Source organism: Uloborus diversus, chromosome 1, assembly GCF_026930045.1.
Source record: "Uloborus diversus isolate 005 chromosome 1, Udiv.v.3.1, whole genome shotgun sequence".
In the NCBI taxonomy this organism is placed as follows: domain Eukaryota; kingdom Metazoa; phylum Arthropoda; class Arachnida; order Araneae; family Uloboridae; genus Uloborus; species Uloborus diversus.
The window spans coordinates 158,203,546-158,329,647 of NC_072731.1; the positions used below are offsets into that span (position 1 = coordinate 158,203,546).

The following is a 126,102-nucleotide window of genomic DNA, read 5'->3' on the forward strand; positions in this document are numbered from 1 at the left end:
GTATCGGGTCTTCATCTTCTCCGCCGCGATGTTGATTCGCTCTCGTGCGAAGTTATGAACATCTTCCAACCGGGCTTGGAGAACCTTACTCCTCAGGCGATGCAGGCGCATCCGGAGGACGACCGAATACGAGATCACAAGGTAGCCGAAGCTCTCGTCCGAAGAGCATCTGAGATGGGGCATATCCTGTAGTCTCGTGGACAGCACTGCGGTAGGCCAGCAGGAACAAAGGTAGCTTCTTGTCCCAATCCTGTTGATTTCTGGATACCATAAGCGAGAGATTATTCAGGATTGTGCGGTTAAATCTCTCCACCATGCCGTCCGATTGTGGGTGTAGTGGTGTTGTCCTAGTTTTCTCAATTCCGAAAATTTTACATAGGCCCTTAAACACAGCAGAGATGAAATTCCTCTCTTGATCGGAATGAATCTGCAAAGGTGTTCCATATCTCGAGATCCAATCAGGGGCGGCATTTCAGCATTTCATTTGGGGGGTCGAGTTTCTTAAATATGTATTACCACATTGCGGTCCCAAACACACATTAGCTAACGGGAAGTGGTCATAAAATTGGTTTAATATGAATAAAAATTAGTGTTTTATTCACATTAAACCTTTTATTGTGTTAGAAAAATGTGTTTAGAAACAATTAAAATTTTGATTCATTTTCTAATAAGTTATCATACAAAAGATCTCGATACTTCAGTTTTTATACCTTTTGGAAAAGTTTTTTGCGCCTTTTTAAAATTGGCCCGGAGAAAGAATTGTTTTGAAAAGTTTCATGCTTGATTGAAATATACATCTATGTAAATTTTCAGTTTCAATTGTAGATTGAACTATGGTAGTATGGTGCACAGATCAATTGTAGATTGAACCAGGGGCAGCAAATAGGGGGGTCAAGAGGCGGCGGTTGCACCCCCAAATCTTTTGAGCAGAATGATAGAAAATATGTGAATTCAATTTATGTAAGTCGGAAATCCATGTTCATTAAAAAAAAGTCTCGCTGGTTCTCAGTAGCTATTTGATGAAACTCGACACATTCCTTGACTAGAAAAAGTGTTTTTCGTTATTGGGATGATGACTTAGAAATTCATGAAATATTTTCCGGCCTTTTCTGAACATAAAAAATTGATAGAGAATCATGGTTAATTTTAACTAAAGAAGACATTTCTTCAAATAGGCTAAATATTTCATACTTGTGTGCCCAGTGTAACGATGGTATGTCCAATATGAGAGGCTCGTGCAAAGTGGTGTTGCTGCATGATTTTCAGAAGAAAATTCTTTGATATTTTACAATCACTTTTACGCTTATTTTTTAAGTGTATATTTATTTAATGAGTGTTCATCACTTTCTTCTGCTAGAAACACGTTTCAGCTGCTCAAAGCATTATATGTTTTCATATAACCTTATTAAAAATGCATGTGATTACTGAATTAAAAAAAACATATCAACAAATACCTTTTTTGGGGCTCTATAATTATGCAATCTCGGAGTGACACAAGTTGGTCTTCAAGAGTTAAAACCATAAATACATTTCTCTATAACTTCAAAGCAGCGATTTGACGACTGGAAGAATTATTGCAAAACAATTATTTCATTGGTGAAAAAGCTCATGCCCTTTAGCATATATGACTACGTTAGAATTTTTATTCAATTTCTTTGTATTGAGGAAAGTTTTTGAAAAATGTTTTACTCTATTAAAACATCTTCAATCCGCTACCCTTAATTTTCGGACTATTCAAGTCACAGTTCAATCTAACACTTGATCTGTGCACCATACTACCATACTTCAATCGACAATTGAAACTGAAAACAAGATTTTACATATAGATATATATTTCAACCAAGCGTGAAACTTTTCAAAAAAATTCTTCCTCCGAGCCAATTTTAAAAAGGTGAAAAAAAAAAAAAAATCCACATGATGATGTCAAGTCAAACATTGATTTTTTAATATTTTGTATGAAGTAATAGATTCAGTTTCGAATGAAATTAACACAAGATTTGATGATAATTATTTTTCTGTATGGTTGGCTCTATATTATCTGGATTGGAATTTGAAGACGAAAAAAAAATTTTTCAATTATGAGTGTTCAATTTTTAGCATAAGGCAAGAAAAATTACAAGCACTATACCGACAGACCGGTTATCACATCCAGAGACTGCAGTTTGGTCCTTGTTATGGTCTCATCATTCTGGAATAGTGAACAACAGAGCTGGAGGCAGATGACATCTCCTTGAAGCTGAGAGCGCCGATGAGACTAGATTATTCAATGATGAAAAATTAAGCCCCTTACAATTTTTGAAGTTGCCTGGGTGGTTTTGAAGAGCTAGATGTAAAAAATGTTTTTATAAATAACTTTGTTACTTCAATTATTTTTTAACTATTCCTATCAGCTCAGTCAGTGGAGAAAGATTTTTTTTTTATCTCTCAGGAGAGAATTATTTTCGAAGCATAATGGGCAAAAAATTCAAGCGAAGTCATATATGCTAAAAGGCATGAGCTTTTTCACCATCTTTTCTATTTAGCTGTACTGGCAAAACAGCACGACACTGGGCACTGATTAGTAACACGATTCCCTGTTCTTCCGAATTTCAAAAATCACACATTAAAACTTTTCCAAAAGGTATAAAAACTTTAGTATCGAGATGTTTTGTATGATAACTTATTAGAAAATTAATCAAAATTTTTAATAGTTTCTAAACACGAATTTTTATTCATATTAAACCGATTTTATGACTACTTCCTGTTAGCTAATTTGCGTTTGGGACCGCATTGTGGTAATACCTATTTAAGAAACTCGACCCCCCAAATGAAATGCTGAAATGCCGCCCCTGGATTGAACTGTGGCTTGAATAGTCCGAAAATTAAGGGTAGTGGGCTGAAGATATTTTGATAGAGTAAAGCATTTTTCAAAAACTTTCCTCAATACAAATTGAATAAAAATTCAAACGAAGTCATACATGCATGCTAAATAATGACATGGAGCTTTTTCACCAATGAAAGAATCGTTATAAAATAATTCTTCTAGTCGTCAAATCACTGCTTTGAAGTTATCGAGAAATGTTTTTGTGGTTTTAAATCTTGAAGACCATCTTGTGTCACTTCGATATTGCATTATTATAGAGCCCCATAAAAGGTATTTGTTAATATGGTTTTTTTTAAAATAATCACATACATTTTTAAGAAGTTTCTATGAAAGCATATAATGCATTGAGCAGCTGAAACGTGTTTCTAGCAGACGAAAAGATGAACACTCATTAAATATACACTTAAAAAATGAGTGTAAGAGTGAATCTAAAATATCAAGGAATCTTCTTGTGAAAACATTTGCAGCCACACCACTTTGCACGAGCCTCTCATATTGGACATACCATCATTATACTCGGTACACAAGTATGAAATGAATGTAATTGAGGAATTGTCTTCTTTTCTTAAAATTAACCATGGTTCTCTATCATGGTATATTTTAAGTCATCAGCCAAGTAACAAAAAACACTTTTTCTAGTTTGGGAATGTGTTGAGAGTTTCATTAAATAGTTACTGAGAATCAGCGAGATTTTTTTTAATGAACATTGATTTCTAACTTACATAAATTGAATTCACCCATTTTCTATCATTTTATTCAAAAAATTTGGGGGTGCGATCGCCCCCTCTTGAACCCCCTATTTGCCGCCCCTGGATCCAATGTTGAACTAGAGTCTCTGATACGGCAGTAGCCTCTTGATCTGGAATGTGATATGCTTCGGGCCATTTGGTGAAATAGTCGATGGAAACAAGAATGTATTTGTTCCCATCAGCAGTTCTTGGTAGAGGATCCAGGATGTCGATCCCAATTCGTTCGAAAGGAGCTCCAACGTTGTACAGATGTAGCTTCCCTCTGCTTCTTTTCTTCGGTCCTTTACGAGCAGAACAGGCGTCACAAGAATGGCACCACTTCTCCACGTCATCCTTCGCCTTGCTCCAGAAGAAGCGCTTCCGAACTTTATTGAGGGTTTTCAACACACCAAAATGTCCTCCAGTCGTACTACTATGTATTTCTTTCAGAACATCTAAACTCCTTGATCGGGGAAGTAGTAACTGCCACCTAGATGCTTTGTCGTCATCAGATTCCCATTTTCGGTGTAGCACGCCGTTCCGTAAATGGAGCGAGTTCCATAAAGCCCAGTATCTTTTTGTTGCAGGACTGAAGATGGAAACGTCCTGCCAGCTAGGTCGCCGACTGTCACTCTTCATGAACTCCAAAATTGATTTTATGTCGGGGTCTTCAAGTTGATCTTTTCGAACTTGGTCGTCACTCCATGGATCAGGTTCTGATGATGTTGGAGTCACTGTCACCTGATAGGCAGTAGGGCTAGTCGTTCCATACTGTTTCTCGATTCGGGAACAATAATTGCAGTTTTCGGTGCAGGGTCTCCTTGATAAAGCGTCTGCATTACCGTGAGACAAACCTTTTCGGTGCTTGATCTCCATGTCATATTCCTGGAGCCGCTGTATCCACCTGGCTATCTGGCCTTCTGGATTTTTGAAGTTCAAAAGCCAAGTTAACGAGGCATGATCTGTCCGAAGCAGAAATTTTCGGCCGTAGAGGTAATGATGGAAGTGTTCTACAGCTTTCACTATGGCCAGTAACTCCTTTCTGGTGACGCAGTAATTTCGCTCCGACTTTGATAAGCATTTGCTCCAGTAAGCGATGACATGTTCATTGCCGTCAATTTCTTGGGATAAAACAGCTCCGACGCCCTCGTTGCTCGCATCAGTGTCCAGGATGAAGGATTTTTCAGGCTGAGGATAGGCGTTGATGCTAAAGCCTCCTTCAGTCGTAGAAATGCATCTTTGGACCATTCAAACTTTTGCTTGCTCTCCGTCAGCTTATGCAAAGGTCGTGCAATGTTGGAAAAACCCTTTACAAACTTCCTGTAGTACGTGCAGAGCCCCAGGAAACTTCGCAGCTGATGGATGTTTTCGGGACGAATTCTACTCTTGACCGCAGATACCTTTTCTGGATCGGTTTGTACACCTTCAGAAGAGATGATGTGACCAAGGTAGTTCACTTCCTAGCGAAACAAGTTACATTTGGACGGGCTTAACTTCAGATTGGCTTCTTTAAGCTTTTGCAGCACTTTCCTAAGATTAATCAGATGTTCATCGAAGCTGCGTCCCACGATGATGATATCGTCTAAGTAGACCAGACAGGATTCGTAGGAAAGTCCTCTTAACACTGTCTCCATAAGACGCTCGAACGTAGCTGGTGCATTACAGAGGCCGAAGGGCATCACTTCAAACTGCCATAAGCCTTGTCCAGTTGTAAACGCCGTCTTCTCTCGGTCATCAGGGTGTATCTCAACCTGCCAGTAGCCGCTCTTCAAGTCCAGGGTCGAAAACCACTTGTGTCCGGAAAGAGTGTCCAAGGTGTCGTCTATCCGTGGAAGAGGGTAACTGTCTTTCTTGGTGATTTCATTCAGCCGTCGGTAATCGACACAAAATCTGGTGGAGCCATCTTTCTTTCGGACCAAGACGATGGGAGAGGCCCAAGGACTGGATGACGGTTCGATTACATCATTCTCCTTCATCTCTTTCAGGAGGGTCTCAACCTCTTCCTTCTTGGCGAACGGTAGTCGTCTTGGATGCTGTTTAATAGGGGGGTTTTCTCCAGTGTAGATCCTATGCTGCGTTAAATTCGTACGGCCAACATCCTCCGATGTAGATGAAAACAGATGCTTGAAGTCATCCACCAATTGTTCCGCAGCAGTTCTTTGATCTTTCGATAAGGGTGCACTCCCAATTAACTTCGATGTCAAGGACTCAGAAGACACAGTCTCGGGGGAATTGATTCTTCTAATGATGCAGTTTACTGGAGTACAAGTTGCCAACACGTCACCTTTTCGAATATTCCTTGACCTTTCACTAACGTTGGCGACTCTCACAGGAATTACATCCTTAGAAAGGTTCACAAGCGTAGATGCTACCAGCACTCCTTTTAGGCTATTGCTTAGGTTAGGGTATTCAATGAGTCCATATCGAAAACTATTGCTTTCTTCAATGGAGCCAGGTATTAATGATTCTGACCTTGAGGGAATTGATAAATCTGTTTGGGCTATTATTTAATGAGCGGATTTTACATCATTTTCAACGTTGAAGATGGCTATGTCTTCTCTCATCGAGTGCAGTTCATTAGTCTTGAAGTCAAGGGTGAAGTCGTATTTCTTTAAAAAGTCCAATCCGAGAATGAAGGGGTCCGTGATATCAGCAACGAATGACGTATGATGGTAGGTGGCATTCCCAAACACTATTTCCAAGTCCACTTTACCCTCAATCTCAATTTTGTCACCTGTCACAGTCTGGAGACTTACGCGTGGCGATGTCCACAACATTTTCAATCCAAATTCACGAGCCACATCTGTCCTAACGATTGTCACATTGGTTCCAGTGTCGACAATCAGTTTGCAATCAGATTCCCATTTACATGTGCGTAAATGAAAAGTCCATCACTGCCACTACTAGTAGAGGAAATCTGCAGAGCTCTGGTGGAGGTGATTTCTTTCCCTCGCGTAGCTTGGCGAGCAGGACAACTCCTTCGCAGGTGCCCTTCACTACCGCATTTCCAGCACTTTTGCTCTTGTTTCTTTTGGGCTGTTATGCTGTTCAGATGTCTTGCCAAGTCACCGAGTTGTCTCTCAAGTTCAGCGAGATGGGACGACCTGGAATCAGACTCATCAGCTTCCATAGTTCGGATGGGATGGCGATCCACACGGGTTGCTTGCTGGGCAGCCTCCAACTTCATCGCATACACAACAGCAGAATTCAGGTCTTTGACATTCGCCATCCGTAGAGCTTTCTGGATTTCCGGATCTCGAACCCCGTCGATGTAGTAGTTGAGTGCCAGGTTGTCTCGAACATCCGCAGGGCAGTCGCAAAAAGCAAGATGAGACAGTCTCTCGATGTCCGCCGCAAGCTCTTGCAAGGTTTCCCCGGTTTTCTGGAAAAAGGACTTCAACTGGAGTCGGCTGAAATCTTTCCAGCACTTCTCACCGAAGCGAAGCTCCAATGCAGATGTGAGGGCGGCGAAATCCTGGCGCTGGCTGTCCGGAAGGGTCTGGAGAATGTCCGCTGCGTCACCTCTCAGGGATGCTGCAAGATGACAGGCCTTGGTAGCAGAGTCCCATCCGTTCGCTTCCGCCACTATCATGAATTGAGTTTTGTAAACCTGCCACGAAGTTTTCCCATCAAATGTGGCAAGTTTAATGGACGATCGAGCAACCGATGTGGGAGCGCCAAACTGTACAGAGCTGCTTTCCGCGGTCGCCAATCTCCTTTCCACGTCCTTACAGATCTCTTCTTTAAATATATGAAATCTTCTATCTTCTTCTTCAAATTTATTTTCTACAGCATTGAATCGGCTTTCAACGGTATCAAATTTTTCTTCAATAGCATCAACTCGATGCTCTATGTCATTAAATTTATTTTCCATCACAGTCTTTACCGAAATAAGGTCGTTTTTAATTTCTTCTTGGTTAGACGTTAAGTCCTTTTTCAACACCGTTAAATCGCTTTTTAACTGGTCTTGATTTGCCAACATACTTGCAGTCAGATCCCTTTTTAATTGTTCTTGATTAGCCGCCATATCATTTTTTAATTGTTCTTGATTAGCCGCCATATCACCCTTTAAAGAGATGATTGCGTCAAGAAGTTGTTTTAATTGTTCATCCATTGCGCGAGTAATCACCATAAAAGTAAAGTCCAAATTCAAAAAGTTTTTATGAAAAAATGTCCAAAGTCACACTTACTCCAAGAAAGTCCTGAAGTAGCCCCACGTTGGACGCCAATTGTAACGGATCCGGTGCGGCTTCAAACTTTATTGAAAGGACGACACAGTTCTTGATGAAAAATACAGGAAATTTATTTACACTATGTACAGGAAAGATCGTCAACAACTGCTAAATTATTCACCAGCAATTAAGCAATTGTCACACAACACCGTAAACTCAACGTTTACACACGTATTTACTTCCAAATACGAAAACAACACAGCGAAATGCCTCGCAATAAACAGAGCAAATACGCTCTCAGTTCGAAATCTCAATCGAAACTCCACTTTTTATCACGCGGGACGCTTTTATAAACATCGAAAAGTTTCCACAACATTCTTACTGCTTCTCGAAAAAAAAGACCGTTATCAAATTTTATCAATGAACAAAAAAGAAATAGGGGGATCGTATACTTAAGCCGAATGTAAAGGGGTTGTATATTCATTACGGGAAACTATTTACAGGTTACGTTACTACAATAATTACTATTTACAGAATTTGTAACAATAATATTTTTAGAGCTGTAACCATGTAATGAAATGTGAAAGATCATGTTTGGAACGTTTTCAACTCCAAATAGTTGTTTTCTCGGCTGACAGTTTATGTGGCCACTACTGGTTCCAAAAATGTTAGGAAATTCAAAAGTGGCCACCGAGTGGCCACTTTTGGGATCACCACAATCAGGATGGTTTTTCTTAAATCAACTCAAATTTCCTTTTAATAGGTTGTAATCGCTTTACATAAAAACCTGCCTCATTTCTAATGTAAAATTATTGTGTGATCTAGTAGTGGCCACCCGGTGGCCACTTCTAAACAACAATATGTCCACTACTGACTCATATACAATGGCCACTGATGAATCAAATTTCAGGTTTGGGAAAAAATTGAAAAATTAATATTCTGGCATTTAAAAAAATAGGACAATTGAGGAAGAATAGGGCTATAATATGCTCATTGAGTTTCAAATATGGTAATTAATACTGTAGTCCCACAGTTTAAAGAAGTCACAAAATATGCTTCACTGTGTCAACTGCTAGGTACGTTTACCTCTTGTATGGACAAGCCAGGATTACTCATTACGCCATCCCCTAGGCCCCAGCCTAGGGGCGCATATCACAGAGAAAAAAAATAATTGAATAGCTTATTGGTAAAAAAAAAAAGAAACAGGACTTTGGCGCGCTAGTATATATAGAGCAGAAAAATTCAACTAGAACCCATTGCAACTTGCCTGCTGAGCAGGTAAAAAAATGCAGGGGGAAGGGCCTAATATTTGATCGAGGTAATCCCTTTTCTAATCAAAGCAGATAATTTTTAATTTCTTAGGTTTAAGAAATCATTTCTTGAAAATACAGATTTTCTTATTAGAAGTAAGTCACACACCGTAAAATTAGTAAAAGCCATGATATATAAAATTTTCAGTTATGAAGCTTGTTTAAGGAACCTTTTTTCTCTTGGAAGTCTTTAAATCATGTCAGTAAGTATGTGTTTTGCAATTAATAATCTATTGATTCATATTTATTAATGACTGCTAATAGTCAGGAGCACCCGAAATTTAAAATTTTTGCTAAGGGGGACGAACCGAATACCGAATAACAAAAAGCGAGCATTGATAGTTTTCTAAAATATCTGTGACTAGCAATAATTTAGTGCTTACTAAAATTGTTTACAATAAATAACGTAAATAATCAGAAAAAATAAACTAATTAATGAAGGTACTTAAAAATTAATTTACCAGACAATACCAGATATTTACCGCCAAAGTATTAGGATAGGTTACAAATATTGTAAAACTTCCGAATATGTTAAATATGTAACATTTACGGACTTTTTAAAAAAATTACCTTCGAAAATTCCCTGGTTTCTGTATTTTATCGATGTTCAAAACGTCCGTAATTAACTCTTCAGACCGATTTTATTTTCTAAAATCTTCATTAACTCAAGACACAGCTGAGAATTAATGATAATTTTTATGAGTCTCTTGAATCAAAACGGATGAATTAACATTTTCTCATTGAATGCGATCGGCAAAAACTAGAAGTCTAAAAGTTCTCAGCTGCACAATGAGACATATAAGGAGGGTTAAAAATAATGCTAAATACATAATTATAAATGTCCAAATGGTAAAATCTCATGAAAAGAAAAACGAGCGAGTATTAGAAAAGTGGATGCAATCGGATTTCGAAATGTGTGAAACATTGTGATTGACGAGTAACAGCGTAAAAAATAGTCAAGATGTGTATGTTTAATCTAATGTGTAGAATTCGATAAATATTCAAAATGTTCTTGAACTCAAAATCCATGACCAATAGACAATTTCCATGATTTTTGAGCATTTTTTGCCGAAAATCATGGCTTTCCATGAACATTTTCGATCATAGCCGAATTCCAAGACTTTCCAGGTGCGCGGACACCCTGCCTTTAGTAGTATTGAAAACTTATGCTACCAATATCCGATATCCATTGATGTGCCTTCGTAAGTTGTAGGAAACATATTGTCCTAGAATTACATTGAATAGTGTGCTTACCTTATTATTAACTAGCAGTACCCGCACAGCGATGCCCGTGCTAAAAATTTAACGGAAGTCCGTTGAATATTGAATTTAAAAAAAATTGACGACCCCTCCTCACATGATGTAAAATGATCATTTTTCTTTGTATAAAATGCGTACACACCTTTTCAAAGAAAAAAAAAACCCTATTCAAGTTTCTTTGGAATTTAAAACTTTTCGTCAAATCATTAAATTAGATTTACAGTTATACCTTTTGCAAGTGAAGCGGATGTTTTTTCAATGGCCCTCAATCCTTCCATGATTATTAACTATGGACACGTAAACAACAGCAGTAGTGTCATATAAATTAAAGGCAACAATTTTCAACTTAATTAAAAATATGGTCAATTTTTATAGTAATGAATGGACTTTAAATCCACTCCACCGCAGTCATTCCGTCAAAACGCATAAACTTGAATTTATCAACCTAGTGCATGAAAAATTATTTAATTTAACAGTTTCTTATTGTTACTTCTCTATCACGAAAGTATTCGTCAGTTAAAAGATTGAATTGTTACACAATTTCACAAAAATATCGTTTTGTTCTAAGAAGTCCAAAAACGTGGTTCATAAAAGTGTCATTTCATCACGATGCAGAAAATAGTACAAACATTGAGGAAAAAGGAATATAATTTTTTTTCTGTGTCTTGTTTTTCATATTTTAACAATGAAGTGCAGAGAAAAAAAAAGGTCAGCTGAAATGAAAATACAGAATGGTCACTAATCACTTAAACCTTAAAAAAAAAAAAAACTTTTCTGTTACACATGGAATTGCTCTGAACTAAAAGGTATTATTTTCTCTACTGTAATTAAAATAGCATGGCTGTGAACATTACCGAACGCTGTGCATCGCTGTAAAATAAAATCCCAATAAAACATAAATGTGAAAAGGAGCCAAGTTCGATCAAAATGAGGCCCTGGGTAGACGGTGTCACCGATAAAATAGTTCAGATCTAAACGGGTACCAAGTTCTATAGCTGTTCCTCATAGAAGTTGGATTGTCCCATGTTTTTCAATTCATTCAGAAAACAATTTTTTAATTTTCTTTGATTCCGGATTTTAAACTTGCGTCAAGTTTTGGTCGTCAATAAAGAATTTCCAAAACATTTGACTGCTCCAATTATACAGTAACTTGCCAAGTTTAAATCCGGGATCAAAGAAAGTAAAAAATTGTTTTCTAAATGAATTGAAGAACACGGGGCAATCCAATTTCCATGAGGAACAATGGATAACAAGTTCCTTTGGAACTTGTTATCCGTTGAGATCAGAATCTTGTCGATGACATCGTCTACACAGAACCTCATTTCGATTGAACTTGGCTACTTTTCATATTGATATTTTGTTTGGATATCATTAAGTTTTGAAAGCTAAATCATAGTAATGTTCTTGTTTAGAATTATATGTGAAAGCGCGTACAAATACAACTTCCATTCCCCCTGCTTATACGATGCACTGGTTTCTTTTCATTAGTAATTTTGAAGATATTTCGATAACTGGGAGTTTGGTGCTATCGTCCCTTACGGGCTATAATTATTTGTTTCTGTCACTATCAGCAAGGCCATGGCCGTAGTACAGTAGCCCTTTGTCTTTGGCGTCTACAAATTTGGTGACAATTGGGAAAATTACTAAGACTCCTAGTTTTCAAACTCCTCCCGCAATTTCTACATTGTCTGGGGGAATTATCATAACGTTGATCGTAAAATATGCAGAATTGGCGAAAACATTTTCCCATTGCTTATAGTTCCGTGACGCCAAGTTTTCGGACCTTTAAGAAATTAAAATGAAGCAAAACTTCTGTTTGACCGCGGGTTGTATGTAATTTGGCAATCAGCCAAGTGAAGGCGATTCCATCTAAATGAATCCAATAGGGAAGATGGAAAAATAGCGGTGGGATTTTGATGCATGCGTTTCATAAATTCACCAGGGCCTTATTTATTCATTGTCTTTATTGAGGTGAAAATGAGTGGAAACACAATGAGTTTCTATGGAAACAACAGAAAGAAAATAAAATGTTTTCATTTCGTTCGGAAATTTAAAAGCAAAATCGTAAACTCCAAATTATGTTGTAAACAAAATAAATCAATTAATTTTTGAGTGAGAAAATCGATCGAATATAGTTTGATTTAAAAATTATTGCAGTGAATAAATTGCAATTTTTATGAAACTGAGTAGAAATAATTAAGGGACAAACGCGCGCACAATCTGTCAGAAAAACTACTATCCCTAAAAGGTAATAGACGCGTCCATTTCCGTCTGTAAACTGGATATTAGCCTTTCCATACAATCCGTGGTTAGACAGTAAAAGACGTAACCATGGCAATGCGAAACAAAACATCAGTAATTTTAATGGAGATTAGATTTATTCGAACTTTATTTTTAACGGCTTGTAACTTTTTTTCCTTTGGAGATAGGTTATTTTTTCGACCATAGGTCGAGATATTTCTGGAGCAAAAAATGTCGCTTTTTCCAACGGTGTCAAGAAGAAAACTGTGGGACAATTCCTTCACTTTTTATTGATAGATTTAATGAAGAAAGTATTGCCAAAATTTCAGCTAAGCCTAAAAATGTTTGAGAGAAAAATGCAAATTGCTCCCGTCGTAATGAAGTTAGAGCATTGAAACAAACTGCTTAGAACGCGGAAAATTCTACCCTTTTCAACGATATAAAATATTAATATGTGCAAGTAATTTTTCACCCCTTTTATAGCCAATAATAGGCAGTTTACGTGAAATTTGGATCTAAATTGGAATAAAAAACGAACTATTTATCGGATTTTTTTCGAATTATAGCCTATGTTACTCAGTAAGAAGGCACCTTTCATATAGTGAAGGAATTTTTCAAATAGGTGCAGTGGTTCCGGAGATTACCTCGAACATATAAACACACAAAAATCCACCCTCTCTCTTTATAATATTAGTAAAGATTATGAATGATTTTGAAGTGATGGTAATTATTCAGTTCATACTTACCAAAGTTTATATGTATAATACTTATATAAGTACATACATTTTATTTTAATTTATTTTTTAAATTAGCATACAAAAATTACAAATGCAAATTTTCTATTAAAAACTTTTTCTTTTATCCTAAGTACTTATGTACTTTGAATAAAGAAATGTACTATAAAAATGTGATTAGTACAGTGAAATCCCGTTATAACGAGCTTCAAGGAACCGCAAAATTTGTTCGTTGTAACGGGAATTTCGTTGTAATGGAATTCCGGTAGCGCAATAGAAATGAAGTCGGGGACTGAAAAGTTCTTTCGCTGAAACGAATATTTCGTTGTGTTGGTATTCGTTGTAATGGGATTTCACTGTACATCGGTACTTGATGTAACTATCATATTGAATCAATTTTATTCATCAGTTATTTGAATTTAAAGCAAGTAATGTAAATTCTAAGGAAAGGATGTCAGATGGCCACTACTGAAAATCTCAGATTTTGGAGTGGCCCCTAATGTATCAAATTCTAGGTTTAGGAAAAAATTAATAAAAAATTGAAAAAATTGAAATTCTGGCATTTTTGTAAAATGGAACGATTAAGGGAGAGTTGGGCTATAATACGCTCATTGAGTTTTGAAATTAGTATTGATATTACACAGTTTAAAAAACACACAAAATATCCTTAACTGTGGCCACTACTGGTGCGTTACCTTATATATACTGATCTTTTTACCAAAATTAATTTGGCGGATTTTTTTATATTTTAATGCAACTTTTGTAATGGCTGTAGTGCTGAGATTTTTGAACATTTGTCACGACCACGTTATCGTAATTCTGCCCATCAAAAATGAAAATGTCATTTTGTTGAATTACATTTTCTATTTTTGCAATTAAAAGTACCATTAAAATGTAAAATAATAATTCCAAAACCATTGTTCATCGCCAAAGGACCATACAGATGAGAATATATACAAAGGCTTGCGTGTAATGCTTACATCTAAAAGGGAGAGGAATATCGATCTTTATTTTATGACTTTCTTATTGATCCTTACGTGTATATCGTTAATCGTAGCTTTTTCAAATCAAAAATCTTAAGAACTCAAAATAAACAGTAATAAAATGTTTTCTTCTGTTACCAAATACAAAAAAAAAATAAGGAAACTTAACTTACTTAAAAGCGGTAAAATTAAATTGGAGGTCCGACAATAAATCAAAGGATCAAAACAAGCCTCGTTTTAAAAAACACTTTTTTTCTGGATAAAATGTACCCTATGTTTTATTCTACACCCCTGACAATTTCTATGAAGAATTTCATGATGATCGGTTGAATAGTTAAGGCATGAAAAAAATCCGAACGAACAAATATATAAATAAAGTCACTTTCGCATTTATAACGTAAGTAAGGATTGTTATTTTTTTTTTCTTTGAACCTAGTCTAAAACCTTCTCTATATGGCTATTGAAGTACAAACTGTTTAAAAAAATGTAGCCGCCCGTAATCCTCCTATACTTGTTTTAGTTATTTTGGGAAATATTAATTGTTGTGGGTTCTTTCTGCGATTTCAAATATTACCAAACTTCACCAAATTACACAAAAATAGTTTTGGGATACCTTGGATATTGACTGTAAAACGATGCTACACATTTTCAGCCGAAATGTTTCCAAAATAAGTAGAAAATTGGGCCATTGTTTGAAATAGTGTAAAAAGTGAAATTAATGGAAGTTTTTGTGCTGTTTATAGATTTGCTTAATTTAGTTGGCGGATTATTTTACATATTAATAAAAGATTTAAAGATTCTTTTAATGACGATATTTTGGTTACGTGGTGAAAACCGAGAAACAGTATTGCGTAGTCTTCAGCTTCAAAAACAGCGACAGCTGAAAAAATTGCCAAATGCCTTGGCTATTGAAGTCTTTTCTTTAAAAAAGTTTGGCGAGATTCTTGCTGGTCAATTGGATAATGCGTAAATGTCCAGTCAACACAAATAAATTTCAAAAAAAAAAACATTTATTGCATCAAAGTTGCATTAAAATAGAAAAAAATCAGCCAAATCCTTTTATTATTAGCCAATCTTGTGCAAAAATGTTACTTTAAGATTTAATTTTGGAAAAGCTTTGAACAGTCCGACGAAAAGCAAAAATAGTCAACAATACAGCAATGGTAGCTGTCGCCAGGGTGTTGAGATGCTACACTAAATATTGTATTGAGTTGAGGAAAGCCTTCGAACATGGAACTAAAAAGCTTATAACTCGTTTTTTATTCTACTTGGAAAATTCGAACCGGTGCAACTTCAGCAGAAAAAGTAAAGCTTTTGATGATCATATAATGTTATTATATGCAAGTATTTTTAAACCCCCATATTAAAGAATTTGTATAAAAATTGTGTGTTATTACCCCCGTTTTGTCCCTCATAACGGGACGAAAACTACCATATGTGTTATTCTGATGCATAAGTTATATTATTGTAAAGTTTCTTCAAAATCCATTCTGTAGTTTTAGCGTGAAAGAGTACAAACATCCATACAGACAAACTTTCGCATATATAATAATAGTAAGATTTAAGTTTTATTTCACATCGTAAAAGTAAATGAGTGATTTTTTGCAGTTTAATACTAGTTTGCATAGTACTGATTTATAATGTGAATTTTCCTGTTTTCGGCCCTGTAAAATAGACGCTGAGTTGCTGAAAAATACAGAAAACATGTTTCCTGAAAGACAATACGATGTGGTATACGTATATGCTGCAATAGAATTTAAAAAAAATCAAGTTTCTAAAACTGAATTTTTAGTGAATTTTTTACCGAAGTGGCGAATTTTCGCTTTAACTTACCGGCGGTTTTGCACGTCTTATCACGCCGTAGCAAGATCACGTCGCTAGCGTTTTACACGTATTTTTCTGACACTAAATTTTCGTTGTCAAATGGTCCAAGGCGTAGAATCCTGCGTTTCCTTTCCCCTCTCCTGAGAGCGGCACCCCGGAGCGCACGGGCCCACCTTCTGTATTCACACATGCAAACAATACCCTTTCATCAGGTTGGGGTTTCAAGGTTCAGTGCATCCTTCTTATCAACGCAAAGATTTCTAAGCAAATCTCCTTGCTATTTATTGTAAGCATCTGCTAAAAGCAAAACTTGATTCCAAGAATGAAATATCCACTTCTCTTTCTTCTAAGCTTAAAATTTACATTTAATTAATAATTGTGCTGTAAATGGATGCAACATAATTTAATCGACGACAATGACATTCAATTACATTTCAAATAAATTAATAAATAATAGCCATGAGATTTCAAATTGAACGAAAACAAACTAAGTATCCTTTTGGAAATAAATTTATAGCTACGGCTTTATTCGCTACTAACATATAATTTAGGAACTTTAAGTGTTATAAAATCACAATGCTGTAAAGAAAACCAAACGTACACGTAAAAGATCAATTTTCAACTTTTATGTGCACTTACGTCGCGTTTTGCGCACATTTAGGCAGATGTTGTACTCAAAACATTATAAAAAATATAAAAAAAGGGATATTATTTCAAATTCATTTACTCTAACTGATTGGCCTTGGGTTTCGGTCGCAAATTTCAATCATTAATATCAGAAACATTTTAAATTCACCGATTCTGTCTAATACTTCAGCTTATAATTATTTTAATCACAAAGAAAAACAAACATTTATCTCTAAACGGCAAAATACATGTGATTTACATGTCGTAATTTTCGTGGACAAGCTGAATACATAATTCATGCCTCATACTAATTAATAAACCCTTTACGGGGATGAAAATTCGTAAAATTATTTTAACAACTTTTTTGCTGCGACTTTTTTTTTACCACTATAATTTAAAAGTATTTCGTTGTTTACTATTTTTTGCTTTAATTGTGTTTTCATAACTTTGATTTGATACCTAGCTCGGTCACTTAGGTCTTAACTACTAGCAGGGGCACTCCGAAATAAAATGAGAAAGGGGGGGGGGGGGGGGAGAGAGGTGGATTCTCAAATTTTCGAATGAAGTTCTACTTTTTCCAAATGATAAACATGAGCATGTACATTATATCATACTTACATAACATCTAATGAGAAGCAACATTATGCATCATAAAAAACAATTTTTAAAATTTGAAAGAAGAATCTCAATGTTGCAATAGTGTTTTCACATTTTTCAAATGAGAATTTTTTGGGGAGGTTACACTGTCCTTCTGAGACCTCTCATCGAGGCGCCCCATACTAGATCCCATGTGATTGTCAGTGTTTCTTTAATAATAGCTTTGTTAAATACGCCATAATTCAGTGAATGTTAGATAGTATTTGCTTTCCGATTTTCAAACGGGATCCTAGACAGTCCCGATTTTCATTCAAAAATCCAGTGTCCCGGCCAGTTTACTTCACGTCTCGGTAAAATATAAGTTTCATTACAGATGACCAAAAAAATATAAAAATAATTAACAGTGAAGGATTATTTAAAATAATAAATTTTTCATTTCTGTACCTCGTAGCCAGACTGACGTAAGTCCAAAAGTTTGAATTTTCTGTTTATTACTGCTAGGGTTCGCCGATATATATCCGATATTTGTTCTGAAAATATCATGATATTTTGATATTTTCGATATTTATTTTTCCAACTACGGTATTTTCAGTATAAAAATTATATTAATCATAGTAATATAGCTCATTTATTATTAAAGATAACCAAAACGTTATGCACTATAGTTTTATGATGTATTATTACACATTAATATAACAAAATAATGTATTTTTTTTATTCATAAAATTATTAGTAATGTAACAATTTTAATGCATATTAAAAGTACCGAATTAAATGTTAATCATTGGTTGGAAAAAAAGAAAATGTCTTATGACTGTGCCCCTGACTGTTGCATATTGTTTTTTCTGAATCATATAACTGTTTAAAAGTAGCTAACAGAAGACAAATGAGTAAAACAGCTAACGCTATATTAACTCTATTAAAATTGACTAAAATGTAAAATCGAATATTAGATATGAATAATTAAAGAAACCTTAATTTTAAGTCTGCATATTATAATAATAAATAAAGAGTGATTTGAGGATGCATTTACTATTTTGAAGACATTATTTTGCGTTGATTGAAAATATCGGATATTTTAGATATTTTCGAAAATTGCACTCACATGTCATATTTTTTTCTCTCCTGTAAAGTAGCGTATGTGAATCACGTTAGTTTAGCACTGAGGTACAGATTTGTAATTTATGACCTGTAAAATTACTATCGGATTAGCTTGTAAGGAATTTTACAAAAAGATTTAAAACAAAAAAGACTTTCTAAAAAAGTCCTAGCCAATGCAATAAACATGTAAATATTGTTCAAAATTCAATTTCTCATTTCTTGCTAAAGTAACTTCAAAAGATTAACGTTTACAAAATAAATAGTTTAAATGTATTTGCTTGCGTCATGTATCATTTATTATTCCTGGTTTAGGCTGATAATTAGTAATCATTTATCCATAGCATTGAGAATAAACTACCTTCTAAAACACTCTGAAAACCAGCCGGGGTGTGTACCTTTTGAAATACCCACGGTGGGGGGGTCCTGGTTGAACATTTCGGAAATAAGGCAAGCCTAGGTATACCGCTATTACGATCACTTAGTCTGAAATATGGCGATATTCGAAACATAAAAATGCACAAATAAAGAAATAAATATACATATACAAACATAGTATGTAAAAAGTATGCATAGATGTATAAATTTGCAGTGCTTTTTTCCCCCATTAAAAGAGAAACAACGAATTGCTATTGCGCGGAAGGGGGGAGGGAATTCCTTTATTGCTTTCTATTATTACGTATCATTTCAGGTTATGCAAAACATTACAATCATAACTAAATGCATGTAGCTATTTCGTATTGAAATAACTTGTTCCAAATATTGTTTTATAAATGTTGAATATGAGTAGTTAAATTCAATAATAAAATATGTGAATAGTAATTTAGAGCAGTAGTAGGAGATAGCAATTCCAGAGATTTAAAATCTGGATTATTACTTCATAAATATTACAGAAAGTTGTGATTAGTAAAACGCGACTGGCTGAAAGGAATTCAACTCCTTTGCTACACGTGTTGAGGGGAGAAATGGGCGGGACGGACCTTGGCAGCATGTCTGGAGGAGTTCCATTCTTCCCTGCGACACGCGTTGAAAAGAAAGGGGTTAAGCTTTGACAGCACGTCCTGGGCAAAAGGGATTAAGTGCTTTTTATCTCCTTCCGAAAGGGGGAGGAAATTTCAAGATAAAAAGTATTGACCATTTCGAGCAGATAGCCATGTTCCCAAGGTGACCTTTTCCAGGTGAAATTCCGCTCGTATGTCAAACCGCCAGTCAGTTAATATTTAATTACATCGAAACTTTTCAAGATAACTTAATCAATTTTTTTACATAAAATTGGATAAATTATAGGTAATAAGTAATTATTATAGGGCGTAACTTGGTGCACCAAGCACTGTTATCCTCTGCTAATTCCATTACCCGAGCAATGCCGAACGGGAATGCTAGTTTCATCTAAAACTTTACTTCTTGTGATATCGCACTCACAATGAACAAGAAAGAACATTTGATTGCACCTCTCCCTTTTCAGCTATTGGCGCCAAAATAAAAATAGTAGTTCTTGTACCCTCTAAGGTCTATCTGTTGATCAATTTTTGTTTGATTCCGATCATTACTTCTCGAGATGTAACAGACACAAAACGAGAAAAAACTTTCTATTGTTCAATACCCTTTTGAGCAAAAGCACAAAGTTAAATCAGCACCTTCAGGTTCAACATGGACCAAATTTTGCTTGATTCCGCCCGTTACTTCCTGAGCTATATCGGGCCCGCATAACGAAGAAAATGTCCGATCGCTTCAAACTTCCTCCTCCTTCCCATGGAGTAATTGGTGCCCAAAACTAATGGAATGGGGAATACATGTGTACCATATTTGGTTTAATTTCACGCAGTAGTTTTTTTTTTCCCTAGCGCGGCCATTAAAAAAAAAACAGTCCCACACATATGCAATAGTATTTCAAAAATGATCAAAATGGACTCGGCATACCTCTAAACGAACAATCTGTCAAAATTCGAACATTTTTCACGAATACAATGCTTTTTTTTTCCCATATGTTAGAAAAAGAAGATGGTCGAAATAAGTAATTACCAATCAGATATCAATTTCCTATCTTCATCTGTTAAGGGTTCTATTGTGTCAACTCTTCTTGCATTGCTTGTCAGATGATAAGGTACTGATTTTTCAGCAGGCTGCGAAACATAGATATCTTGAACTATGTATTTTGAAATGAAACACAGCCTTTCAGCTGCACGATTGCAACTATGGCTTTTTATTACAGAAGTTTAAAAAAAAGTTATGAAATTAATTTAATGAACTTTAGAACCCTTTTTCACTGAAAACAACCAAGATTAGCTCGAAGATTGTGGGCACAGAACTGCAATAAAAACTGCAGGTACTCGAGCTATGTAAGGTCGGTAATCGTTTTAAATACACTGGCCTCAAAAAGTTAAGATACAACATGTTTTTCGAAGCTCACCATAAAAAAAATGCAGTAGCAATAAAATGCATAGTTTGCAGGAATGATAATAACGAACTTTAAACCCATTTATAAAAAAAAGTTACTAGCACTTTTATTTCATACACTGTAACAAATTTCGGAAACGTTTCTCGATATATCGGAAACGTCTCCGAAATAGTAAGAATCCTTCATCCAATAGCGAACTCCTCATTATTCAGAAAGCTTTTTGTTATTTCAAGAAATCTAGAAGCGGAAGTGAGGCGCAATGCTTCGAAATGTATTTTATCCTTCCAACACTGGCGCCAGTGAGTCGAAAATAACAAGAGCTTATTTTTTCCTTATCTATGGTTGCTGCAGTCAGCAACGGTTTAGCATTGCATTGCTTGTTATTTCATGTCTAGATAGATGTGGAAAGTGAGAAGTTGTGTCGAAACTAGTTTTACGCCTTTGCATTTTGGGCTGCCCTTGATTTTTTAGACGATGTACGCAGCTATTAAGTTAGTTAATAACGATTTGCTTCTTTACAATTTCCGGTGCCACCATGATTACATATATATTGTGTGTTCAAGCGTGAATATTTTCAACACCCGTTTTTATACTTAATGAAACGAAACCCTTTGGATTACTTATCCAGTTGTAATGGAGGTACTTAGATTTTCTTCCGCTCATGATCACTTGTAAGTATTAATGAATATTTTAAAACATGTTGTTATTTACATTTATATTTTTGTTGATTTGCATTTGATGAGGCTCCAATTGTAACTGTTTTTGGGTTTATCGAATTAATTTTAAGTTATCCTACATACCTATGTGCGCAATGTACTATTTGTTGTAACCAATTGAAACTGATTAATTACGCAAAAGAAATAAGATTTGTATTTGAAAAGCAATCACAGAAAAGTTATTTCGGAATACTTGGATATACATACATTGGTTCAAAAAAAAAAATCAATTGTTTAATTCATTAAAAATATGGAAATGCAAATGTTTTCTAGTATTGTAATATGCTTCACCAAAAATGTGCCAGTATTATTTATCTTTTTTTACTATAATTTATTCATTTATTTAAAAATATTTATACCATTAGAAAATGGCCCAGTTATCTATTAGTAAGCAACATAGTTATGCAATTAATTCATGTGCTTATTCATTTTGTTAAATGTGGTTGACAATAAAAAATTCCTTGACATTAGTTGTTCGGTAAATAACATTTCCTTCGTGGATATACTAGTTTAATATAGGACAGTCAGGAGGAATGAGTCAGAGGCAAAAATGGAACAGCTGCATTTACAAATAAAATAAATAAAAAGAAATATTATTTCATGTCATTGTTTTAAAAGTGATCCTTTTTTAAATACTGTGTTATTAATATACAATGTACATATGGGGGGAAGACGAGGGGCGTTCACCACACAGACTGCCATTGACATTTTCAGGGATTGCTTTTTTTTAAGGGGGGGGGGGGACGCTTTATAGCATCTTATGGGTTCACCATCACTTTTATGGTGTGTGTGTGGGGGGGGGGGGAATCTCGTATATATGAAATGGAGTAATCATGCAATAGAATTCAATGTTTTAATAAATAAAATATGTAATGCATTTTGCGCACATTGTAAAAACTAGTATGTTGTGGCCATCACGAAACTTTCTTCTATATCTTTCTTGTGAATTCTGATCAATCCCTATGCTTGAAAAGAATGCAATATTCCCAGAAAAAAAAAAAAAAAAAAAAAAAAAAAAAAAAAAAAAAACTTGACGACCGTCCGAATTCTTGAATTCCCGCAAAAGCAAAGCAAAGAACGACTTGAAAGTTATTTTAAAAGCCTTGCTTGAATTAATTAGATGTTTTATTTGTTAACAAACATAAAATGGCAACAGTTATTAATTTTAAATCATTGCGATAACATTTCCGATTATCTCCCGAAAATTAAAATCACGTGAAATAAGCAGACGAGAATATTGTAATTTATCTTTCTTATTGTTGCATTTATAAAGCTATTTTTATTAACACAAAAAAAAAATCAGACCCCCATGGAGCGATTGGCGCCAAAATTGAAACAACGCCTATTTACAAATAGATTCACATTTATTCCAAATTTCATCCAGAACGTAGCATTACTTCTTGAGATAGGACACTCAAAATGGAAAAAAAGAACGGGTGATTGCGCTACCCCCTTTTTAGCTGTTGACACAAAAATAAAATCAGTTCTTATACCCACTAAGGGCTACTTGCCGATAAATTTTTCTTTCATTCCGTTCATTATTTCTTGAGATACAGCAGTCACAATTGACGACAAAAAACGTTCTATAGCTCAACCCCCGTTTGAGTTATTGACACCAAAATTGAATCAGCACCTGTTCCTGTTAATACCAACATATGGACCAAATTTTGTTTGATTCCGCCAGTTACTTCCTGAGTAATAGCAAGCACGCGTAACTCGAAAAACGTCCCATTGCTCCACCCCCCTTGGAGGAATTAGCGCCAAAAACTAATGGGCACAAGTTTACATAGGGGCACATATGTGTACCAAATTTCGTTCGATTTCATGCGGTAGTTTTTGTTGTAGAGCGGCCACAAAAAACTGGTCACACACAGACGTGACACACATACACACACACATACACACACACATACAGACAGACAGACATTTTCCAAAAATGGTCGAAATGGACTCAGCACACCTCAAAACGTTCGAATCCGTCAAAATTCGAAATTCGAAAATTTGCACGAATCCAATACTTTCTTCTATATATTAGATATAGAAGAAAGTAATAAAACCAGTAACCTATTTTGATTAAGTATTTATATTTGTGATGAACTGGAAAAGGGCAAAAACAGAAGAATCACCCCGAATGGTTCCAACAGGAGGACTTGGTGTCATATTTAAATTCACCAATTTCTCTGTTGGCACTTTTCGGTACACTTTGTTCGTCAGAGAAATAGACTTGACGCGAAGGGAAGGTAAGTTCTGTCAAATTTTATCCGAAAATAAAAGCTATCAAGTTTGATAAAAGATATGTTTTTAAGTTCTGCATTAAAAATACAATATGTTGATAATTTTGTCATGAAAATATTGAGAGAAAAACTGAAGTTTAAGATTGTTTAACAAACATTACCCACTTTTCAGAAGGTACCCCCCCCCCTCCAATTCCCCGACGATTTTGTGATTAGGAATGAAACTACTAGATTATTTCATAATTTTTCAAAAATTTATAACTGTGCATATGTTATGCTGTTAACCATGCTATTTGTCATTAGAAATTCAGAAAAAAAAAATCCACGAATGATTCTAAAATTCTTTGTTTCATTGCTGTTAGATATGAAAGAACTGAAACTGATATGTTATGCAATACTATAGTAAAAAATTATATTTTAGAAAAAATCACGGAAAAAAGATTCTGAAATTCTCGGAAACGTTTTTGAAAATTGTTTGGAGAGTTCCGAAACACTCGGAAACGTTTTCGAAACTTTCATGAACCACAGCTGCACTGAATACTCAGAAACATTTCTGGAAATTACGGAAAGAGGATTTCGAAATACTCAGAAACATTTCTGGAAATTACGGAAAGAGAATTCCGAAATACTCAGAAACGTTTTTGAAAATTTCATGAACCGCAGCTGCACGATATACTCAGAAACGTTTCCGGATTTTTTTTAGTGTAGAAAAGAACATATTTTTACTAGTGAGAAAAAATATACAAATATCGAGCTTTCGTACTTTTGTGTGTAAGTTGTGTTAATTTTCAACTGTTGTTGGCAGTTTCGGTGACAATAGTCAATAGAGTTTAGGAAGTGTCTCAGAGACGTCGTTTACCCGATTCGGTAAGGTGGAGGGCAGTTAGATGGATGGAAAGGGGATTGTCGCCGGCTGATGCTACTACGTTTCAATGTGTCTCGTAGTGTTGCTCTGTGACTTTAGGATCGATACCAATCCGAAGATCCTGTGTCCGTAAGACCTGTTCCAGGACGACCACGAGCTACAACACCTGCAGAAGACCGTTTTCTAGTTCTTTTGGTCCGAAAGAAAATAACGACTACTGTGTCGCAGCTCATTGGAGACCACTTTGCAGCAACAGGAAGAAGAAACTCAGTTACTACGGTGGGAATTCGTCTGAACAATGCAGGTACCTATGCAAGATGGCCAGTTGTGTGTGTTCCCCTAAACGGATCGCACCGAAGGATCCGCTTATGCTGGGCAAGAAAACATGTTTCCGGGACCCAGCAGCAATGGGCTTCTGTGCTACTCACAGATGAGTCTAGATTTACATTGGAGATTGATTCAGAGCGTCTGCTGGTCTGTAGGAAACAGCGTAATTGTTACCATCAATCCAAAACTGTTGAAAGACCACAGTTAAAGAAGTAAAATCATGGTTTGGGCAGGGATCTCTCGCTCGGTGGTCACACTAACTTGCATGTGTTCCATGGAGGAACTCTGACTGGTCTGGGATATCGGGATGAGATCCTTGATCCATATGTCCGCCCATATGCTGGTGCTAGTGGTAATGCCTTCATTTTGATGGATTATAATACACTAACTCACCGAGCTCGGATTGTTTCTTGAGGATCACGGTTTGGGACGAATGGAATAGCCAACTCGATCTCCAGACTTGAATCCGATAGAACATCTTTGGGACTATTTTGGTAGACAACTTGATACTTTAAATCTTCCTCCAAGGTCGTTACATGAGCTGGAACAAGGTTTACTCTGGTCTCTGGTGTCTGGTCTTCGCTTCTTATTCCGATGTCCGACAACTTAATAAACAGCATGGAAAATCGATGCCGCATATGATTTCAAGTTAGAGGGAGATACATTTCTTATAAGAACTCATTTTTGTATTGTTTCTCTGACATTTTACTGCATAACACTGTGATATTCTGTTTTCTTCAAGAATAAACTTTCCCGCAAAGGTTACTTTTTTTTTTTTTTTTGTTATAAATAGTTTTTGCAATACACTTGTACAAATTTCTGTGATGCATTCAATAAAAAACCATTTAATGAATATATCCTCCAATTTTTTTATTTCTACATCCAATCATTTGCAAATTAGACGCAAAAAAACACCGGTTGTCCCCTTAACTTTTTGAGGCTAGTGTATTTAGTGGTATTTTTCCTATAAAGGTACATGACATGGTTTAGCGACATGTGCTTTCTACCATGGCAACAATAAAAAAAAATTGCTTAAAGTGATTGGTGATATCTACAAGTATATGGCAATCCTGGTTGAAGTTGTTGAATACCGCAAACTACGAAATTTTTAGTTTGCAGCAGCGATAAGTAAATTAAAAGCGTCAAAAAAAAGAAAAAGAAAAAGAAAAAAAAATCGAATGAATTAACCAGAAGTCAAATTGTGGGTTTAGGAAAGGGGGGGGGGGGTGAACAGAAGCTCAGACCTTGGTCCAAAATTCATCATAGTCAGGCCCTGATGGTGTTAGAAATAAAATAGGTACTTTTGTGCGGAAAAGTAAATGGTGATAAGCAACGTTTTGACGCATAAAATTAGCAGATCACTGCTTCCACGTGCTTCGAGGTTTCAGGGAACCTCATTTGCAGTGCAAATAGTGAGCTTTTGGATAAAAAAATATCCAATAAAAAAGATTTTCTTCAAAAAAACTAACCAAAAGTTAAAATATTTGAATTAGATATTAGATTCAGAATCCTGATAGAAATTCTTCTCTTTTCCTTTTTTTTTTAGTCTTTTTACTTGAAACACTTTTAACTTTCATTGAAATTCCTTTAATCACACATATTACCGAACTAATATATGCATAAATAAAAATAAAAGAAAATTTTAAAAAATTAAAAAAACACGCTTTTGTAGCAATGTTAACTAAAAAGTAAAAAATAATCTTTCGATGTTAAGTATGACCAAACAAACAAAATCCCCCCCCCCCCCCGAAAAAACGAAGAAAGGACTCGTGCAACATTCAGGACTGGGATCTCTCGAGCTCCAAAAAGAATAATGATACTTCCTAGGTTCTTAGGTTCAACACTCGAGCTCTAAAAACGTTCAACTGCTCAAATAAATTGCCGGTCGAAAACTTGTCTAATACAGTTAACCTATACCAGTCATCAATGTATGTGGAAACCACATTTATATTAGAGATGTGTCGTTCATGAACGAACGGGTCTGAAAGAACGAATCCTTAAAATGAACGAATCCGTCCGCTCACTTAAAAAATGAACGACCGTTCTTTTGAACGGTGAGCAGTATGGAACACTGTATTGATGCACTTGTAATAAAATCACATTAAAAAATTACATTCATCTTCAAATTTTTAACTCTCAATCAATCTCAAATTTAACTTTTCTCAGCGCAGTGTAATATATTCATTTCGAACGTGTTTACCATTCTGCTTTTTATTCATCATTTTTCTTTAACCGTTTCAGCTCATTTGCAACTTTCCATTGTATCCATTAGTAATGTTTTGTGTAACTTGTTTGGGCTACTAACAAAATGTTTGGACATTCCACTTCCTGTCCCACGCAACTGCTAAAATCCTTCTCACGCTTTCTGTCGCCAAAATTATTTCTGAAAATACGTTTTTATAACTCTTCTGGCGATCCCCTTTTGTCTTTTATTCTTCTTTATCTTTACTAATAATAAAGCAGAAAGTCTCTCTGTCCGGAGGATGTCTGTAGGATGTCTGTAGGATGTCTGTAGGATGTCCGTAGGATGTCTGTGACGAGCATAGCGCCTAAACCGTTCGGCCGATTTTCATGAAATTTGGCACGAAGTTAGTATGTAGCATGGGGGTGTGCACCTCGAAGCGATTTTTCGAAAATTCGATGTAGTTCTTTTTTTATTCCAATTTTAAGAAAAAAACTATCATAAATTACGAAATTATCATAACGTGGAACCGTAATGTCGGTACAAGCCAACTGGCGAGAAAATTCACTATACATTATTTGTAAATATACAGGCGAACCAAAGAAAACCTTTTGATTTTTCTATTGCGGGCGAAGCCGTGCGGGTACCACTAGTTACTAATAATAAAGCAGAAAGTCTCTCTGTCCGGAGGATGTCTGGATGTCTGGATGTCTGTAGGATGTCTGTAGGATGTCTGTAGGATGTCCGTAGGATGTCTGTGACGAGCATAGCGCCTAAACCGTTCGGCCGATTTTCATGAAATTTGGCACAAAGTTAGTATGTAGCATGGGGGTGTGCACCTCGAAGCGATTTTTCAAAAATTCGATGTAGTTCTTTTTTTATTCCAATTTTAAGAAAAAAAACTATCATAAATTACGAAATTATCACAACGTGTAACCGTAACATGGGCACAAGCCAAATGGCGAGATACGAAATTATCATCTTCTTTACTAATAATAAAGCAGAAAGTCTCTCTGTCCGAAGCGATTTTTCGGATGTAGTTCTTTTTTTATTCCAATTTTAAGGATGTCTGGATGTCTGTCCGGAGGATGTCTGGATGTCTGTAGGATGTCTGTAGGATGTCTGTAGGATGTCCGTAGGATGTCTGTGACGAGCATAGCGCCTAAACCGTTCGGCCGAGTTTCATGAAATTTGGCACGAAGTTAGTATGTAGCATGGGCACAAGCCAATTGGGGTGTGCACCTCGAAGCGATTTTTCGAAAATTCGATGTAGTTCTTTTTTTATTCCAATTTTAAGTTCTTTTTTTATTCCAATTTTAAGAAAAAAAACTATCATAAATTACGAAATTATCATAACGTGTAACCGTAACATGGGCACAAGCCAATTGGCGAGATACGAAATTATCATCTTCTTTACTAATAATCGAAAGCAGAAAGTCTCTCTGTCCGGAGGATGTCTGGATGTCTGGATGTCTGGATGTCTGTAGGATGTCTGTAGGATGTCTGTAGGATGTCCGTAGGATGTCTGTGACGAGCATAGCGCCTAAACCGTTCGGCCGATTTTCATGAAATTTGGCACGAAGTTAGTATGTAGCATGGGGGTGTGCACCTCGAAGCGATTTTTCGAAAATTCGATGTAGTTCTTTTTTTATTCCAATTTTAAGAAAAAAAAACTATCATAAATTACGAAATTATCATAACGTGTAACCGTAACATGGGCACAAGCCAATTGGCGAGATACGAAATTATCATCTTCTTTACTAATAATAAAGCAGAAAGTCTCTCTGTCCGGAGGATGTCTGGATGTCTGGATGTCTGTAGGATGTCTGTAGGATGTCCGTAGGATGTCTGTGACGAGCATAGCGCCTAAACCGTTCGGCAGATTTTCATGAAATTTGGCACGAAGTTAGTATGTAGCATGGGGGTGTGCACCTCGAAGCGATTTTTCGAAAATTCGATGTAGTTCTTTTTTTATTCCAATTTTAAGAAAAAAAACTATCATAAAATACGAAATTATCATAACGTGGAACCGTAATGTCGGTACAAGCCAACTGGCGAGAAAATTCACTATACATTATTTGTAAATATACAGGCGAACCAAAGAAAACCTTTTGATTTTTCTATTGCGGGCGAAGCCGTGCGGGTATCACTAGTGTAAAATAAGCGACTTGGAAGTCACCAAGTAAGCTAAATATAAAGTCAAACCAATATATATGGTAGTTGAGAGCGATATTATTAACTAGTGATACCCGCACGGCTTCGCCCGCAATAGAAAAATCAAAAGGTTTTCTTTGGTTCGCCTGTATATTTACAAATAATGTATAGTGAATTTTCTCGCCAGTTGGCTTGTACCGACATTACGGTTCCACGTTATGATAATTTCGTATCTCGCCAATTGGCTTGTGCCCATGTTACGGTTACACGTTATGATAATTTCGTAATTTATGATAGTTTTTTTTCTTAAAATTGGAATAAAAAAAGAACTACATCGAATTTTCGAAAAATCGCTTCGAGGTGCACACCCCCATGCTACATACTAACTTTGTGCCAAATTTCATGAAAATCGGCCGAACGGTTTAGGCGCTATGCTCGTCACAGACATCCTACGGACATCCTACAGACATCCTACAGACATCCAGACATCCAGACATCCTCCGGACAGAGAGACTTTCTGCTTTATTATTAGTAACTAGTGGTACCCGCACGGCTTCGCCCGCAATAGAAAAATCAAAAGGTTTTCTTTGGTTCGCCTGTATATTTACAAATAATGTATAGTGAATTTTCTCGCCAGTTGGCTTGTACCGACATTACGGTTCCACGTTATGATAATTTCGTAATTTATGATAGTTTTTTTTCTAAAAATTGGAATAAAAAAAGAACTACATCGAATTTTCGAAAAATCGCTTCGAGGTGCACACCCCCATGCTACATACTAACTTCGTGCCAAATTTCATGAAAATCGGCCGAACGGTTTAGGCGCTATGCTCGTCACAGACATCCTACGGACATCCTACAGACATCCTACAGACATCCAGACATCCAGACATCCTCCGGACGGAGAGACTTTCTGCTTTATTATTAGTAAAGAAGATGATAATTTCGTATCTCGCCAATTGGCTTGTGCCCATGTTACTGTTACACGTTATGATAATTTCGTAATTTATGATAGTTTTTTTTCTTAAAATTGGAATAAAAAAAGAACTACATCGAATTTTCGAAAAATCGCTTCGAGGTGCACACCCCCATGCTACATACTAACTTTGTGCCAAATTTCATGAAAATCGGCCGAACGGTTTAGGCGCTTTGCTCGTCACAGACATCCTACGGACATCCTACAGACATCCTACAGACATCCAGACATCCAGACATCCTCCAGACAGAGAGACTTTCTGCTTTATTATTAGTAAAGATTTAATATCCAAAGATTTTAAAAACGTTTTTTTCTCCCCGGCTTCTCATCGGTACTGTGGAATAATTTTGATGCTACCTAATATTTAGGAGAGTCTTTTTTAAGCACTTTTAGTATACTTCGCATGTTTGTCACGAAAAAATCTGAGGCCTGCTTTTGCGTACATCTCTGCTACTAGACTATTTAGAGATTTCAGGATTTCACTAAATGATTTGCTTTATCTTAAGGTACTACTTAACGCTGAAAAATTAAAATTCTACAACAAAATTATTATTCAGGTTAGGATGGCAAATTTCATGTAATTTCCCAATTAAATGATTAAATATAAAACTCATTGTTACAAATATTCGTTACCTTACAACAGAAATATTAATAGTAATCATAATGAAAATTTTGAATGATAGCTTCTCTGGAGCTAGCATGAAATGTATTCCCTATCATTGCTCTCATCTATGCCAATAATACCAGGGCTAAGTAAAGAGACATATTAGATTCTTTATCACGAGTAACTTGTATGTTTTGAAGCATAAATTAGTTTGGGAACCTTTAATATTTAAATAATTAAATATTATTAATTAATTAATATTGGTTTTAATTAAATTAGCAAACAATTAGATCCTAGAGAGCAGTGTTGGGCATCAACTAAAAAAATCAACTAAATTTGTAATTGATTGATTAGTTGACTAAAGCAACCTGATTCCCATTTAGTTCAGACTAATATTTTTAAAATTTAATTCAATTGCAGACAAGGATTAAAGTTAATATAAACTAACTCGTTAGTTGCTGAAAACAACTAATTTAGTTCAGATTGATTTAGTTCAGATTAAATTAATCAGATTAAATTTAGTCAGACTAAAAGTAATCAGATTAAAAGTAATCAAATTGATTTGATTACATTTTTAATTCAGATTAAATTCGTAAAATATAAATGTCATATGAACAGAGGCACATTTGTATTTCTACGTGCATGTACATATTAATGCAAGCATACACGACTTAATACGTGTATATACGACTATGTGCGTGTATATACGAGTATGTACGTGTATACAAGAGAATATGCATATGGATACGTGTTACTCCGAGTATACTCGTGTACAGAGGCAAATTTGCTTTTAATTGTGTATACACATACTTATGCGAGCACACAAGCGAAAATACGTGTATATACGTGTACACCGAGAATATATGTAAACATACGTGTTACCCCGAGTACACTCGTGTACAGAGGTAAATTTCTATTTAAACGTGTATATACATATTGATGCATGCATATACGCGTATATACGAGTAAGTACGTGTACACACGACAAAAGGCATATAGATACTTGTTTAACCCGAGTATACTCGTGTACAAAGGCACATTTGTATTTCTATGTGTGTATGCACATTTATGCGTTTATAAACGAGTAAATACGTATAGATACGAGTATGTACGAGTACACACGATAGTATGCGTATAGAAACCTGTTAACCCGAGTGTACTCGTGTGCAGAGGTAAATTTGCTTTTAATTGTGTATATACATACTTATGTTGCACACAAGCGAAAATACGGGGTATGTACTTGTACACATGAGAATATGCGTATAGATACGTGTTACCCCAAGTAAACTCGTGTAAAGAGGTACATTTGTATTTCTACGCGTATATGCATATTTAAGCGTGCATTTTCGAGAAAGTACGTGTATATACAAGTATGTTCGTGTACACACGAGAATATTCGTATGGATGTGTGTTAACCCGAGTACACTCGAGCAAAGAGGAGAATTTGTATTTAAAATTGTACATACACTTCTATGCGTGCATATACGAGAAAAGACAAGTATACACGAGTATGTACGTGTACACACGAGAATATGCGTATAGATACGTGTTAAACCCAAGTATACTATGGCAGTGGCGGATCCAGCCGATTGTTTTGGGAGGGGCCATCCGAAATTTTTGAAAAAACTCCCCAGGGCTGAATTTAGCTCCATGCCGCCCCTAGGCAAATTTGAAATCTGCCACCCCCCCCCCCCCCTAAAAGAAGCAAAATATCCTTGACTCAAAAAAAAAAAAAAAAAAACGTAAAAAGTGTTCCCCAGATTCAAACTGTCAAACTTATGAAGAAATGATGGCATTTCACATTCTGAGACTCCCCGATGAAATGATCACAGTGATCTTCCAAAAAAATTTTTATTCGGCAAATTTTGCTGACGATTCATAAATACCGTCATTGAAAAACATTTGACTTTCATAAGATGTGTGAAAGTAATCATTATTAAATGACAAGAAAAATTGTCTCTGCGGAAAATGAAAGAATGCTAATATTTTACTTTCAAGAATAACAATTTAATTCAAGAAACGTGTATTATAATAGCAAATTTGCCGCCCCTGAAAAGCTTGCCGCCCTAGGCAGCTGCCTACTCTGTCTATTGGGAAATTTGACCCTAATAACTCCACAGAAATTTTATTAAAATGAAGTTTTAAAAACTCAATTTTCGGGGTATTGAGACATCAGGTGAGGGGGGATTTAGGAATCTCCCTCGAAAATGTTTGAAAATTTAAATTTCCGAATAATTTTTGAAAATTAGGAAACTAAAAACATATTTTGTCTATTTTTGATGATGTACAGAGAAAGGTCAGGTTTCGGGCGCTGGCTCCAAAATACTTTTTGAAAATAAAGCTTAGAAAAAAAATATTCTGTCATTATACATTGAGAAGTTAGAAGAGGAGGGGTGCTCTTCTAGTTCTTCAGCTGTTCAGCCTAAAAATACACCTTTTGGTAATGTTTGCTTACATTTAAGAAGGTGTGGAGGTGCTTAGAATCCTTCCTTCCTGGAAATATTTTGCCTTTAAGGCTCTAAAAATTCGATTTTCAACTATATTTATACATATTTTAGAAAGGGATGGAAGATTCGTGAGCTTTTTCAAGAAACCTCCTTTTAAAGTTATTATCACGATATAAACTAGGGAGGGAGGGGGTCCTATCAAAACTCGTTTGTAATTGAAGTCCCCAAAAAATTCATTTAAGTTGCTTTTAAGCAAATTAAGTGATAAGGGCTGGATAAGCTAATTTCCGTCCACATTTTTTCCAAATAAAAGACTTAAAATGCATTTGTTTGCTACATTTCAAGGCATTTGTGGAAGGGCATGGGAAAGTTTCGAAATTAAAGCCCTAAAAACGAAAATTTAGGCTCTATTTGGTCTTGTGAACAATAGGTATACTCTGAGAACCGCAGTATTTAGAGATCGTCCAAGTGTCTGGAGTTGGAATCAAGAAATGATGTAAAAATGGAGAAAAATTTCGGAAATAAAAGTTTTGTTTTGAGGATAGGGATATAAGTTATCTCCCAATTAAGACCTATACTTCCTTTTCAGTAAAATACATGTGTTAAATTTTGTTATCTTCTCACAATATTTTTTTCTTTTTTTTCCTTAAAAAAATTCCTACAATCACAAGGCTTTGGGAGGGGCCATGGCCCCCATGGCCCCCCTCTAGATCCGCCCCTGCGGTACAGAGGTACATTTGTATTTGTACGTTAAAATACATATTTATGCTCGTATACACTTGTATATACGAGTAAAAACATGTATAAACGAGTAGTTTTGTGCATATAACTATACATACGTGTTAACCCGAATATTCGTGTATGCAGGAAATTTTGTATTTCTACGTGTATATACGAGTAGATAAGTGTAAACCCATTTTTTTCGTGTTTCTACGTGTTATCCGAGTATATTCGTGCATGGAGGTATGTGTAATTTCTAACTGTATGTACAAATTTATTCGTGCATGCACGAGTAAATACGTGATTACACGAGTATGTACGTGTACACAAAAAATGTGCGTATGGATACGTGTTTATCCAGTATACTCGTGCACAGAGGTACATTTGTATTTAAAAGTATATATACATATTTATGCATGCATATACTAGAAAATACGTGTATATCCGAGTAAGTTCGTGTACACACGAGAATAGACGTATATATTCCTTTTTAGCCCGAGTATACTCGTGTACAATGGTACATTTGAATTTCTATATGTATATGCATATTTATGCGCTTATACGCAGGTAAAGCATATATATACGATAATGTACGTGAACACACGAGAGAATTTGCGTATAGATACTTGCTACGCCGAGTATACTTGTGTACAGAGAAAAATTTGCTTTTAAACGTGTATGTACATATTTATGCGTTCATATTAGAGAATACGAGTATGTACATGTTCACACCAGAATATGCGTATAGATAAATGTTACACCGAGTATACTCGTGTGTAGAGGTGCATTTGTATTTGATACATACATTTTTATGCGAGCATACATGAGAAAATACAAGTACATACGGTGTAGATTTATTTCAATCTCTCTAGACTTAGTATAAATTTTAATCTGACGAAGTTTAATCTGATTAATTTAGTTGACTAAATCAATCTGATTAAATTAGTCTGAGTAAATCAATCTGATTAAATTTGTCTGAACTATATCAATCTGAACTAAATTAGTTTTTTTTTTTTTTCTCCAACTAACCAAGTTAGTTTAAACTAACGTTAATCATCGTCTGCAATTGAAAAAATCAGATTAAATACAATCTGAACTAAACGTGAGTCAGATTACTTTAGTCGATTGAGGATTTAGTTGATTAATGCACAACACTGGTTGGAACGCATATTCTTGTGCGTACACGTACATACTCGTATATACTTGTCTTTTCTCTTATATGCACGCATAAAAGTGTATGTACAATCCTAAATACAAATTTTCCGCTTTGCACGAGTATACTCGGGTTAACACGCATCTATACGCATAAATTCATGTGTTCACGAACATACTTATATATACACGTACTTTCTCGTATATGCACGCTTAAATATGTATACACACGTAGAAATACAAATGTAGTTATTTACACGAGTATACTCGGCGTAACACGTATCTATACGCATATTCTCATGTGTACAGGTACATACACGTATTTTCGAATCTGTGCACGCATAAGTATGTATATACACAATTTAAAGCAAATTTACCTCTGTACACAAGCATACTCGGGTTAACAGGTATCTATTCGCATACTACCGTGTGTACTCGTACATACTCGTATATATACGTATTTACTCGTTTATAAACGCATAAATATGCATACACACGTAGAAATAAAAATGTGCCTTCGTACACGAGTATACTCGTGTTAAACATTTATCTATAAGCCTATTGTCGTGTGTACACGTACTTACTCATATATAACACGTATTTTCTCGTATATGCATGCATCGATATGCATATACACGTTTAAATAGAAATTTACCTCTGTACACGAGTATACTCGGGGTAACACGAATGTTTGCATATATTCTCGTGTTTACATGAACATGCTTGTATGTACACGTACCTTCTCCTATATGCACGCATAATCATGTATATACACGTACAAATACAAATGTACCTCTTTAAGCGAGTATACTCGGGGAAACACATATATATACGCATATCCTCGTGTGTACACGAACATACTTGTATATACACGTACTTTCTCATATATGCATGCTTGAATATGTATATTAGGGTGCGTCTTATTTTTAAAGGTATTATTTTTTCATGAGGCACCCTCTCATTTTGTTCCGTTGGAGGAAAAAAATTCTCATGTCTGAAAAATAAAAATTGAATAATATTTAGAGGGTGCTACCACTGCTGCAAAATTTGTCAACTCTCTCTCTCTTTTTATTTTTTTTTAAACTTATTTATTTAGTCTGGATAATAAGTAGCAATCAGTGAAAAGTTTGCATTGTCACATGGAATTAACAAAAAGAAAAATTACAACATTGCTGAATGTAAAAGACCGAAAGTGTAAACCTGTGATATGAATGGCATTACCGAACTTTCGGATGCTTTTTTGACATTATTACATAAAATGACAACCATGAAATGCTTATTATTTTCTTGTATATGTAAGAAATAATTATTTGCGTTATGTTAAACCCAACCAACCTAATTTCATGTTGATTAAAAATATGACAAGATATGTTGGGGAGTTGATTTTTACACCATTTTTTTTCACAATGAATGTAATTTTAATCACTGGTAGCACCCCCTAAATTATGTTCAAATTCTATAAAACTTCTATGTGTGTATTTTTTCATCAAAAGGAAGCAATTAAAGGGGTGCCCCATAAGAAATTCAAAACTTTTTTTAAAAGTGCATTATAAGACACACCCTAATGTATATACACGTCGAAATACAAACGTACCTCTTTACACGAGTATACTCGAGGTAACACGTATCTATACGCATATTCTCATGTGTACACGCATATACACGTATTTTCGCTTGTGTGCTCGCATAAGTCTGTGTATACACAATTAAAAGCAAATTTGCCTCTGTACACAAGTATACTCGGGGTAACACGTATCCATATGCATATTCTCTTGTATACACGTACATACTCGTATATACACGCACATAGTCGAATTTAATCTGAATTTAAAAAATAATCAAATCAATTTAATTACTTTTATTCTGATTACTTTTAGTCTGACTAAATTCAATCTGATTAATTTAATCTGAATTAAAACAATCTGAATTAAATTAGTTTTTTTCAGCAACTAAAGAGTTAGTTTAAACTAACGTTAATCTTTGTCTGCAATTGAAATAAATTTTAAAAATATTAGTCTGAAATAAATGGGATTCAGATTACTTTAGTCGATTGAGGATTTAGTTGATTAATGCCCAACACTGCTAGAGAGGAACAAGGATCCATTTTTAGTGCCAACTTTTTAGATACGTATATAGAGGTTTTTTCCTTTTATGAAAAAAAACGGTGACGTTTCGTGATGGTATTCAATTTCTGAAATACATTTACACTAAAAAGAATAAAATTACATAATTCTTAAAAAAACACTAAGCGCTTTTCATAATGCTCTCAAAAGGACAAAATAGCCGTTCTGGGTCAGAAAAGACAATTTTAAAATTCCCGTAGTTTTCAAAAATTCCGAGAAAATGACATCACAAACGAGGAAAAGTGCGGTTCTAGTCATTTCAAACCAAACTTTCCCAATAAGAAAAATATGCGTGCTTCAACACTCAAAGTTATGAATGAAAGCTAGATAATCTTAATATATAAAAATCTTCTGTGAGGACGTTTGTCACCATAAGGCTTTTTAACGGCTGAACCGATTTTGATCGAATTTTTTGTGTGGCAATTTAAGTTGTGGCAAGCATGGTTTCGAAGCGGGACGGATCGAATCAGAAACGTTTTTGTTAATTAATTAATTAATTTAAACATTGGATGGTTATATCTCCCAAATCTTACTACTATTATATTTATGCGAAAGTTTGTCTGTATGGATGTATGGATGTTTGTTACTCTTTCACGCAAAAACTACTGAACGGATTTCGATGAAACTTTACAATAATATAGCTTATGCATCAGAATAACACGTAGGGTAGTTTTCGTCCCGTTATGGGGGGCAAAACCCCCTTAGGGGAGCAATAAAATACAATTTTCGTATAAATTCTCTGATATAGGGATGAAAAAATACTTGCACATATTTACATTATATGTCCATCGAAAGCTCTGATTTTTCTGCTGAAAATGGCACCTGTTCCAAATTTCTAAGTAGAATAAAAAACGAGTTATGACCTTTTTAGTTCCATGTTCGAAGGCTTTCCTCAACACAATATAGTATTTAGGGTATCATCTCAACTCCCTGCCGATAGCGACAATTGTTGTATTGTTGACTATCTTTGCTCTTCGTAACTGTTCAAGGCTTTTCTCAAGTCAAATCTTGAAGTAAGATTTTTGCACAAGATTGGCAAATAATATATGATTTGTCTGATCATTTTCCATTTAAACAGAACTTTAATGTAATTAATGGTTTTTATTCTTATTTACGCTGATTGAACACTTACTCATTATCCAATCAACCAGCAGATCGCCAAAATTTTTGCAGAAAGATTTCCGTAGCTGATGCATTTGGTAGTTTTTTTCAACGTCGCTGTTTTTGAAGCCGAAGACTACGTCATAATGATTCTCAGCTTTCATCATGGAAACAAAATATCGCCAATCAAAGAATCTTTAAAAAACTTTTTTTACTGTGTTAAATAATCCAGCACACAACTAAATTAGGGAAATTCATAAACAGCACAAAAACTCCCATTAATTTTCCTTTTTGCACAATTTCGAACAATCGCCAAATTTTACTACTTATTTTGGAAACATTTCGGATGAAACTCTTAGCGCCATTTTATGGTGACCAAAAGTATCTCAGCACCTGACGATAATATCTTTGTAACGAAAATTAATATCATATCGTTTTACAAAGTAAGGAAAGAAGGGGAGAGCATCATCGAAGGTATCCCAAAACGATTCAAGCAAATTCGGTAAAATCGCACCAAGAGCCCACAATGATTGAAATTTCCCGAAATAACTAAAGGAAGTATAAGGATATTATGATCGCGGCTATATTTTTTTTTAAAACTTCGTGCTTCAATAGCCATACAGAGAAGGTTTTAGACTCCATGTTAAAAAAAAGTATCAAGAGATTAATCTTTTAAAACATGAGAAGATTAATTTCATGTTTTGGAAATTTGTATATGCTTAAATATAGTGCTTTCGTTTCTAAATCAATACTTTTTTGTTCTTTATACTTATTACTATTTTAGTTTTATGGGGAAGGAATAAACTCGACTTTTAATCACGTCAAAAAGATGTGTTTTAAATTCTTTCACGTAAAACAGAAAACAAAAGCAAGTAACGATTTTTTCTCGTAACTATTACTGACCCAGGCAACGCCGGGTATTTTTGCTATGATTAATATTTATTTTAACCTATTCTATTCTATTCTATTCAAGAGTCACAACTGACTTCAACTGTATTTTATGTCGAGGTCTGCATACTAGTGCCTTGCCTCCATTATTTTTATATACCGATAGATGGTAGCACCATCACCGGATCGAACAGTTAATGAGAATTTAGAACTAGTCCAAGAGCTAATAGCTACCTGGTACTAGCACCCCCAGAGGTATCGTTTCACTTGGAGGACATTGAGACCACGAGCATATTTAACGTCGCCCAGTCCCCTTTAATGACGACGGTGGGTCTTCGACCAGCGGGGATCGAACCCGAGCCCCTCCGGCCCCGAGTCCAATGCCCTACCGATCAGGCTACCACGGCCCTTTATTTTAACCTATTGTTGAGCGAAAATTGAAATAAATATTTAACCCATTGCCAAAGGACAATAAGGTTGCGTTCGACGAACTTCACCGGTCGACCGGTGAGTAGCCAGTTACTAACCGCAGCGTTCTATGATCAACCGGTTACTACAGCGGTTACCATTCTAAGCTGTTGATTGGTTGATTGGAGCACGTGATCATTAGCTGTCACGTGATTAACTAACCGGTCGCTCCCGGTCGAGCTCGTCAAACGTAACCTAAGAAAGCCAGCTCTGCTTTTTGTAATGAAATTTCCTACTGTGACACGTCAATTGAAAATAGATAAAACGTAGAGAGAGAGAGAGAGTGAAGCCTTTTCATTTCTTGAAAACAACGATTTCAGGTCCAGTGATATGTTTAAAAGTAAAATATTGGAAGAAATCGGATTTCTTTCACTAGGTTCACGCAAAACGCGTATTTTTCGTCGTAGTTAAATCATGTGACCGGATCGGTGCTTTAGGCTTTCCTAACCAAATGATCGGATAGTACCGTACATAGGAACATTTGTTTCTCGGTTCAAATCCATCTGAGTTTTGGCACCAATGGCAAAAATACTTTAAGGATTATCAAACTAATCAGTACATTACTAAAGGAAAAGATGGTGGAATTTGAAGACGAAATAAATTTTATTTTCGTCCAGATAAACTGCAACAGGATAGTTCTGTACACACAAGATCAGTGCAGTGGAAGATTTTTAACCTTTGGTGGAGAGAACAATTTAGACAAATATATGAAGTTTTCATTCAAAAGATGGGACCGCTAATCAGTCGGAGTTCTCTTCGCTCACTGATCGGCTGGGTTGCAAGAACTTGGTGGCTTGGCGACCTCGGCCATAAGAATACAGTTGCGTGATTTTTTGTTTACTACTGTGAATGTAATTTATAGCATCTTTTGTTTATTTTGGTAAAATATTTTAAATTGTAAAGAATTGTTTTCGGTTTTTAAAGAGTGTTTAGTCTATTTAATTGAAGAAAGGGTTTATTTTACATCGGTAGGGGCAGGGGAGTGATTTCCGCTTATTCAGGGAACTGTTTTTACATTTATCATTTTTTAAACGATATCCATTCGATTGTTTTATTCATTTTCATATGGGGGACGTTGCAGCGGGATTTCCCGTTTTTACTAGATGGGAAAGTTATTTTTTTATACTTAATATCTGAGGATGATTTTTATCCTTTGAGTATGCCTAAAAGAACAAACCATACAATCTCTGAAGATCTTTGAAGTGCGCCAGAAAAAATAGTTGATAAAACAACTGCTCTGTGGGTACTAGATAAATCAAATTGTAATAAATATACGTCTTCTGACACGAAGCAGCTTAAAACATTTTCTTTTTACTTATTTTTTTCAATAAAATGGTTGGAACACTTGATAGTTTACTGTAATTTTTCAACTTTTTAATTGACAAAGATTGAACAGAACAACGTCTGTCGGGTCCTCTAGTGATAAAAAAATTCTCTTCAGGACTTGATCCGCACTTTTCTTCGTTTGTGGTGTCATTTTCTTGGAATTTTGAAAACTACAGGAATACTTAAACTGTCCTTTCTAACCCAGAAAAGTTTTTTTTTTTTTTTTTTTTTTTTTGAGCAATCACGATTGCTTATTGCTTTTATTTGACTGTTTTGATGTGCTATCATTTTATTTCCCCGCCAGCACCCTCTGACACATCACCATCGACCGGCTCCTCACGATGCTGCTCCTATAGCGAAAGCCGTTTCCAGGTTGCGTCCATATTCTACACACACGCGCATACATACACAACTACACACACACACACACACACACAAACGCACACACGCATACATACCCACACTTACACATACACATACACACAGCTACCCACACATTCATGCCTGCACACAGATACAAACATACATATGCCTTCACACATACACATACCCCTTACACACATACACATACGCCTACATACTACACACACTCGTGATTGCGAAAAACATAATTTGAATTCAAGATGACAAAATTAATTTTTTTTTAAGTTTTGTTATTAAAAATTAAGTTCTCCGGTACTCCGGCTGAGCTACCGATATATATGTTGTTTTATTTTTTCGTTATACATGGTTCATTGGTGTATATGCGTATTATATAAGGTTCATTCAAATAGAACCAGGTGAGTGAATCTAACTTCACATTAGAAGTTAGACGATGCTACGAAGCTGCATGTATGGAGACACTTACTGTAGAGAGATTGACGCATGCGCAACGTTTCATGTTGCACAGTGACAGTGTGTTAACGCCGAAGAGAAGGTGGTCACACAAGTTATCGTCTACTAAGATACAGGTCCTTTTTTGACCATTAGGGCCCACTCAGGGGGAGCGGGCCCGCTCCCTGGTCCCACTGTTTTTCGAGTTCTTGAAACGGGGAACCATCATTAATGCCTAGCGTTATCAAGCCACGTTACAGAACCTAAGATGAGCCATTAAGTCGAAACGGCCAGGCATGTTGTCCAAAGGCGTCCACATGCGGCCCATGCGGTGAAGACACCATTGCAGTAGTTTCGGCGGGAAATATTGGAGCTGGAACATCCACCGAGCACCCCTTCACCGTGCAGACCTTTCACTGTGTGACTTTCATGTTTTTGGACCTCTGAAAAGCTATTCGCAGATGATACACCAGATATCGCGGATATCACAATGGACGACAAAGTGTGTGACTGGGTTCAGTCCTGGATCTGATAGCAACCTAAAGATGGAATTGACCGCCTAGTGTTGCAATGGGATAAATATGCCAACAGTTTTGGTAACTATTTTTGAGTTTAGAAATCGAAACCGTTACTTTAGGCTAGTGACCACGTTTCATTTGAATGCCCCTTATATACAGTGCTGTAGCTGAAAAAAAAATTTATAACTTAATTTTTAGACACGCTGAAATAGAACCTACGATTTTTGGAATGGAAAACATATCTTACCATTGGCAATTGAAAAATATCTTTCAAAATTAAGTGTAATTGCTTTATACGTCAAAACCTGAATAAAGCTTCTTTGATTCATTTCTCATTGGCATATTTTCTTACTTGCTACAAAAACGTGTTTTTTTATAGTTTTTAAACATTTCTTTTATTTTTATTTATGCATATATTAGTTGAGTAATATGTGTGAGTAAAGGAATTTCAATGAAAGTTAAAAGTGTTTCAAGTAAAAAGTTAGATAATTTTAGTTATTTTTCCTTCAAAGAATATTACTGATCTAATGATGAAACATTTCGAATGTGAGTTGTGAAGAGAGATCATCTGCAACTATTTGAAATGAACGAACTCGTTCAAATGAACCAGCTAAATGAACGGAACTCTGATGAACGGATCATTAAAAAGTACGACATTGCCTACCTCTAATTTATATTACTTTAAAAATTTCAGATATACATTTTAACAAAATCATTGTTCATCACTGACTGTTCATTTGAAGGCTTTTCTACATTTTGGCATGAAATCAGTTCTTTACCTTTTTTTTAATTTAAATTTTCGTTCGTGACATTCCCCCCTCCCCCCGCTATATAGTGCATTGATCATTCGCCCCTTACAAAAATGATCGTCTGGGTTCACCATTGTTCCCATTAGTATCGAAATTTAAATAATTTGCATTTCTCTTACAAGACTACATTCCTGTCCAATTTCGTGGTTGTAGCTCTATTTCTACTGGCGGGTGCGTATATTTTTTGTGGCAGTGTTATAGTCTCAAATAAAGAGGTTTTGACCAAGGGCGGACTGGGTCCCTCGACAGCGCTCCAACCTTGGAAAACAATAGGGTGCAAAAAAGAAAAAAAAGTGAAAAAAAAAAAAGAAAAAAAAAAAAAGGTGCCAGCCCATCGGCAGGCGAGCTAGTCCGCCCCTGGTTTTGACGCAATTTCAAAAATTGATAATTTTTACATCGCATGTTCAACGGATCGTTGGAATCAAATTGATTAGGTCACTACTTTGAATATTCGACGAAACAGAGTTATGGAAGCGTGATCGAAACGAGTTTATAAAAAACCGTGGCGGCGGCGCCACCAGGCACTCCAAAAGTTCCATGAAAATGTTTTTAAAAAATCGCCAAATAATTATCGCCGAAAAACACTAAACGCTCTGTTGAATTTTAAAATAAAACCCCAAATAAACTTTACGAAAGCCTTGAAACATTAGAAATGCTGTTAAAATGTAAAATAATCCGACGGAACTCCCTTATTTTTCGCCAAATGACCATGTTATCGTAATCTCACCTTGTTCTTAGTTTTAATGAAAGATAAAATGTATTACTCACTTCATTGGAGACTCCGTTTCCGCGCAAAGAAATTCTAAGTGCAAATAATTTATTTCCTAGTAGTTTTAGGATTTCCGTTATAGCGGTGGCTTCATTCACGTTTAGTGTTTGGAAGCTCATCTTTTCTTAATTCGATGCACAAAAGTATGCGTGTTATATTTACTCACTTCAGCCTGGGTTAACGTTTCAACTTTTAAAACTAAACTAGCTGCGTCGCCCGGCTTTGCACGGTCCACCTCGAAAATAAAAGTTATGTCAAGTGACGCGAGTTCAACACTCAGGCTTGAACCAAAAAAAAAAAATGTCAGTGAAATTTTGTGGCAGATTGCGGGAAAACTCCCAAAAAGTAAACATTTTAAATCCCCTGATTACAGGAAAAGCCTCAAAACAAAAACAAGAATTTTACCTGTTCATATTCGAGAAAAACTAGTATGTTGTGGCCATCACGAAACTTTCTTCGATATCTTTCTTGTGAATTCTGATCAATCCCTATGCTTGAAAAGAATGCAATATTCCCAGCAAAAAAAAAAAAAAAAACTTGACGACCGTCCGAATTCCTGAATTCCCGCAAAAGCAAAGCAAAGAACGACTTGAAAGTTATTTTAAAAGCCTTGCTTGAATTAATTAGATGTTTTATTTGTTAACAAACATAAAATGGCAACAGTTATTAATTTTAAATCATTGCGATAACATTTCCGATTATCTCCCGAAAATTAAAATCACGTGAAATAAGCAGACGAGAATATTGTAATTTATCTTTCTTATTGTTGCATTTATAAAGCTATTTTTATTAACACAAAAAAAAAATCAGACCCCCATGGAGCGATTGGCGCCAAAATTGAAACAACGCCTATTTACAAATAGATTCACATTTATTCCAAATTTCATCCAGAACGTAGCATTATTTCTTGAGATAGGACACTCAAAATGGAAAAAAAGAACGGGTGATTGCGCTACCCCCCTTTTTAGCTGTTGACACAAAAATAAAATCAGTTCTTATACCCACTAAGGGCTACTTGCCGATAAATTTTTCTTTCATTCCGTTCATTATTTCTTGAGATACAGCAGTCACAATTGACGACAAAAAACGTTCTATAGCTCAACCCCCGTTTGAGTTATTGACACCAAAATTGAATCAGCACCTGTTCCTGTTAATACCAACATATGGACCAAATTTTGTTTGATTCCGCCAGTTACTTCCTGAGTAATAGCAAGCACGCGTAACTCGAAAAACGTCCCATTGCTCCACCCCCCTTGGAGGAATTAGCGCCAAAAACTAATGGGCACAAGTTCACATAGGGGCACATATGTGTACCAAATTTCGTTCGATTTCATGCGGTAGTTTTTGTTGTAGAGCGGCCACAAAAAACTGGTCACACACAGACGTGACACACATACACACACACATACACACACACATACAGACAGACAGACATTTTCCAAAAATGGTCGAAATGGACTCAGCACACCTCAAAACGTTCGAATCCGTCAAAATTCGAAATTCGAAAATTTGCACGAATCCAATACTTTCTTCTATATATTAGATATAGAAGAAAGTAAAAATGGCAACAGATCTTTTATCTCAGTGCATGGCCCCACTGAATACTTAAGCGCCAGCGCATTCAGTGGGGCCATGCTCAATGATTTTCTTCACGCTATACATTTTAATAAAAGCGTTGTTGCGGAAAGTTGAGATGAAGCACTGAATAATAATTTAAATGGAGGAAAGCCTTCAAAAAATATGGATTTTAGGTCGAAATCCAAGCTTAATAATTAATAGTTTTTAATTGATATCTCCGCTAATTATTATTGGAGGGCCAATTGGAGGGAGGAGGAGGGAGGTTAAATAGCCAAACATGAAGACGGGAAGATTACAAATCCATCGATACCTGGTTCGATGGTCAGTTCACTGTCGTTCGGGAGAAGAAGCTTGGACATACATAGATACACTCAGTTTTTAATTATATAAGAGATGCTTATCCTCTCATTTGTTCCATAGCTGGGTGATTTTTCATGACGAAAACAAAAAGCAGATCTCCTGCTAGTCTCAACTCAGTTCAAGAACTCAGCTAATGGTCACGGGGCGCGGGAGCGCCCCGCCCCGCCAAGGAAACCAAACGTCAGCAGCCAACAGAAGCAAATCCACCGCCAAAGACGAAAGGAAATAAAAACGACCAAGACCAAGATTACGCGACAGAACGAATTGGGGTTTTTTTGGTTTTTCACACCTCTGTATCTCAGCCCCATGAAGACCCCCGGAGTTGATCTTTGGTACACTCAATCTCTAGTGGCCCCTGACGCCGTAAACCAAAATACAATCCCCTGGACCTTCAGGGGGAGGAGGTATTAAAGTTATAAAATCGCTGTTCAAAAAAGTTTTCGCTTTCTTTGACAGGGCTACAGCCCAGACGAAAAAAGGAATCAAGCTGAAATTTCGCACACACATTCCTTGTGCCCTACTGATGTGCCTTTTGTGCCATTTGACCCCCCTCCCCTTCCCCCCTCGTTTATACCCCCGAAATCGTACCTTCCCATGGTTCTATCACAGCCCCCCGGGGGGCTACGGTAATGATTTTTTGTATACATATTCTTGGGGGGCATTTGAGTAAATATACAAAAATTCAACCCCCTGGGACATCATGGGCCGGAGTAATTGAAGTTTGAAAATCACTAGTTTTTCCTAAATTCTTATGTACTTATTACTCTCAGCTCATAGGATTTGTTAATCTCTGACTGCAATTGCAAGGTTAGAACAGAGCTAACAGTTATTCCAAAGTTGTCTTAGGAAATGAAATTCAATCAAAACTAAAACATATCCAACAGTTGCAACTAGACTTTAAATTGCGGATATCACAAATTTGCCACAGCGACTGCGCATGCGCGCAGACTTAGCTCATTGGGCTTTCTGTTTTCAGATTCTATGTTGTTTCTTTATATTTAAGCAGAGAAACAAATTAATGAATGATATTAGAATGCTGTCCTCCCCCCCCCCCCCCCCCAGTTTCGTCGATACAAAATTTCTTTTCTTTCTGTTTTTCAGTTTTGATATATTTATGGAGGGAAGAAATTTTAAATGTCGGCGCGAAACTGGGGTTAAACCATTACAATATTTTACGTGACAAATTATATGAAACTGTACGCATATGAATACGGCACATATATCTTTTTAATTGAAAGTGAAAAATAGCACTTTTTTATTGGTTTGCTTATTTTCTAAATTAATGGATTTTTCACAAACAATACATAATGAATTGAAAATATATGAAATACGTGTATGAATATCCGTGCTTTGCAGTAATTTGTTAACTGAAAAATTTTTTGCAATTAATTTAAGCAAGACTTTTAATGAGCTTAGTCCGCGCGCAACATGCGCGTTCGCAATGGCAAATTTGGGATGTCCGCGATTTGACATCGAGTAAAGTTTTATAGATCTTCTGACACATTCAAATTTAAAATATTTAATGGCTTAGTTTTTTTTTATTTTTTTTTTTGTTTGCTTGGTGATTACATGCGTTATTTCGTTTTTTAAATGAACTTTTAAACAAAACTAGGTATTAAACAAGACAAAGACTTCTATCAAGAAAAAGATAAATCACCAAACAATTAAAATTATCCCATAAAACGTAAAATAATCCACGATTTAAGAAAAAATGTAATTAAACAAAAAGTGAAAAGCTAGATTAAAATAGCCCTCAAGCTGTAAAACATTTAAAGAAACCTTCATGAAAATGTTGAATAATCTGTCAAATAAAGAAACTAGTAGAATTTATTGCGAAGATGTAAAATACTCGAAAGCAATATAATTTAAAATATTGTATTTTATTATCCAAGAAATTTTCTTCGCAACAGAGAGAGGATACAAGAATTGTAATAAAATTTAAACCGCCCAATTCTCACAAAATGAACATAGAATCTTAATAGTCAGAAAATAACTTGACGTAAAATTAGGGTAGCCATTATTGTTCCTTAAAAACACAAAACAGCGTTGTTGAAATTTCAATTGAAAATTTCAGTTGTTTTTTGACTTGATGTTCTCAATTCTAACTAGTATGTTGTGGCCATCACGAAACTTTCTTCTATATTTTTCTTTTTTTTTTCTGATCCCTCCCCATGCTTGACGAGGAAGCAATATTCCCAACAAAAGCAAAATTACACATGCAAAAACTTGACGACTATCCCAATGTCTGAATTATTGCAAAAGCAAAGCAAAGAGCGAAAATTGAAAGTTATTTTAAAAGCCTTGCTTGAATGAATTACAAATATTTTATTTGTTAACAAACATAAGATGGCAACAGTTCAAAATTTTAAATCATTGAGATAATATTTCCTATCATTTCCATACAATTAAAATCACGAGAAATACGCAGACGACAATCTATTACGATTTATCTTTCTTATTGTTGCATTAATAAAAATATTTTTATTCGCAAAAAAAAAAAAAAAAAAAAAAAAAAAAAAAATCAACACCTCTTGGAGCGATCGGCGTCAAAATAGAACCAAAGCCTGTTTACATATGGATTCACATATATTCCAAATTTCAACCAGAACGTAGCATTACTTCTTGAGATAGGGCACTCAAAATGGAAAAAAAGAACGGGTGATTGCGCTACCCCCCTTTTAGCTGTTGACACAAAAATAAAATCAGTTCTTATACCCACTAAGGGCTACTTGCCGATAAATTTTTCTTTCATTCCGTTCATTATTTCTTGAGATACAGCAGTCAAAATTGACGAAAAAAAACGTTCTACAGCTCAACCCCCGTTTGAGTTATTGACACCAAAATTGAATCAGCACCTGTTCCTGCTAATACCAACATATGGACCAAATTTTGTTTGATTCCGCCAGTAACTTCCTGAGGAATAGCAAGCACGCGTAACTCAAAAAACGTCCCATTGCTCCACCCCCCTTGGAGGAATTCGCGCCAAAAACTAATGGGCACAAGTTCACATAGGGGCACATATGTGTACCAAATTTCGTTCGATTTCATGCGGTAGTTTTTGTTGTAGAGCGGCCACAAAAAACTGGTCACACACAGACGTGACACACATACATACACACACACACACATACATACACACACACACACACACAGACATACAGACATTTTCCAAAAATGGTCGAAATGGACTCAGCACACCTCAAAACGTTCGAATCCGTCAAAATTCGAAATTCGAAAATTTGCACGAATCCCAATGGGAAGCTTTTCAAAGTGAAGTGGTTGCTTGGTGAGCAAAAAGCAGCTCGCCAGACAAGATAAACAATTTAAAAGATCTATCCATATTTCTGAGGAGTTGAAGGTGGGAGGAGGTTCTAATGGAAGTAGCTGTGATGAAAAAGGAGAAGAGGGAGGATGATAGTTTGACTGATACTTGGCGGGCAAACTAGATATCATAACTTTTTATGACTGAAGGTTTTTGGGTTTAGGCTGCAGGTTTTCTTTTTTGTGCGGAAAAGTTAAAGGTTTTCTTGGCGGGGAAATTTTTACAACAGGGTTGTTTTTGATGAGATTTAACATTACTGGAGACGACGAACTAGAGAACAACTTTTCTAACTTTACATAGGCTCTGTTACGTATTTGCTATTTAAGGCACTTTTTTAATGTGCTTGGTATGTTTGTCACGGAAATTCTGAGACCTGCTTTTCGCTTATATCTCAGCAACTAGACTACTTGCAGATTTCGGGATTTCACTATATAATTTTGTTTAATCTTGAGGTACAATTTAAAGATAAAAAATGAAATTCTAAAATAAAATAATTATTTCGGTAGGATGGAAAACAGTAAATTTCATATAATTTCCACATTAAATGATTTAATACAAAACCTATTGTTACAAAAATTCGTTGCCTTGCAACAGTATTATAAAAAATGAATCATAATCAAATTTTTTAATGATGGCTTCTCTGAAGCAAGCATGAATTTTTTTTCATAATCATTGCTCTCTTGTATTTTCATCCTCACCTATGCCAATAATCAATAACGGGATTAAAAAAGGGACATGTTATGATCTTTATCACGAGTAACTCGAATGTTGTGAAACATAAATTAGTTTGGGAATTAGTTTGGGAAATATCATAGCTTTGATATTTAAATGGTTTTAATTAAATTAGCACACAAATAAATCCTAGAGAGGAGCAAGGGTTTAGTGCCAAGCTTAAAGTTTTAGACTCGTATAAATAGTTTTTCCTCCCATTTTAGTATGGAGCATTTATATGAAAAAATAAAGTGAAGTTTCGTGACGGTAACATTATTCTATTCCTGAAATACATTTACCCTAAAAAGAATGAAATAACAGATTTTTTTTTTAAATATTAAGCACTTTACATAATGCACTCAAAAGGACAAAATAATTTTTCTGGGTCATAAAGGACAATTTAAGTATTCCTGTAGTTTTCAATTATTCCAAGAAAATGACACCACGCACGAAGAAAAGTGCGTCTCAAGCGATTTCAGACCAAACATTCCGAATTAAGAAATATATGCATGTTTCAACACTCAAATTTATGATTGAAAGCTAAATAATACACAGTCCAGTCACATTAAGTGACCATCTGTCAAAAGCCAGAATAACCACCTTTCGCAGAGCGGGCTGCTGCGAGACGTGCAGGAAGAGAGTCACTTAGGTCCCTGAAGGTGTTCTCTGGGATGTTGAGCCATGCCGACGCCAATGCCGTGGCCAGATTACGCGGTTGAGGATCCATGGCGCGAACAACTCGATCGAGATGGTCCCACAGATGCTCAATTGGGTTTAAGTCAGGTGAGTTTGCTAGCCAGGGGAGGACGGTAAACTCATCCTGGTGCTCTTCTAACCACGCACGTACACTGGCAGCTGTATGGCACCTCGCATTGTCCTGCTGGAAGATGCCATCATCCTGAGGAAAAACAATGCGCATGTAGGGGTGGACATGGTCCGCAAGGACAGATGCGTACTTGTATTGATTCATCGTGCCTTCCACAATGATCAGTGAACCCAGAAAATGCCAGGAAAACATTCCCCAGACCATAATGCTCCCACCTCCAGCTTGGACCGTTCCGGCAATGGTTGTAGGGTGGTTCCTTTCAGAGGTTTCACGCCTTATACGCCAACGTCCATCTGTCCGATGGAGCATAAAACGCGATTCATCTGAAAACGCTACCAGTCGCCACTCAGTGGACGTCCAGCTGCTGTACTGGCGTGCAAATTCTAGCCTTCGTCGTCGATGAACAGCAATCAGTATAGGTGCACGAACCAGGCGTCTGTTTCGGAGGCCCAGACGCAACAACGTTCGCTGAATAGTAGTTTGGGAGACACTTTTGGTAGCCCCTTGGTTCATTTTGGTGGTCAGTTGCTCAACGTCCAAGCATAAAGCTTCAATATACATTCATCGATGGCATGAAGTCACTTGGCATATAAGTGAACCAGTGAACCCAGTTTTCTCCTCAGCAAGCAATGCCAATCTCGGGCTAATTGAATAGTATTATTGACTCTTAAGCATTTTCCTGAATCAGTTTTGAAAAGGAAACTTTGAAAAATACACATATGTAAGGCACTTTAAGCAGATGACAGGCTTAAATATCAGCTAAATCATCGCCACACTAGAGTGTGGTGGTGGCTAAATATAGAGTCTAGCTAAATACAATTTCACTGATTTTTGTCCTCTTTTAGGGTATGTTCGAGCAGAGTAACCAGGTGCTAAACACAGACGTCATCAAATCACCAGTTGCTCTATGCAAACATACCTTTACTCATACCCTTTTTAGAGCAAAACCGGTAGTGACCGGTTAGTTAATCACGTGACAGCTAATGATCACGTGCTCAATTCAACCAATCGACAGCTTAGAATGGTAACCGGCATGGGCGGATTTATGGGGGGCGAGGGGGGTCAATGCCCCCCCCAGTCTTGGGAGGACTTTATACATGGTAACAACACACCTTCAAAAATGTGAAAAGAAAAAATCATAATTTTTTTTCTTTTTTTGAAAAGTTCACAAGTGAAAATGAAGAGAATAGCGACTTTCCTTTTTTGATGGGGGGGGGGGGGCACCGTACACTGTATTACGAAGAGTAAAGCTGTCACTGGGTTGTTGAAATGTGTTGAAAACGACTACTTTGAATTGAAAACCATTAGAGCAAGTATATGAGAGAAAATATGAGTAATCAGCCTTTATACTTAAAATAATCAACGACTGTTTCAACAAATTGGAAACTAAAACAAAGATTTAAAAAAGAACTTGAATTACCTATAAACTAAACAAGCTAAAGTTGAGGGCACCCGCTTTGTTGAAGGCCCCCAACTCCGGAAAAATTCATGATTTGTTCTTTAAAGAAAAGAAGAAAAGTACTTGAAAAAATAAATTCTATTTTAAAGTGCTTGAAAATTTTCAAAAGTGTGGATACAAACCATAACTAGTATGTTGTGGCCATCACGAAACTTTCTTCTATATTTTTCCTTTTTCTGATCCCTCCTCATGCTTGACGAGGAAGCAATATTCCTAACAAAAACAAAATTACACATGCAAAAACTTGACGACCATCCCAATGTCTGAATTTTTGTAATAACAAAACAAAGAGCAAAAATTGAAAGTTACATTAAAAGCCTTACTTCAATTATTTACAAATATTTTATTTATTAACAAACATAAGATGGAAACAGCTAAAAATTTTAAATCATTGAGATAATATTTCCGATCATTTCCATACAATTAAAATCACGAGAAATACGCAGACGACAATCTAACGATTTATCTTTCTTATTGTTGCATTAATAAAACTATTTTTATTCAAAAAAAAAAAAAAAAAATCAACACCTCTTGGAGCGATTGGAGTCAAAATTGAACCAAAGCCTGTTTACGTATGGATTTACATATATTCCAAATTTCAACCAGAACGTAGCATTACTTCTTGAGATAGGGCACTCACAATGGAAAAAAAGAACGAGCGATTGCGCTACCCCCCTTTTAGCTGTTGACACCAAAATAAAATCAGCTCTTATATCCACTAAGGGCTACTTGTCAAAAAAATTTTGTTTGATTCTGTTCGTTATTTCTTGAGATACAGCAGTCACAATTGACGATAAAAAACGTTCTATAACTCAACCCCTGTTTGAGCTATTGACACCAAAATTGAATCAGCCCCTGCTCCTGTTAGGGGCAACATATGGACCAAATTTTGTTTGATTCCGCCAGTTACTTCCTGAGGAATAGCAAGCACGCGTAACTCAAAAAACGTCCCATTGCTCCACCCCCCTTGGAGGAATTCGCGCCAAAAACTAATGGGCACAAGTTCACATAGGGGCACATATGTGTACCAAATTTCGGTCAATTTCATGCGGTAGTTTTTGCTGTAGAGCGGCCACAAAAAACTGGTCACACACAGACGTGACACACACACATACACACATACATACACACACATACATACACACACACAGACAGACAGACATTTTCCAAAAATAGTCGAAATGGACTCAGCACACCTCAAAACGTTCGAATCCGTCAAAATTCGAAATTCGAAAATTTGCACGAATCCAATACTTTCTTCTATATATTAGATATAGAAGAAAGTAAAAATTTATAACAAATGATGAGGGGTAGGGGGAGAAATGCCGAAATGTGTCAAATTTAGCTCCTTGCCACATCCTGCATCAAAAATATAAAAATCATGGTTCTCGCGTTTCTGTAGCATATTACTTGAGATAAATTTTTGTGGCTCGCATTTTTCATATATTGCTGTTTATTTAATCTGGAATGCAGTAATTTTGGAAATTATTTTGCATTACTTGCGTTTATCTTACTTCTTCTGCACATTGTTAATCTGTTCAGTCCAGAAGGGGGGAAAAAAAAACACTACCTCTATTTTTTTTTTTCGTTTTTTGTACTTGTAATTGAAAATAAAAAAGTTGTTGTAGTGAGAAATCAAGTTTTTTTTTTTTTTTTAACTTATAATGTTGTTGTTCCTGATGCCCCTTGGAGCACCCAAGGTAATGAATAACGAAAGCGTTAATCCACTTTTGAGGCTAATATGAGCGGCTTTCGTTTGACTGAGCCCCATTTTAGGCGGAAGTCCGACGTTTGCTCAGACACGTAAGACAGATAGCACAATTCAGATTTATTACAATACAAGGAAATCAGAAGAACACCCAGGGCAGTAGACGGAAATCAAACCCATGCCTCTCTGCATGCAAGCAGTTGCTGAGCAACACCATTCGGCCACCGAGGCCCCAAACTTAAAATAGTTGTTTCTTACAAAGTTAGAACAATACTGTAAAACAATACAATCAAGTACTAAACTTCAGAGACTGGAAAGGTCAATTTAAGTGCCTTAAATAATTTTAACTGTTTTCAAGTCCATGAAACGGATTAGATGAGTCTTTGAAATTCCTAAGCAAAGTGTGCTTCAAATTTATTTCTTATCAAGTGTATAAATTATGAATTGTCCAAATGGGCCTATTTTCTAAATCCATACACCATTTCTTTTAAAACATTTTTTTACTATTGATCATTTTGCATTTAATTCCTTGTTGTATTTTTCGGTTTTTGATCACGCCTAGGCGTGATCAAAAACTGATTGAATTGAACCGACAACCAAAGTAAGCGAATAACAATGCATAATCTTCTATACTTTCTCGCTTTTTCTCTCTGAGAACTGCTGTAATTGATTTGTCAACCCCAAAACAATTTTTACTGTGTATTATCGTAATTTGCAAAAGAGTATTTTGCTATTTGTCTCCAAGATTTTAGTAGTTCTAATTACCCCTTCTAAGGCTTCAAAATGCAGAGTTTTATACCTATTTTACAAAAAATCCCCCCGGACCCCCTAAAATTAGAGGTATTCTATTCCCTACTTAAAAGAGACTATATTTTCCACCTTAGGCCTTATGAATAATGCATGGGGGGGGGGCTTTAAAGAATGGCCTTTTTTTTGCCACCGATAGAAAAGTTGACCAGACTACCAAAGAGACCCAAAACCTGAAATAGCTTAGGGGCACACAAAGTCTAAATCCAGCCAGTTGTAATCAATACAACTAATAATGCTAAAAAAAATTAAAAAAAAAATGCTGCCCCCCCCCCCCCCCAGGAACTCGGTTCTAAATCCGCCTAACCGGTTGATCATAGAACTCTGCGGTAAGTACCGGTTACTCACCGGTAGATCGGTAAAGGTTCGTCGAACGCAACCATACTCATACCTTTAATTATCGGTCAACTAGGATTGGCAACACAACAATAGCAGATCGCGTGACCTTCTAATAAAAATGTTTATTGTGATAAATACAGAATAAAAAATTTTCTACCTAGAAAATAATGACAGATGAATGTAAGATGATGGTAATCTACTCAATTAATAATGAGGTACCTGTTTTACACAGTTTGTATTTAATATAATTTCGAAATATGATTTGAATTTAAAGGTGCGCAATAGGCAGTGATCATCCGATGCAATAAAAATAAAAGCAAATGTGTCAAGTTTTTGATAAGTAAACAAGTTGAAATCTTGCAATTAAAATGTTTTTATCTGAAATAAAGGGTTGTAAAAACTCAATATTTTAAAGAAAGAAGAATTCGGAATGCTTACAATTTTGTTAAGAGGAAAGAAACTTTTTATTTCTGATTTCCAAATTATAACTACGAAATTGTATCAGTAAAGCAGGCAAATGGAAATATTTTTTAGAATTATTTGATAAGAGGAAGTCATTTGTCAAGTAGAAGAATTAATTCTCTCACGAGGCATGAGAAAAATGTTCCCTTTTGTTTGGAAACATTTGTAGATTAAATTTTCGTGTCAATACATATCCTATATCTAAGTAATATGTGAGTTAAATTCCGCAAAGCGTTTAAAGTATAATTTCAAAGACGGTGATTGAAAACTAAAATGTTTAACCTTTTTTCAATAAGTTGTAACAACGGAATTTTATTTTGTTTATTTTTTCATGCATTTATTCATTTAGTATTTTGTAAATTCATTGTTTTTTGTTTGGAAAGAAACATCTGTTTCAAATGCTCACTTCCACAATACAGAAAAAAATATTTTTTACATTGATCTGTTGAAGCTTGGATTTGATTGATTGTTTCTAAATTTTCTTTTTAAATAGCCCGGTCAATTTAGACATAAAAATAGTGATCAAATAACAAAAATTCCGGGAAAGCTAAATTTTTGTAGAGACCTTGGTTTTAGCATTACAAATAAAGTGCCAAAAGTCCCCGTCAATCCCATGTGCGCTAAAAAAGTTATTCGGGGTCAAAGGTCAAAATTTTAGGTTTTTTGGATTTTTCTCAAAAACTTTTTAGTTTTATCGAAAAGTACCTCAGACCAAAGTTATAGATCTCAAAATTCTCTATAAAAATGGTCCTTATGATTTTTATCTCCAAGACCAAACCCAAATATTGCGTACTCTCAAAAGACAGCCAGTCACTTACAGAATCCCCTCTACTTGCATGACCTTGAGTAACAATCTAGCTATTCTAATCCGTGTGGCATCGTTCACGTACCCGGAGGTGCCCAACCCACTAAGGATATGGGCGCACCCCTCAATATTGTGGAGCCCCCCCCTCAAAAGCAAGAGCCCCCCTTCAAAAACTGAGAAAAATACCCCTCTAAACACCCCCCTCCCTTTAAATGTTTTTTGAGCTCTCAAACTGTAACCACGTTTCATACAATAAAACATAGTTTGGCTGGCGAGTCGCATTATTATCTTGACTCCTGACAATGTTTGACCTTAGTGATACATTGTAGTTAAGATTTCTAGATTCTAAAATCCATCTCTCTTGGCTAGACAACAAACTGTAGTTGACGCTTCTTCATCTAATTTTGCGCGTCGTCTCACTGCTTTAGTATAACGTGAAGTATTGGAAACCAATATTTCAATAGTACCTAACGCAATCAAGCTCCATTTCTTTTTCAAGTTTTATCTGATATTCCTTTTTTAAGAAGATGATCCGAGTTTTCCCACATCTGCTTATCAAAGAACTCAAGTTGAAATCTGGAATTGTAAATTTTCGCTGTACAATCGAATTCTTCAAACTCGTCATCGTATAATGTTTGGATCATCAGCTCTTGTTCTGCAAACTGGTTACTTTGAGAATCTAAAAAATATAACTCTAGGTATTGCGGATAACCATCAGAGAACTTGTTTCGAGACGGATTACGACGACCAGGTCGAAGATGGGCAAAGAACATTTATAATTCCAGATTTCAATTTTGAAGCTGAGAGAATACTATGAGCTCATTGATAAGCAGAACTGGTAAAACTCGGCAGCTCCCTCTTTCAAAAAGGGGACTTTCGGTAAAACTTTGAAAGAAATTGCTTGATGGCGTACCTACTGAGTAGTATGGCTTTCAAAACCTCACATGTCGTACTAAAGCAGCGAGACGATGGGTAAAATAAGAGAAAGAAGTGTCAGACAGTACAGTTTGTTGTCTAACCAAAAGGGATGGATTTGTTTGATTCAGATTAGAATCTAGAAATATTAAGCCACAATACCATCAAGCCACTATTTCAATCAAGACTGAAAATTATGAGAAGCAAAATAGTTCAACTCGCACGCCAAACTTATGTTTTATTGTAATCAATGTGGTTACAGTTTGAGGGCTCAAAACCCATTAAAGTTTCTTTAGCAACGTCTTTTGTTTTAAATCGTGACTTATGTGGGCTGTTGCAAGCCACATTTATATTTTAAAATTTTTATACTTTGTTCTCTATCATAGGTAAATTTGACATTTTGAGCCAAAGTTATGGGCTAAGTGGAGAATTAGCATTTTTTTTTACTAGATTAGAAATGCTTTTATTGCTCTTTTTTTCCGTATCTATGTAAGAATTAATTAATATGAAAGCAAACTTTTACAAATCATAACTTCTAATGTTTTTTTCTCTAAGTACGAAGCAACACTGTGTTAATCAATTCTGACACTATATTGGTCAAATTCAAGATTCAACGCATGTGTGGAACTTTAAAATACAGTTTATTATTAAAATGATCTTATGCAATGTGTAATCTACACAAAAAGCCTACTCTTAAGAGCGGTAACATCAAATTTATCAAATTTTGATACTTGATGAAATTATTGTAACTTTTTCCAGTTTTTATGCATTTATTATCAACGTCAAGGCGGAGCGACACCTCAAGATATTTTTTGCGGTCGAAATCCTTTTGCATAACCAAATATCTCTACAAAAGGCAACTTTTCCGGGTTATTACTTAGCGCTTATCAGATTTTGATTTTTTTCAATCCACTCTAATGAACATATCCAGTTCACAAGTAAGTCCACCTCGTACTAGAGCTGTATTAAGTGACTATGAATCCAGCTTTTGTTGTAAAAAACACTGCTTATTTTGTGGCGAGGAAGCGGATGAAGAGGCTGAGAAGAACAAAACGCAGAATTATCGCAGAAAAATTCTTAAATTTTCTACACTTGCATTCAAAGAATCCCTTTTAAAATTAGCTAAAGATCGTTCGGAGGTGTACCAAGAGCTGTCCTTGCACGTTTTACTGTTGAGTATGATTTAGTCGCTGCTTTATGAATATTTCTGCAATAATTCTGCGCTTTCTTCTTCTCAGCCTCCTCATCCGCTTCACAGCCACAAAATAAGCAGTGTTTTTGAAAACAAAAGCTGGATTCAAATCACTTAATCGCGCTACAGTACGAGAAGGACTTACTTTTGAAGTATTTATTAAATAATCAGCATTCTTATAACTTCTCCCGACACTTGCATCGATTAAAGTTGGCATTCCACGACTGCCCAGCACAACAGTTTCACCTTCAGTTAAAAGTTTGTTGCAAATAAAGCAAAATTGTGACATTTTTCTTAAATATTGATCAGCACAAACAGTAGACGCTTGTAATAAACACGTTTATTCACTCGAATTGCACGTTTTACTCTAAAAGAAGCATGTACGTCAGCTCACCTAGAAGGGGTCATGGCCCAGACTGCGCCATCGAAATTTTTAGGGGGATTGTTTTGGGGGGTATTTTTCTCAGTTTTTGGAGGGGGGCTCTTGCTTTTGAGGGGGTCTCCGCGATATTGAGGGGTGCGCCCATGCCCTTATTGGGTTGGGCACCCCTGGGTATGTGAACGACGCCACACAGACTAGAATAGCCAGATGTTATTCAAGGCCATGCGAGTAGAGGGGATTCTGTAAGTGACTGGCTGTCTTTTGAGAGTACGCAATATCTGGGTTTGGTCTTGGAGATAAAAATCATAAGGACCTTTTTTATAGAGAATTTTGAGATCTACAACTTTGGTCTGAGGTACTTTTCGATAAAACTTACCGTTTTTGAGAAATCCAAAAAACCTAAAATTTTGACCTTTGACCCCGAATAACTTTTTTAGCGCCCATGGGATCGACGGGGACTTTTGGCACTTCTCTTGTAATGCTAAAACCAAGGTCTCCACAAAAATTTAGCTTTCCCGGAATTTTTGTTATTTCCATTGTCTAAATTGACCGGACTATAAAGGAATATTTTCTATTTGAAAAATGTTTCTGTAACTGATTAAAAAAAAAAAAAAAAACTTGCAAAATTCTGCAGATGAAAAAATAACAAAAATTGACAGCTTGTTTTATTTATTGAGCAATCAAGTTTGTTTGTTGCTTTCATTTTGTCTGGTGCCTGTCATTTCAATCATGTCATTCATTGTCTTTGTAATGAGTAAGTAGATCTGAGGCCCATGAAACGAACATTTATTTTTCAGTAAGAAAACAAGCATGCGCTGATTAGCAATTTGTTATTTTGCTGATTAATTCATTTGCATTTAACTTAATATTAGTTTTGCATTGAAATAAGTAATTGATAGCCACAAAAAAATGAGTAAATAGGCCTTTTAGAACACCCATTGAAAACAAAAAGAAAAGTGCACAACTAGAATGTACACAGGCCCCACGTACGAAACTTTAACCTCCTACAGTTTACCATTTTTGAGTTATGACTTTTGAGAGGTACACGTACATCCAGCCACAAAAAACAACGCAATAATTAACTTGTTTGTACATGAATGCAGTATTAAAAATTCTTTCATGGGTGACTAAAAGAGAAATTTATACTGAAATTCAAGTAAAATATTTTAGATGAAAACAATAACTCCTTTTACTATGTATTAACAAGTAACACAGCGAAGGTCCTTTTTTCGAAAACATTGGCCAACTCAATCGCCTTTGCGATGTTTTTCAAAACCGATGGGCCAATATTTTCTCCAAGTTAGCATCTGCCGCCGATGCTGATGGCTAAATTGTTGAACCATCGACGCCGATGCATCAGTCGAGTCCTACTAAATATACAGTTAACATTTCTCTTTGCAAGTATGAAAACATACTTGAACACAGGCCCATCAGTTGGAATTTTTCAAAGGGGGTCAAAGAGTATATACTCAATACAAATTATGCTAAAAAGCAACAAAAACCTTATATGTTATACATTTAATTTTTTTTAAACTACAGGGGGTCAATCACTCCTCCTGCCCCTTCAAAATGACGGGCCTGCTTGTACATTTAAAATTTTAGTACCAATCAATGGTTTTCTGCCTAACAAAATTTTTTTTGTTTCCAAGTTGTAAAAAAAGTTATAGATGTTTTTGGTACCGTAGTTGAAAAAAATATATGTGAGGAAACTCGCCTTGGAATTTAGGGGGACTCGGGTGAGGGGGGAAAGGATGGATTAAAACAATAGGTCTTCATTATTTCATACGATCTGTCTGCATTCCTTTTACAATCAAAAAACAAATATTTTGAGAGAGGGCATCTCATCCCTCCCACTACAGCACTGTATGTTTTAACAAAAGGCAAGATTAAAGATCACGATCAGCCACGGTACGGCTAATGGAAAAAGGAGCTATAGAAAATCATCAATCAATCAACACCCAAAAAATGATTTTAATGCTAAAGAGTAATTAGTATAATCATTTTAACCCAAATCAAATTGCAGCTTGCCCATCATTTGGATGCATGTATTGTGGTGTTTTCCCCTGTAAAATGCATTGAGTTTATATACTCATTGCCTTCTGGAAAACTTGGGCCTGATTGCATCTCTTATCAACCCATTTTTTAAAAAACATATTATTTATGATTATTAATGTATTTAGGATTGTTAGCTTGTAAAATTAAAAAAAAACTCATTTGAATAAAGCAAAATGGTTAGTAAAGAAATTATTCCTACTATTAACCATCAACTTAAGAATGTGTAATTTTGCCCTTTATCTTTTATCTTAAATTTGAATGAGAATGGTTTTACCTTTAATTAAAAAGTACCATTTAAAAGAGTATTGCTAATTGAATGTTTTAACTTAATTTTCAAATACACTGGCCTCAAAAAGTTAAGGTAAAAACTTTTTTTGCATCTAATTTGCAAATGAATGAGTGTAGAAACAAAAAATTTGGAGAATATGTGCATTAAATGGTTTTTATTGAATGCGTCATAGAAATTTGTATAAATGTATTGCAAAAACGATTAATTAAAAAAGAATGCAATTTTTGCAAGAAAAGTCCGTTCTTGAAGAAAACAGAGCATCAGTTTTATGTAGTAAAATGTCAGAGAAACAACACAAAAATGGGTTCTAATATGTAATGTGATAAAGTGGTTATAAAATGATCATTTTTACTAAATGATAGATTGGATATAAAAGATCATTTTTTTTATATTAATGATGAATTAAATATTTTAAAAATATTTTTGTAAAATTCCAAAAACAAAATGTTAAAGACTGATTTTTTAACATAATGTGTCCCTCCTAACTTGAATTCATTGGCGGCATCGATTTTCCATGCTGTTTATTAATTTGTCAGACACCGGAATAGGAAGTGAAGACCAGACACAGATTAAGCCTTGTTTCAGCTCATGTAACGACCTTAGAGGAGGATTTAAACATTTAAAGGATCAATCTTTCTGCCAAGATAGTCCCAAAGATGTTCTATCGCATTCAGGTCTGGAGATCAAGCTGGCCATTCCATTTGTCCCAAACCGTGATCTTCAAGATACTCCTCAACAATCTGAGCTCGGTGAGGTAGTGTATTATAATCCATTAGAATGACATTATTACAAATAGCACTAGCATATGGACAGACATATGGATCAAGGATCTTATCCCGATATCTCAGACCAGTCAGAGTTCCTCCATGGAACACGTTGAGGTCAGTGTGACCACCGAGCGAGATCCCTGTCCAAACCATGATTCCCCACCACCTCTATAACTGTAGTCTTTCAACAGTTTTGGATTGATGGGATCTATTGCGCTATTTCCCCCAGATCAGTAGACGACCTGAATGTAATGTAAGTTTGGGCTCGTCTGTGAACAGCAGAGAAGCCCGTTACTGCTGGTTCAAGGCCACATGTTATCTTGCCAGCCATAAGCGGATTCTTCGCTATGATTCGTTAAGGGGAACACACACAACTAGTTGTCTTGCACAGAGACTTGCATTGTGAAGATGATTTCGCACAGTAGTAGCAGAGATTCTTCTTCCTGATGCTACAAAGTAGTCTGCAACGAGCTGCGGCACAGTAGTGGTTCTTCTACTTCGGGCTTAAAGAACTAGAAAACGGTCTTCTGCAGGTGCTGTAGCTCGTGGTCGGCCTTAACAGGTCGTCTGGAAACAGAATCTTCAGATTGGCATCGATCCTAAAATTACTGAGCATTACTACGAGACACATTGAGACATCTAGCAGTATCAGCCTGTGACAATCCCATTTCCATCCAACTTTCCTCCACCTTAACAAATCTGGTAAATGACATCTCTGAAACATTTTCTAAACTTTATTTACTATTGTCACCGATACTGCCAACAATACTAGAAAATCAACACACTTACACACAAAAGTATGAAAGCTCGATATTTGCATATTTTTTCTCACTTGTAAAAATATGTTCTTTTCTATAAAATAAAAGTGGTATCAACTGTTTTTTCATAAATGGTTTTAAAGTTTGTTATTATCATTTATGCAAACTATGCATTTTACTGTTACTGCCATTTTTATTACGGTGAGCTTCGAAAAACATGTTGTACCCTAACATTTTGAGGCCAGTGTATTTTACAAGTTTGTTATAATTCTTTTAAAAATATATAAACATGCTTCTCTACAACTATATCACCCCCTTTTTTTTAATTCTTTTTTAAACATACTTTACTTTTTATTTGTTTGTTTTTATTTATGTCAAAATTTAGAAATTTGTTTAAAATATTTCCAAGTCCTTTTGCATGGATCTAAATAGTTATGTTATGGAAGTAATGAGTAAAATACTTAAATATTATTAATATTTTTAAAAGGCAGAAAAAAAGGACAAAATTTTCTAAGTTAAACTAGAATAGGGCCATTCCATTTCAGATCAGGCAAGGCCTGTCACATGTCCATAGTGATGTGGATCGGGTAAATACCCAGCGGGTAGGTAAATATTTTTTGGGTATTTACCCGGGTATTTACCCAAGGCCTGGGTAAATACCCAAAAACTGGGTATTTTATAAAAAATGCAAAAAAGTTAATGAGAATTTTTTTAAAAATCTAAATATGAAATAATTGGTAAAACTGATATATACATATGTATTACACAGTTTATAATATTTTTTATTGAAAGACTTGATGAAATCATGAAAGAAACGTATCGTGAGCCAAAGAATCTTTCTTTTCAATGTCATAATTGGAGAAGTATAAGCAATTCATTATGAACTTCAGGATTTCAAAATTACAATCTAGGTTAGTCATATCCAAAATGAAAAAAAGGAAGCATGAGGGATGTTTGGAAGAATAAACTGAGAAGTTATTAAGACACTATGGTATTATTTTTTTAAATTGATATTTAAGTGATAACATGGAAAATATAGAAACAGTTTTCACATTAATAAGAAAAAAAAAAAAACAAATTTTTTTTTTCTGTTGCCTTGCTCATTTGCATTTGTTCCCCTGTAGGGTGGGAAGGTAAATATTTTTTTGGGTATTTATCCGAAGGCAGGGTAAATCCCCTAGTAATTACGCATTTTGCAAAAAAATTTTAGGTTAGTATTAAAAGGTGACTATTTTCTTTTTTAAACGTAAACCCTAAAATAAAAGATTAAAAATTTTAAGTGTTTATGTATATTACGTGTATATATATATATATATATATATATATATATATATATATATATGTGTGTGTGTGTGTGTGTGTGTGTGTAATACAGAATACACCTGAACAATTGAACTAAGTTTGGAGGAAATTTCTGCATAAGATATAGGTAAATAAATAGTAATAATAAATTGAGCGACATTTCGTTACATTTTGATGTCATGCAGGGACATATTACTGGGTTATAAAAGACTAGGGCCTTAAAAAATTGATGTTTGCTTTTTTTTATGTAACCAGTTAAGCTTTTTTTCTTTTTGTAGAATGGCTTTTCATATCTGAAATTTGGCTATCAACGTTGATTAGGCATATCCAACACATTTAATGTGAATATCATATTAGATTGTTAAGCTGTTTCACACAATAATTCTTTAAATATGTGATCAAAATAAAATTTTTGGGCAAAAATTTATTGTTTTGTATATGATTGGTTGTATATATACATAATGGAATACATACAGAAAAGTATTTTAGTTGAATATAAATTTTTGAAATAAATACCTGGGTATTTACCCATTTTGGGTATTTACCCGGGTATATACCCTGGGTATTTACCCGGGTATATACCCTGGGTATTTACCCCTAAAAATAAATACCTGGGTATTTTACATCACTACATGTCCATCACCATTTTTTTTTTTTAATTATCGCAGTTACAACTAAGGGACATATAAACTATCCTAAATGGATAAATCTGCCATTTTGGAAAAAACCAACAAAACACTCCATTTGAAATGGACACTATTTCAAAAGTATTTAACCTATTTGAATAATTCTTTCTTCTAAAAATAAATAAGGACCTATATATCCTCTAAACAGGGCTTTTAAAAATTTAGTTAGGTTTTCAATAAAGAAAAAAAAATATTTTTGCGGCGAAAAAAACTGCATTTTAAACAATTTTATGATTTTTTTTTCTCTCTATGAAAAGAAAGTTTTTTTTACTAAATAGAGATGGCAGTCCAAAACCCTTATGTGATAGTTTCTAACATGTTTTATTATAAGCCTTAGATGCATACAGCCTTGGAAATAAAATTTGAAATTTTGAGAATTTTCAAAAATTAGCAATTTTTTGGGGATGAGATTACTCAAAAAAACCATTTTTAAAAAAATCTAAAAATTGGCTCATTTGAACCCCATCTAATGCTTAATGAGTGGATATGCACCACATCCTATATTTTTCCCATAAAATGTTTTATGATTTTTTGAAAGTGACCTTATCACTGATGGCATGCATGTAAAATAAAAATGTCTAATAATTTCACTCACAGAAATTCTGATTATATTAATGCCTAATAGCTACAATAATAGTGCACTTTATCAGCAACAACTAAAATCTTATTGGCTTTTAATAATATACCAGTAACAAACTACTTTTGATGACCCAATCAATTTGTCTTTTTGTATGACTCTGTGTGTAATTATAGAAGAGCCCTTGGTGATTATATTAATGCCTAATAGCTACGATAATGACATATTTTATCAGGAACAGCTAAAATCTTTCCTTTTTCTTGCTTCAATATTAGATTATTTTGTCTACAAAGCTATGCATTCACTGTTACTTTCATATGCCGCAACGAATCATATTTTTTCTCTCTCAATTCTTTCTCTTCAAGTCAATTACATAAAAGGGGAAACCATCAAAGGGAAGAACAGTACAATGCATTTAAAATGATTAATTTTAATTTCATGCTTTGGTTGTCATTGGTGAATGCTGTCCCATAATTTTTGTATCCTACCTTGTATGATTACTTTTATACATAAGTATAGGTATACTAAATTCAAAACTCAAAATTCACCTATAGTTTAAGAATTTAGAAAGCCCACCTGTTTTATAAGAGAAGTAATCAATTAAACATGATTGTAAGTTGAAGTAACGAAACAGATCACCAAAGGTAGCTATTGTAGTCAGGGATCCAATTTCTAACAAAAGAAGTGCAGGAGCCCTATAGTCTTCAGAACTTTTTTTAATGCTAACTTGAATTCAGTCAAAAATACAAAAATTTGATTGAAAAAAATAAGGAAGCATATGAACTCGGCTCCCATAACAATTAGGGGCTGATCAGCAGAATATATTTATATAACGAAGTCAGATGGTCACCAAAGGCTCTTCTATAATTACACACAGAGTCATACAAAAAGATGAATTGACTAGGTCATCGAAAGCGGTTTGTTACTGGTACATTATTAAAAGTCAGTAAGATTTTAGGTGTGGCTGATAAAAAGTGCACCATTATTGTAGCTATTAGGCTTTAATACAATCAGAATTTCAGACATTTTTATTTTACATGCGTGCCATGAGCAATAAGGTCACTTTCAAAAAATCATAAAACATTTTATTGGAAAAAATACGGGATGCAGTGTATATCCACTTGTTAAGCATTAGATTGGGATCAAATGAGCCAATTTTTAGATTTAAAAGATAATGGATTTTTTAAGTAATCTCACTTCAAAAATTGCTAATTTTTGAAAATTTTCAAAGTTTCAAATTTTATTTCCAAGGCTGTATGCATCTAAGGATTATTATAAAATATGTTATGAAACTATCATATAAAGGCCATCTCCATTTAGTAAAAAAAAACTTTTTCATGTAGAAAAAAAATCATAAAATTGGTAAAAATGCAGTTTTTTTGCCCCAAAATTAATTTTTTTTCTTTATCAAAAACCTAACTAAATTTTCAAAATTATGCCTAGAAGATTATAGGTCTTTATTTATTTGTTTTGCTGTTTTTTTCCAAAATGGCAGATTTTGTGCAGAATTTTAGTAGGCTGTAACTGAAGAAATTTTTTTTTTCTTTCAAAATCCTTTTGGGATATTTCATAGGTCCTTTAGTTGTAGCTACTGTAATTGTTTCAAAAAAATGGGTGATGGTCATATGACACTTTTCATACATGCCTGCCTGATTTGAAATGGAATAACTTAATAGTACAGTTTTCATTTTAGCCAATGAATATGTAGCTACTTTTACTTTTAAATTTGAGCACAATACAAGCATTTCTTCATTTTAGTGTCATACAAACATGTGCTTTTTTTAAAGCTTATTTTCTTACTAAAACAATATTTTCAGAAAAAAAGTTGGATGGTAATTCGACTTAGAAGTGCTCATATTACGTGAAGTTTGCTTAAATAAAGACTGATGATCTGTAATATTTGGAGTTAATGCAGGTATGTGGGTGTTCATTGTTTTTGAAATAAAAAATGTACTTTTAATAAATTGCCCTGCATTTTGAACTTTATTCCCAGAGGTTTTAATATTTTTACGTGTACTTTAATTACTTTTATGAAAACAATAGAGCAAGTCTGTGGTGTGACGAGCTCCTTTACACGTGTCCCTACTGCTGGACGACCTTGCTAGGTCACCAAAATTGACAGTCCGCGCCGTCCAGTCTGTGTAGTGAATGGGCTGGGATAACGGAAGGTCCTTTGGCGGTGTCGCACCTTTTGAGGGCTAATATTCACGGTCGCGTGTGATCTTGTGCCGTGATGCCGAGTGCAGTGGGCGGGTGTAGACTTTTTGGTGGGGGGGCTTGTGGTCAAGCAATTCAAATCTCTTTCTGACTTAGCTATGATCACAGCGCCAAGAAGTCCACCAATTAAAAAAATTAAAATTGGCAAGGGCACGCCTCTGGTTAGGTTCCGGTGCCAAGAAGATTTTTTGGTGGATCGTGGAGACGACGTCTGGACTCCGTGGTAAGGAGTCGTGGAGAAATACCTGTGGTCTCGCGTACCTGGTGTACGGGACAATTTTTCATAAAGTTGGAACTGGGTTCCAGAGGCACGACAACAGAGTCGTGCCTCTGGAACCCAGTTCCAACTACAGTTGTAAAGTGTGAACTGCTTACCATTTCTTAAAGTCCTCCATTTGAGGCAAAAAAAAGGGTTATTGAGAAATAACATATGTTCATTCTCTTGAAGAAGACTGTAAATAGTGTAAATACTTGCGTGTGCATATAATCCTGAGAATACAAATAAATTTTTAGTCCTTAAAAACCGTTGTTACTGGTTGACTCATAACACCATCATTCACTACGCCACAGTGGGGAAAACAAGAGTGTCCCCACAACCAAAGAGGGGTCATAGCACAGACTCAGGGCTGTCTGTAGGCTATTGGAGGCCCTAGGGTCAGTAGTATGAGTGAGGGTCCCAATGAATTTGACAGAGCAATGTTCTTTTTAGAACAGACAGAGAAATTAAGAAAGTGCTACACCCTGTCCATTTTAAGTGCACCTTCAATGTACCTTGTACCCTGCCCTCTTTTTTGCATCTTTCAATGTGCCCTCCCTGATCCCTTTGAAGTTTATCAACAATTGACCAAAAACGCAAATCTTTCTTGAAAGGTTAAAATTTATGCAAACTTGGCCTTGAAACTTAATTCCATGATTTCCCTTGTCCATTTAAATGGTGCGGGAAGATTCTAAAATAAAAGCAATTCTACAACAAAATTCTTTCAAAAAATTACTTTTAGTTGATTTGAAATACCCTTTTACCTGGAAGCACCCTGCTCTTTTAATGTGGAGAAAGTGCTAAGGTTGTGAATCCATGTCAATTCAACAAGCACTGTAACATGATGGTCTCAGATTTCTTTGAATTTAACATTTGTTAAAATTCATAAAAAATTAAGAAACACTTTTTTTTTGTTTTGCTGAAAAAAATGTCTGGGCCGATATACAGGCCGCCAAAGATGGTTGTCTTGTCATGATTTCTCACTTGGGATTTTCATCAAAATCTTTAAAGTGTATTATCTCAGGAATGGTAGAATATATTTTGTTGTGGTTTGTTTTATTTAAAAAGATATTTTTTCTTGTTTCAAAACATAAGCAACATTTTGAAATATGTGGTTTAGTTTTTTTTCCACTGTCTTTAAAAAAAAAAGTTTACAATAATGTTTTTGTTTTTTCTCAAATATGTCAATTTCAAAAATTTTCATTTTTTTGCGGTTTATTAGTACCACTGAGCACTACGTTCCCTGGAAAGGAGAGCTTCCACTTTTTTGTTTAACAGATTTTAGAGGGATTTCAAAAAATGAGGGTTCTTAAGGAACTCTTTACATAATTATAGACACTTGAAAATTCAAAACAATTTTCCGCAACAAAGTGGCCAAAAAACACTTTTAATTAGTTTATATAGCAAAATTTTCATTTTAAGTCTTTACTTTATCCAGGAATTTTATTTTTTATAAAAACCGGAACGCGGTCTCCAGCCGATTCGTTTTATTTCCCCACGCAACTTTTCAGCGTAGCGCCGAAAGAATAGTTAGGCTAAATGTTCTCACTAAATTTCATATCCTGAATAAAATGGCGACTGAAAATGAAAATTTTGCTATATAACTTAATTAAAAGTTTTCTGGCCACTTGTGAATTTTTTTTTGAATTTACAGGTCTGCAATTATGTAAAGAGTTCCTTAAAAACTCTCATTTTTTCAAATGCCTTTAAAATAGGGGTTCCCAACCTGTGGGTTGCGAAGGACTTCTTAGGGGGTCATTACAATATCCCTATACTTAAAAATATATTATTGCGTAGTTAAAAAATTAAAATTCATAGGGGAAAAATAGCATCATTTTAGAGCAGCATCAATACTTGAGCGCATTGGCGAATCTAGGAGAAGGGTTATAGGACTACAGACCCCTCCCCCTGTTATGCCAGAGTACCTGATCTCAGAACATCCTCTAAGATTATCATAAGCTTTGGTTTAGGGATTTCAATTTCTACAAATTTCCACGACAGAGTCCCGAATACCCTCCCTCAAACATTATCCAAAATTGTCTAAAATTTCATTTTTGGAACTTCAATTTTGAATAATTTCTGTGAGAGATTCTCTAAGCCCCAACCCTAATCGTGAAAGGTGTCCTACAGTTGCGTTTTTAAAGCTTAATTTTGGAAATATTCCAGGGAAGAGCCAGGAACCCCTTCCCGTCCTCAAATTTCATCAAAAATAGCCAAGAAATGGATTTTTAGGTTTTTAATTTTCGAAAAAAAATCCAGGGGAATGCCTGCTGTCCCTCTTCACATAAATAAAGATCATATAAATTTCGCTTTTAGGGCTTAAATTTCAAAAAAAGTTCCGATTGAGGGTCTCCAAACATTTTCCCTGTTCATCAAAGGTAACTTCTGATTCTGTTTTTATAGACTGAAATTTCAAAAAAAAAAGTACCCGAGTTTTGTGAGTACCCGAGATCCTCTCTCCCGCACACATCCTTAAAACATCGGGGGGAGGGACTCCGAATCCAAATCTTTTACATAATGTTTACTAAGATGGCCTATAATTGCATTTTCAGAACCTCAAACTCAAAAATTTTCCTGGGAAAGGTCACCCGAACCCCGTCTCTTTCCTAAATTTCAACAAAGATATTCGACAACTGAGCTTTTTTAGGACATCATTTTTATCTTTGAAAAATGAAATAGCATCCTTATCCACTTCCCCCTCTCCCGTCGTTAAAAATCGTTCATTTTTAGGACTTTGAGAAATTTCAAAGGCAAGTCTTCGAGCTTGAAGTGTTTATAAAAGTCCCTGAACTTCTCCTCCTAATTTCAACAAAGATATTTGACAACTCTTGAGCAAAGAAGAGACCACGGGGACATGATTCAGTTGTTTAAATTTATTAAAATGAAAGATGTTATGGGGCTGAAGTTTAGCACTGAAAACAGGACAAGGGGTCATTGTTTTAAGCTATTTAAATCTCAGGCTAACATGGATATTAAGAAAAATTATTATTATAGCAGGGTAGTGGAACCTTGGAACAGCTTACCGGAAGAGGTAGTAATGAGCAAGGGAGTAGATAGTTTTACGAAGGCCATTGATCTTCACTGGGGGTTGTAAATTGACTAAGACCAGTCTAGCTGGGCCCAGAGCCTGTTGCTGGTCATCACTTTTGTATTTGTATATGCGCATTGTCTGCGCATAGGCACACATACACATATATATGTTCATACATATATATATATATATATATATATATATATATATGAACGGGCTATACGTAGGGGATCGTGGGTTTCTTGGTGAAAAGGGGTTCAGGATGTGAAAAAGGTTGGGAACCACTGCTCTGAAATCTGTTAAACAAAAAAGTGGAAGCTCTCCTTTTCAGGGAGCGTAGTGCTCAGTGGTACTTATAAACATGGCCGTCCCAAGAGGGGGGCAGTCGCCCCAGGCGCCACGAAATGAGGGAGCGCCGCAAAGTGCCCCTCGTTTCAACGGAACACGTTGACATTCACATGAAATGAGGGGCACAGCAAGGCGCCCCTCATCGTATAAAATGCCCCGATTGCGTAAAATTAGGGGCGCCCCGTCATTTCATGTATCATAGATACACAGTCAAAAATACAAAATACAGAATCATGGCAATAATTCTCTATTTTTTCCCTAGGGCACGAAAATATTCCTCTTTCTGTCTCCAAAATATTAGTTTCCTTTGTATCATTGAAGCAGATACAATTTCTGAGAATGTAACTGTTTAGAATCAAACAAAATGCACTTCTCCTTTACCTAGCGCTCACCAAATTTGCTTGATTTCCGCCCCCGCGTGCAGTGACCTAACCAGAAAAAGTTTTAAGGGGTGTCACATTGAAAAAACAAAAAAACTGAATTTTTTTTTTTTTTTTTTTGATCTGATAGGAAAAAATGTCAAAAGGTATCCAGTTAAAAGTTTGAAACTTCTAATTTTGAAAACGCTATTTTAGCCTTAAAAACTTGACTATAGGCCATGTTTATTGACGTTAGGGAGGGAGCTCAGAAACTTTCCGATCGATGATTTTTTTTAAATAGACTGAAATCATTTCCTTCTCCCTCTGCAAGTTTTCGAAATTGAAGTTTTAAAAACGCAACTTTATTAGAACTTTGATGATTTTATGGACGGGAGAATCTGGAGCATTTCCTGGGAAAATTGTTTAAAATTATGATTCAAAAACTTTAATCCATGTTTTACATTCAGGGGCGATTCCACTTATTTTTTTTTTTTTTGTAAGTGTTGTTTAAAAAACCCATTTTTGTTATATTAAAGAAAGGCAGCATGGGGACCCTTGCAGGAATATTTTCTTAAACTTAAGTCTTAAAACGCAATTTGTAAGGCCATATTTTGAAATATTAGGGCCAGTGATTTTTCGAAATTAGAGCTCCAAAACGCAATTCTGAGCAATTTTCGATGTTGTTGGGTATTTGTGGGCTTCTCCCTAAAACCTACAAGTATTTGATGCAAAAGAATAACATCTTTGTTTATAACACATATGAAAGTTGGTATTAAGTTGGTACAAGTAAAGCCACAAAAAACTCTTGAAAAGAGTCATTGGATGAGACCAGATCAAAATCTAATTTTGATGTAATTTACTTCGATAAATAAATTTTCTATTTATAATCAGCAACTTATTTATTTGTGTTCTTAGTTTGATCAATATGAATAAAGTAACAATAAGTTTTAATTGTTAGTTTTTTATCAAGTGCGATAACATTTTACTAGATAAATATTTGAATTTTTAACATTTTCATTTTTCGAAAAGTTTTTGGGGCATTAATGTTTACAAATATTAGAAACATGTTCATTGCTTGTCTTTTAATTTGTATTATGCCTAGCTGTCTGATTGTTCTATTCATTAATATGTTAGAAATTCAAGTATGTATTATGCACTGATGTTATAGCTAACTTGATTTTTCTGTGTGTATGGAAGGGGGGGGGTGCCAGGAAACTTTCGCCCTGGGCGCCGTCAGAGCTTTGGACGGCCCTGCTTATAAACTGTAAAAAAATGAAAAATTTTGAAATTGACATATTTGAGAAAAATCAAAAACACTATTTTAAACTTTTTTTTTCAAACGACTGTGGAAAAAAACTAAAGCACACATTTCAAAATGTAACATATGTTTTTAAACAAGAAAAAATATCCTTTTATTTAAAACAAACTGCAACAAAATATATTCTACTGTTCCTGAGATAATGTACTTTAAAGATTTTGACGAAAATCCCAAGTGAGAAATCATGACAGGACCGCCATCTTTGACGGCCTGTATCTCGACCCAGATTTTTTTTGGGGCAAAACGAAAAAAAACATATTTCTTTATTTTTTATAAATTTTAACATATGTTGAATTCAAAAACATCCAAGACCATCATGTTACAGCCCTTGTTGAATTGACATGGATTCTACCTATATATATATATATATATATATATGTATATATATAAGCATTTTTTTATTTACAACTAATCAAGGTTAAATCCTATAGTTAAATGATGCATGTGTGTCCACTTAGAGATGGTCATGGCACAGACTGCACATTGAAATTGTTAGATAGGGGGTGTTTTAAGGGATATTTTCCTCATTTTGGAGGGCGACTCCTGGTTTGGTGGGAGGGGGGGAGAGCGGCATGCTCCCTTGGTCATGGAGGAATGAATAATGATCTTGATAACATCCTTGAACAATGTCTTAATTTATACTGCAGAGAGTTAATACAAAAGCTTTTTCTTTTTTTTTGAGCAATCACGATTGCTTATTGTTCTTCTTTGACCGTCTTTGATGTCCGTGCCTTTTTCAGCTTGGACCAAGGACCCTCTACAGCACCACAGCCCACCGTCCTCTAAGCAGGCACGACTCTAAGCACTGCCTCCTTGAATCCGTTTCTCCTGGTCAGGGGCGTCCATGTCCTACACACACGCACATACACACAAGCCTTTACACACATACACACACGCCTACGTGCATACACACAGGTCTACGCACACAAACAAGACTTCACAGGCACACATGCGTGCCTTCACGCACACACACGCCTACGTGCATACACACAGGTCTACGCACACAAACAAGACTTCACAGGCACACATGCGTGCCTTCACGCACACACACATACACACTACTATATACACGTAATCGTCCTGGAGGAGGAGTAGGCTTGGGGGACAGGAGCCGTTTCTAGAAACAATAGCCCCCAATGAGCAGGGTCCTGTCGCAACTCGTGATTTGCTCCTTTTGAGCTTCCTTGGTTCTGATGTCTGGGATCACTCAAGATTTTGAATGCTCTACAATCAAAGCCAGTATAAGCTCCAGAGTCGACATTTTTGCTTCAGCAGACTCCCGATCAACCTCAAAGATCCATCTTATGGTGTATTGTTCCTCCACTTTGTGGATAAAACGCCACTCCTCAGATTCCTGCTTCGGTCAATCCGCCTAAGCAATAATCCAGCATCTTTAGTGAAAACATCCTTTGTGTTGAATGCAACTTTAATGGATTTTAGTAGTTCATTAGCCCTGACATCTTTAAGTGCAGTGTGCCAACTACCTCAGTGTTGCCATTAAGTATGCTCTTCAGCCACTCAGTGGTTTCTACATCGTCACAGTGGACAATCAGTGTGCCTGCTTGTATGACAGCGCTTACGGCCCTGATCAGATCAGTCCTTCTAAGGATTTTAGTTGGATACTTTCCGCCTCATCTTAAGATAGCTTCTCAGTAGGAAAAGTTTCTCTCACAACAGCCATCTTGAACATACTTGCTGCTTGGGCATAAGTCGGTAGGTCTTGTCCTCATTCTTTTAGAGGTAGTGGTTTGTGCAGGGGAAGGGGTTGATACCTTCGACCCAAGCCGTTTGGTTCTGCCAACTTTCTCAAGAACTGCTGGCCCAGTGGCCTTCACCTCCCGTCCCAGCTTCCTTCTCTCCTGTCTGCGCATGTTGTGCTTTTGTGTTTTGGTGAGCACACCCTGCCCTCTTACTGCAGTGTTGGTGGATTGCAGAACTGCATCTTCGCTGCCTTGAACAGCAAGGTTGCTAGTTTCTTTCTTTGCGCCATGATCCAGCTCCATAGGAGCTGTTTCACAGTCTGGTTAGATACCTTCAGCAAAAGAACCAAATCCTTTTTTTCGTTTTTTTTTTTTAAATTTCCAATTATTTTTTTGTTTTTACATTAGTTTAAATTATCCATATGAAACCCGAGAACTAGGAGGTGAAAAAGGTTAACACAGTGTGTTAATTAATTTCAGAAAGAAAATGTCATTCTTTTTTGAGTTTTTTTTTTTTTTTATCTTTTTTCTCTATAGAAATGTCAATTAGAAGACTGTAGTAGTTTCCTAGGCACGTTCTTTTTAATATCTCCAGTTTTTTTTTTTTTTTTTGTATGAATATTCTCCTTTCTCCCTTTTTGGCACTCTCATTCCTGAGTAAAGCTGTGCTAGAATTTTGTTTTGGTGGGTTCTGGCACCAATTCACCCCCAGCATATATGTATATGATATTACAATGTTTCTTTTCATGTGAAATGTCTGTTGGAATTGAATTTTGGTGATTTCAGTTGCAGTGAAACCTTCAATGTCAAAAATGAACAAAAAACTAACAAGATTTTTTTTTTCTTTGAAGGAACTTTTCTGTTTTTGAAATTAGTTGTGTGTAAATTGTTCCTGTTCTACACCAAAGCTAACATTAAAGAATTAAGGAGCAGCATAAAATACCAGGCGGCCGAATAAAATATGATATCATAGAAAGGTTATTTGTCATAATATTTTAAATCATTTTCCCCACTTTATAATGATAGTAAGCTACAAATATTTGGTGCTTCTAATCATTTGTATTCAAACTAAATTTAGGCCCAGTGTATTTTGTGCTAGACTACACAATTTTAAATAAAATTTCTCACTTTACACTTGATATGGGTTTTCTGAATATGAGTGTTTATTTTTTCTGAATAGTTCCTTTAAAAGTGCTTAGTTTTAATTTTAAAAATCGAGTTTGTTAGAATTCGGATAAATAAATCTCTGCTTTTTAGTATCTCAGTTATTTGCTGTGCTGCACTTATAACAAAGCTTTGAATTCTAGATTTTTAAACCCATCCAGGTTAACAACTGTTTTTGCTTCAGTAACGTAGATTCATTTTTCTCTCTTAAGATTTAACTATTGCTTTGAAGCATTATCAGTTTTAAATTATTCTGCAATACAGAAGCATGCTGCATTTAACATTTATTGTTTAATGTTGAAACTAAAATTTAAAAATAAAAAAAGAACAGAAAATGGAGATTTATAGTTATTGTTAAAATTTTTGATAGTAAAATTTGTTTAGTGAAAAAAAGAAGTAAAACTTGCAAAAACAGCATATTTCTTCCCATCAAAATCTAAATGCAAAAATAAAAAAATATTTTTTAAATGTCATTTTGTAAGCATGATGTCACTGATTCTGATATTTGATCAAGACTTCTATTGGCAGCTCAGATTCCCTTTTTGTTATAAATTCTTATTATTGGCTGAGTTGGTTTATCTGTATTTTGAACTCAGCTGTTTATCATTTTCAGTGCATTTGTACTTGAATGCTTTTGAGGCCAAGTACAGCTTTTCTCTTCTGGATTAGTTCACAGTAAGGTTGCTCTGGAAGTAGTTGCTTCCTAATATTTAGAAAGTTTTGTGTTGTTCACTCTTTGGATTAAAAACATGTGTATTATTGTTTACCTTAAGTATTAATAATCATTTCATACATATCTCAATTTAGCTTTTGTTTTGTATAAAAAGGTAGGTTTAATTAACTATCTGTTATATATAATATGTAAGTAAAAATTTTCTAGGCAGTTCTTTGTTAATTGTTATTATTGCTACAACTATTATTTCTTTTGTTTTACTGTAAGAATTTAAATCAGTTTATTTATGGGAAAAATTGCACTACAGATATCATGTTTAGAATACTGAACTGCAATAGTCATTGTTGCTCTTCTCTTGTAATTCGCATGCTATACTTTTGTGATACCTGAAGTTAAAATTTAAATCATTAATACATCTTATGGAAGATTTTTTTAGTCTTTTGTTGCTTAATGTAATAAAATACTCCTTTGATATTTACTTTAAATTTGTATTTTAAATTGTGAAACAGCAAGTATGGTTATTATAAACCTTCAATACATCAATCAATCATGATTTTAAATTTACTGAAACTCATGTAGCTAGAGCTGCTTTAAAACTGCTTTTTTGTCAAAGAAATTTAAATCACTTGATAGGTCATAAAAAATAAATAACTCAAAAAATACATGTATAAAATACCTTCAGATTTCATACTTTTGTGTGTCCTATTGTCTCCTCAGTTTATTGCTATTTTTAGTTAATAATTGTTGTTTATTAGATACCTTAAACAAAAGGTTCTGAGCTCAAGTTTTGTTGTAGTAATAAGTGTATATCTTAAAATAATCTTTTAGTACCATACTGCAAATTAAATGTTTTGAAAGTATTTTTAATAAAAGTTTACTTCTACTGTCAAATATATATATTTAAATAAATTAAAAGTGGTAGAATTAATTCAACTTTCTTCTTTTTTTCCGCTGTTTTTTTATTTTTAAAGTAAAATGTTTAAACTTTTTCATTATTCTACAGTCAGATGTCTCGGTACATATCTAGATTCTATGAAGTTTGTTTAAAATAAATTTTGTTAATTGGGATGTAATATATTAAGTGTGTTTATTTATTCATAAAAATAAGACTTATTGTAATAGTTATTTCTTAGGATTTTTCTTCTTGTTCATTCTTTAGCAACCAACCAATTTTGGTGTTTTGAACGTCAAACATTTTAAACTAAATGAAGTGGTTACATTTTTTATCAAAAAGCTTTTGAAATTGCATTATAAAATAACAAAACAATGCAGTAATGGATCTCGAACTATGTTATTTGACAAGTGTTGAATAGTTAGTCTAAAAACAGTTCATCAAATTACTTTCAATAACTGCAAGAAAAATATTAGTACCGAGTAATAGATGTTTGAAAAATTCCTTGATACTTAACTCAAAATATTTCTTTTTCAACTTTATGGAGAGAAGAAAATACTGTGTCATTTACAGCCAGCTGCATGAAGCATAAGATACGTTTCTAGTTTCCAGGCCATTTAAGACATTTGAAAAAGTAACTTTTAATGGGAGTTTCATTATCACTTTCTGCATCAGAATCCCTATTGCAAACTTTCAAGGTTTTGCCCCTTCGCCTTTCAAAAATTGCAGATTCCAATAAAGTTCTTTTTCTGCTTCAGACAATATATGGATGTATTATTTGGGAAACAATCCAGCATTTCCTAACTCAAATGAACAAAAAAAAATTTTTTTGGATGTTCAAATAATTCGTTAGATCGGTGTTTATTATTCGTTAAATAGGGGTTTTTGCCTTTATTTTAGTTGGGGAAAAATAAAAGTTCGCTAAATCGTGAAATTCATTAAATAGAGGTTCGTTAAATCGAGATTTGACTGTATTTACAATTTTCAAATCTACTTCACGAGCAGAATTAGTTACAGTTTAGATTTTGTTACAAAACATAATATTTAAAGAATTACAAAGTAATTTCAATCTTTTGATTCGGAAAATATTAGATCTAAGGCTTTTACATCTGAAATCAACAAGGTAACCAATTTCTGGGGTCGTAGATTGTGATCCATCAAGGATAACTAATTTCAAAAAAAAAAGATTTTGTACTGATATCAATGTAGGTGATTGGTGAAGCTGTTACACCTTTATTATTAAGACTGAACCAATAAAGAGTTGTCCAATGTTGATTGGTATTTCATGCCTAATAACCTCTCTATTTTGTATTCTATTACAATGCATCTTATCGTGCTTTGAAATGTACTGTGCATATCTGTTTTACTCCTGCAGTTTTTGTATCAAACTTATTTAATTTTATTTGTATTGAAATCATAATGATGGAGAACAAATACTGCATTGTCTGATTGTTATTATTTTTCATTCATCAAAATTTACTATTAACAAATCCTAACCATGTTTCCTAAATATTGTTGCAAATATTGTTAAACACAGAAAAGGGGAAGTAAATGGTGATCAAAAACGTTTTGAGGCACAAAATTAGCAGAATACTGCATACACATGTTTTGAGATTTCAAGGAACCTTTTTTTCTCAATGCAAATAGTGAACTTTTGGATGAAAAGACATCCAGTAAAAGGGCTGCCCCTTTACTACCTAACAAATAAAGCAATTGCAATTTTAGTATTTATTCATAACTACTTGTTTTAAAAAGGTATTTTGGATACAGTGGCCGCCGCTTATATGAATCACTTTGGTTCTAAACAGTTTTGATTCTATAAAGCGGCCGATTCAATAAAGCGGATAATTCAATAAAGCTGGGTTTTAGTCTGTTTTTGACAATTTGATTCATTAAAGTGGCTGATTTAATTAACCACTGATTCAATTAACCCGCGTCCACTGTATAAGAAAATAGTTTTGTCTACTTCTTCATGCTTTACAGAACATATTTTGTATAATGTACAGTAAAATACCTTTATAACGCTGACCTATATAACACAATACTCTATAAACCACACAACGATTTAGATGTGAAAAATAAGTTTTGCAGTTTAAAAAAAACTTTCCGTTCTGCCTTACAAACATAAAAATTGTTCAGCAAATTAAATTTTGAAACATTTTTTTCATTTTTATATCCTAATTCAAAGGTTTTAAATGAAAATTAGAACTCGCAGTTCAAAAAAAAAAAAAAATACCAGATCACTCTTGAAAATGCTGCTGTTATGCAAACCATAAAGATAGAACTGCAGGATATATCATTTTATTTTGATTGTGAAATATACTTTTAAAATATTACATTTCATAATTAGTGCTTCAATACAAACTGAAGTTAAAACTTATTCTGAAGTGGAAATATATATATATTAGTTTCAAAATTTGTGAAATGACCTATATAATGCAAAAAACCTGTATAACGTAAAAGCTCTGGCCCCAAGGTGTGCATTATAACATTCTTCTAATGTATTAGCATTCAATCAATTAAAACTCATGTACTCAAGAATTTTATGATTTATTATGTTTGAAATGGTTTAGAAAAGGAGGAAAAAACTTCAGTCATGAATCCGAATTTTTAGAAAGAAAAAAAAAGTTCCTTTTACAGATTTGGATTATTAACTGAAATGTTATTTACTAATTTGATAGGAGATTGAAAAACATATGAGGCAGTCAGAAGCAAAGGAATGTAAGCACCAAAATTAAAAATTTGGAGATAACCAGTACAAATTGGTAGGTAAACCTCTCCTCTGTATTGGGGCAAGAGATGGTACCAATAACCCTGTTAGGTACTGCTACACAGCATGATTTAGAAAAAACATTTCAATGAAAGCCTACCTAGGACTGGAACTTTAAACGCTTTTTTCTCAACACTTAAAAATGTCCACTTATATTCTTTTGCTTCTCACTGCCTCTTATGTATATTTTATTTATTAAAAAAAATATAATTTGAATGTTGATAATTGTAAGCTTGATTCTCTCCATTAAAACTGGTTTGCTTGAATAGCATGACATTATATAATGAAATAGAAACAACAATAACAAAACCTTTTTTAATTCAATGTCACACCAGGTGTTGTTGGAACATAGTTTATTTTCAATTCAAAGAGTAAAACTTTAATTGCCTTCAATGAAACCTAACTTGCAATATTTTCTTATGACACATTGTATTTCTAAATATTTGCATATTTCCTAAATATTAGTTTGGTGTGTACATGTGTGTGTGCAGTCCCACAGGGGGTTTGCGCCCCTTGTTGGTTTTTGCCCACACTAATTATCAAATTAGGTAATTCAATATTTATGTCACAGCATAATTTCTGAAGTTTAGACTTTAGATGAAAGCACTACTACAGCTCTGTAATCTTTGACATTCATCATTTGCTTACACGTGAGTTTATCAAATATTGCAGAGGTCAGTGTTTTACTTATCTCAGCAAGTTTTCTGTGCAGATATGATATCTTCCTAGTCGAGTGTTTTTGAAAATCTGAGAAAGGAAGTATCAAATGAATTTATTGGATTAAAATTCTTGGAATCAAAATTTCCTGCATTTTAAAATAATTATGCATTATTTCATTTGATACTTATGCAACAATAAGACTAAGTGAATAAAATTTGTAAAGCATTAAATAATTTTCGAAAAAAAAAAAAAAAAACCCAATCTGACAAGTGGCAAAGAATTACAAAAAATACCCAAGATCTTGTAAAAAGCCTAATTTTATGCTCTTAAGAGATGGTTAAATGAGATGCTTCAAATAAAAACTTGTTCTCTATTTATCAATGTATATCTATTTCCATGTTTATCAATCTTTTTATATCTACATAAAGTGTTAGTTTCGAGAGAAAATTTTCTATATCTATCTCTGAAACTACTGATGTTCATATATTTCTACATTTATCTATGTCTTTAAATTTGTTTTTACCTAACCTCCAAGCCTTAATCAAAACAAAAATCAGACAAAAGAAAAATGCAGATTTTATTTATTTAATGGAGATAAGCGCAAAAAATTCCTTTTTCTTTGTTGCCTGTGGTTTGTAAGAAAAAAAAGCATTTGCAAAAAAAAAAAAAAACATAGCTTTTATTTAAGCAAAATAAAACAAATGATGGAACTAAAAATAAGCAAAACAGTCCTGGCTATTTGTGATAGAAAAGTAGTTTTTTTTTAAAATATATTTTGCTGGATGAGGCTTGAGAAATGAATCTGAAATTTAGAAATCCCATTTGAAAAATTCCTGAAAGTTTTCTTTAAATCACTGTTTTAAAACTTTGTCCTGTCCCATCACATTTGAAATTGTATTTCCTACACTCGGATTCAAAAAATATTTCTCAGATGCAATTAGTTGCTGGTATTTAGATAAAATAACGCTCTAAAAATCACAAAAAACATTAAATAAACTTTTTTTAGTTAATTTACTTCAAAGCGCACAGCATCAACAAAAATGGGCCCTATGTATCAAATTTCATGTTTCTAGCTTTTGACGTTTTCCCCTGGAAGCATGCTAGAAACTCACACACAAAACTCCTCATATTATTACATGTATTAAAGATCGATGTTGTTAACAGTTGATTTTACAAATTTTTAAATTGGTTGCTGTATAATTATTTTCAAAATTAATTTTACTATTAAGTAAACAATAGATGTTATAAAAAATGGTATTTTCTTATCTACTTTCCTTACAAATTATTATTAAATTGTAACATTAAAATGCTTACTAAGCATTTGAATAATCTATCTGCATTGAATTATTCATGATGTTTAACATTGAAAATTACAGGGTCATATTTGTGCACAAGTTGGCATTTTCTAATTAGTGCATGTTTAATTTTTAAGTATATTAATTTTAAAATCAATTTCATCATTTTTAATACATTTTGTGCAGGTATAATTCATAAAGACCATGGTTCTGTGCTCAAAAAATTATTCTTGGCAGTCCCGTTTTTTGACCTTAATATTTAATATGGGCAGTTCATTTTCGTCACAGCGTGCGTCTGGTTTTAGTATCATGATGGCTTCATAACGTCACTAGAACACAGAATAGTGTCATCATAATGGTAAGTTTGTATATTTTTATCAAAGTCATTTTGAATAAGATTGATATGTTTATGTCTTCATTTTATATTTTAGTTAAAAGCATAATGTTATCTGCATAAGTTTTCTTTAAAAAACATTTATAAGCAGAAATTATTTGAAAATTAAGTGCAAAAATGTATGACTTCATTTTATATTTTAGTTTAAAGCACAATGTCTGCATAATATTTAAAAAAAAAACATTTATAAACAGAAATTATTTGAAAATTAAGTGCAAAAAGGTGTAAATATTAACCAATGTATCACAATGAAATGGTATGAAAACTTTTCTTTTGTTTGATCTTATAATGGACAAATAAATTTTCTTTTTCATTTTTTGATTTTAAAAATAAAAGGACTTTTAGCCAGCTATGTTGAGCTAATCAATCCTGTTTAAAGTCTTATTTGCCTATTATTTGTAATTGGTTTTTGAAATTCATACTTTTTGCTTCAGATTTACAATATTAAATTTTAAAATTATTAAAATTTCAAATGCATAAAAAATAAAACAAACAGCAAATAAGGATCAATAAATTTCTTGATCCTTATTTGCTGTTCTGTAATCTTTCCAAAACTGTACTGTTCCATTAAAACTCTTCAGTACTAGTTGAGTTTGCTTGATTTACTAAGGTTCACTTGGTTTTTCTATAACTTCAGTAATTAAAATTAAGGATTTTTTTTTTTTGGCCATTATTTTAGCTATTGTTTCTATTAATTCATCAGTTTATGTTTTTAAAAAAAATTTCACAAATTTTAATTATATTTTTCATTTTTTATTAACCAGTTGGCACTTTTTATACGTAAAATGTGTATGTAATAAAAATTTCAAAATAAAAAAGTTTTACAGAACTGAAAATTTTACCTCTTATAACTCATAAACTTTTTCTAATTTGCAAAAATAGAGCTGAGAGAGTAAAGTTTAATATCCACTTTATATTTTTTTTTTCAAATTTAAGATTTTTTATATTTTTTCCTGTTTTGAAAAACAATAACAAAGATACAAAAAAAAAAAAAAAACTTGTTTACTCTGTGTACACAATGTACAAGAGTTTTCATTTTATGTCAATTGTCTCTTTTTTTTAAATGATTTTTTTTTTACATCTATATTCAAAGAAATTCTTCATTAAATTCTACTTTTTTCCCTAATAGCATAGTGATATTGGGTGATCTTCATGTCTGTCAAATTCTTTATCTTGCTGAAAAAAGATAAAGATTGCAGTTTATAATCTGAATGAAGTTGACCTTTAAACCTCCAGCATGGAGTAAACGTTTTAGATATGTGAGTCACCCTTCATCTGTTAGAGGCAGACTTTGACAAAAAATCACTACTTCATGTCTCAAAATACATCTTCCAAAATATTATGAAGGTCATCTTGAAGGGGTATCTTTATTCAAGTTATCAACTGCAATCGACTGTGTATGAATTTCTACAATGTTACTTTTTGATTATTATGTTTCTTTTTATGGTCTCACTGAAAACTATTTAAAGAATTTATTCTTAAAATGAAATTAGAGTTACTTTAATTCTTATTTTTGCTTTCATTCAATACCGGGATAACTTTTGACAGAACTATTCTTTTAATGTATGAATATGATTTCTTGTCTGCAGCTGATTTCCAATGTAACATCAAATTTTTCAGTTTTATTTGAAAGGAAAAAGTATCTTTGATGTTATGATTGAAAAAAAAAGAAATATTTTTAAATATTACTGTAATTCTTAGGTAATAATTGCTGAAATCATTTGAGTCTCGTAGAAAATGGCAGAAACCAGGAGGAAGAAAGATAACAAAACTTGTGGTGTATGTGGAGATCTTGCTTTAGGAAGTAATTTTAATGCCATCACATGTGAATCTTGCAAAGCTTTTTTCCGTAGAAATGCATTAAAACCAAAGGTATGGTTCCCTTTTTTTCTGTTTTTGCTAATTTTTCTAATTTGAATGGCATATGCACAATTAGTGCAATGCATGGTTTTATTCTTATATTTCAGCTTAAGACATTTTTCATGTAAGAAATGTGCAACTGTGAGATTTCTAAAGTTTTCTTTAAAAAAAAAAAAGATGTTATTTGGTTTTAGCTTCATTGCTTTAAAACCAGAAATAGAATATACTGTCTGACCACGGATTGTATGGAAAGACAAACATTCGTTTTACAGCCGGAAATGGACAAATCTATGATTTTTTAGCGATGTCAGCTTTTGCAGAAGCAGAGTCTCATTCAAATGAATGGAATATGCGCATCAAATTTTTACTTTTCCTTCTCATTCAGATAGATTCGTCTTATCTGGAAGTTTGAAAATTCCATACACTCCACGGTTGGACAGTAACTCTGCGAGCTTTAATATTGAAACTCTTCTGAACTTTTAACAAATTTCCTTTTGTTGACTTCTAATTGTACATATGGAAGAATCACTCATACCTAGTTGTCATACTACATTCAATGCACTTTTAGTTGTTCAAGCCCATTGAGAACCTTTTTTAAATTTCATATTTAGGATGAAAAAATAAAACTAGTATGTTGTGGCCATCACGAAACTTTCTTCTATATTTTTCTTCTTTTTTTTCTGATCCCTCCCCATGCTTGACGAGGAAGCAATATTCCCAACAAAATCAAAATTACACATGCAAAAACTTGACGACCATCCCAATGTCTGAATTATTACAAAAGCAAAGCAAAGAGCGAAAATTGAAAGTTATTTTAAAAGCCTTGCTTGAATTAATTACAAATATTTTATTTGTTAACAAACGCAAGATGGCAACAGTTAAAAATTTTAAATCATCGCGGTTTTGTGGTTATTTTCCAACAGTTAAAATCATGCGAAATACGCAGAGGACAGTCTATTACAATTTATCTTTCTTATTGTTGCATTTATAAAGCTATTTTTATTCACACAAAAAAAGCCCCCCCCCTCCCCATGGAGCAATTGGCGCCAAAATTGAACCAATGCCTATTTACATATAGATTGACATTTATTCCAAATTTCATCCAGAAGGTAGCATTACTTCCTGAGATACGGAACTCACAATCAAAAAAAAAGAATGTTCGATTGTGCCACCCCCTTTTCAGCTATTGACACCAAAATAGAGTCAGCACTTATAGCCTCTAGGGGCTACTTGTCGATAAATTTTTCTCTGATTCCGTTTATTATTTCTTAAGATACAGCAGTCACAATTGACGACAAAAAAAGTTCTATAGCTCAACCCTCGTTTGAGTTATTGGCACCAAAATTGAATCAGCACCTGTTCCTGTTAATGGCAACGTATGGACCGAATTTTGTTTGATTCCGCCAGTTACTTCCTGAGGAATAGCAAGCATGGGTAACTCAAAAAACGTCCCATTGCTCCACCCCCCTTGGAGGAATTCGTGCCAAAGACCAATGGGCACAAGTTCACATAGGGGCACATATGTGTACCAAATTTCGTTCAATTTCATGCGGTAGTTTTTGCTGCAGAGTGGCCACAAAAAACTGGTCACACACAGACGTGACATACACACGGACACACACACATACACACACACACACACACACACAGACTGGCAGACATTTTCCAAAAATAGTCGAAATGAACTCAGCACACCTAAAAACGTTCGAATCCGTCAAAATTCGAAATTTGAAAATTTGCACGAATCCAATACTTTCTTTTATATATTAGATATAGAAGAAAGTAAAAATAAATGCAGAATTGTAATTCTTATTCATTAACAAAGCTATTTTTAGACTAGTATGTTGTAGGAACTTCCACTGTAAGTGGTATTAAAGGAATGGAAGTCTGTTCGCAAAAACAATATTTAGTAGCCAATAACAAAGCCTATACGTGAAATACACCGCCAGCTCAGTCATTTCCAGCCGAGGACTGCAGTTTCGTGCTTATTAGCACTCATCAGCCCGGCATAGGAAAGTGACTGAGCTGGAGATGGAAAACCTCTTAAGGAAGCCAAGAGTGCCAAACAAACTGGTAGCTAATATAGAATTAGCGCAGACCAGACGAGTGACCGAAACAATGGTTCGGTTCAACTCGAAATTTTGAAGGCAAGGCAGGAATATACCTGCCTTGCAAACAAAGCCTATACTTAAGATCTGCGATTCTCTTCTGAAAATTTGCATGTTGCAGGCTAGAAATTTAAAATTCGTCACTTGTGAAAAACTTGCATTATAGCATTTCGCGGAAATTGGCCCACGTTGTTGTACAAGTCTACTGTACTGCCATAACTTTAAAGAAAACTATATACCAGGTCCTTCATTTAGAGGATCAGGAAGTTATCCCCCCCCCCCAGGTTTCAGAAATGTAATCTACACATGCATATTTGTGTATATATTTTGTTTTTGTTCTTTAATATGTATTGATATTAATTCTTTCGTCCCTTTGGGAAATTTTGAAATGACTTGCCTGCGACCTAAGGTATTATGCAGTAGGACTGAGTCATTGCAAGGTTCAATTGCACATCAGAAATTTGTTTGTCAGATCACTAGTTCACTTTTGTTTTCACCACATGAAATTGACTTCCTGTCTCCTCACTAACTCCTTTTGTCGAGGTATCTGTTCACTGCAACGTCATTGAGCTGTATCACATAATACTCCAGAAGCTTTCAGTGACTAACCGGATATTTTCTTTACGTCACATTTTGCTTTGGCCTTACTTACAAGGAGACGGCATGACCGTGGGGTCGGAGATTTGGGTCAATTTTATTTGTGGTGAAAGAGGACCCCTAGTACCTTACGTGGTTAAAGTAATACGACGCAATACTCGGAAAATTGTGAGAAAAATCGATTCAAAGTCCCCATGGAGTCTCCTATGCACCTTATGAGTTTAAAATATCAGTTTCTTGACGAGCCGCCACTAGCCTAGTTGGTTAAGGCGCGATCTTGTGCTCCAGAGATAGCATGATCGAATCCCACCCTGGACCCTTTTCTCTTTTTTTTTTGCTATCACAATAATTAATGGTAACCCTTTTCACCCCTATATTACTTTCTAAAATTTATTTTTGCCAAAGAGTGCAAACTTTTTCATTCACTGACAAACATTCTTGCTCGTTATTCTATACGGTTTGTTTTGCCTGGTAAAGGTTTTTGACCTGTGGACCCCTTAAGGGGACATCTGCTCATAAGACTGTGCGACCCTGTGAGAATTGCACTGCAGTTAATTTTTTCTATTTCATGGTGAACGTGAACCTACGTGTCTATTCCATTAAATACAAAGTTATCGTAAAATTAAAATCAAAAATGTTAGCTGAAAAAGTTGCTGGCTCTTCTTGAATAGGGGAGGAAATTCCCAAAGAATCCATGTACAATGGATTCGCTTGGTGCAACCTTGTAATGTTTACTGCTACAGACAAGTCAAAAATTTCATAAAGCACTTGCAAAATTGCAGCGAGTTGTTAGAGCAAAATAGAGAAATTAATTCCCATGAAGATTGTATAAAAATTCATTCAATTATTCACCATCAATTATCGTCCGTCACCAATATTCCAAGACATGATTCAATACGCCTGGTTTCCTTCTAAAATATCCACTATTCAAAATATTTTAATGAATGTTAATGAGGTATGTTTTTCTACTGATATTTTTCAAATTCCCTGCAATTGTAAAAAATACTTTCTGTTAGGCATAAATGCCTGTTAATAACAACAGTAAATAATTCTATCTCATCACCTCACAACACCAATAGTAAAAGAATGTTTTTCCTTACTTTTAATGTATTACCAATCATTCTGCATGACTGGAGTAAAAGATTCTTATCAGCACTCATGCACATTGGTGGAATCGAACGAATGTTTGGTTTCACTTTCCTCCACCTTTGGCGGGAACTCCGTAGTGGATGACGTCACATGGAAGCTTCTAGAAGGAATCTGATGACACATGTGCTTAACGATAGCAGTGACGAGTGTCCGTTCACGTGACTCGGATATGCTAATGACCCAGGGGATATTTAAACTGCTCGCGGCTTATGTTCTTTCTCTTTCATCATCTCTCGTTGTTGTAGGCGGTCCTCGTTGTAGGGCAGTGGCTAGATAGGTATTCGAACTTGCTTGTTCTTGCCCTTTATTGAAAATGATGAGCTGGAGTTAGCTTATTTGCTAATGGGTTTCTTCGTCGAAGTATTTAGTCATGCAGTTTGCATTGCTGTATTAGTTATCTCGTGCAAAAGTAGCATGTGGTGAGATTATGTTCTTAGTATTTATTTTTATCATTTACGGAGTATTTTAACTATTTACATTATTGTTTAAATAAATGTCATACATGTTAGAAATAGTTTATTAGTCTTATTTCAGAACTCACTCTGCTAGTATTAAAGGAAATATTGGGGAGATATTATTAGATTGGAAATTCTCCCCAACACTTTCATTTGTTGCGCAAGATGTCGCAAAAATTATTGCTTTGTTTCTTTCTATGATAACTACCACTGTGGTTTTTGTACATAATCATTAAAAAAATTGAATTTTTCCTTACAGACTTGGATATTCTCATTAAAAACTCAATGTTCCTCCTCACATACTTTAGAATGAAAAATATGAATTGTTTTAAATTGTTTTGCCAGAAGAAAAAGAAAATAATTAAAAAAGAAATGATGTAAATAAATTCTCAAAAATTATGAAGGGAAGAGAAATTATATTTCAATAATTGCTGTGATAACAAAAAAAAATCGGAATGTCCTATGAGCAGGTGTCTCTTATAACCGTAAGGGGACCACAGGTCAAAAACCTTTACTAGGCAAAACAAACCGTGCAGAATAACGAGCAAGAATGTTTTTCAGTGAATGAAAAAGTTTGCAATCTTTGGAAAAAATAAATTTCAGAAAGTAATGTAGGGGTGAAAAGCGTTACCACTAATTGTTCTGATAGCAAAAAAAAAGAAAGAAAAGGGTCCAGAGTGGGATTCGATCGTACTATCTCTGGAGCACAATATCGCACCTTAACCAACTAGGCTAGCAGCGGTGGCTTGTGGACTGACATTTTAAATTCAAAAGGCACCTAGGAGACTGCATGGCGACTTTAAATCGATTTTTATCATAATTTTCTGAGAATTTCGTTGCATTACTTTAACCACGTAAGGTACTAGGGGTCCTCTTTCACCACAAAAAAAATTGACGCAAATCTCCTACCCCATGGTCGAGCCGTTTCCTTGTTAGTTTATTTTTAAGCTCAAAATGATTTCAAATATATGCACATGTATTAGTGATGCATTGGTGTTGCCAAATAAAAATTATTGGGGCGGGGGGACCAACTTTTGTACTGTTAATTTCAAGTTGCTTCAAAAAAGTATATTATATATATATGTATATATATATATAGTAAAAATAGATTGGCAATATCATGATATTAGTCATAGTATATGAAAACTGAAACATCTTGATCAGCGTATTCACACAAAATAAAGAAACAAAATTCCACCTAAGAAAGTTTTCCAAGACAGCAGCACATGTGATAAAAATAACTGTGTTTAGTTTACGGTTGTTAATTTTTTATAAGATATTTTAATGCAGCGTTAACACTAGACAATATGATTTAATCATTTTTCATGTATTTTGAACTTAGTTAACCTACTGAAGCATAATATAAACATAGAAATGGGATGTCTGGGGGTTTCCACCCCGGAAATTTTTTGAAATTATTGTTCTTCAAACTCAGTTTTAGACAATTTTTGGTGATGTTTGGGAGAAGACAGGGCTGCCACTGCCGACTAAAAAAACGAGTATTGCGACTATTTTGAAGAGTTGCAGACTATGGCAACTATTTTAGCCTAAACTTTGACAAAAGCGACTATTTTATAAAAAAAAACTGCTACTATTTCAGCCAAAAAGTGACTAAAATGTAAAAAATATAACAGATGTAAAAAAAATGGAACTAAAAAAAATGCTTTAGCTTCAAGTATCATTGTCTGAACTTTCTAATTTTGAACTCACTCATGTCTGCCAAATTACTGGAGAAGTCGCTAATTGATTACCACTACAATTATATGGATGCTAGTTAAGGATCCAATTACTGAATACCGATTAATTGGCTGTTGATAATCGGCCGAATGATCCTAATGATTTTTATAATACTTCCAATTTCTCCATCATATTATTCTCTTACAATTTTGAGTTCAGAAATAGTTAATAGTTTATTTCTGTTTTTCTCCAGTTTCCTAATTTTTCCAAAATAATTTCAAAAGTTTATCTTATTTCTTTGAGAGACTTTTCATATTATTGTTAACTAAATTACATTATGTTTACTGGACATGAAAATTTAAAAATATTATGGTTTAGCTTGAGATCAGCAGGTTTATTTATTTGGAACACATTTAATTTAAATTTATTTTTTAGTTATTAGTAGCCATTTAATCTTTATTTTTTTTATTTTTATTAAACACTTTATTTTTTATTTAAAAAAAATTAAGATTATATAAAAGCACTATGGTAAAGAAGAAAAGCATCATCACATGGAAAATCTTGCAATGCAGTTTACATGTGTATAGTTATTCAACAGAGAGAGGGGGGGGGATATTACTTCAACCATCAGTTTGTAAAAAAAAAAAAGAAAAAAATTAAATAAAAAATAAAGTATGTATACTTTGTTATTTCAATCAAATGATATTCAATAATAATAAATTTTTTGTGGAATCAAAAATTAATAATTTAAAACGTAAGATGTAAAATGTATAATGTATTCATATGGATAATTAGAAGGAACAAAACTACTGGAAAAAAATATCGTTAAAAGCTGGGGTGAGGGTATCTTAACTTAAACTTATTAAATGATCCTTTAGTATTTCATTAAATTTTATGCACTTTGTTTTACTCTGTACACTTCCATTACGTGCTATAGAATGCGGCGTTGTTGAGTAATGTTTCCAGAAAATTATATTTATTTATTGTCAACAGATGTATTCATCATAATTTCTTGTTGAAGGTATGCTTAAAAAGATATTTTTTCCACGGATAATTTAACAGAAATCAGCCGAATGAGAATAATCGGCAAAGTGGACAATTAATCAGTGCATCCCTAATTATTACCATTTATGCCAAATTTCATGAAAATCGATGGAATGGTCTAGGTACTATGCGCGTCACAGAGATCCAGACATCCTGACAGAGAGACTTTGAGCTTTATTATTAGTAAAGATTTAAAAAATGTTGCAGTATCAAGATGGCATTTCTTTTTACCAATTTTCGTACCAAACGTAATGAAATACCAAAATTCATCTTTACGAATAATAAAGTTGAAAGTCTGTCTGGATTGTTGGAAGGGAAGGTATGATTGAAACTAACTCTTGCCCAAACAACGTAATACATTTAGCAGAGTGAAATTGGAGTTCGTGAATCAGTATAATTGAAGACGAATAGCTCATTAAACATCAATTCATTTATTAAAAGATAAAAAACAAAGTATATGGCTTTAACAAAAAGTAAATAAGGATAAGTATACCATTATTGCAAATACTCCGTTGACCTAGACTAATAAGTAATTATCAATTGACCCGACTATTGTTCATGAGGAACGAAGTCTTCAATGGACAAACGTCATACTACTTCAATTAAACAAAAAAGGCTAACAGCCTAAGCTTGCTGAACAAACAGCAAGTTGGCTTGCCTGACATGAGCCAACGCGTCTAGGCTGTGTAGGAAGTGAGAGAGAGATCAACTGATAACAGCTTCGCTTATATTCAGAATCTCATTAGCATATCTTCACTTCAATGCTACCTGATCGTGATCTTCAGTGGCCAAGCCCGAAGCGTGTGCACGTCACGTCACATGTTCTAGAAGAATCGACGTTAAAGTAGTGACGTCATGGGAAACGCCCACTACACGTGCCGTTCTCTATTCCAAGACTAGTTATGTCACGGATTCTAGCGTTCGTTAAGGAACAATGATATGAAAACTGCAAATATCTAAATGTTATCTAACATGATAAAAAATGATAATAAACCTTCACTTAGATTGACATACTATGTCTATCAAGGCCTCCCCATTATCATTTTGATAATCTAAAAAATTTGAAAACTGTATAATATTAAACAATCTTTAAAAATTTAGCCATATCCTTTTACAAAACACAATAACAATGTTAATAGAACAACAACAATTAGTAGAACACTTAATTCAACATTGATAACAGGAATTCCGGAGATCCGTAACGTCCGAGAAACACAACATCAGAAAACAGTTCATGTTCGAGGAAAGTTCATCTTGTCAAATCAATTTAAATTACTTCTCGATTGAAAGTTCCTTATACACATTTGCCTGAAAAACATGAAAAAATACACAAGTAACTGTTCAAATCAGCATGCGTAATACATTGTAAAAAAAACTCTAGGATTTCTAATATTGATCAATGATAAAATTCAATTTTTGAAAAAAAAAATTGATATACTATGTTTGAGTTCTATTTTAAGCTTCTCATAAAGCATTCTGCATCGCTAAGAGAAACTCAAACCAGTTTTTTTTTTTTTTTTTTTCAGTTTATCATAAACTTTTGGTCCTTTAAAAATTTGACCCTTAAAGTTGTGACCATTTAAAACTCCAGTTTTAATGTTTTTATACTTCTTGTTAGGTAAAAAAGAATTTAAAAGTTCATAAATATTTCGAAAAAGTAATTTTAACAATTTTACAATTTTTCCGTTCAAAAATTAATTAACCCTAATCCTATTTACTTCATCAATTACCCCACTGAAAAAGCGATCTAGTGGCTTTTACTTTACTTTTAACGAAGATAACAAACAATCAAATTGTTCACCTTGTAAGAGATTTAACATGAAAAATATCATATGATGTAAGTACAAATACGAATACTCAAAAGAGTTACAGAAAACATTTTCAAAATTTGGAAAAAAAAAAATTCTTAAAAACAATGTTATTTTTGTTCACAATAAATATTTTTAATAAATGTTTGCAATTCAAATCGGGTTTGAGATTTCGTGAAAATATCTACCAAATTTTCCTTACTTCGAATATATTTAATGTCAAAAACATTCTTACAAACTAGATCTCTAATAAAAAATAGTTTCACATCTATGTGTTCTCTTCTATGATTTTCAATAGGTGAATTTACAAAATCAATTGATGCTTGATTGTCAACAAAAAGAATAGATTTAAATTTAGATCTTTTGATTACTTTATTTTCAATGCATTCATCTAATACCCTATCAAACCACATCAATTCCTTAGCGGATTCAACAAATTCAGCCTCCATAGTGGATAAGCTTACATTTTTCTGTTTAAATGTACGCCATTCGATCGGCGATTTGTCTAGAAAAACAATTTGTCCGCCTAAGGATGTGCGATCGTCTCGATTTGACGCGAAGTCAGAATCCGAGAAAGTAATCAATTGAATTTTGCTGCATTGTAACTTTAGTTTTAAATCTCTCGTTTTCCAAACATATCCGAGTAATTTGACAAGGCCATTCCAATGAATTATACCAGGATTTGATTGGAATTGACTAAAAATATTTACTGCATATGCGATGTCTGGACAAGTTCTATTTGCTACAAATGCTAAGCAACCTACTAAATTTCTATACGGATATTTTGTCATTTCTTTTACTTCATCATCAGTTTTAGGACAATCAACATTTGAATAAATGACTCCTTTGCTAATGGGTAAAGGTGCTACAGGAGTGTTAAAATTTTCGAAACGTTCATAAATTTCCTGAATATATTCCGATTGACTTAAACACAAATCATTTTCTTCGTTTAAGAAATCTACCCCTAGCAATTTGCGTGTTTTTCCTAATACTTTTAGATCGAAGTATTCATTCAACATGTTGATTCGCTATTTATATAACATTCATTTTTACCAAATAAAACAATGTCGTCGACATAAAGAAGTAAAATTACATATTCATTGAAATAAACACAATTACAACTTGAAAATTTTGAAAAACCAATTTTATACAAAACTTTTTCCATTTCATAATACCATAAACGGCCACTTTGATGTAAGCCGTATATAGCCCTTTTGAGTTTACAGTATAAATGTTCTTTACCTTTAATTTCAAAACCTGGAGGTTGTGTCATAAATATGGTTTCCTCTAAAGGTGCATACAAATACGCGCATTTAATATCACATTGAATATGCATCCATTTTTCACATACTACTAATAGTGCGAAAAAAAATCTAATTATGCCGAATTGGACCACCGGAGAGTAGGTCTCCCAAAAATTTAGGCCCCTGATCTGTGTATGACCTTGAGCTCATAATCTACTTTTGAAACGTACTACCTGGCCTTCCTCATTTTTCTTTACCGAATAAACCCATCTCGATCCTATTGGTACCGTATTTTCAGGCAATTCAGATAATTTCCACACCTCGCGATTTAACATCACGTCATATTCCTCTTTCATTGATGCATTCCATTGATCCCATTCTTTTGATTTTAATGCCTGTTTGTAAGTACTCAGAACTTTAATTTCCTCCTCTAGTCATGAAGAATTCAAATCTACCTTTGGTCTATTAGCGGAAATTTCACCTTCAAATAGGTCCTTGCCTACGAAACTAAACATATTTGGATCATACGCGATATTATGTTTATTGCAATATTTGTGAACATCATGCATGGATCTTAATCTGGTATTTTTCCCTTTCTCAAAAAAATAAATATCATTCCTAGAACTATCCGTCCTGGGTCTAACTTTTCTAACCCAAGTTACACTTTTTAAAGGTTTACTTTTCCCGTCAACTTCGCTTTCTGATTCTGATTGTAATTCGCTTTGACTAGTTTCCCCCTCCTCACTGAAAACAGATTCTTCTGCCGTCTCGTCAAGGTCAGAACTTTCGACTTGAGTGAGAGGCCAATTTGGGGTGACTTTTTCTTTCTCTTTTACGCTCGCGAATTCATCTTTGTAGAAAGTGTTTTCTTTGAAGGACACGTCTATGGATTCTATAATTTTATTGAGTTCAGGAACAAAAATACGATATCCTTTTCGTTTAAAAGCATAACCGGCCAACACTCCTTTTTGAGCTTTTGCATCGAGTTTATTTCTTAAATTCTTTTGTATAGCTACGAATACAACTGTGCCAAATGCTCTTAAATGACGAGCCGAAGGTTTTCTGCCTCCGTACAGTTCAAAAGGTGTCTTTTTCTGGTTTTTGTGGCAGACGTGATTCCACGTATAGACAAAATATAACATGGCTTCAGGCCAGAAATTTTGTGGTAATCCGCTTTCTTGAAGTATTACGCGAGTTGCGTTAGCTACCACCCTGTTAAAGACTTCCGCTACTCCATTTTGCATCGGAGTAAAAGGTACAGTTAATTCGTGCTTTATGCCTTTTTCTTTCAAGGACGTAGCCAAGGGGGGGGTCCATGGGGTCCGGACCCCCCCCCCCTTCCCGAAAGACCACTGTCTGCTTTTTCTCGGTTGTTGCACCTCACGACAACAAAAATTTTCCAAAGAGAGAAATTTTATGAAACCCGGTATTTTCCCCTTAAATATTCCCATTTATCGACAATTTTCTCGCGTCCGAGTCAATTCAGAACACGAGAACCTCGTGAAATAACTGCGGGTTCCCAGTTGCCGCCGGTCTCTTCCTGTATCGCGAAGAATCCGTCCGAAAACGACGAATTTCCAATTCAACCTAACTGGGTTGTGACCTTGAAATTCGGCCCCTCTCCCTCAGCCCACCAAATTGCCATCGGCAAAGTAATTGAAAACAAACATTCCCCAGTCTCATTGGGGTGATTTTCTTTCTTTCTTCTTTTCGTTTTGACTCTTTTCCCGTTTGGACTTGATTTCCTAGACACATGGTGCACGAAGGACAGCCAGAGTGAGGTGCATCCCTAGTGAATTAGTAATTGAAATTCCTATTATTTTCTGTTTTAACCCACAGTTTTTTTCTACCACGCGCTTATAGGAAACATATCTTGAACAAAATTGTAATCAGAAGAAAATTAAGTGTACATAAACTAGGTAAGTTGTAGTGTTTCCTTTTAAAGTTTTCTTAACAATACGAGCAATTTATGTGTTAATATGTTTTCCCATTTAAAAACTAAGTTCCGACAGCATCGGAAAAAAAATTCTACACATTTCGTGTGATTGAGGATGAGAAAAAATAAATATTAATTATTAATTTATTTTTGAACTTTATATTTTTGGTATGATTTATTTCAGATTCATTTTATATTTTGATTAATAATCTTATTTAAACTTTTAGTTTATTTTTAACAATAATAGATTGCTTATCTCCCCGGAAGCTTACAACTTTTAAACTGTAATCCTGAAAAGTTCGTTTTTTTTTTTTTTTTTTTTGAACATAAGTGAATAAATAAATTTGAAATTGATGCAACGAAATTACTTTTCGCTGCATCAAAATTTTATGAAGCGAAGAATGAAATTGAAAATTACTTGAATATTTTACTGTAATCAGTTTATAAAATTGCAAGTTCGGCCATATTAACACATGTAATTTAAAAGTAATTATTAGAAATTCGTACTTTTAAATCTTACTGAAATGTGAGTCTATGGTCCCAAGAGAAGAGCAGCTAGTCATTTTTAACTGAAGAAAAAAAACTTTCTTCGATGTTGTTCCGTTTTTCAAGAAAAGCATATTTGTATTTGTTTCATTGGAATAAATTTTCTGATTAGTATTTACCGCCTTTTTACTGAGGAATTATTTAATAAGCGTCTATGCATCCATCATTAGTAAATTGCGAAGGTAGCATTAAACGTAGCAAAAAACGGACATGTGCATTTAACTATAAAATTACTAGGTGAAAGTTTCTGCTATTTACTGCGCATATAATTAAAAAAAGGTCAATGCGAGGTACATTTTCTTGTGTTTTTCACGTCTATATTAGATTTTTTTTTAACTCTTAATTTCTTCAAGTTAAAATTATTTGCTATTTCTTGCAATAGAATATCTTTTACTAACATCACATGAAAGAAAAAAAAAAGTCATTACCTACATTATAAAATATGATATGCTTTCGAGAATGCATGATTACAAAATCGCTCCTAGAATGGAAGTTATACCAATTTGAAAATGAAAGAATCAGAAGTGTTATTATTGTTAGATGAATTTTGGAAGGTAGATTTAAATCATTACTGGATTTTTAACCACAATCATTCTAAGATTTTTTTACAAAAGATTGTCTTTAGGCTTTTGAACATCAGATTATTGTTGAGCAAAAAATTTAAAAACTGAGGCTATAAGAAACCTATAAGTTTTGATTTCAAAAATTGGCTAGCTTTATGCATATTACATATTGTTGGAAATGTATCTAATTTAATGCTACTGTATTATCGCAATCGCAAACGGGACGAAGATTACCTTAATGATCAAAATTTGACGTTTGACTCCAAATCATGAAATTTTCGAGTCGAACACTTGCTTACTGCTAATAAAGACAGTAAAGTAACCAGGTTATAATCAAATATTGACACGATAATTCGTAATAGAGTATATTGCCATTTTCCCTGTAGTAACAATTATATTTTTAATTTGAAAAAGACTCATTTGTACAGAAGTTTTTTTTGTATTGGCAGAATAAACTGAACTCGTGTTTGGTGGTGAGATAGGTGGGTGCGATGCCTCCTCTTGATCTTTTAAATGAAACATCAAATTGAAAACATCAGAGGAAAATCGCCAATAATGTTTAAATCATTCATGACCTTATAAAAAACATTTATAAAAAGCAATCATTTGCATTTTTTCCAAAATGTTGTTAAAATAAAAATACATAGATGCTTAATTTCATTCACCATACATTCCATTACTCGACAGTTAAAAGATCTCTCAGGTATTCGTTTGGCTTGACAAAATTAAACCCCTAGTGCAGTTTCGCACCGAAGAGAGCTCAAGTGTCTCCATCTGGTGGAAACTCGGCATCGAAATTTCCTGTGCAGTTACATCCGCGCCTTAATAGCCATATCGGTGGTTTGCACTAGGTCCGAAAAGGCTAAAGCCTCTAACGAAGCCCCATTAGAAAGAAAAAAAAAATACCATAACGGATCCTAAGATAGCTTATTTTACCAATTCGTTTTGCAAAAAAATAATAACGATTTTAAAAAAACGGCAATACGCATTTTTTTTTTTTTAATGATTGCAACAAAGGAAGTCTCCATCCATCAAAGAGTTAATAGTTTGTTCAAGTTTTTAAATGATGGTTAGAAATGATAATTAGAAAACGGATAAAATTAGAAACTTCATTCAATTTCGTATAATCAAAAGAATGTTATAAAGTAGATAAATAAAGAACTAGTTCAAGCTTTTTAAATGAAACCTTGCTAATATTTTCGTCGAGAGGGTGGTTGAATTTTGTCAGAAATCTTGTTCAAATCGGACAGGGTGGCGGAATTACGTTATATTGCATTCATAGTTATACATTCGACTCGATAGATATAGATTTCTTTATTTTTTTCAAATAAAATGACTTGTACATATTTTGTTGAAATATATTACAAAGCTTTAATATTTTATTAAACTATTACCTGCGTTTTCCAAGTAATTCATAGAACAGTTTTCGTTTTCCGATTTTCTTTTATTGTGAACTTTTTATTAATAGGAATTATATCACTCATTCTCAAAGCATCAGAACAGAGGAAGCTTATGTGATGGAATTTTTCTATCCATGTATGAAAACTTAGTATGGGAAAACTTTTAGTTTAACGTTAATTTTATAAACTCACAATAATTTTTTTGCCACTTAATGTAAAATTTTTGTTAAATAATTTTTTAATAAATGCTCTATCAATTTCAATTATTTAATTAATTTTAGTTAATTATCATATTTTAATAATTAGTTTTAATTGGATTTATTTTTTAACGTAAATATGAGCTACTAATTTTGCTTTAGCATGCCTCCTCTTTTGAAGTTCGTGAAACCTTGGACCCCCCCCCTTAACAAAGTTCTAGCTACGTGCCTGTTTCTTTACAAAACTCATCAAACTCATTGTTTACAAACTCAGACCCATTATCTGTTCTTACAAATTTTACATTTTTACCAATAAAGTTTTCTGCTCTTAAAATATGGTACTTCAAAATTTCAGGAACTAGGCTTTTATTACAAATTGGATAAAGTGAACATCTCCGAGAAAAATCATCGATTATGGATAAATAATATCTTTCTCCATTCCTTCCCTTGACACTATATGGTCCCCAAACGTCAGCGTGAAGGAGTTCAATCAGTCGTTTCGACCGAATATTATCTATAGACTTAAAACTAACGCGTTTGAACTTTCCGATTTTACAATTGTCACAATTTAGTTTTATACTTTTAAATTTGGGTAAACCATTAACGGATTTTAAATCACCGGTTTGTCTGATAGAATCTACGTTCACATGAGCAAATCGCTTATGCCAAGTTTCCAAATCTACTGAATTATTTTCAGGAATGGGATTCTTATCTACATGATTATTCTCAGAGATTTCACTATCCACAGTTTCAACAATATACATGCCATTTTCAAGTTTTGCTTTAAAAATTGGACCCTTTTGGCTAGATACCTCCACGAAACCTCCTCCCCCTACAAATTTTGCACCACCCTGGTCAAATTTAGTACCAGATAAAATATTACGACGTAATTGGGGAGAATACAATACATTTTGTAAAATTAGTATTTTCACCAAAATTAACTTTAACATCTCCTTTTCCGACAATTGGAAAGGTTTTCTCCTTTACTGCTACCGCCATACGAACATCCCGAACTTTCTCAAAATTCACGAACCAGTCCTTTCTGAAGGAAAAATGATTGGAGGCGGCTGTTTCAAAGGTAAATAGGTTCCTAGATCGCCCTGTGCCTGAATGACTTAAATTAGCTTCAGAGACAAAATATAATTCGTACTCACGTCTGTCGTTCGAAAATGACCATCTCCGTCCTTTGGAATTCCATCGGCGACCTCGACTTCGGTTTCTACTTCGGTTCCATCTATTGGGTCTGTTACTCCTCTGCTGGGGTGAGACTTCTCGGGGATAACCTCGTTGAGTCGTTTGGTGGTCCCCTGGTGGATGACACTTTTCCGGCATGGACATACACGCTTAATGTGGCCCTTTCGCCACACGAGTGGCAGATAATCTTTGTCATATATGCATATGAATTGGCTTCTTTCTCCATATTAAGGTTCTGGCGACCCTCTTCTACTATCAGATCAATGACAACCTTATCAAATCTAAACTCAGGTGCAGGACATGTGAGAATGTTCTGGACAATATTGTCATATGATCTAGGTAAATTTTGGAGAAGGTGAAACGTCAGGTAATCCTCGGGAAACTCTGGATAACCTAATTTTATGTTATCAAAAATTCGTTGAAGGCGAGCGGCGAATAAATTTAATTTTTCTCCCTTTTCAAGATGGCACTGATTTAATTGATTAAAATTTTGCATTTGAACGCAACGATTATTAGGGAAGAAATGATCCCTTAATTTCTTCCATGACTCCGCAGGATCTTCTATATTTTCAATGATTTTCTTTAAACTTTGGTTGATATTTAAAAAAATTATTGACAGCGCGGCTCTTCTTCGTATTTCGTAATCGCGAACATCTCTAGCGGTGATTTCGGCTTCCTTGTTGATAACGGGCACTTTTTCCGATCCATCTACAATGGACCACGCATTCCTGTCCATAAGAAGGAATTTTGCATTGATTGCCCATTCCGTATAATTTTCATTCGTAAGTGGCCCTATGGTAACCCCAGAAGTAGCCATTATAAATCTTGACTTTTAAATTCGCATGCGCGATAAAAAGAGTCTTGGATGAAAAACTCCTACAGTTCCATTAGGTAGAAAAAGAGTTCACTTCCAAAAAATTGCCGCTTCAAATATCAACTAGTGTATTTTTTCCACAAACATCCGAGATCTCTATGAAATTTCGTAATTTGACTGAAGAACATCGGTAAAGGAAACGACTAACACCATTTTCTTACACATCGCTCGTTACGGCCTCCCCGAATAAAACTTTCTTGCACAGTGGTAATTGCTCGAAAAAAAATAAAATTTTATTCTCAAAAAAATTTACAACTTCATTTGAAAGTTCTTTGAAAGTGAACTTAGAGTTCACTTTCAAAGAACTCTACAGGGGAAAGGCAATCTGGGCCCATAACCCCTTGTTGGATGGGAAGGTATGATTGAAACTAACTCTTGCCCAAACAACGTAATACATTTAGCAGAGTGAAATTGGAGTTCGTGAATCAGTATAATTGAAGACGAATAGCTCATTAAACATCAATTAATTTATTAAAAGATAAAAAACAAAGTATATGGCTTTAACAAAAAGTAAATAAGGATAAGTATACCATTATTGCAAATACCCCGTTGACCTAGACTAATAAGTAATTATCAATTGACCCGACTATCGTTCATGAGGAACGAAGTCTTCAATGGACAAACGTCATACTATTTCAATTAAACAAAAAGGCTAACAGCCTAAGCTTGCTGAACAAACAGCAAGTTGGCTTGCCTGACATGAGCCAACGCGTCTAGACTGTGCAAGAAGTGAGAGAGAGATCAACTGATAACAGCTTCGCTTATATTCAGAATCTCATTAGCATATCTTCACTTCAATGCTACCTGATCGTGATCTTCAGTGGCCAAGCCCGAAGCGTGTGCACGTGACGTCACATGTTCTAGAAGAATCGACGTTAAAGTAGTCACGCCATGGGCAACGCCCAGTACACGTGCCGTTCTCTATTCCAAGACTAGTTACGCCACGGATTCTAGCGTTCGTTAAGGAACAATGATATGAAAACTGCAAATATCTAAATGTTATCTAACATGATAAAAAATGATAATAAACCTTCACTTAGATTGACATACTATGTCTATCATGGATCTTTGTGACGCGCATAGCGCTTAGACCATTCGGCCAATTTTCATGAAATTTTGCACAGAATTAGTTTATAGCATGGGGGTGTGCACCTCAAAGCGATTTTTCCAAAATTCAATTTTGTTCTTTTTCTATTCAATTTTAAGAACTTTTCACTGAGGAAATTATCGCAACAAGGGTGACTAAATTACCAAATTATCATAACGTAGAACCGTAGCATGGGCAAGCATAGCAAAGTGGCGAGAACATAGCAAATTGGTGAGAAATTCATCATCAGTTATTTAAATATACAGATGAACCAAATGACCTTTTAATTTTCTACTATGGGTAAAGCCGTGCAGGCACCACTAGTTTGTAAATAAAATTTGAAGATAGTTATGAATTTGTTTGCTGATTGAGTAGTTTAATATTTGCGTTAAGTAGGAGTGTTTTGCAGGTGCTCCCTCAAAAGTTTTTTGTTAGGAACACATTTTTAGACTATTTGGTGGTTTATAAGAAGAAGGGAGGCTTTGGTGATCCCCCTCCGGAAGATTTTTGAAATTTAATGGTATATTTTGGAAAACAATTACTTGCTAGCGTTGGTTTCTTGAAGGGAAAGAATGAGATTCAGGAATTCTCCCCAGTCGTTTTTTGATATTAGAACTTCAAAAACACAATTTTAGTTATCTGTAGTGGTGCTAAAAACCATGGGATTTGGGGACTTTCCCACCGGAAAAAAAAATCGGAATTGAAGTCCTAAAAATACAATTGTAAGCTTTGATGATGTAGCAGAAGACATGGGGCTCAAAACATTTTCCCAGAAACTTTTTGACGTAGGAGTTCTAAAAATGCTGTTTTAGACGATTTTTAAATAAAGTTGAAAGATGAGGCATAGCTGCCAAGTGCTCCGTTTTTCCCGGAGTTTCACCGATTTTTATTGCGTACTCCGAAAATCCGATTTATTCTAATAAACTCCGATTTTTCGACTTTTCTTCACTTATCGATTTCAGAAGAAATTTCCTTATCCTTAAAGGCAGGAATTATGTACAAACTAGTGATGAGCATAATCGAGTTCTCATAATCGAATCACTCGATTATTCAAGATCATTCGAGAACTCGATTACCACGAGTTCTCGATTATCACTTCTCGAGTTCTCGAGCGATGAACTTCTCGAGTACTCGATTATCACTTTTCGAGTTCTCGAGCGATGAACTTCTCGAGTTCTCGATTATCACTTTTCGAGTTCTCGAGCGATGAACTTCTCGAGTTCTCGATCATCACTTTCTGAGAACTCGAGCGATCAACTGCTCGAGTTCTCGCTTTGAACTTCTCGAGATGTTGAGTTCTCGAGATGTTGAGTTCTCGAGATGTTGAGTTCTCGAGATGTTGAGTTCTCGAGATATTGAGTTCTCGAGATGTCAATCACTCGAGCAGTGTAATCTTCGATCGATTTGATAATCAAATGAACCTCTCAATATAGTTGACTTCTGACAAGGGTGCCCACTTATGGAGGGGGGGGGGGTCATGGCGCAGACTGTGCTATTGACATTTGGGGGGGGGCGTTTTAAGGGGTATTTTTCCCATTTGTTGGGTGGAGGTCTCTGCGATATTGAGGGTGGGGGGCTTGACCTGAGGGCGGGTGGGCAACCTTGCTTCTGAAGTGTTTTAGTTACAGGGGCGGATACGTCATTTAGGCGGTCAAAGTTAATGATTTTACTTATGAATGAGCATGGTTTTTTTGTCTTCCGAAAAAATTTGCATTGAAACCTTTTAACCCTTCCCCCAGAAAGACGGGCTGCGCTGAGGAGCCCACAGGGGAGGTGGGTCATTGCGCAGACTGCGCCATTGAAATTCCTAATGGACGTTAGACTTTTTTATGGAGTGTCCATCTTGAGGGGGAAAGAGGATCCCTAATTTTAAAAAGTGTGCCAGCACACTTGAGGAATAGATACCCTTGCGATATAAATGGTATTACAATCAAATAATTGCCTTTCTAATGTTTCATTCGAATAGTGATATAATTGAATGTATACTGTTGAATGCTTGATTATCAAATGATTCTTTGGGGATGCTTGGTAGTCTAATGATATGTTTTGAGCGAAAGGTGTTAATGAATGAACACATGGACGGGTCTGTGGGAGACATGTGTCGTGTGTCCCGGTGGTGGAAGTAAAGGTTGGAGACGCTTATAAGGTTCTAACTTGAGAGCCATTAAAATTATAGTTCAGGTAAAAAGGGGGAATACTAAAGTTGAAAACCTGAGGGGACGTCTTCCCCCTTACGTTCACCTTCGACTATACGATTGGGTAATGATACAAGTGTAATAGGCAATAACAAACGTTTTAGAGCCCAAATATACAGATCACTGCAGACACGTGTTTCGGGATTTCAAGGAACCCTTTTTTCAACGCAAAATAGTGAGATTGTGGATGTAAGGACATTACTGGATGTCTTTACGAACCATTCATTAATTACGTAAGGGTCCCGAGGGGGTAGGGTTGGAAAAATGCCTACATACTTTGAGGAAGGGGGAGGGGTTCAAACGCATTCTTACGCAGTATTTTCCAAGCCGATGTTTCATTTGCGTCTGGAAAATAAAAACGTATTAGGATGACTGTTTTTTATTTGTTTTACGAAGAATTAATTATGTAAAACATAATAAAAGAATTGCACTATGTATGGCATGTTTTATTTTTAACTACTATCGCATCATATACAAAAAAAAAATGTCGAAAACACATTCAGTCTAGATTCCAACTTTTTAGTAAATATTGCTTCACACAAAAAGGTTTAATGTAATAATAGTGAATTAAATATCGATTCCAGTGATATTAGATTAGTTATTTCATTATTTCGAAAAACGAAATGGAATCTTACGTAAGAATACGGGGAGGGGTTTGAAAAACCTTACGTACCTTTACATGGGGGGAAGGGGTCAAAAATGGACAAAATCATCCATACGTAACAAAGGAATGGCCCCCTATATGTAAAAGCTTACTATTTTGTTGAAAAAAGGGTACCTTAAAACTCCAAAACACGTTTCTGCAGTACTACATTTGGGATACAAAACGTTTGTTATTTCATGTTACTTCTCGGCACAAAGGTACTTAGTTATTTCTTAATAAAACAAGTGGTTAACTTCTCGTGTAATTCATTCCTATGAGTGCAAATAAGAGGGGAAGTGAGGGGGAGTTTTGACGTAAACTGCGGGATTGTAATTTTTAGGGGATTTTGTCTCTTTTGGGGGGTATTGCTTTTGGGGGAAGAGCTTCATAGGTGGTGATCTTTGCTCTTGGAATGGATAGATTTGGAATGATTTTTAAAATCGAATGATTGCTTTTCTCTTGCTTTATTCGAATGGGGTAATAGTTGAATGTTTGGCTTCGAATTTTCGATAATTGTGAGATTCCTTAATAATCGAACGATATTTTTAGAACGAAAATTGTTAATTATCATATGAGCGGATTTATGGAGGGGCATGTGTTGTGTGAGTGGCGGATACAGTGGAGGGTCGTGGGGGTCATGACCCCCTCCCCCTGAACTCTCGAGAATAGTATCCGTACACATTGTGTTTAAATAGTTTATGCATAAAATGCAAACGATGACAGTCTCTTATCCTTTCAATACATCAATTATTTTTCAACGAAAATATTTGAACAACTACTTTGTTTTATTGCTTATGAAATTAATTTGCAACTTTTATCCCCAATTATGCGCCTTATTCCTGACCGATTTGGAATTTTTTATTGACCCCCAAAAAGTTTCAGAATTTTTTCGTACTTAAAACGGGAATTTCGTTCATGGGGGAGGGCTTTCTTCAGCATGACCCCCATCCCCCTTCAAATGATTTTCTGTATCCGCCCCTGGTGAGATCCGGTGGCGAAGTTTTGAAACAAAGGATAGAGAAACGCTTTCCATATTGTTTTGAACTTGACAGTTATTAAGATTAAATACGTACGTATGTACAATTTTTATTAAAAAGTGAGGGATAATGATAATATGGGCAAGTCGTTGGGCGACACTAGCAGGTTTAAAATTGAGAGTTGTTAAACTTAAAAATATATTAAACCGATATCAAGGGCTTCCATATAGGGGGAGGCAAGAGGGGGCTCAAGCCCCCTCCCCCTTCTTTGAAATTAGGACAATCTTGCTTTTAGTATTTTTTTTTGCGAAAATGTAAAATCATTTCTTCTCCAGCAATTAATCAATAAGTTATTAAAAATGTCAAATTTTAATAACTCTAATCTGTACTGAAATCGGTTTCTATGGGGAAAATATCTGAGCCCCCCCCCCCTTAAAATTTTGCATATGAGCGCCCTTGACCGGTATGGTACAAACCGTGTAATTGAAAATTTAATGTAGTCTTAGCCCTTTTTCGGACTATCGTTTCTTGGGGGAGGGAGGATTGTCATGAAAAGCGCGCCATTGCTCACAGGGACGGACGGACACCCCTGTCATTGTATAAGGTTTCAAAATCAAATAACTGCTTCTCAAATGTGTCACCCCTGTCATTCTATAAGGTTATTGAATCAAATAATTGCTTCTGCTTTTTTTCGAATGGGGTTACTCAGAGAGCACACTTCGTTGAGTAAACGTTTTAAAGCGATTGTTAACGCTGTGGCAGCTATGTTAAAACGTTTATGAAATGTTTAAACGCGAGGTGTTTATAATGCAGTGGTGCCCCCCCCCCCATGGCGATGACACTCATCCTTCAAATGCGACATTGAACCCCCCCCCCCCCCTAAAATAAATTAAAGCCCGCTTAAGTTACCCTCTCCTCTTCAAAACTTCAATGGCGCGGTCTGCGCCATTTACCCCCCTCTCCCGCGCTCTCTCTTGTATAATATGTTGTTTGTTGTGGTATGCTCGGTTATCGAGCATCTCGGATGATTTGAAAACAGAATACGTAATCTGCTTTTCAGAGAAACTTGACAATCAATTTTAACCTTTTTGAGGACCAGCATACGGAAAATGAAACGTAGCTACGGAACCTTAAGTTCCGAAATGGACCGTTGCGAGCCTAAGCATTTTCAACAGTATTGCCTCAACTTTACAAAAAAAAAAAAAAAAAAAACATAAAATCAGCACATTAATGGACTGAAAATTTTTAAGTTGAGTAAATAATATACTAATTAACATTTACGAAACTATAAGGAATATGACATAAACAGAAGCAAGTAAAACAAGCAAAATACTTAAATTTAACTACCCACGCGAAAATAAATGCTAAGCACACAAGAAGTCACAAATATCTGGAATTTCAAAAAACAAAAAAAAAAAAAACAATCTGTATAAAGTGTAATTTTTATTTAAAAATTGAGCCGAAGAGTGGAAGCTAAAATTAATCCCACACGACAAGCTTCAATATTTCTTTTTAATGCACTCAGAAACATTTCAACTTCACTCCCAACACTTTTACTGTTATTGCATATTCCTAAAGTCGACGAATGAAAAATAAAAATAAAAAAGAGCGGATCAAGAAAGAAAAAAAATAATCATGAACTTCAATGCACTTCAAGCCCGACTTGTACACTTTTCAATGGGTCCTGGAATCCCAATCCTCTGGAAAACGTAATCAGAAATATTTTACCCTCCCTCCTCATATATTAGTCAGATAAATATACTTAATTACTCTCAACAAGAACATCAAAAAAAAAAAAAAAAAGCAAAGCTATAAACTAGGAAAGAATGAGTACTTTTGCGCAGAGCAACTATTCCCCTACTTGTTTACATTATTAACTTCGTGTTTGCGAGTCCGAAACCATTCGAAATAATCACGTGATAACTGAAAATCATTAGTTTAAACGCATAACCGTTCGAATAAATTACTCAGTCGCCCAAATGCCGAGCTCCTAGTTTCTGACAAGCTAACAGGGAATCTAGTCGAACCTGCATCCTCCAAGGATTGCGACCCCAAAATGAAGACTAAAATCTATCGAATCGACCCTCTAAAACAAGCTTGCATTTCGAACTTTACCGGAGGGTAAGGGGACAAAAGGTGTATCTGCTCATTTTATCGGAAAACAACAAAAAACTAGACCCACTTAAATGTAAAAATTAGAATTTTTCATGGAATTTGGGGGGAGTGGTATTGATCCCCCTTCTAAATGGGGGGTGTAAATACCCCCCCCCAACTTAACCTAAAACTTCTAAAAGCCAGTAGGGTTCACCCCTTATTATACCCCTAAATGGTAGGCTAAATGTCACATTCCTATCTCGAGCGCACCCCTGCCAATACAACTCGGGAATTCTACTGAAGTCAAGGGAGTCCATCTCCCCCCTTTCGCAAGGCGATGGCGCACCCTGTCAAATGTTACGGAGCATCCGTCTAGAAAGAGCTCTCCCCCCCCCCCTTCCCGAAATGAGATTTAAAAAAAATCTCAAAAAACCGCTTCTAAAAATTATGGTTTCGCAGGCTGCGCCATGGACCCCCTCCCCCCTTCCGAAAATGAGATTAAAAAAACCCTCTTAAAAAACCGGCTCTAAAAATTTTAGTTGCACAGGCTGCGCCATGCCCCACCCCCTTTTAGTGGGCACCCCTGTAGCAGTCAACTCAATTTTGGAAAAGCTCAGAAAATGAACTACTCGAGTACTCGATTCAAACGTCTCGAGATCTCGATTTGAAACATCTCGAGATCTCGATTTAAAACATCTCGAGATCTCGATTTAAAACGTCTCGAGATCTCGATTCAAAAGATCTCGAGAAGTCAATCGCTCGAGTACTCGATTTAAAAGATCTCGAGAAGTCAATCGCTCGAGTACTCGATTCAAAAGATCTCGAGAAGTCAATCGCTCGAGTACTCGATTTCAAAGATCTCGAGAAGTCAATCGCTCGAGTACTCGATTCGGAAGATCTCGAGAAGTCAATCGCTCGAGTTCTCAATTTCAAAGGACCTCGATTATCAATCACTCGAGTGATCGACTTAAAAAGATCTCGATTATCAATCACTCGATTATCAAAAGTACTCGATTCCCGAGATCTCGATTATCAAAAGATCTCGATTATGCCCATCACTAGTACAAACTCAACAAAAGAGAAGACAATTTGATGCTTTGGAAGCATTAGTGTCAGGATAAACACTGAGAAGAGCGCCGATCGGAGAACATCAGTTTTTGATCGAGCATTTCAGCTGCACGCGTGTAAAACATCGCCGCCATGTTTGGTCATTCACAAGATGAAAGTCGACGATGCTAAGTGCCTAAGTTTTCAAAGACGAAGCAGATTTGGGTGTTTTTTTTAACTGAAAAATCATTAAAGTAAAGTAAAATGTGCTACAATTTTTTTTTTAAATATTTTAAATAATTTTCTTGAGAAATGAAAAAAATCATACAATTTAAAATTTCATCTTATCCTCACTGCTTTGGAAGCTATTGTGCTAAATATTTTCAATTAAATTGTAGTTTCATGAGGATTTTAAGTTATTTGTATGCAACAAGTTCAAACATTTCTATCCTAATTTTTGACTTAGTCGCCATATTTGGTCATTTTGTAAGATTTAAGTACTTAAGTCTCTTTTAATGACCTAGTTTCCAAAAACGGAATAAGATGTTTATTGCAATGCAAACTATTGAAAATAATTGAAAATGGGCCTTTTTTTTCAGAAAATTCTTAATTATTTTCTTGAAATATGTAAATTTTTTTCTCCAGAATATTATTTTATCCTCATTGTTTTAGATGCTAACCACTAAATACTGATTATATATTTTGTCTAAATTATAGTTTTTAAGGATTATTAATTATTTATATTTACTTTATACAACTAATTCAAAAATCTATTACCTTAATTTTTTGCGTAGTCGCCATGTTTGGTCATCTGCAAGATGTAAGTAGACGAGATTATTAATTGCCTAAATTTCCAAAAACAGAATTGGATATTTATCTCAATACAAACTATTAAAAATAACATACAATGCAAAAAAAAAAAAAAAAAATGTTTTTTTAAAGGGAAATTTTATCTGTATTTGATCCTCATTGTCTTGGAGGTTTTGCTATAAACTGAAACTGTTTTATTTGAACTGCCGTTTCCTGTTGACTTCTCATTTATTTATTCTTTTTTTTTTTTTCTTTTTTTTTGCGAAAAGATCAGAAACCTATTTTAACTTAAATTTTCCGTGTATAAAAAAAGTATTGAATAATACTCTTTTAGAATGTGCAAAGTCCTATTCATTTATTTACTTGTGAAAGTTGTAAAAACTCCCCCCCCCCCGTTTGTATTTCAAAATTTAGCGATAGTGTTGGCCACTAAAATTTTGGGGTCTAGTGGCCACTTCGAAAATTCCTGAGAATTGACCTTTACTATGAAGTTACATAAGAGCTTTACTTCCAAGCATGATAAGTAAATTGTGTGTTTTATTCTTCAATATGTTCTTATGCAATGCATTTTTAATACACGTATATGCATTAAAAAATATTTAAAAATAGGTTTCAGTTTTATTAAATCAAACATTTATGTTTTTTTACTTCTGAATATGTAGCTACGTAACGATGCTTTTTTTTGGGGGGGGGGGGGGGGTAAAATAATTTTATTTTAATCTTTTTTGTAGTTTTGCTGAAAATCAAACATGAAAATTCAGAAAAGCATTATAATGGTGCTTAAAACTTATAGAAGCTTATGGTACAGAAGGAAGGCTTAGCACAGGCCACAATTTCTTGCTCCTATTTTAACCCTCGTTGCTCCTATTTTTTCCCTTCAGTGCTCCTATTTTTTTTATCTTGAGGTTGGCAGCTATGATGAGGAAAAAATGGCATGGGTGCTCCTCTCCGGAAATTTTTCGAAATTGAAGTCGGGGAAACGCAGTTGTAAGCCATCTTTTATGATGTAGAGAGAAGGAACATGGTTTGAAACTTTCCATCAAAAATTGTTTGAAATTAGAGCTTTAAAATGCGATGGTTGGCCATCTTTGGTATCATTAAGGGAAAGGAGGAAGTCAGGAAGTATAACTCAACTTTTCGATACTGAAGCTTCAAAAATGTAATGTTAATGGATCTTCATTGATGTTAGGGGAAGGGCAAGGACTGGGGGCTCTCTCCCGGAATTTTTTTGGAATTGAAGTTCTAAACAGGTAATTGAAGCCCTTCACTAACAACATTCTCAAAAAAGTTTTCAATTTTGCCGAGTTTTTCCAAATTGAAGCTCTAAAAATTCAAAATTTGGCAATGTTCGATGACATTGGTAAAGGGAAATTGAGGGACTCTCTCCTGTAAAGTTTTTGGAATTAAAGTCGTAAAAATACAGTTGTAGGTCATTTTTTGTGATGTGTTGGGGGGGGAGGAGGGGAGAGTTTGGTGACCTTTTCCCGGAAACTTTTCGAATTTACAAAACCTTTTTGGGGGAGGTTTTGTAAATTCGAAACTCTTCTTCTTCAAAACTTCCCCCCGAAACTTCGAAACTCCCCCCCCCCCTCCCCGTGGATCCGCCACTGAATGGAGGCATATGAAATTGCATCACTAATGGGGGAGCTTGACTTTTTGACTTCAGTGCATTATCGCATTTAACTCATAAGTAGTTCAAGCTGTTGATAAGATTCAGAGGGCGAATGCAGAAAAGGCGAACACGGGATAAATCAAAAGAAAGACATGAGACCATTTGAGGCAGTGAGAAGCGCAAAGGGATGTAAGTGGCAAAATTAAAAATTTGGAGATAACCAGTACACATGGTAGGTGAACCTTTCCTCTGTCTTCGGGCAAGAGATGGTAGTTGCTGCTATACAGTATGATTTAGAAAAAAAAATTCAATGAAAGCCTACCTAGGATGTTATCTTTAAACGGGTTTTACTCAAAACTTGAAAATGTCCCCTTACATTCCTTTGCTTCTCACTGCCTCAATTGCTTTGTGTGTTTTATTTATTGCACTTTTTTTTTTTTTTTTTTTTTTTTGTACATCTTATTGATTTTTTTTTTTACAGATGATATTTTTTCATGAACACTAAACTTGAACTATTTCCTAATGATGTTTTGTGTGCTTTAGGAGTTCAACTGTCCATTTGAAAACAATTGCAATGTAGACAGGGTTACTCGTCGCTTTTGTCAAAAATGCAGATTGAAAAAATGCTTTGCAATTGGTATGAAAAAGGAATGGATTATGTCGGAAGAGGAGAAAAAAGCTAAACGTGAAAAGATAGAAAAAAACAGATTGAAACGAAATAACCAACAAGCAAAACTAGAAGTAAATTGACCTTTTTATTAAAATATCTTCCTTTCTTAAGTACAGTAGAATCTCAATCATCCGAGCTTCAATTTACCAAGGTTTCTGTTAACCAAGCCGATAATGAAGTCTTATTTTTTAAAAATAATGTAAATTTAATAAAATGAGGAATTTTCAATTTGAAAATAAAAATATTTTTTGAAATTTGTGTGTTTTTTAATGCATTTTTCAATATTTAACTTGGAATAGCTAAAAAAAATTCAATTGACTTTTTAAAACGTACTACAAGTTATTTTCCATTTTTGTTTTTTACCTGTCAAACATTACTTTTTATCTGTATATCTATTATAAATATTCTATTGTATTTTTAATTAATGCAGTTTACAATCCTGACAAGTTTTCATATAAAGTTTCTATTAACTGAGAATTCCGACATCTGAGGCTCTAGCGGTCCCAATTAGCTCAGATAATCGAGGTTCTCCTGCAGTATTAACAGCTTATTTTTTCATGTATTACAAATTAGACATCTGCTTCTCAATTTGATGTCTTTGTTTTAAACTCATTTTTGTTTTTAATTTTTACTTTTTCAACATAACACCTACTGTTTTGCTATATTACCAGATGTGTCTTAAATTACTATGTATATAATATTACAATGCATATGAATTTTCTTTGTTATGACTTTAAAAGCCATCATCAGCTTTTAAAGTGTTAAAAAAGTTTTCACTGAATTTTAAATTGTTCCTAAGTGGAGGGAAAATACTCTCTAATTGCTTATGCTCTTGTTTGAGCCAAATCTACTGAGAATATTCTACGATTTCAGTTAAGACTGCAGAATGTATTTCTTAAACACCAGTTAAACAGATAAAGCTGTTTTTTTTTTAAATTTATTTAATCTCTTGAAAGAAAGAATCCTTTTAACACCGTTCTACTCATCAGCTCAGCCAAAATTGACCTTTGGGGCAGAGGAGTCATAAATGACCTTACATGTATACAATATTCCATATTAGGATTAGTGATAAATTGAAAATGAAGGTCTCGGGAAGTGGGGGCCGGAGGGGGGGGGGCGACCTCCTCCCATATCTGCAAAACATGTTTCATCTCAATTATTTTGTGAGCTGTTTTGAGTTTCAAAATCACTCACTGGATACATGTACTGACAACATTATAAAGCTCCAACATTCAAATTACATTGCAGGCATGTATTTCAGAAGAAAGTTATGTGGGAAGTGCATCAGATTTTTTGTTTCTATTTTTTTATGTTTATTTATTTATGTAATTATTTATTTATTCAAACACTTAAGCATCACTTCCATACCCTCATTTGAATCTCGAGGAAATTGAGCTTGTGGACACTTTGGCTAAGGCTGGTGCTTGTGAGGCCTCTACCCCATCAGCAGCCCTCACCTTTTTGGAAATTTTATCAAAAATAAAGCACAAAAATAAGACCACTTTATTCTCCCCACAAAGCACCATTGGTATTAGTGTTCTCATCCTAAAGGGTCCCTGGCTCTTAGTGTTAATAGAAAGGATCAAGCTATTCTTGCCCGCATTCAAAGGGGCCACCTTAAGTCAATGAAGTTTTTTGAGGATTCAAGAGCTTTGAAATTTGTACCAACAGTTCTGAGCAGGTTTCACCTGAACATATTCTTGCGTGCCTGAGGCAAGCAGGATTTAGCTGAAGATCCTCTAACGGTGTTGGATTTTTTGAGAGTGTACTATGTCATGAACCTGGTCTAGCACTGCTGGTCAACGGGGGGCGTGCAACAACAGCAACATGTCCTCATTAGATTTGAGATAATTGTTGAGCATTGCAGTAAATGTACATTGCTTCTGGCCAGGCAACTATCAAAAAAGCAAAACCTCGTACCTTTTCTTAAATTTATTGAAATGATTTTTAAACACTCATAGCTAAAAATGTTTCCACAAACACAAACCCATATGTAAAAGAAACATCTATAACTAAATCAGTAGCATGGTAGTTTTTATGAAAGATTTCAGATGCTTTTTTTTCTCAAAATTTCCTTAATACTTATATAAAATCTTATTCTTAAAGAAAACTTTATATGGTTCATACATTGTTGTTACATTGTGTGTAACTGTATGTTAGAACTAATGTTGTATATGGGGACTGAGGGGTAGGGATTTGGGCAGGGGGATACTGTACCCCAATTCTTTGTTGTAAAAATAATTCAAATGTTATTTAAATTGATTTTGAACTTAATTTTCATTTTGGCGAGCCCCCCGAAATCCCAAACTGTATTCCCAAATTATTTATGTCTAACTACAGCACTGTTTATAGCACAAAATTGTTTGTTCAAATAGTAATTGTTTTTTAGACATAATCACACCATAATTGCTGGGGGGGGGGGGAGTGCCAGAAACAATACTGATATGTAAGCATACACAAGAACAAAACGGATTTTATTTTCATTTTTTTTTTTTTTTTTTTTTTTTTGTGATTTGCTGCTTTCCTCAAGTAAAATAGTTTTTCTGTGCAATGAAGTACTTGTGTGTATAATTTTCTACAATAAATATTTTTGTTAATAAAAAAAAAGGTGATTGCTGTTGCATTCTTGGCAAATGATAAGGGAAACACTTTCAAAACAAAATTTTCTGCTTTTAATTCAAAGAAGTTCCAAACGTATTGCATTTTCTAGTTTTTACAGTTGATTTGCACTTACAATTTTCCTTTTAGGTGCAAGATCTTACTTACATAAAAGTTGAAAGCCCTGATGATTCACAAGTGCTGTTAAGTCCATTGTCTACCATATCCCCAATGACTCCTCAAACACCTGGTAGTATTGGAATGACTCCCGATCTTCCAAAAACACATTCATTTAACCATCAACCTTTAACACCATCTGACTGTGAATATAGTCCACCAGCAAAAATAATGCATCTGGAAAGTACCTCGGATACGACTCAAGATGCCACAATTTCTGATGATTCAAATCACCAAGAAGGCTCAGTGACGGATGAAAATAGTGAAATTGTCGAAGCTCTGTCTGATTCGGAAACATCTTTAGCTGCTAGAATAAATTCTGCCGATTGCAGTAATAGTTCATCCCAAGAAAAACCTTGTGATGTTCAATCACCCAAAACTAATTTGTTCATTGATAAACTATCATGTAAAACAGAAGATCTTCCACCATCCGCATATGCAAAAGCAGTGGAAATTGAATTTACAGAACTTCCTATTAGAACTTCAACAAATTCAAATGAGCTTAATACTCTTGAGAAACAAAAACTCCACGAACTACTATTGGCCAATGAGATTTTGAAACTGCCTTTAGTTTTTGGTTTCTCAGATCCAAGTTTAATAGATGTCATAAATATGACAGATCATGCTATTCGTCGCCTTATCAAGATGTCTAAAAAGATAACTGCTTTTAAAAATTTGTGCCAAGATGATCAGATTGCTTTGTTGAAAGGCGGATGTACCGAGTTGATGATTTTGCGATCTGTTATGTCATACGATCCAGAAAAAAACTGTTGGGAAGGTTCACAAGCACCTCCTGGTATGTCAATCAAAGTTGATGTTCTAAAAGAAGCTAAAGGTAACCTTTATGAAGAGCATAAAAGATTTTTAAACTCATTTCATCCACAATGGAGAGCAGATGAAAACATCATGCTTATACTGGGGGGGATAGCTTTATTCACTCCTGAGCGGCCAAACACAATCCATAAAGAAACTATTAAACTGGAGCAAGATACATATTATTATTTACTAAGACGTTATTTAGACACAGTATATAGTTGGTGTGATGCAAGAACTATTTACTTGAAACTCATTCATAAAATTCAAGAGCTACACATTTTAAATGAGAATCATGTGCGAGTTTATTTGGATGTGAACCCAAAAGATGTTGAACCTTTGTTAATTGAAATTTTTGACTTGAAGCATTGAGACTTGAATTCAAATTGTTGATTATTTGTCATTTTATTCTATGAAGGTTCAAATCATGTAAAAAAGATATTGTTAAATTTCATCTATTTGTTAGTTATTCTATTTACCGTAACTCTACCTCGGGCGTATTTAAATGATTATTTGCTGTTTTAGTTCAGTAATATGATTACGCCGTAGGCACAATGCATATTTTTAATATAATATAATCCACTGTTCTGAATTGGGTATATAAGTTAGAAGAGAAAAAAAGGCTTTTGTCTGTGCAATATTTTCTCACAATTTGTAAAGTCGATAACAGCTTATTTCATTTAATGTTATTGGCATTCAATTATGCATAAAAAAAGTGGAAGTTAGCAATTATGTTTGTACAACATTTTTTACAATGATAATAAACTTTAAAAAATGCCTTATTCATGGTTTTTAACATTTTTTTTTAGATTTAAACTTTTGCATAAGCATGTACTTTATGCAATGCAGTGAAAATTTTCTGCTTTTAGAATCTTTTTCTAAAATGTAATTAAGTGACAAAATGCATACAGCAAATATAATTCAGAAAATATATCCTCCAAATGTGTGTGATTTTGAAACTTATAAGTAACCAAAACATTTCTTTATATGATTTTCCAAATTTTAGAATCACTTTTAAAATATTCAGAGGCATTATTAGCTGTTAAAATATATTTTTACTACATTTTGTTTTGTGATTGTTCTTAGATTGTTTACAAATGCTTTTTTAAGCTAGTCATTGTTGCATTAAAATTTATAAGTACAAAATCGTTTTTTTTTGTTCTTTCAAATGTATTTTTGTCTTACAGACTTTACTTAAAGTCCTTGTTAGCAGCATACATCAAGATATGTTTGCATGTTTTTTATTGCTCAAACATACTTTCACATAACTTTTGTTTTCTTATCAGCATGTTTAAAAAAAGTGAAATCAAATAGAACTATTTTATGGCTTACTATCCATTTCTTACTTTACAAATTTTAATTCTTATATTTGCAGAATCTGATTTTAACATTATTAAAATTCTGTTAATTTTTCTTTCTTTCTTTTTTTCAGTATTCATTTATTACTTGTTAATGATTTAGTATACAACTTTATTTATGTGCTTATAGCCTTTAATGCTTTAATCTATCCATCTCTTCCTTAAACATACAGTTTTGACTGTGGATGCTTCTGGAGTAGAGTTGCATGTTTTCACAATATTTTGTGCAATCATTACAATACCTGTACTAAACACATTTTATGAAAACTATCATCATTTAACTTTGCATCAAAAAGTAAAAAACAAGAGATAAATTTGAGGCTTCAGTAGAACTTAATTTTTCATCATCCATTCAAGTAGACTTATAAATAGCAAAAGCAAAATATTTACAGATTTCAGTTCAACCGGGTTTTTCACATGATTTTACTATTGCCCACCAAAAACAAAAACTATGTGTAAGCAAATTATATTGCTCGATGGTGACAATAACAGCACATGTCAAAGTCAACAGAATGTAATAATTATTGATTTATAATCTAAATTTAATGCTATTTTTGCCATAAAAATTTCACCAAGTTAGTTTATACAATGAGTGCACGGGAGTAAATAAACACAATCAACAGCGACACAATTTCATACCTCAAGAGAAGAATATTTCAAGCTTCAAATATGCTCTATTAATTTAGACAAAAAAACAAAAAAAAAAAAAAAAACAGTAGACATAACTGCATAAATCCTTAATTTTCCCCAATTCTGTTTTTTTTTTCTTTCCCCCAGAACTGTCACATAAGTCATGGAAAGCGATATATTGCTTACACATATCTTATTCGGCTGGCAAAAAATATGTTATATGCAAAAATTGTGTCACCTATCATTATCAGTATCGCTCTATAATTTTATCAAAATCATTTTGAAAGATATTTAGATCAACAAAACACGGAAGTGCCTCAGTATGCATGTAAGAAACATACTTCTTTAAAAAGAAATATTTATAAAAATATTCCATCCACTTTTGTACAATACATTCAAAACCTCATTCAAATTAACATCAGTTAAGAGTAGAGCAGATTAATTATGCCTTGCGTTTGCATTGGTATATTTTGTATATCTGTTGCTAATTATTAAAGAAGAAACTTCTATAGATTCAAAGTGATATCAATTGAATTATATACATTTTCATTTTCTTGGCATTCGTAGTACTGTCGGACCGCCGATTATATGGAAAGGCTAATATCCGGTTTACAAGCTTGGACGCTTTGATTACCTTTCAGGGATAGTAGTATTTCTGATACAGATGTGCACTTTTGCCTCTTAATTATTTGGACTCAGTTTTTTTAAAGTGACAATTTATTCACTGCAATGATTTTTAAACAAAAATTATGCTCAATCTTATTCTCACTCAGAAATGAATTTATTGTATTTTGTTACAACATAATTTTGAACTTACGAGTTTGCTTTTAAATTTCCGAACAAAATGAAAGCATTTTATTTTCCTTTTGTTGTTTCCATAGAAACTCATTTTGTTTGCACTTATTCTCATCTCAATAAAGGTAATAAATAAATAAGGCCCTAGTGAAATTATGAAACGCAAAAAATTGAAATCCCATCGCTATTTTTCCTTCGCCCCTGCTTGATTCATTCAGATGGAATCGCTTTAACTTGTTCGATTGCAAAATTACATACAATCCATGGTCAAACAGTACTATCTTTTTCATATGTGAAGAAACAAATACAAAAGCACATCATCATAATTTTAGCTTCTTTTTTTTTTCTTCTTTTTTCCTGTGCTTAAATGTACCTTAAATGTCATTATTAATATTTTAAATGTATTATTGCTGAATTGTTACTTTAAAATCATGCAGTTTAATTTCAGAATAGAATACTTGATTGTACTGGGATTGAGTAACTCTGTTGTATGCTTCAGTTATCCTATGTAAGTTGTTTTCATTAGAATGTATTTTTAAATGGATCATGGTATAGAATTGTCGCAATTATGATGATTGGCTAAAAGGAGCATTTTCTCTACTGAAAATTCTGCTAGTCAGAAAAGTGAACAAATGTATGGTAAATGGTTGGAGTGAGCAGAAAATGAATAACTATCTCAGCTTAATTCTTATTTGTAAAACAAATAACTTTAAGTGTAATTTAAAGGAAGCATTTGAAATGTTTTAAAAATCTTATGAGCAAACATGATCATAATTACATTTAATCCCATTAATACAAGTTAGAATCATTTAAATCAACTTTTAGAAACATATCACTAATCTTCTTCTTAAACGGTAAACGTGGCGCATCAATTTATTTAAACATAATGAAATATATACACTCAAATATGTGTGCGTACTTGTTTTTTTTTTCTTCCCCACAACCTACCACAAGTGCCACTTCAAGATGATTGTCATTTTTAAAATCTCGGACGAAGTTTTACTATCAAAAGCTAAGAGAAAACATAGGTAGGAAAAAAAATTGGTAATTGAAGAGGGACGTTGCCTTTGCATAATTTAACAAAACGGTTACTATATCATAGAGTCATTGTTAAGATATTCTACTGTATCTGACGTGGTCATTCAGTTCATATAATCATTGATTTAGAAATGACTGTATTAAAACACTGCTCTATTTAAAAAATAAACAAAAACTTGTATTTATTTTCATAGTTAATCACAGTGCTCCCTTTGCCAATAGTGATTCATTTTTAGCAAATAATATTAGATGAAATTTCTATGAATTTGTAAAATAGTATTTATAAACTTAACTGAAATACACAGCAGAAAGCATTTAAAATAATATTCATAAACGTTTCTGGATCAATAGCATTGTTTCCCTAATATTGCTAATTCATATTTTTAATGCTTTAGCCAACTTTAAAGGCTTGGTGTAAATATTTAGTTATAATAAAGCAAAAGATAAAGCATTATAATAAAGCAGAAATCTCAAAAAAAAAAAAAAAAAAAACTTTTACATTTTGCAAATGTGTTCTTTAAATTATATCATAAAAAGGAATTAATTCTTTGACATGTGAGAAAATGTCTAGATTTTATATGTGTATATAGGTAGGAAAGATTGTATAAGGCTGGAATGACTAATATCTTCCATTTTAAATGTTTGTTATTTATTTTGTATGTTGTATTATTTGTATTGATACTAAATCAAACGTGCAGTGCAAATTTCTGTGGGAGCTTTCATAATGTTTTTGCATTGATATTTTAGGTATTTCATCTGACATACTTATTATGGCATGTATATGGCCCTAATCACACCGCATGAGCAAAGGGCACCCTGGCTAGCAATTTAGAGCAGACATAAAAGCAGTCTGTAAAATATTGCTTAAAATTAAAAAATTAAAAATATTGTATCAAGCACAGTATCCGTCTCCACAAAATATATATATTATATAAACATCACCTGAAGATTTTAGAAATAAATATATGTTCATGACCTCTTTCAAATTGCATTGTAGCATCAGTTTTCATATATGGGTCATTCCACAGTATTTGACTAAAATATCTGTATGTAATGTTAAATCTCAAAATAATTCAGAAATTTACTTTTGTAGCTGTTGCACCTTGCAGAAGTAAAATGCAAAAGACCACTAATTTTTTTAGTCTATTGTATTGAATTCTTATGCAGTTAGACTGATAAAACTGAAAATTCTATGTTAAGCATTTTGACGTTGAGGGAATTTATCATGATATAAGGCTGTGGTCTCCAACTGTTTTTGCCCAAAGGCCACATTGTAAATTTTTAGTGGTGAGGCAGGCCAGCCATCTATATTCTAAATTAGATGGCCTAGTATCTAAATAGTGCTAGACCCCCCCCCCCTCCCCCTCACGCATACATCTACCAATTTGTTTATGTTAACAGCTCAATGGAGGGTTTTTAGATTTTCTGAGTTTAGTTTTCTTAAAAAATGCTTTAAAAGAATATATTATCAAATTTTAAAAATGCTTCTTTCAACTTGTAAGCTTCCTGCGGGCCAGACAAAATTTGTTTGCGGACTAGGTTGGAGACCTCTGATATAAGGCACACTAATTAAGAATACTTGAAACTAAATTATTATTGAGAAGCTGAAAAAGAAATTGTATTTCCCCCCTCTTTCTAAAGTTATCCCCCCCCCCCTTTAAGATTAGTTTTACTAATGTCATTGAATTAAGCAAAAACTGCCCTGAGAAACTTATAACTTATTGGAATTCAAATGCCATGCATTTTCTTAAATGTGTCAATTCTGTATAAAAATGGACTTATTTAAACTTAATAACCTGACACTACAGAATAAATATTTCAAAATATAATTTTTCTACTGTTGAAAATGTAATTTGCCTTTTACATATTGAATACAATAATTTTTATTTCGGTTGCATGTTTTGAGTATTTTTTTATGATGATATTTTTTTAATGAAATTTCAGCAATTGTGATAAAACTAAAATACAGTGCAGCAAATTTCTTTTTCCACTGTGATGTCCCATTTGTGTATCATACCAAGTGACCATGAATACCACAGAATTGGATAAGAATCTGGATGCTGTTCTGTTAAAACTGAAAATTGGAGATCATTTACATTTTGAGGCTTTTTGTTCCTAACCAAAGTCTCCCGCATGATGTTGGATATTTTTGGTTGAACAATTCAATGTCTTTGTTATTGTGATGTGCTATATTAAGTTTGTGACAAAAATTTGTTGTTTTCAGAATAACTTTATTGTTTTTAACTTCATATTTTATTCCATGTATTCAATTCAAACTGCTATATTGTTTCTGGAAATATTTACCCGTTTATTTGTTAACCCTTTTTGTTTGTTTTAAACTTAACAAATTTATTTGTTGTCTGGTTACTAAATGTTATTTGCTCAATAAAATTTTCAGCTTTTATTCTGATTTTTCAAGTTTTTATTTATTTATTTATTTATTTTAAATCTTTGAACTTTTCAAAAAATAATTATTGTAAATTTTCTCTCTTAGCTGAAAAATCAGAAGTATTATGTAATGAAGTCCTTCCTGATTTTTCTCGTCTACTTGGCAGGCAGAAGAGTCAGTCACGTTTCTCACTTTTAGTCACCTTTTGAAATTTCGGTTACTTTTAGTCACCTTTTGCAATTTTTGTCACCTTTCTCACTTTTCTTGAAATGTGCTTCAGGAAAATCTTTTTTTAATAATTAAATTCTTGAAAAGTATCTGAATGATAGCTTTAACAGTAAAAATAATTTAAAAAGTAGCATTAAATATGCCCCCTCTCTCCCACTCACCGGGATTTTGTTTAAGAAAAATAGTTATGCTCCCGGGAAATCAGGGAATCATTAAGGAAGTTTTATTTTTTGGAAAATATCAGGGAATTTTTTTTAATCGCTTGCAATTGCACCCTAAGAGCAGCCCCAGATCAGTCTTGCTATCCCCTTTCAACCTTCAGCTAACGCATTTTCTGCAAGTCACACCTAAACGCCTTTCTTGTTTCCTATTGTGTTTCTTATTGCAGAGCGTTCAACTAAGTTCAGCTGCCACACAACATACATGGAGGAATGTAAAAGGAAAAAGAAATTGGAATTGTGAAACAGAACCAAAAAGAAGAGCAACAACGAAAGGATTGTGAAGAAGAAATGAAGAAAATGGAAAAAATTAAATAATCTATTTAAAGTGAAACTGTGGTCTGAATGAAGAAAAAAGGATCATATTCAAACCAAAGCAGCAAGAGATGAGCTGTTTGCTGAAGCTTCTCAGATACTAAAAAAAGCTCTAGAAAAAGTGACCTTAAAGCAGCAAAATTAGTTCAAGCTATGCTCCAGGAAGTTAAAAGTATCCAAGCTGAAGAAAAAGAAGTAGAAATAATTTAGAAGAAAGTAGAAAAAAGAAAATTAAATGTTAAATGTTATCACATCATTTTGTAGTAAAAAGCCGAAAATATAAGGAAATAATACCAATGAAACATTTTTCAGCCCTCCTGGTTTGAACGAAAAACTCCTGCTTTTTTATAAATTTTCTGTTTTGCAGTTGATTTCTACCAGTCCGGCTTGGATCTATAAGCTTCAAGCCCCTGCTTTTTTTTATTATTAATATCATGATTATGCATATTTCTTTCAAGTTCCTTTCGTCTTTGAGAGGGAGCGGGATTGTGTTCTAATTATGAACTCTTTACTGAAATTCTATTCTCTACGACAGGGAGATGGGGATTTTCATTTTGTTCAGAACTGAACTCTTAAAGCTGTTTTTTCATCTGATTCTTTCTGATAGACGATTTAAACCTTCGTGAATCAATAAAATTGCAAAGCTACCTTTGAGGGTTGGTGAGCATCAACGAGCAAGGCGTAGAGCCCCATAGTTCTGTTAAACAAATAATAAAACTCATTGTTGTACAGTCAGTTTTAAGTCGGGTAGAAAAAAACGTCCTATTAAAGGAAAAGTGAATCCATAAAACTAAAACCTCTTTTATTTCTTTTGTAATCAATTTTAACAATATTTTTAAAATGCTGCAAATTAAGCTAAGTCATCATTTCCACCCCAATTAATTATGTATGAAGAAAGTACTTTAACAGCTTTAAACATCATCCATTCATTTTGCGAATCATTGTCGCCACTTGCTGTTGGATTATTTGCAAACTGTCGGTTTTCAAAGATCTGTTGGGTTTGAGCTTTTAAATAGTCTGTGTCCAATCTAGAAGTACTGCTCACCCTACCGCATTTGACCTGTGTAAAGCATAAAATAAAATTAGATCATACATGAAAAATTGTTGAAATTATTATTTTACTCAGGGCATGGCGCTCTAGTACCCAATACAGTAGAATTACTAGAATTACAAAAACTCGGTACTCGATTACCCGATCATAAACAGAATACTCGGTCACATTCTGGAAGGACGAATAACCTTGTTCAGTGTTGCGCATTCCCGATAACCCAGCATTTCTACAAACCTGACCTCACGTTAGGCCGAGTTTTTGGGATTCTACTGCATTCAAAATTAAATATATTGCAACAAAATTAATATTAAATTTGAAAAGAATTTTTAAAAGAAAGAAACTACTCTGAAGACAGACTTCATAAGAGATGAATCTTGCTGTACAGAAGGCTTAAAAAATTAAAATTCATTGAAAACATTTTCTACACTGGTGCAAGAAATTAAGAGAATTTTCAGATTTGGTCAATTATCTCCAAAACTACTGGACCAATTTTAATGAAATTTGGTCTGTACATACATTGAAACAATACAAAACAAATAACCATCCAAAATTTTAAATACACACGTATGATCATAAATAACACTTGTTAGAGACAGAGGGTATGAAACAGCAGTTGTGCAAAATTAAACAAAAAAATGTGTTCGTAGGGGTATGGTCTCCTCTAAAAGACATATAGGCCTCGCAGTGTGACACCAGTGGTCTTACACCAGTGTAGATAAAATGGGAAAACACGGAAAAAGAAAGATAATAGGAAATATTACTTTTTTTTGAGCAATCACATTGCTTATTGTTCTCACTTGATGGTTTTGATGTTCCTATGATTTTATTTTACCCCCACCTCCCTCTGCAGCACCACTGTCCCGGCCCCTCCCGATGTTGCTCCTCTAGCGAAAACCTTCTCGGTTGCATACATACCCCACATGCATACATACACACACTCATGCATGCACACAGACACAAACGCACATGCATACACACACCTACACATACACACACACACTCGTGATTGCGAAAAAAATAATTTGAATTTAAGAAGTCAAAATTCAAAGTAATTAATTTTTTTTTTTTTTTTTTTTTGTATATGTTTTGCTAGACAGAAAGTAGAATCAAGGTTTGCGCTGAATTATGTTGCCTAGGTGGGGTCGACTGATGCGCTGAACGCAAGAACGGGTCGACTCTGGTGTGCAAAAATTAAGGACGAGACGGTTTTTTCAATATAACTTTGTACAAAAGCTTTCCAAATCAACACATTTAATACCGTAAGATCCCCAATACGTAAGGACATGTGTAATGTAAGCAACACTTACTAAAAGAGAAATCAGAGGGATAAAAAGAAGCTTTATTGAAAAAGTAGCATGGAGCGCAATGCGACTGAAGGCCGAAACATCCCTGTGATGGGTGTCCAGCAAGAAACATCCGGTCTTTAGTAGGGGATATGATCTCCCCCGACTGCTAGGCAGGTTTCACAGCGTCTGCCCATGCTGAGAATGAGGGTGTCAATGAGTTGTTGAGGCATTGCTGCCCATTCGTCTTGCAACGCCAATCGAAGCTCCCGAATCGTTACTGGTGGTAAGGTACGAGCTGCCAAGCGTCTGCCTAGAAAATCCCATACATGCTGGATGGGATTGAGATCCGGAGATCGTGCCCGCCAATCCGTACGTTCAATATCCTAGTGTGAGGATATTGAACGTATGGTTCCGAACTGTTCGGCAGCTACTGTGCGATGACATGGTGCATTGTCGTCCATGAAAAGGAACTGCGGACCCATAGCGCCTCTAAAAAGACGCACATATGGAAAAAGAATCTCGTTACAATAACGGGTCCCGTTGACTGAACCTGCGTCGAAGATGTGAAGGTCTGTACGACTACCAAGCATGATGCCTTCCCAAATGAGAACACCGCGACCTCCATACCTGTCCCTTTCAATGATGTTCGAGGGATGATTGCGGCTTCCCCGCTCTCTCCAGATGAGTATGCGATGAGAATCGCTACTCAGACTGAATCTGCTCTCATCTGTAAAGAGTACTCATCCTCATTCATTGTCTCTCCAATTCTGGTGTTCCCGGCACCACAGAGAACGCCTTCTCCGATGGGCAGGCCTTAGAGATACACACCGTATAGGGCTTCATGCAAACAGACCACCACCATGCAGTCTTCTGGCCACTGTAAAACGCGATATCGGTCGTCCAGTCGCCTGTGTGGTGTGTCTAGCAATTTCTCCCGCTGTCTGCCGCCTGTTTCTTCTGGCCTGTAAGACAATATACCGGTCATCTGCGGGTGTGGTTCCTCGTGGACGACCAC

At 34.5% G+C, this 126,102-nt stretch overlaps 1 protein-coding gene across 4 annotated transcripts; it reads left to right on the forward strand.

Moving 5' to 3' along the window:
• The first annotated feature begins 55,236 nt into the window (after window positions 1-55,236).
• Window positions 55,237-120,952, forward strand: LOC129233132 (nuclear hormone receptor HR96-like). 4 transcript variants are annotated; one of them, XM_054867198.1, is made up of 6 exons: window positions 55,237-55,352; window positions 67,145-67,242; window positions 82,197-82,368; window positions 84,106-84,276; window positions 112,065-112,262; window positions 114,940-120,952. In XM_054867198.1, exons 4-6 carry the CDS (start codon window positions 84,142-84,144, stop codon window positions 116,149-116,151), a joined length of 1,545 nt encoding a protein of 514 aa, XP_054723173.1. In that variant the 5' UTR covers window positions 55,237-55,352; window positions 67,145-67,242; window positions 82,197-82,368; window positions 84,106-84,141; the 3' UTR covers window positions 116,152-120,952. The 4 variants fall into 4 exon arrangements, with proteins under 4 accessions (XP_054723173.1, XP_054723179.1, XP_054723194.1 ...); XM_054867204.1 differs by having other exon boundaries at window positions 55,253-55,328; XM_054867219.1 differs by lacking the exons at window positions 55,237-55,352; window positions 67,145-67,242 and adding an exon at window positions 76,447-76,547.
• The last annotated feature ends 5,150 nt before the right edge of the window (window positions 120,953-126,102 follow it).

Excerpts from the sequence above, each read along its gene's own strand:
- LOC129233132 (XM_054867198.1), top strand. The coding sequence starts at position 84,142 with ATGGCAGAAACCAGGAGGAAGAAAGATAACAAAACTTGTGGTGTATGT. Across the intron at positions 84,277-112,064 it reads GAAATGCATTAAAACCAAAG|GAGTTCAACTGTCCATTTGA; the intron begins GTATGGTTCCCT and ends TGTGTGCTTTAG. Across the intron at positions 112,263-114,939 it reads ACCAACAAGCAAAACTAGAA|GTGCAAGATCTTACTTACAT; the intron begins GTAAATTGACCT and ends TTTTCCTTTTAG.